We start from the raw sequence: 125472 nt of genomic DNA, 5'->3' as shown, positions 1-125472 counted from the left end.
CACTCCCCCATTCTCCATGTGGGCCCCTTGACCTTGCCACTCTCTGGTGCATTCTCCATGTGGCCCTCCTGCCTGTGCCACACTCTGGTGAATTCTCCATAAGTGGCCCTCACTCTGCCTTTCTCCATGTGGCCCTCCTGCCTGTGCCACTGCCTTCGCCACAAGTGGCCCTCATGCCTGCCTTCTCTGTATGGGCCTACAGACTGTGCCACTCTCTGAAACACTCCCCATAAGTGCCCCTCACTGCCCCATTCTTCATATGGGCCTTCAGACTGTGCCACTCTCGTTTGCATTCTCCAAAAGTAGCCCTCACTCCACATTCTCCATGTGGCCCTCCTGACTGTGCCACTCTCTGGTGCATTCTCCAAAAGTGGCCCTCACTCCCCCATTCTCCAGGTGGCCCTCCTGACTGTGCCGCTCTTTGGTGCATTCTCCAAAAGTGGCCCTCACTCCTGCATTCTCCATGTAGCCCCCTGGCTTTGCCACCCTCTGCTGTAATCTCCACAATTGGCCCTCACTCCTGCATTCTCCATGTGCCCCCCTGACTTTGCCACTCTCTGGTGCATTCGCCATAAGTGGCCCTCACTCCCCCATTCTCCATGTGGCCCTCCGGCCTGTGCCACTCTCTGGTGCATTCTCTATAAGTGGCCCTCACTCCTGCATTCTCCATGTGGCCTCCTGCCTGTGCCACTCTCTGGTGCATTCTCCATAAGTAGCCCTCACTCCTGCATTCTCCATGTGGCCCTTCTGACAGTGGCACTCTCGCTGCATTCTTCACGCAGACCTGCCGACTGTGAAACTCTCTCCTGCGTTTTCCATAAAGGCCTACAGCCTGTTGCATTCCCGCCTGCATTCTCAATACAGGGGTCCAGGCTGTGGCCCCCTCTCCTGAATAATCCATACAGGGCTATAGGTTGTGGCCATCTCTCCTACATTCCCCATACAAGCCTGAAGTGAAGACTGTGGCACTCCCATACATTCCCAGTAGAGCCCTCCTGACTAGGGCACACTCTCCTGCATTCTCCATACTGGCCTCCAGACTCTGGCACTCTCACTGCATTCTCCAAACTATGGCACTCTCTCATGCATTCCCCAAACTGTGGCACTCTCTCATGCATTCCCCAAACTATGGCACTCTCTCCTGCATTCTGCAAACTGTGTCACTCTCACCTACATTCCCCAGACTCTGGCACTCTCTCCTGCATCCTCCAGACTTTGGCACTCTCTCCTGCATCCTCCAGACTCTGGCACTCTCTCCTACATCCTCCAGACTCTGGCACTCTCTCCTGCATCCTCCAGACTCTGGCACTCTCTCCTGCATTCTCCAGACTGTGGCACTCTCTCCTGCATCCTCCAGACTGTGGCACTCTCTCCTGCATGCTCCAGACTGTGGCACTCTGTCCTGCATTCCCCAGGCTGTGGCACTCTCTCCTGCATTCTCCCTGAATTCTCCCGACGCTGGCACTCCCCCTGCATTCTCCAGTTTGTAGCACTCTCTCCTGCATTCTCCTTATAGGTCCCTAGACTGTGGAACTCTGTCCTGCATTCTCAATGCTGTGGCACTCTCTCCTGCATTCTCCAGACTGTGGCACTCTCTCCTGCGTTCTCCAGACTGTGGCACTCTCTCCTGCATCCTCCAGACTCTGGCACTCTCTCCTGCATTCTCCAGACTGTGGCAAACTCACCTGCATCCTCCAGACTCTGGCACTCTCACCTGCATCCTCCAGACTCTGGCACTCTCTCCTGCATCCTCCAGACTCTGTCACTCTCACCTGCATCCTCCAGACTCTGGCACTCTCTCCTGCATTCTCCAGACTCTGGCACTCTCACCTGCATCCTCCAGACTGTGGCACTCTCTCCTGCATCCTCTAGACTCTAGCACTCTCTCCTGCATCCTCTAGACTCTGACACTCTCTCCTGCATTCTCCAGACTGTGGTGCTCTCATCTGCATCCTCCAGACTCTGGCACTCTCTCCTGCATCCTCCAGACTCTGGCACTCCTGCATTCCCCAGACTGTGGCACTCTCTCCTGCATCCTCCAGACTGTGGCACTCTCTCCTGCATCCTCCAGACTCTGGCACTCTCTCCTGCATCCTCCAGACTCACTCTCTCCTGCATCCTCTAGACTCTGTCACTCTCACCTGCATCCTCCAGACTCTGGCACTCTCTCCTGCATCCTCCAGACTCTGTCACTCTCACCTGCATCCTCCAGACTCTGGCACTCTCTCCTGCATTCTCCAGACTCTGGCACTCTCACCTGCATCCTCCAGACTCTGGCACCCTCTCCTGCATCCTCTAGACTCTGGCACTCTCTCCTGCATCCTCTAGACTCTGGCACTCTCTCCTGCATCCTCTAGACTCTGACACTCTCTCCTGCATCCTCCAGACTGTGGCACTCTCATCTGCATCCTCCAGACTGTGACACTCTCTCCTGCATCCTCCAGACTGTGGCCCTCTCTCCTGCATCCTCCAGACTGTGGCACTCTCTCCTGCATGCTCCAGACTGTGGCACTCTCTCCTGCATCCTCCAGACTCTGGCACTCTCTCCTGCATTCTCCAGACTCTGGCACTCTCTCCTGCATCCTGCAGACTGTGGCACTCTCTCCTGCATTCTCCAGTTTGTAACACTCTCTCCGGCATTCTCCCTACAGGCCCCCAGACTGTGGCACTCTGTCCTGCAATCTCAAGACTGTGGCACTCTCTCCTGCATTCTCAAGACTGTGGCACTCTCTCCTGCATTCTCCAGACTGTTGCACTCTCTCCTGCATTCTCCAGACTGTGGCACTCGCGCCTGCATCCTCAAGACTGTGGCACTCTCTCCTGCATTCTCCAGACTGTGGCACTCTCTCCTGCATTCTGCAGACTGTGGCACTCTCTCCTGCGTTCTCCCTACAGATCCCCAGACTGTGGCACTCTCTCGTGCATCCTCCAGACTCTGGCACTCTCTCCTGCATCCTCCAGACTCTGGCACTCTCTCCTGCATCCTCCAGACTGTGGCACTCTCTCCTGCATTCTGCAGACTCTGGCACTCTCTCGTGCAACCTCCAGACTCTGGCACTCTCTCCTGCATCCTCCAGACTGTGGCACTCTCTCCTGCATCCTCCAGACTGTGGCACTCTCTCCTGCATCCTCCAGACTGTGGCACTCTCTCCTGCATTCTCCAGACTGTGGCACTCTCTCTTGCACCCTCCAGACTCTGGCACTCTCAACTGCATCCTCCAGACTGTGGCACTCTCTCCTGCATTCTCCAGACTGTGGCGCTCTCGCCTGCATCCTCCAGACTGTGGAACACTCTCCTGAATTCTCCAGACTGTGGCACTCTCACCTGCATCCTCCAGACTCTGACACTCTAACCTGCATCCTCCAGACTCTGGCACTCTCTTGTGCATCCTCCAGACTCTGGCACTCTCTCCTGCATCCTCCAGACTCTGGCACTCTCTCCTGCATCCTCCAGACTCCGGCACTCTCTCCTGCATCCTCCAGACTCTGGCACTTTCTCCTGCATTCTGCAGACTCTGGCACTCTCTCCTGCATCCTCCAGACTCTGGCGCTCTCACCTGCATCCTCCAGACTCTGGCACTCTCTCCTGCATCCTCCAGACTCTGTCACTCTCTCCTGCATCCTCCAGACTCCTGCACTCTCTCCTGCATTCTGCAGACTGTGGCACTCTCTCCTGCATTCTCCAGACTGTGGCACTCTCTCCTGCAGCCTCCAGACTCTGGCACTCTCTCGTGCACTCTCCAGACTGTTGCACTCTGTCCTGCATCCTCCAGACTGTGGCACTTTCTCCTGCATTCTCCAGACTGTGGCACTCTCTCCTGCTTCCTCCAGACTGTGGCACTCTCTCCTGCATTCTCCAGACCGTGGCACTCTCACCTGCATCCTCCAGACTCTGGCACTCTCTCCTGCATCCTTTAGACTCTGGCACTCTCTCCTGCATTCTCCAGACTGTGGCACTCTCTCCTGCATCCTCTAGACTCTGGCACTCTCTCCTGCATCCTCTAGACTCTGTCACTCTCACCTGCATCCTCCAGACTCTGGCACTCTCTCCTGCATCCTCCAGACTGTGGCACTTTCTCCTGCATCCACTAGACTCTGGCACTCTCTCCTGCATTCTCCAGACTGTGGCACTCTCACCTGCATCCTCCAGACTCTGTCACTCTCTCTCACCTGCATCCTCCAGACTCTGGCACTCTCTATTGCATCCTCCAGACTGTGGCACCCTCTTCTGCATTCTCCAGACTGTGGAACTCTCACCTGCACCTTCCAAACTCTGGCACTCTCTCCTGCATCCTCTAGACTCTGTCACTCTCACCTGCATCCTCCAGACTCTGGCACTCTCTCCTGCATCCTCTAGACTCTGGCACTCTCTCCTGCATCCTCTAGACTCTGGCACTCTCTCCTGCATCCTCCAGACTCTGGCACTCTCCAGACTGTGGCACTCTCACCTGCATCCTCCAGACTCTGGCACTCTCCCCTGCATCCTCCAGACTCTGGCACTCTCTCCTGCATCCTCCAGACTCTGGCAGTCTCTCCTGCATCCTCCAGACTCTGGCACTCTCTCCTGCATCCTCCAGACTCTGGCACTCTCGCCTGCATCCTCCAGACTCGGTCACTCTCACCTGCATCCTCCAGACTCTGGCACTCTCTCCTGCATCCTCCAGACTGTGGCACTCTCTCCTGCATCCTCTAGGCTCTGGCACTCTCTCCTGCATTCTCCAGACTCTGGCACTCTCTCCTGCATTCTCCAGACTGTGGCACTCTCACCTGCATCCTCCAGACTCTGCCACTCTCACCTGCATCCTCCAGACTGTGGCACTCTCTCCTGCATCCTCCAGACTCTGGCACTCTCGCCTGCATCCTCCAGACTCGGTCACTCTCACCTGCATCCTCCAGACTCTGGCACTCTCTCCTGCATCCTCCAGACTGTGGCACTCTCTCCTGCATCCTCTAGACTCTGGCACTCTCTCCTGCATTCTCCAGACTCTGGCACTCTCTCCTGCATTCTCCAGACTGTGGCACTCTCACCTGCATCCTCCAGACTCTGTCACTCTCACCTGCATCCTCCAGACTGTGGCACTCTCTCCTGCATCCTCCAGACTCTGGCACTCTCTCCTGCATCCTCCAGACTCTGGCACTTTCTCCTGCATTCTCCAGACTGTGGCACTCTCTCCTGCATCATCCAGACTCTGGCACTCTCACCTGCATTCTCCAGACTGTGGCACTCTCTCCTGCATTCTCCAGACTGCGGCACTCTCACCTGCATCCTCCAGACTCTGGCACTCTCTCCTGCATCCTCTGGGTCTGGCACTCTCACCTGCATTCACCAGACTGTGGCACTCTCTCCTGCATTCTCCAGTCTGTGGCACTCTCTCCTGCAGCCTCCAGACTCTGGCACTCTCTCCTGCAGCCTCCAGACTCTGGCACTCTCTCGTGCACTCTGCAGACTGTTGTACTCTGTCCTGCATCCTCCAGAATGTGGCACTTTCTCCTGCATTCTCCAGACTATGGCACTCTCTCCTGCTTCCTCCAGACTGTGGCACTCTCTCCTCCATTCTCCAGACTGTGGCACTCTCACCTGCATCCTCCAGACTCTGGCACTCTCTCGTGCACTCTGCAGACTCTTGTACTCTGCCCTGCTTCCTCCAGAATGTGGCACTTTCTCCTGCATTCTCCAGACTATGGCACTCTCTCCTGCTTCCTCCAGACTGTGGCACTCTCTCCTGCATTCTCCAGACTGTGGCACTCTCACCTGCATCCTCCAGACTCTGGCACTCTCTCCTGCATCCTCTAGACTCTGGCACGCTCTCCTGCATTCTCCAGACGGTGGCACTCTCTCCTGCACCCTCTAGACTCTGGCACTCTCTCCTGCATCCTCTAGACTCTGTCACTCTCACCTGCATCCTCCAGACTCTGGCACTCTCTCCTGTATCCTCCAGACTGTGGCACTCTCTCCTGCATCCTCTAGACTCTGGCACTCTCTCCTGCATTCTCCAGACTGTGGCACTCTCACCTGCATCCTCCAGACTCGGTCACTCTCACCTGCATCCTCCAGACTCTGACACTCTCTACTGCATCCTCCAGACTGTGGCACTCTCTCCTGCATCCTGTAGACTGTGGCACTCTCTCCTGCATTCTCCAGACTGTGGCACTCTCACCTGCACCCTCCAGACTCTTGCACTCTCTCCTGCATCCTCTAGACTGTGGCACACTCTCCTGCATCCTCCAGACTCTGGAACTCTCTTCTGCATCCTTCAGACTGTGGCACTCTCTCCTGCATCCTCCAGACTCTGGCACTCTCACCTGCATCCTCTAAACTCTGGCACTTTCTCCTGCATTCTCCAGACTGTGGCACTCTCACCTGCATCCTCCAGACTCTGGCACTCTCTCCTGCATCCTCCAGACTGTTGCACTCTCTCCTGCATACTCCAGACTCTGGCACTCTCTCCTGCATTCTGCAGACTGTGGTACTCTCTCCTGCATCCTCCAGACTGCGGCACTTTCTCCTGCATTCTCCAGACTGTGGCACTCTCTCCTGTATTCTCCAGACTGTGGCACCCTCTCCTGCAGCCTCCAGACTCTGGCACTCTCTCGTGCATCCTCCAGACTGTGGCACTCTCTCCTGCATTCTCCAGACTGTGGCACTCTCTCTTGCAGCCTCCAGACTCTGGCACTCTCCTGTGCACTCTCTAGACTGTTGAACTCTCTCCTGCATCCTCCAGACTGTGGCACTTTCTCCTGCATTCTCCAGACTGTGGCACTCTCTCCTGCATCCTCCAGACTGTGGCACTCTCTCCTGTATTCTCCAGATTGTGGCACTCTCTCCTGCATCCTCCAGACTGTGGCACTCTCTCCTGCATTCTCCAGACTGTGGCACTCTCACCTGCATCCTCCAGACTCTGGCACTCTCTCATGCATCCTCCAGACGGTGGCACTCTCTCCTGCATTCTCCAGACGGTAGCACTCTCACCTGCATCCTCCAGACTCTGGCACTCTCTCGTGCACTCTGCAGACTGTTGTACTCTGTCCTGCCTCCTCCAGAATGTGGCACTTTCTCCTGCATTCTCCAGACTATGGCACTCTCTCCTGCTTCCTCCAGACTCTGGCACTCTCTCCTGCATTCTCCAGACTGTGGCACTCTCACCTGCATCCTCCAGACTCTGGCACTCTCTCCTGCATCCTCTAGACTCTGGCACTCTCTCCTGCATTCTCCAGACGGTGGCACTCTCACCTGCATCCTCCAGACTCTGGCACTCTCTACTGCATCCTCCAGACTGTGGCACTCTCTCCTGCATCCTCTAGACTCTGGCACTCTGTCCTGCATCCTCCAGAATGTGGCACTCTCTCCTGCATTCTCCAGACGGTGGCACTTTCTCCTGCACCCTCTAGACTCTGGCACTCTCTCCTGCACCCTCTAGACTCTGGCACTCTCACCTGCATCCTCCAGACTCTGGCACTCTCTCCTGTATCCTCCAGACTGTGGCACTCTCTCCTGCATCCTCTAGACTCTGGCACTCTCTCCTGCATTCTACAGACTGTGGCACTCTCACCTGCATCCTCCAGACTCTGGCACTCTCTACTGCATCCTCCAGACTGTGGCACTCTCTCCTGCATCCTCTAGACTCTGGCACTCTCTCCTGCATTCTCCAGACTGTGGCACTCTCACCTGCACCCTCCAGACTCTGGCACTCTCTCCTGCATCCTCTAGACTGTGGCACTCTCTCCTGCATCCTCCAGACTCTGGCACTCTCACATGCATCCTCTAGACTCTGGCACTCTCTCCTGCATTCTCCAGACTGTGGTACTCTCACCTGCATCCTCCAGACTCTGGAACTCTCTTCTGCATCCTTCAGACTGTGGCACTCTCTCCTGCATCCTCCAGACTCTGGCACTCTCACCTGCATCCTCTAGACTCTGGCACTCTCTCCTGCATTCTCGAGACTGTGGCACTCTCACCTGCATCCTCCAGACTCTGGCACTCTCTCCTGCATCCTCCAGACTGTTGCACTCTCTCCGGCATACTCCAGACTCTGGCACTCTCTCCTGCATTCTGCAGACTGTGGTACTCTCTCCTGCATCCTCCAGACTGCGGCACTTTCTCCTGCATTCTCCAGACTGTGGCACTCTCTCCTGTATTCTCCAGACTGTGGCACTCTCTCCTGCAGCCTCCAGACTCTGGCACTCTCTCGTGCATCCTCCAGACTGTGGCACTCTCTCCTGCATTCTCCAGACTGTGGCACTCTCTCTTGCAGCCTCCAGACTCTGGCACTCTCTTGTGCACTCTCCAGACTGTTGAACTCTCTCCTGCATCCTCCAGACTGTGGCACTTTCTCCTGCATTCTCCAGACTGTGGCACTCTCTCCTGCATCCTCCAGACTGTGGCACTCTCTCATGTATTCTCCAGATTGTGGCACTCTCTCCTGCATCCTCCAGACTGTGGCACTCTCTCCTGCATTCTCCAGACTGTGGCACTCTCACCGGCATCCTCCAGACTGTGGCACTCTCACCGGCATCCTCCAGACTCTGGCACTCTCTCCTGCATTCTCCAGACGGTGGCACTCTCTCCTGCATCCTCTAGACTCTGGCACTCTCACCTGCATCCTCCAGACTGTGGCACTCTCTCCTGCATTCTCCAGACTGTGGCACTCTCGTCTGCATCCTCCAGACTGTGGCACTCTCTCCTGCATTCTCCAGATTGTGGCACTCTCTCCTGCATCCTCTAGACTGTGGCACTCTCTCCTGCATTCTCCAGACTGTGGCATTCTCACCTGCATCCTCCAGACTCTGGCGCTCTCTCCTGCATTCTCCAGACTCTGGCACTCTCTCCTGCATCCTCTGGACTCTGGCACATTCTCCTGCATTCTCCGGACTGTGGCACTCTCTCCTGCATCCTCTAGACTCTGGCACTCTCTCCTGCATTCTCCAGACTGTGGCACTCTCACCTGTATCCTCCAGACTCTGGCACTCCCTCCTGCATCCTCCAGACTCTGGCACTCTCACCTGCATCCTCTAGACTCTGGCACTCTCGCCAGCATCCTCCAGACTTTGGCACTCTTTCCTACATCCTCCAGACTCTGGCACTCTCTCGTGCATCCTCCAGACTCTGGCACTCTCTCGTGCATCCTCCAGACTCTGGCACTCTCACCTGCATCCTCTAGACTCTGGCACTCTCGCCTGCATCCTCCAGACTCTGGCACTCTCTTGTGCATCCTCCAGACTCTGGAACTCTCTTGTGCATCCTCCAAACTCTGGCACTTCTCGTGCATCCTCCAAACTCTGGCACTCTCTCCTGCATCCTCCAGACTCTGGCACTCTCTCCTGCATTCTGCAGACTCTGGCACTCTCACCTGCATCCTCCAGAGTCGGACACTCTCTCCTGCATCCTCCAGACTCTGGCACTCTTTCCTGCATCCTCCAGACTCTGGTACTCTCTCGTGCATCCTCCAGACTCTGGCACTCTCTCCTGCATCCTCCAGACTGTGGCACTCTCTCCTGCATTCTCCAGACTGTGGCACTCTCTCCTGCATCCTCTAGACTCTGGCTCTCTCTCCTGCATCCTCTAGACTCTGGCACTCTCTCCTGCATCCTCCAGACTCTGGCACTCTCTCGTGCATCCTCCAGACTCTGGCACTCTCTCGTGCATCCTCCAGACTCTGGCACTCTCTCCTGCATCCTCCAGACTCTGGCACTCTCGCCTGCATTCTGCAGACTCTGGCACTCTCTTCTGCTTTCTGCAGACTCTGGCACTCTCTCCTGCATCCTCCAGACTCTGGCACTCTCTTCTGCATCCTCCAGACTCTGGCACTCTCATCTGCATCCTCCAGACTCTGGCACTCTCTCCTGCATCCTCCAGACTCTGGCACTCTCTCCTGCATCCTCCAGACTCTGGCACTCTCTCCTGCATCCTCCAGACTCACTCTCGCCTGTATTCTCCATACTGTGGCACTCTCTCCTGCATTTTCCAGACTCAGGCACTCTCACCTTCAACTTCCACACTGTGGCACTCTCTCCTGCATCCTTCCAACTCTGGTACTCTCTCCTGCATTCTCCAGACTCTGGTACTCTCTACCGCATTCTCCACACGCTGGCACTCTCTTGTGCATTTTCCAGACTCTGGCACTCTCCAGACTATGGCACTCTCTCGTGCACTCTCCAGAATCTGGCACTCTCTTCTGCATTCTCCATACAGGGCTCGAGACTGTGGCACTGGAATTGTCCACTCAATGATGCCATCAGTCAGTCAAAAGGCGCTATGCCCATTGGACCTGCTCCTAATAACCACACACCAGCCAGCTCTGAGAGAAAAGCCTTTTAATGCAGGAGAGTGAGCAGCTCGCTTTGGGGCCCTGGCCCCCTAGTGTCGAGGATGAGGAACAGTGGCTTGGGGGAGCTGGTGAATGGTACTTGACAGAGGGCAGCATGCCACCTCGTGCTTGCCCGTCCATGGCTCTGCTCACTCCTGCAGACCCCCACACCTCGGCACACCGCTGTCCCAGAACCAGATCTCGTTGTGGCGGTTGAAGAGTTTCATAGGGCATTAAAACAAGGTATAAAAATTGGTTACGACACCATAAAGCTTCCTTATATCAAAATGATGGTGCAACCATGTTAAGTGCCTTGGCAGGGAAGGATACAGCAGAGATATGGGCCATCATCGCCCAATCTACCGCAGGACATCAAATTAAGTATCAATCTAATAATGTTTCAGAACCTGCCTGGATTAAACATTATACGAATCTCTATTTACCTCCAGCACGCAAACATTATATTAACCCGGTGCAAATTGCTGATAAGTTTTCCTTAAAGAGCAAGCCAATCGCGAGCCCGTGGGCCAGATGGCTTATCCAATCACACTCTAAAACAATATCCCAAACTATGGTTAGAAATATTACATAACATGTTTTCCAATATTATTCGGACACAGAAATTTCCCAAGTCTTGGAAACATTCAATCATTCTCCCGATTTACAAAAAGGGCGATAGATCCAATCCGGCAAATTACAGGCCCATTGCCCTCTTGGATGCCCCGGGAAAAATATTTAATCATATTGTTCTCAGGGATCTAAACGGGTGGGCAACGGACCTAGGGAAAATAGATCCATTTCAAGCAGGTTTTGTCTCAGGATTGGGAACCTCTCCAAATATCATGACACTGAATATGCTAAGATCTCTATTCACCACCCGGAATCAACCACTGTATCTGGCATTTGTTGATTTCCGGATGGCATTTGACTCTGTTGATCGTGAACTACTCTACAAACAATTGGCTCAGTATGGTTGTCCATTTTATTTAATTTCCATATTCTAACAACTACATACCAATACAACATTGCAGATTCGACTTGCAATAGAAGGGTTGTTATCTGCATTTATTTCCATCGAGCAAGGGCTCAAGCAGGGCTGCATTCTAGCTTCTTTTTTATTTAATCTTTTAATTCTTGACCTAGGTGAACAACTAACAAACATCGTCAATGATGTGCCAAAATTGGGTAGTCAACAGATTGCATGGATGCTATATGCAGATGATCTCATTCTGTTATACCAAACTCCCAGTGGACTACAAAACGTATTGAACATATTATCTAAATATTCAATAGAAAATAATCTTGTCATTATCTTGGAAAAGACCCGAATTGTCACCTGTCGTCGAAACAAGTCTGTCTTTCAAAGGAGTTATAATTGGCACTTGCAAAATATGGCATTATTGAACGTCTCTGAATATAAATATCTGGGTCCAATGGTGTACAATGTTTAGTCTGACACACCTTATATTACAACATTGAATCTAAAATTACAAACTTTAAAATCACAGGCGAACATTCTGGTATTTAAATATGGAAAATTCTCATGTAAACATATCATGATGTTTTATCAAGCCAAAGTCGTACCGATCATGTTGTATGGAGCTGAAACCAACCTACCAATGAAGTGTAACATCTGTGACTTATGTGAAGCTCGGTTTTGGAAATCTGTGTTGAATCTACCAAAATGCACTCCACTACCTATAATTCGATTTGAACTGGGCCTAGTATCACTATCAGCACAATTATTATGGAAAATGCGTAATCTATTCTGTAAGTGTCTATTGGGTCTTGAGAAAAATAACATATTGAGTGCACTCGCCTACTATCTTGTCAACTCTGAACATGCGTTCCCACTTAAATGGCAACGTTATGTATTGAATGCGCTATCAGATGCATGTATATCAATAGAGATTTTGTTTATGAATCCGAATCGTGCAAAACTGAAATTATTTCAGCACGATTAGATTTGTAATAGAGCCAGATGTTGCACCTACAAAGACTTTAACGGGCAATTATTTGGGTCAAAAGAACTCCGGGTAATGGCAGATTATTTGCTAAAGTTCCCATCACCGTACATTAGACAACGGTACATGCGATTCAGAATTAATTTATTGCCAACAGCGGAAATATCGGTGAGAAGGGGGTCCCTTCCAACAGAATCAAATCACTGTTGTTTTTGTCTTGATAAAAAACTTCAAGAAACATTACAACATCTGGTTGTTATTTGCCCCGCACTAACATTGATGAGAAAAATCTAGTTTCACAATGTATTGTGCGTGTATGCTCCTATGACTGAAGATGAAATTTGGTTCGCAATTTTTACTAGTACAAAATTGGCAATTAGAATTGCGCTAGTGCAATAGCTAGACACCATATTGTCAATGGTTAATGTCGAATCTGACCAGTAACTAAGAAAACAAATCCAACAGATGTCATGTATGGGTGCAGAAGTAGCTCACTTTTTGTTAAAATGTGATTGGTATTTTATGAGTTAACGATTTTAGTAAATCACGCTAAGAAATATTGCTAGGTCACTCATGTAATTCATTTGTATTAAGTGGATTTAATCTGTTATGTATGAAAATTGTAGATATATTTGATTATGTACATGTATTTTGTATGTTATATTTGAAAGGTTGTTTATTAGCCAACCAAATAAAAAATAAAAAAAACGGTGGCACTGGAATTGTCCACTCATTGATGCCATCAATCAGTCGAGAGGCGCTATGCCCATTGGACCTGCTCCTAATAACCATACACCAGCCAGCTCTGAGAGCAAAGCCTTTTAATGCAGGAGAGCGAGCACCTCACTTTGTGGCCCTGCCCCCCCCCCCAGTGGCGAGGATGAGACACAGTGGCTAGGGGGAGCTGGTGAGTGGCAATTGGCAGGAAGTGGCATGCCACCTCGCGCTTGCCCGTCCATGGCTCTGCTCACTCCTGCAGACCCCCGCACCTCGGCACGCCGCTGCCCCGGAACCAGATCTCGTTGTGGCGGTTGAAGAGTTTCATGGGGCTGCGGAGACAGGAAGAGACATATCTCAGGTCAGTGCATTCTGGAAGGGGAGGGGCTGATCTTAAATGAAAGAGCGAGATCTCGAGACAAACCCATCACTCTAAAGGCCAGCAGGCTGGTACAGAATTGGCCAGAAGTCTCTTTTATTTGATGACAGGGACCAAAAATGCGCCAAAACCATAGATTCAAATTTACACTTTTATTCAGGGCATTGATTAAAAAAAGGAACAAACTTAAGTAAAATAAGGATCTGCTCAAAAGCGGATGTCATTGTGTTTAACTGGGCCCCTCTGCCTCTGGGAGGCTGGTATTATGTCCTCCGGGGTCACCTCACGCCCTCCCCGCCTCATGAACGACCCTCACAGTCCTTACAGTTCAAGAAGGCTTTCCATCACCCCTCCTCAGCCCCCTGGGCATGGTATGCTCTAGGGTTCACCCAGTCCTGCTTCAAGTTATGCACCAGTCGTGGGCTTTCCAGGGTCCTGTAATGCAAGTCTAACTATGGAGTATAGTCCAGTCAGCAGACAGGAGCTGGCAGGGAGAGCGGGAGATGTATTGTTTTAGGCCTGCCATATCTGGGGCTGTCCTCCCAGGCCCCCCTCCCGTACCTTCTCCCGCCTTCTGGACCTGCCTACGACTGTCCTCTGGTAAGTTGTTTAAACACCCGGGCTGCATAGAACATGGTTACTCATTATGTGGCCCTCCAGATGTCTTAGACTACCATTCCCATGATCCTTCACCAGTGAATATACTGTCTAGAGATCATGAGAGTTGAAGTCCAATACATCTGGAGGGCCACATAATTAGTGACCATTGCATAGAGAAGGACTCTGCAACCTTAGGCTCTCCAGGTGTTTTCAACTGCAGCCCCATCAGCCCAGACCAGCAAAGCCTATAAAGTGGGATCATGGGAGTTGCAGTCCAAAACGTAGTGAATAGACTGCAGGCGGTGCCGCCAATATACATATGTAAAATCTGGACATTCGATGTCACCATTTTTGTAAACTCAACTTGTGGAGAAAGGAGGATTGATAGCTATGTGTGTGTGTTGCGGCAAAGTAATAAGCTGAGGCTTGAAGATGGACCCAAAGAAAGGCTATTTGGCCCGGTGTCAAAGGCTAAGAGCAGCCAAAACTGGTTATCAGTCCTTGAAGAACAGTGAATGTGAGACACTGAGGCATCCCTTGTTAAGTTGCAAAGAAAGAACAACATGAGTGGCAAGTTTCTTTACTCAAGACAATTAAATGCTATAATGTGGGCCGATTCACGGTCTACTGTCACAAAGACATAAGTGATGAGATATGTTGGGCTAATTGGGTGGGGAGGTACGGGCAAGTCCACCCACCAGCATCAGTTTACGTGCTGCTAGGGAATCAAATGTTCCAGAAAGGTACAGGTTTGCCAACCAATTGTAGAGGGCCATATAACAAAGGGCCTTATAGTTTGAGAGCCATTGATATACTGTGTACTTAGTAACTGTTGAAGATGACTTGCACTAGGGGAGGGCATAAGTAGTCCACCTGACAGTAGATGTCCAATCACAATCCAATTCCTTATAGAAAGTATACTTAGATATTCCCCTTGAACCAACCACAATCTCACGTAGGTTTTCTTAGTCTGCCACATAGTATGACGTCGCGTATGATACATTTTTGTTATACAAGAATGCTTTTTATGAAATACTTTGAGACTATGCTGTGCGACATCCATTGATGTCCATTGTAACTCCCTGTTTTAGATAATTGAGGTTAAAACAGAGAAATCTTTCCTGAGTTGGTCTTATTATTTGGTGTAAGAGTTATTCTCCATCCCATCCATCGTACAATGTGTTGCCACAATTAAAAGGACCATAAGGGTTCAGAGTGATAACAGTGTAACATGTAAAACCATCACCTTGTAACGGGGTAGAATGCAAACCTATCCCCTTGATGGAGTGATAATGGGGTAGCATGAAAACCTATCCCCTTGTAGGAGTGATAACAGTGTGACATGTAAAACAACCCCCTTGTAGGAGTGATAACGGGGTAGCATGCAACCCTATCCCCTTGTAGGAGTGATAACGGGGTAGCATGCAATCCTATCCCCTTGTAGGAGTGATAACGGGATTGCATGAAAACCTATCCCCTTGTAGGAGTGATAATGATAACAGGGTAGCATGCAATCCTATCCACTTGTAAGAGTGATAACGGGGTAGCATGCAAACCTATCCCCGAGTATGAGTGATAACGGGTAGGATGAAATACTATCCCCTTGTAGGAATGATGACGGGGTTGCATGCAAACCTATCCCCTTGTAGGAGTGATAACGGGGTAGCATGCAACCCTATCCCCTTGTAGGAGTGATAACGGGGTAGCATGCAATCCTATCCCCTTGTAGGAGTGATAACGGGATTGCATGAAAACCTATCCCCTTGTAGGAGTGATAATGTTAACAGGGTAGCATGCAATCCTATCCACTTGTAAGAGTGATAACGGGGTAGCATGCAAACCTATCCCCTAGTATGAGTGATAACGGGTAGGATGAAATCCTATCCCCTTGTAGGAATGATGACGGGGTTGCATGCACTCCTATCCCCTTGTAGGAGTGATTATGGGGTAGCATGCAACCCTATCCCCTTGTAGGAGTGATAACGGGGTAACATGCAATCCTACCCCCTTATAGGAGTGATAACGGGGTAGGATGAAATCCTATCCACATGTAGGAATGATGACGGGGTTGCATGCAAACCTATCCCCTTGAAGGAGTGATAAGGGGGTAGCAGGCAATACTATACCCTTGTAGGAGTGATAACAGGGTAGCATGCACTCCTATCCCCTTGTAGGAGTGATAACGGGATAGCATGCAACCCTATCCCCTTGTAGGAGTGACAATGGGGTAGCATACAATCCTATACCCTTGTAGGAGTGATAAAGGGGTAGCATGCAAACCTATCCCCTTGAAGGAGTGATAACGGGGTAGCATGCAACCCTATCCCCTTGAAGGAGCGATAACGATAAAGGGGTTAGCATGCAATCCTATCCCCTTGTAGGAGTGATAACGGGGTAGCATGCAAACCTATCCCCTGCTAGGAGTGATAATGATAATATCGTTTTGTAGTGGTTGATAACGGGGTAGCATGCAATCCTATCCCTTTGTAGGAGTGATAACGGTGTAGCATGCAACCCTATCCCCTTGTAGGAGTGATAACGGGGTAGCATGCAACCCTATCCCCTTGAAGGAGTGATAACGATAATGGGGTAGCATGCTATCCTATCCCCTTGTAGGAATGATAACGGGGTAGCATGCAACCCTATCCCCTTGAAGGAGAGATAATGATAACGGGGTAGCATGCTATCCTATCCCCTTGAAGGAGTGATAATGGGGTAGCATGCAATCCTATCCCCTTGTAGGAGTAATAATGGGGTAGCATGCAAACCTATCCCCTGCTATGAGTGATAACGATAATATTGTCTTGTAGTGGTTGATAACGGGGTAGCATGCAATCCTATCCCCTTGTAGGAGTGATAACGGCGTAGCATGCAACCCTATCCCCTTGAAGGAGTGATAAGGATAACAGGGTATCATGAAATCCTATCCCCTTGAAGGAGTGATAACGGGGTAGCATGCAATCCTATCCCCTTGTAGGAGTGATAATGGGGTAGCATGCAAACCTATCCCCTTGTAGGAGTGATAACGGGGTAGCATCGAACCCTATCCCCTTGAAGGAGTGATAATGATAATGGGGTAGCATGCTATCCTATCCCCTTGTAGGAGTGATAACGGGGTAGCATGCAACCCTATCCCCTTGAAGGAGAGATCATGATAACGGGGTAGCATGCTATCCTATCCCCTTGTAGGAGTGATAACGGGGTAGCATGCAACCCTATCCCCTTGAAGGAGTGATAACGATAACGGGGTAGCATGCAATCCTATCCCCCTGTAGGAGTGATGACGGGGTAGCATGCAACCCTATCCCCTTGAAGGAGTGATAACGATAACAGGGCAGCATGCAATCCTATCCCCTTGTAGGAGTGATAACGGGGTAGCATGCAATCCTATCCCATGTAGGAGTGATAACAGTGTGACATGTAAAACAACCCCCTTGTAGGAGTGATAACGGGGTAGCATGCAACCCTATCCCCTTGTAGGAGTGATAACGGGGTAGCATGCAATCCTATCCCCTTGTAGGAGTGATAACGGGATTGCATGAAAACCTATCCCCTTGTAGGAGTGATAATGATAACAGGGTAGCATGCAATCCTATCCACTTGTAAGAGTGATAACGGGGTAGCATGCAAACCTATCCCCTAGTATGAGTGATAACGGGTAGGATGAAATCCTATCCCCTTGTAGGAATGATGACGGGGTTGCATGCAAACCTATCCCCTTGTAGGAGTGATAACGGGGTAGCATGCAACCCTATCCCCTTGTAGGAGTGCTAACGGGGTAGCATGCAATCCTATCCCCTTGTAGGAGTGATAACGGGATTGCATGAAAACCTATCCCCTTGTAGGAGTGACAATGTTAACAGGGTAGCATGCAATCCTATCCACTTGTAAGAGTGATAACGGGGTAGCATGCAAACCTATCCCCTAGTATGAGTGATAACGGGTAGGATGAAATCCTATCCCCTTGTAGGAATGATGACGGGGCTGCATGCAAACCTATCCCCTTGAAGGACTGATAACGGGGTAGCATGTAATCATATACCCTTGTAGGAGTGATAATGGGGTAGCATGCACTCCTATCCCCTTGTAGGAGTGATTATGGGGTAGCATGCAACCCTATCCCCTTGTAGGAGTGATAACGGGGTAGCATGCAATCCTACCCCCTTGTAGGAGTGATAACGGGGTAGGATGAAATCCTATCCACATGTAGGAATGATGACGGGGTTGCATGCATACCTATCCCCTTGAAGGAGTGATAAGGGGGTAGCAGGCAATCCTATACCCTTGTAGGAGTGATAACAGGGTAGCATGCACTCCTATCCCCTTGTAGGAGTGATAACGGGATAGCATGCAACCCTATCCCCTTGTAGGAGTGACAATGGGGTAGCATACAATCCTATACCCTTGTAGGAGTGATAAAGGGTTAGCATGCAAACCTATCCCCTTGAAGGAATGATAACGGGGTAGCATGCAACCCTATCCCCTTGAAGGAGTGATAACGATAAAGGGGTTAGCATGCAATCCTATCCCCTTGTAGGAGTGATAACGAGGTAGCATGCAAACCTATCCCCTGCTATGAGTGATAATGATAATATCATCTTGTAGTGGTTGATAACGGGGTAGCATACAATCCTATCCCTTTGTAGGAGTGATAACGGCGTAGCATGCAACCCTAACCCCTTGAAGGAGTGATAAGGATAACAGGGTATCATGCAATCCTATCCCTTTGTAGGAGTGATAATGGGGTAGCATGCAAACCTATCCCCTTGCAGGAGTGATAACAGGGTAGCCTGCAATCCTATCCTCTTGTAGGAGTGATAACGGGGTAGCATGCAAACCTATCCCCTTGAAGGAGTGATAATGAAGGAGCATGCAAACCTATCCTCTAGTAGGAGTGATAACAGGGTGGCATGCAATCCTATCCCCTTGTAGAAGCGATAACGGGGTAGCACGCAAACCTATCCCCTTGAAGGAGTGATAATGGGGTAGCATGCAAACCTATCCCATGTAGGAGTGATAATGGGGTAGCATGCAACCCTATCCCCTTGTAGGAGTGATAACGGGGTAGCATGCAAACCTATCCCGTTGAAGGAGTGATAATGGGGTAGCATGCAAACCTATCCCCTTGAAGGAGTGATAATGGGGTAGCATGCAAACCTATCCTCTAGTAGGAGTGGTAACGGGGTGGCATGCAATCCTATCCCCTTGTAGAAGTGGTAACGGGGTAGCATGCAAACCTATCCTCTTGAAGGAGTGATAATGGGGTAGCATGCAAACCTATCCCCTTGCAGGAGTGATAACAGGGTAGCCTGCAATCCTATTCTCTTGTAGGAGTGATAACGGGGTAGCATGCAAACCTATCCCCTTGAAGGAGTGATAATGGGGTAGCATGCAAACCTATCCTCTAGTAGGAGTGATAACAGGGTGGCATGCAATCCTATCCCCTTGTACGAGCGATAACGGGGTAGCACGCAAACCTACCCCCTTGAAGGAGTGATAATGGGGTAGCATGCAAACCTATCCTCTAGTAGGAGTGATAATGGGGTAGCATGCAACCCTACCCCCTTGTAGGAGTGATAACGGGGTAGCATGCAAACATATCCCCTTGAAGGAGTGATAATGGGGTAGCATGCAAACCTATCCCCTTGCAGGAGTGATAATGGGTTAGCATGCAAACCTATGCCCTTGCGGGAGTGGTAACGGGGTGGCATGCAATCCTATCCCCTTGTAGGAGCGATAACGGGGTAGCACGCAAACCTATCCCCTTGAAGGAGTGATAATGAGGTAGCATGCAAACCTATCCCCTTGTAGGAGCGATAACGGGGTAGCACGCAAACCTATCCCCTGAAAGGAGTGATAATGGGGTAGCATGCAAACCTATCCCCTTGCAGGAGTGATAACAGGGCAGCATGCACTCCTATCCCCTTGTAGGAGTGATAACAGGGTAGCATGCAAACCTATTCCCTTGAAGGAGTGATAATGGGGTAGCATGCAAACCTATCCTCTAGTAGGGGTGATAACAGGGTGGCATGAAATCCTATCCCCTTGTAGGAGCGATAACGGGGTAGCACGCAAACCTATCCCTTTGAAGGAGTGATAATGGGGTAGCATGCAAACCTATCCTCTAGTAGGAGTGATAACGGAGTAGCATGCAACCCTAACCCTTGTAGGAGTGATAACTGGGTAGCATGCAAACCTATGCCCTTGAAGGAGTGATAATGGGGTAGCATGCAAACCTATCCTCTAGTAGGAGTGATAATGGGGTAGCATGCAATCCTATCCCCTTGTATGAGTGATAACTGTATTAGCCAGAAGTGCACGGAACCTTACCAAAGAACGGATCCTCCCTCACCTAGACTCGCTAACACTTAACCTCCCAACTTCCCCAGACCCTTCGGTACTGGCGGGCATTTACAACGCCACTCTGACCACGGCGGTTGATACCATTGCACCACTACAAAGTAAAAAAGGCAAAAAAATGTAACACTGCAATACCGGGTTCTCCGCAGAACTGAAAGAACTGCGTACCCAAAAACATAAAGCCCCAAGTAAATGGTTAGGCTCCCCACAGGAATCCACATTATCCTCTTACAAGACTCTAGCGAGTCAATACAAGAAAGCAATAATGATAGCCAAAGCCTCCTCCTACAACGAACACATCAAACGCCACTTCTGAGTCTATGGAACTCTTTGCCATCTTCAAAGAACTATCCACTCCAGCCACTAAATCTCATGAGATCCCTAAAGACAAAGCATTGTGTACCAACGTACAGACAGCTCTGATCAATAAAATTGAGTTACTGCAAAACAAAATAAATGAGCATCATAAAAACCTCTTTAAACAGACCAACCTAGCCTCCTGCCCTGATATCAAAAGCACTTCGCACAATATAAAACCCTTCTCATTCAGGGAGGTCACTGAATCCCAAGTCATAGATATTGTAAACAAAATTAAGCCATAAAACTGCAAAGGTGATGCCTGCCCAGCCAAACTAATCAAAGACTGCGCAGAAACCCTCGCCCCTTCCCTAAAAACCTTCCTCAATGCATCCTTCAAAACTAACACAGTTCCTGACAGCCTAAAAGAAGCGTGGGTTCGCCCACTTCTTAAAAGACCATCTCTGGACCCTGAAAATAACCAACAACTACAGGCCCATCACCACCATCCCTTTCTTGCGTAAAATATTGGTCAAGGTTGCATACACTCAAATACAGCAATTCCTGGAAGAAAACAAAATCCTAGGTAAAAGGCAATCAGGCTTCCACCCAGGCCATGGAACAGAATCTGCCCTTCTTGATCTTAAAATCCAATTGTGTGACATTATGGACAAAGGAAAACCGGCACTTCTCCTTCTGCTAGATCTGTCGGCTGCCTTTGATCTTGTCAACCCTGATATTCTCGGCAAGCAACTAATAAATGCGGCCCATTTCTCCCCACAATCCACAGCCTGGATTGAGTCCTTCCTCAAAGGGAGACTCATGAGAGTATTCTCCGACTCTGCGTGTGCCTCTCCCACCACCATACGCTGTAGAGTTCCACAAGGTTCGTGCACCGCACCTACCCTGTATAACATCTTCACCCTCCCCCTTTTCAATGACCTGGATCGGCGTGACATAGCCTACACAAACTATGCCGACGATACCCAAGTCCTACTCACCCTAACCGGCATATAGAAACAAGACGCTACTGCGCTAACCAACATCTACACAGCCATCCAAACATGGATGGCAGCCAATGGCCTCTGTCTCAATGGAGACAAAACAGATATCCTCATGGTAGGCACTAAAGAAACACTTAAGAAACTCTATCCCCAATACAGCACCTTCAACATTGACAATACCAGCATTACGGCGACATCATCATGTACAAACCCTAAAACCCTCGACTCCTCCCTGACCATGACACGCCAGGTCACTGCCATATCCTCCTCTGCCGCCCTCATCACAAAGATCATCAATGCAGTCAAGCCATTCCTGTCAATCAAAAACCACCTATCAATTGCCAAAGCCACAGAAGGCACCAAGCTCGACTACTGCAATGCACCCTTCCTTGGCACATCTGTCAAAAACATCAATAAGCTCCAAGTAACACAAAACAATGCCCTCAAAGCAGCATTGAGCATTGCCAAAAGGGACCATATCTCCCAGGCCAGGAAAGACGCGCACTGGCTACCTATCGGAGAACGCATCCTCTTTAAAACAATGGCCATCACATACAAGTGCCTTTCACTTAACGCCCCTCCCTACCTCTCGGAAAGGATCACCCACAACCCCTCATCCAGACCCACCAGAACACATCTCTCTAACTAAATCTATGTCCCCTTCTTCAAAAGGGCAAAAGTAGGAGGCTCCAGCTTCCAACACCTAGCCCCCAAGAATTGGAGTGCCCTCCCCACTGCACTCAGAAATGAAGAACCCTATAATGTCTTCCGCAAATTGCTAAAAACCAAACTGTTCAACTAACCATGTCATCCCTGTGCAACTGCCAACGATTGCACTGGCACACGATGCTGTTCCTCTGGAACAAAGAACGCGCACATCTTCCTTTTTTTAATATGATGTATTTATTGTCTATTTGCTGCATTGTTTTGACTCACCTATGTATGTACTAAGCAAACACCCTGTAACAGTGCCACGTTACCTCAGGGCCGCTGTGTGCTATACAAATTCAAATAAATAAAAATAAAAAATAACATTGAAGGAGTGATAATGGGGTAGCATGCACTCCTATCCCCTTGAAGGAGTGATAACGGGGTAGCATGCAATCCTATCCCCTTGTAGGAGTGATAAAGGGGTAGCATGCAAACCTATCCCCTTGAAGGAGTGATAATGGGGTAGCATGCACTCCTATCCCCTTGTAGGAGTGATAACGGGGTAGCATGCAAACCTATTTCCTTGAAGGAGTGATAATGGGGTAGCATGCACTCCTATCCCCTTGAAGGAGTGATAATGGGGTAGCATGCACTCCTATCCCCTTGAAGGGGTGATAACGGGGTTGCATGCAATCCTATCCCCTTGTAGGAGTGATAAAGGGGTAGCATGCAAACCTATCCCCTTGAAGGAGTGATAATGGGGTAGCATGCACTCCTATCCCCTTGTAGGAGTGATAACGGGGTAGCATGCAAACCTATCCCCTTGAAGGAGTGATAATGGGGTAGCATGCACTCCTATCCCCTTGAAGGAGTGATAATGGGGTAGCATGCACTCCTATCCCCTTGAAGGGGTGATAACGGGGTTGCATGCAATCCTATCCCCTTGTAGGAGTGATAAAGGGGTAGCATGCAAACCTATCTCCTTGAAGGAGTGATAATGGGGTAGCATGCACTCCTATCCCCTTGTAGGGGTGATAACGGGGTAGCATACAAACCTATCCCCTTGAAGGGGTGATAATGGGGTAGCATGCACTCCTATCCCCTTGAAGGGGTGATAACGGGGTTGCATGCAATCCTAGCCCCTTGTAGGAGTGATAAAGGGGTAGCATGCAAACCTATCTTCTTGAAGGAGTGATAATGGGGAAGCATGCACTCCTATCCCCTAGTAAGAGTGATAACAGGGTAGCATGCAAACCTATCCCCTTGAAGGGGTGATAATGGGGTAGCATGCACTCCTATCCCCTTGAAGGAGTGATAATGGGGTAGCATGCAGTCCTATCCCCTTGAAGGGGTGATAACGGGGTTGCATGCAATCCTAGCCCCTTGTAGGAGTGATAAAGGGGTAGCATGCAAACCTATCTTCTTGAAGGAGTGATAATGGGGAAGCATGCACTCCTATCCCCTAGTAAGAGTGATAACAGGGTAGCATGCAAACCTATCCCATTGGATGTGCAATGTATACATCTGCCCCCTTTTTTATAATTGCTATTAACACAACATGTTAAAGTGCTCTCTTTTGCGAGTGACACACACGTAACATGCACACCTGTCCCCTTTTGTGAATGATAGATGATTGACTGAGGGTTTTATGATGCGCGACGTAACGGCGCAACACAGAAAAGGCGCCAGTTTCCAGACAGTCCTGTGCGGGTAGCTGCTGCCAGAGCCCCTCCCTGACCCATGGAAAAAGCTCGGTGTTTGCCGCTTTGCGGAACTGGACCACAGACGCCTTTTCCTGATCTCCCATGGAAGCCTGTTGCATAATGTGGGTGCGATGAAGCTGTTGCACGTGGAAGGGCAGCAGGGCTTGGAAGCCTGTATCCACTGCAGAAATGGGTCACAGTTTGGGAGGCGCCCCGGGTTGTACTCGCAGGTGTCCTCGTTCACAATTCTTAAAGGTGCAACATTGATGTATAGCCACCGTGGTCTGATTGTGTCATGTGTAAAGGAAGCCCACTGGTGCCGGTGTTGAGGGTGTAACATATAAACCCACCCCCTGGTGCGAATCCTGAGGGTGTAACACATAAGCCCATCCCCTGGTTCTGATGGTATAAGCTGTGACCAGGTCACTTGGCTGAGTGCCTACACAGTGTTGTAACTTGCCAACCTATCACCTCATGGGAAGCATGGTTGTGTCAAAGCTCTCCTCACCCGTTGTACCCTGCGGTGTAGTAGTAGTCCGGGGTGAAGTCTTCGCCATTCTCCCGCAGGGAAGTGTCTAGAGCCTTGGAGTGGAAGTCTCGGTTGCTGTTTATGATCCAGCCCCCAAAGGAACGGACGTACACCACCATCTCAGGGAAGCGGGAGAAGAACACCTGGAGAGGAGAAGCCGAGGTGGCACACGGTTACCCAAAGTTCACAAACGGCCACATAAACTCTGCCCACAGGAAGCAACCCTCAAATACAACAGACACACAGCCTCACAACCCCTCGTCCCTGGAGCTAAGACCTTTGGACCTCAAGAACACGCCAACATGGACCCACACAAGGTTGTGACCCGCTGCAGCCTTGCAAACGCTTACTGTAGCGAGCCCACCAGGGTCTGCTGGATTGCCTTGTTACACCCTGTTCTGGGCCTTCAGCAATCGCTCTGGGCTCTGTAGCGTAACCGAATACTACGCGCATCTGATTGCATAGAGGCACTGGTAGGCTTAAGGCGTGGCTCAGACACAATGGCAGTGCAGTAGACGGTGTATATTTAGAACTTTGAGACCAGGTTAATAATTGTTTTTGTCTCTTCACAGGATTTGCCACGAAAGTAAAATGGGCACCCCTAGACCTCAGAGCGGCACCCCAAGCATGTGCCTTGCTTTTATAGGAGATGGAGCTCCAGAGTTACCCATTGTGTCAACTGGGCACACCCTAAGGCTATGCCCAGCTGGCACTGTGCCCCTAATATGTCCATTGGGCATGGACAGTGGCCATGACCAGTGGACTCCTAGCCTGGAGGACGGTCTGGTCATACCTAATGGACACTCTGCCCAAGAAACCAAGTGTGTCCACTGGACATGGTCTGTGGCCATGCCCAGTGAACTCCTTGCCCAGAGGATGGTCTGGTCATGCCCAATTGGCTCTCATGGTCTGTAGCCATGCCCAGTAGACTCCTTGCCCGGAGAACGGTCTGGTCATACCTAATGGACACTCTTGCCAAGACACCAAGCGTGTCCACTGGGCTTGGCCTGTGCCCTCTTTGCATGCATGCACAGTGAACCTTTTCTTGGGGCATGACCTTTGGCATATGCCCATGATACAAACAAATGCTCCTTTTGGCAAAGTAGTCTTAAAAAATTGAAGCAATTCTTTGAATCTTTCTATAAAACATAGAGGCCATTAATGAGCCTTTGTGAGGTGAGGAAGCGCCATTCAATGAAGGTGGTTCTTATTCGGCATACGGTCATGTGTGAAGTCTAACGCTCAGCTATCAACCATTGCGAGCCGAGGTCAGAACTGGAAGTGGAGAAGTTGTGAAAGGGAACAATAACCATAAGAGAGAATGAGCAGTAACGAGCAGAAAACGAGTCTATTAGCAATAACTGGTAGAGAAAGGGGGAGCATAACCACAATAGATAAGGAACAAAAACAACCAGGAGCTGAAGGTGAAATAACCAGGTGTTACGCTCACCTGGTATCCACGGGGATGCCACCGAGACCTGGTTGTATGATTGCACTCTCAAACCCTCTCCCGGTCCCTTGGCAAAGCCTCTGGTTAAAGATGGGTCTGTAATACAGGAGAGCTGGATTCAATACCTGATTGCCTTTATGTTTTCTCACAACTCCTTCCTCCCCCTTGGGCCTTCTCCTCACCTTAATACTGTAAAAGGTGGATTCTCCGTCCTACTCCTCGAGGCAGGGGCGTGTAGATGTGGGGGGGCGAGCAGCGACCAAGTTACTTCACTGGTGCAAGCCCCACTGTGGGAATCCAGGCCTGCTGTGACTCCATAGGTTTGCTGCTTTACAGTCTTTATTTCAGTTCTTATGTTCCTCTTAGTTCGAATACTACAGTCTTGCTTCTTTCCTTTTATGTATGGAAAGGTATTTTGGTGTTGTCATGCAGTTTGAAGATGAGTATGGGCCGGTAGGCGAAAGTGCGGTGTGCGCGATGCTGTCCGGTGAGTAATGCGCGGTGCGCGGCGCTGTTTAGCCTTTTATATTGCTAACCTGTGTCTTTTCTCTCCTTGCAGACCGCGTTTTTCCTCGCCGAGCGCTGTGATGTTCCAGCGATGATACTGACCAGGGGATGACTAACCAGGTAAGAATCCTGTGGCTTTCTTCATTCGGGAGAAAACGTGAGTAAACGCTTACTAATGCTGTCTTTCTATGGTATTCCAGGATGCATGCAGTGCCGTATGATGGAGTTCGTACCTTCAGGTGAGTGGAACTGAAGTCGGTGATGGATTGAAGACAGGATACTATTCCAGGTAAGGTTCGTAGTGTTCTTTCTCTCTCGGCAGGTCCTTGGGTTCAGGTAAACTGGCATCAAAAAACTGGACACGGTGAGCGTTTCGCTGCCCACAGCAGAATAACGCGAAGCGTGTTCTGCTGTTTGGGTGCGGTTTAAATAGTTTCAGGTAAAGTAGTCCAGGTAAAGTAGTCCCAAGCACTGCCACACCCAAAAGACTAACCGCATAGCTCAGTTCCTTGTAACTGAGCTATGTGTGTGCCTCCATGTTGGCTGAACCCCCCCCCCCCAAGTTAAATAGTCCCAAATAAATAGTCCCATTCTAATGTTGGTCTTCGGGATGGTTATGAGCCTGGCACCAAAGGCGCCAGGACTGACTCCAAGAGAGTCTTGGATGAGGTTTTAAGGTCTTTGAACTGGCCCTAACTGAAAGGCTGACTTGCCAGTGAGGGCCAGCGGTAAGGGTCATGACAGCAGGCGAGTCAGAGAAGGGGAAATAACTGGAAGTGGAGAAGTCGCAAAAGGAAACAATAACCGTAAGAGAGAATGAGCAGTAACGAACTGAAAACAAGTGTATTAGCAAAAACTGGTAGAACAAGGGGGGGAGCATAACTACAAGAGATAAGGAACAAAAACAACCAGGAGCTGAAGGTGCAATAACCAGGAGAGCCAGAGAGGGGGTCACGAAAGGGAACAATAACCATAAGTGAGAATGAGCTGTAAAGTGCAGAAAACAAGGGTATTAGCAGAAACTAATAGAACAAGGGGGGAGCATAACCACACTAGTGGATGAACAATAACAACCAGCAGCTGAAGGTGCAATAACCAGGAGAGCCCGAGAGGGGGTCATAACTGGAAGTAGACACGTCATAAAAGGGAGCAATAACCGTAAGAGAGAAGAAGCAGAAAACGAGTGCATTAGCAAAAACTGGTAGAGAAAGCGGGAGCAGAACCACAATAGATAAGGGACAATAGCAACCAAGAGCTGAGGGTGCAATAGCCAGGAGAGCCAGAGAGGGGGTCTAAACTGAAAGTGGAGATGCCTCGAAAAGGAAACAATAACTGTACGAGAGAATGGGCCTCATTACAACAAAGGCGGCCACAGTATGAACGGTGCCGGTACGGGACCGGCACCATTCATACCGGGCCGCCCCATTTCGAGTCCTGCAGCGTGTCCCGCTCTTCACGCCTGGTCAGACCAGACGTGCATAGCGGGACCCGCGAGCAGACCAGGATGCTAACAACAGGCCCGTCATTAATGGGCCCGTTGTTAGCATCCTCCCCAATCCCATTGAGCCCTATGGGGGCTCAAATGGGAATGGGGATGTACCGGGTCCCGCGAAAGGGAATTACCTGGCCCTCCAAGGTCAGAATGGCCCGGTAAGCCCCCTTTTGCGGGACCCGGACCAGAGTTTGAAGGTAGCCAGGCCGCTAAAAACGGCATGGCTACCTCCAAACTCGTAATGAGGCCCAATGAGCAGTAACAAGTAGAAAACGAGTGTATTAGCAAAAAGTGGTCGAACAAGGGGGGGGTGCATAACCACAATAGATAAGGAACCATAACAACCAGGAGCATAAGGTGCAATAACCAGGAGAGCCAGAGAGGGGGTCTAAACTGGAAGTGGAGAAGTTGCGAACGGGAACAATCATCATAAGAGAGAATGAGCAGTAGCAAGCAGAAAACGAGTGTATTAGCAATAACTGCTAGAGAAAGCTGGGGAGCAATAGGTCAAAGAGGAGGATTCCTTACCACAAGTAAAGCTCGAACATGTTAAATCTGTGTACCGTATGGACATGAATAACACCCTTATTGATGTCTTGAAAGCTCCAGTGGGAGCTAAAGCGAATCTTTTTTAATATGAAACATTAGTTTGTTGCATTACCAATAACGCGAGAATAAAAACGTCTCCAGAATCCTATGCTTTAGACTGAAGGGAAATGCATGAGGCGTACAGAGAATGCCCAATAATAGCTATTGATCATGTTATCCTATGGCTCACCAGGCTTTAGACTGAAGGGAAATGCATGAGGCGTGCAGAGAGTGGCCAAAGATAGCTATTGATCATGTTATCCTATGGCTCACCAGGCTTTAGACTGAAGGGAAATGCATGAGGCGTGCAGAGAATGGCCAAAAATATCTATTGATCATGTTATCCTATGGCTCACCAGGCTTTAGACTGAAGGGAAATGCATGAGGCGTGCAGAGAATGCCCAAAGATAGCTATTGATCATGTTATCCTATGGCTCACCAGGCTTTAGACTGAAGGGAAATGCATGAGGCGTGCAGAGAATGCCCAAAGATAGCTATTGATCATGTTATCCTATGGCTCACCAGGCTTTAGACCGAAGGGAAATGCATGAGGCGTGCAGAGAACGGCCAAAGATATCTATTGATCATGTTATCCTATGGCTCACCAGGCTTTAGACCGAAGGGAAATGCATGAGGCGTGCAGAGAATGCCCAAAGATAGCTATTGATCATGTTATCCTATGGCTCACCAGGCTTTAGACCGAAGGGAAATGCATGAGGCGTGCAGAGAATGCCCAAAGATAGCTATTGATCATGTTATCCTATGGCTCACCAGGCTTTAGACTGAAGGGAAATGCATGAGGCGTGCAGAGAATGCACAAAGATAGCTATTGATCATGTTATCCTATGGCTCACCAGGCTTTAGACTGAAGGGAAATGCATGAGGCGTGCAGAGAATGGCCAAAAATATCTATTGATCATGTTATCCTATGGCTCACCAACCAGGCTTTAGACTGAAGGGAAATGCATGAGGCGTGCAGAGAGTGGCCAAAGATAGCTATTGATCATGTTATCCTATGGCTCACCAGGCTTTAGACTGAAGGGAAATGCATGAGGCGTGCAGAGAGTGGCCAAAGATAGCTATTGATCATGTTATCCTATGGCTCACCAGGCTTTAGACTGAAGGGAAATGCATGAGGCGTGCAGAGAATGGCCAAAGATAGCTATTGATCATGTTATCCTATGGCTCACCAGGCTTTAGACTGAAGGGAAATGCATGAGGCGTGCAGAGAATGCCCAAAGATAGCTATTGATCATGTTATCCTATGGCTCACCAGGCTTTAGACTGAAGGGAAATGCATGAGGCGTGCAGAGAATGCACAAAGATAGCTATTGATCATGTTATCCTATGGCTCACCAGGCTTTAGACTGAAGGGAAATGCATGAGGCGTGCAGAGAGTGGCCAAAGATAGCTATTGATCATGTTATCCTATGGCTCACCAGGCTTTCGACTGAAGGGAAATGCATGAGGCGTGCAGAGAATGGCCAAAGATATCTATTGATCATGTTATCCTATGGCTCACCAGGCTTTAGACTGAAGGGAAATGCATGAGGCGTGCAGAGAATGCCCAAAGATAGCTATTGATCATGTTATCCTATGGCTCACCAGGCTTTAGACTGAAGGGCAATGCATGAGGCGTGCAGAGAATGCCCAAAGATAGCTATTGATCATGTTATCCTATGGCTCACCAGGCTTTAGACTGAAGGGAAATGCATGAGGCGTGCAGAGAGTGGCCAAAGATAGCTATTGATCATGTTATCCTATGGCTCACCAGGCTTTAGACTGAAGGGAAATGCATGAGGCGTGCAGAGAATGGCCAAAGATAGCTATTGATCATGTTATCCTATGGCTCACCAGGCTTTAGACTGAAGGGAAATGCATGAGGCGTGCAGAGAATGCCAAAAGATAGCTATTGATCATGTTATCCTATGGTTCACCAGGCTTTAGACTGAAGGGAAATGCATGAGGCGTGCAGAGAATGGCCAAAGATAGCTATTGATCATGTTATCCTATGGCTCACCAGGCTTTAGACTGAAGGGAAATGCATGAGGCGTGCAGAGAATGCACAAAGATAGCTATTGATCATGTTATCCTATGGCTCACCAGGCTTTAGACTGAAGGGAAATGCATGAGGCGTGCAGAGAGTGGCCAAAGATAGCTATTGATCATGTTATCCTATGGCTCACCAGGCTTTAGACTGAAGGGAAATGCATGAGGCGTGCAGAGAATGGCCAAAGATAGCTATTGATCATGTTATCCTATGGCTCACCATGCTTTAGACTGAAGGGAAATGCATGAGGCGTGCAGAGAATGCCCAAAGATAGCTATTGATCATGTTATCCTATGGCTCACCAGGCTTTAGACTGAAGGGAAATGCATGAGGCGTGCAGAGAATGGCCAAAGATAGCTATTGATCATGTTATCCTATGGCTCACCAGGCTTTAGACTGAAGGGAAATGCATGAGGCGTGCAGAGAATGCACAAAGATAGCTATTGATCATGTTATCCTATGGCTCACCAGGCTTTAGACTGAAGGGAAATGCATGAGGCGTGCAGAGAGTGGCCAAAGATAGCTATTGATCATGTTATCCTATGGCTCACCAGGCTTTAGACTGAAGGGAAATGCATGAGGCGTGCAGAGAGTGGCCAAAGATAGCTATTGATCATGTTATCCTATGGCTCACCAGGCTTTAGACTGAAGGGAAATGCATGAGGCGTGCAGAGAGTGGCCAAAGATAGCTATTGATCATGTTATCCTATGGCTCACCAGGCTTTAGACTGAAGGGAAATGCATGAGGCGTGCAGAGAGTGGCCAAAGATAGCTATTGATCATGTTATCCTATGGCTCACCAGGCTTTAGACTGAAGGGAAATGCATGAGGCGTGCAGAGAATGGCCAAAGATAGCTATTGATCATGTTATCCTATGGCTCACCAGGCTTTAGACTGAAGGGAAATGCATGAGGCGTGCAGAGAATGCCCAAAGATAGCTATTGATCATGTTATCCTATGGCTCACCAGGCTTTAGACTGAAGGGAAATGCATGAGGCGTGCAGAGAATGGCCAAAGATAGCTATTGATCATGTTATCCTATGGCTCACCAGGCTTTAGACTGAAGGGAAATGCATGAGGCGTGCAGCGAATGCACAAAGATAGCTATTGATCATGTTATCCTATGGCTCACCAGGCTTTAGACTGAAGGGAAATGCATGAGGCGTGCAGAGAGTGGCCAAAGATAGCTATTGATCATGTTATCCTATGGCTCACCAGGCTTTAGACTGAAGGGAAATGCATGAGGCGTGCAGGGCTCACCAGGATTTAGACTGAAGGGAAATGCATGAGGCGTGCAGAGAATGCACAAAGATAGCTATTGATCATGTTATCCTATGGCTCACCAGGCTTTTGACTGAAGGGAAATGCATGAGGCGTGCAGAGAATGCACAAAGATAGCTATTGATCATGTTATCCTATGGCTCACCAGGCTTTAGACTGAAGGGAAATGCATGAGGCGTGCAGAGAATGCACAAAGATAGCTATTGATCATGTTATCCTATGGCTCACCAGGCTTTAGACTGAAGGGAAATGCATGAGGCGTGGAGAGAATGCCCAAAGATAGCTATTGATCATGTTATCCTATGGCTCACCAGGCTTTAGACTGAAGGGAAATGCATGAGGCGTGCAGAGAATGGCCAAAGATAGCTATTGATCATGTTATCCTATGGCTCACCAGGCTTTAGACTGAAGGGAAATGCATGAGGCGTGCAGAGAATGGCCAAAGATAGCTATTGATCATGTTATCCTATGGCTCACCAGGCTTTAGACTGAAGGGAAATGCATGAGGCGTGCAGAGAGTGGCCAAAGATAGTTATTGATCATGTTATCCTATGGCTCACCAGGCTTTAGACTGAAGGGAAATGCATGAGGCGTGCAGAGAATGGCCAAAGATAGCTATTGATCATGTTATCCTATGGCTCACCAGGCTTTAGACTGAAGGGAAATGCATGAGGCGTGCAGAGAATGGCCAAAGATAGCTATTGATCATGTTATCCTATGGCTCACCAGGCTTTAGACTGAAGGGAAATGCATGAGGCGTGCAGAGAATGCCCAAAGATAGCTATTGATCATGTTATCCTATGGCTCACCAGGCTTTAGACTGAAGGGAAATGCATGAGGCGTGCAGAGAATGGCCAAAGATAGCTATTGATCATGTTATCCTATGGCTCACCAGGCTTTAGACTGAAGGGAAATGCATGAGGCGTGCAGAGAATGCACAAATATAGCTATTGATCATGTTATCCTATGGCTCACCAGGCTTTAGACTGAAGGGAAATGCATGAGGCGTGCAGAGAGTGGCCAAAGATAGCTATTGATCATGTTATCCTATGGCTCACCAGGCTTTCGACTGAAGGGAAATGCATGAGGCGTGCAGAGAATGGCCAAAGATATCTATTGATCATGTTATCCTATGGCTCACCAGGCTTTAGACTGAAGGGAAATGCATGAGGCGTGCAGAGAATGGCCAAAGATAGCTATTGATCATGTTATCCTATGGCTCACCAGGCTTTAGACTGAAGGGAAATGCATGAGGCGTGCAGAGAGTGGCCAAAGATAGCTATTGATCATGTTATCCTATGGCTCACCAGGCTTTAGACTGAAGGGAAATGCATGAGGCGTGCAGAGAGTGGCCAAAGATAGCTATTGATCATGTTATCCTATGGCTCACCAGGCTTTAGACTGAAGGGAAATGCATGACGCGTGCAGAGAATGGCCAAATATAGCTATTGATCATGTTATCCTATGGCTCACCAGGCTTTAGACTGAAGGGAAATGCATGAGGCGTGCAGAGAATGCCCAAAGATAGCTATTGATCATGTTATCCTATGGCTCACCAGGCTTTAGACTGAAGGGAAATGCATGAGGCGTGCAGAGAATGGCCAAAGATAGCTATTGATCATGTTATCCTATGGCTCACCAGGCTTTAGACTGAAGGGAAATGCATGAGGCGTGCAGAGAATGCCCAAAGATAGCTATTGATCATGTTATCCTATGGCTCACCAGGCTTTAGACTGAAGGGAAATGCATGAGGCGTGCAGAGAATGGCCAAAGATAGCTATTGATCATGTTATCCTATGGCTCACCAGGCTTTAGACTGAAGGGAAATGCATGAGGCGTGCAGAGAATGCCAAAAGATAGCTATTGATCATGTTATCCTATGGCTCACCAGGCTTTAGACTGAAGGGAAATGCATGAGGCGTGCAGAGAATGGCCAAAGATAGCTATTGATCATGTTATCCTATGGCTCACCAGGCTTTAGACTGAAGGGAAATGCATGAGGCGTGCAGAGAATGGCCAAAGATAGCTATTGATCATGTTATCCTATGGCTCACCAGGCTTTAGACTGAAGGGAAATGCATGAGGCGTGCAGAGAGTGGCCAAAGATAGCTATTGATCATGTTATCCTATGGCTCACCAGGCTTTAGACTGAAGGGAAATGCATGAGGCGTGCAGAGAGTGGCCAAAGATAGCTATTGATCATGTTATCCTATGGCTCACCAGGCTTTAGACTGAAGGGAAATGCATGAGGCGTGCAGAGAGTGGCCAAAGATAGCTATTGATCATGTTATCCTATGGCTCACCAGGCTTTAGACTGAAGGGAAATGCATGAGGCGTGCAGAGAATGGCCAAAGATAGCTATTGATCATGTTATCCTATGGCTCACCAGGCTTTAGACTGAAGGGAAATGCATGAGGCGTGCAGAGAATGCCCAAAGATAGCTATTGATCATGTTATCCTATGGCTCACCAGGCTTTAGACTGAAGGGAAATGCATGAGGCGTGCAGAGAATGGCCAAAGATAGCTATTGATCATGTTATCCTATGGCTCACCAGGCTTTAGACTGAAGGGAAATGCATGAGGCGTGCAGAGAATGCACAAAGATAGCTATTGATCATGTTATCCTATGGCTCACCAGGCTTTAGACTGAAGGGAAATGCATGAGGCGTGCAGAGAGTGGCCAAAGATAGCTATTGATCATGTTATCCTATGGCTCACCAGGCTTTCGACTGAAGGGAAATGCATGAGGCGTGCAGAGAATGGCCAAAGATATCTATTGATCATGTTATCCTATGGCTCACCAGGCTTTAGACTGAAGGGAAATGCATGAGGCGTGCAGAGAATGCCCAAAGATAGCTATTGATCATGTTATCCTATGGCTCACCAGGCTTTAGACTGAAGGGCAATGCATGAGGCGTGCAGAGAATGCCCAAAGATAGCTATTGATCATGTTATCCTATGGCTCACCAGGCTTTAGACTGAAGGGAAATGCATGAGGCGTGCAGAGAGTGGCCAAAGATAGCTATTGATCATGTTATCCTATGGCTCACCAGGCTTTAGACTGAAGGGAAATGCATGAGGCGTGCAGAGAATGGCCAAAGATAGCTATTGATCATGTTATCCTATGGCTCACCAGGCTTTAGACTGAAGGGAAATGCATGAGGCGTGCAGAGAATGCCAAAAGATAGCTATTGATCATGTTATCCTATGGCTCACCAGGCTTTAGACTGAAGGGAAATGCATGAGGCGTGCAGAGAATGGCCAAAGATAGCTATTGATCATGTTATCCTATGGCTCACCAGGCTTTAGACTGAAGGGAAATGCATGAGGCGTGCATAGAATGCACAAAGATAGCTATTGATCATGTTATCCTATGGCTCACCAGGCTTTAGACTGAAGGGAAATGCATGAGGCGTGCAGAGAGTGGCCAAAGATAGCTATTGATCATGTTATCCTATGGCTCACCAGGCTTTAGACTGAAGGGAAATGCATGAGGCGTGCAGAGAATGGCCAAAGATAGCTATTGATCATGTTATCCTATGGCTCACCATGCTTTAGACTGAAGGGAAATGCATGAGGCGTGCAGAGAATGCCCAAAGATAGCTATTGATCATGTTATCCTATGGCTCACCAGGCTTTAGACTGAAGGGAAATGCATGAGGCGTGCAGAGAATGGCCAAAGATAGCTATTGATCATGTTATCCTATGGCTCACCAGGCTTTAGACTGAAGGGAAATGCATGAGGCGTGCAGAGAATGCACAAAGATAGCTATTGATCATGTTATCCTATGGCTCACCAGGCTTTAGACTGAAGGGAAATGCATGAGGCGTGCAGAGAGTGGCCAAAGATAGCTATTGATCATGTTATCCTATGGCTCACCAGGCTTTAGACTGAAGGGAAATGCATGAGGCGTGCAGAGAGTGGCCAAAGATAGCTATTGATCATGTTATACTATGGCTCACCAGGCTTTAGACTGAAGGGAAATGCATGAGGCGTGCAGAGAGTGGCCAAAGATAGCTATTGATCATGTTATCCTATGGCTCACCAGGCTTTAGACTGAAGGGAAATGCATGAGGCGTGCAGAGAGTGGCCAAAGATAGCTATTGATCATGTTATCCTATGGCTCACCAGGCTTTAGACTGAAGGGAAATGCATGAGGCGTGCAGAGAATGGCCAAAGATAGCTATTGATCATGTTATCCTATGGCTCACCAGGCTTTAGACTGAAGGGAAATGCATGAGGCGTGCAGAGAATGCCCAAAGATAGCTATTGATCATGTTATCCTATGGCTCACCAGGCTTTAGACTGAAGGGAAATGCATGAGGCGTGCAGAGAATGGCCAAAGATAGCTATTGATCATGTTATCCTATGGCTCACCAGGCTTTAGACTGAAGGGAAATGCATGAGGCGTGCAGCGAATGCACAAAGATAGCTATTGATCATGTTATCCTATGGCTCACCAGGCTTTAGACTGAAGGGAAATGCATGAGGCGTGCAGAGAGTGGCCAAAGATAGCTATTGATCATGTTATCCTATGGCTCACCAGGCTTTAGACTGAAGGGAAATGCATGAGGCGTGCAGGGCTCACCAGGATTTAGACTGAAGGGAAATGCATGAGGCGTGCAGAGAATGCACAAAGATAGCTATTGATCATGTTATCCTATGGCTCACCAGGCTTTTGACTGAAGGGAAATGCATGAGGCGTGCAGAGAATGCACAAAGATAGCTATTGATCATGTTATCCTATGGCTCACCAGGCTTTAGACTGAAGGGAAATGCATGAGGCGTGCAGAGAATGCACAAAGATAGCTATTGATCATGTTATCCTATGGCTCACCAGGCTTTAGACTGAAGGGAAATGCATGAGGCGTGGAGAGAATGCCCAAAGATAGCTATTGATCATGTTATCCTATGGCTCACCAGGCTTTAGACTGAAGGGAAATGCATGAGGCGTGCAGAGAATGGCCAAAGATAGCTATTGATCATGTTATCCTATGGCTCACCAGGCTTTAGACTGAAGGGAAATGCATGAGGCGTGCAGAGAATGGCCAAAGATAGCTATTGATCATGTTATCCTATGGCTCACCAGGCTTTAGACTGAAGGGAAATGCATGAGGCGTGCAGAGAGTGGCCAAAGATAGCTATTGATCATGTTATCCTATGGCTCACCAGGCTTTAGACTGAAGGGAAATGCATGAGGCGTGCAGAGAATGGCCAAAGATAGCTATTGATCATGTTATCCTATGGCTCACCAGGCTTTAGACTGAAGGGAAATGCATGAGGCGTGCAGAGAATGGCCAAAGATAGCTATTGATCATGTTATCCTATGGCTCACCAGGCTTTAGACTGAAGGGAAATGCATGAGGCGTGCAGAGAATGCCCAAAGATAGCTATTGATCATGTTATCCTATGGCTCACCAGGCTTTAGACTGAAGGGAAATGCATGAGGCGTGCAGAGAATGGCCAAAGATAGCTATTGATCATGTTATCCTATGGCTCACCAGGCTTTAGACTGAAGGGAAATGCATGAGGCGTGCAGAGAATGCACAAAGATAGCTATTGATCATGTTATCCTATGGCTCACCAGGCTTTAGACTGAAGGGAAATGCATGAGGCGTGCAGAGAGTGGCCAAAGATAGCTATTGATCATGTTATCCTATGGCTCACCAGGCTTTCGACTGAAGGGAAATGCATGAGGCGTGCAGAGAATGGCCAAAGATATCTATTGATCATGTTATCCTATGGCTCACCAGGCTTTAGACTGAAGGGAAATGCATGAGGCGTGCAGAGAATGGCCAAAGATAGCTATTGATCATGTTATCCTATGGCTCACCAGGCTTTAGACTGAAGGGAAATGCATGAGGCGTGCAGAGAGTGGCCAAAGATAGCTATTGATCATGTTATCCTATGGCTCACCAGGCTTTAGACTGAAGGGAAATGCATGAGGCGTGCAGAGAGTGGCCAAAGATAGCTATTTATCATGTTATCCTATGGCTCACCAGGCTTTAGACTGAAGGGAAATGCATGACGCGTGCAGAGAATGGCCAAATATAGCTATTGATCGTGTTATCCTATGGCTCACCAGGCTTTAGACTGAAGGGAAATGCATGAGGCGTGCAGAGAATGCCCAAAGATAGCTATTGATCGTGTTATCCTATGGCTCACCAGGCTTTAGACTGAAGGGAAATGCATGAGGCGTGCAGAGAATGGCCAAAGATAGCTATTGATCATGTTATCCTATGGCTCACCAGGCTTTAGACTGAAGGGAAATGCATGAGGCGTGCAGAGAATGCACAAAGATAGCTATTGATCATGTTATCCTATGGCTCACTAGGCTTTAGACTGAAGGGAAATGCATGAGGCGTGCAGAGAGTGGCCAAAGATAGCTATTGATCATGTTATCCTATGGCTCACCAGGCTTTAGACTGAAGGGAAATGCATGAGGCGTGCAGAGAGTGGCCAAATATAGCTATTGATCATGTTATCCTATGGCTCACCAGGCTTTAGACTGAAGGGAAATGCATGAGGCGTGCAGAGAATGGCCAAATATAGCTATTGATCATGTTATCCTATGGCTCACCAGGCTTTAGACTGAAGGGAAATGCATGAGGCGTGCAGAGAATGCCCAAAGATAGCTATTGATCATGTTATCCTATGGCTCACCAGGCTTTAGACTGAAGGGAAATGCATGAGGCGTGCAGAGAGTGGCCAAAGATAGCTATTGATCATGTTATCCTATGGCTCACCAGGCTTTCGACTGAAGGGAAATGCATGAGGCGTGCAGAGAATGGCCAAAGATATCTATTGATCATGTTATCCTATGGCTCACCAGGCTTTAGACTGAAGGGAAATGCATGAGGCGTGCAGAGAATGCCCAAAGATAGCTATTGATCATGTTATCCTATGGCTCACCAGGCTTTAGACTGAAGGGCAATGCATGAGGCGTGCAGAGAATGCCCAAAGATAGCTATTGATCATGTTATCCTATGGCTCACCAGGCTTTAGACTGAAGGGAAATGCATGAGGCGTGCAGAGAATGGCCAAAGATAGCTATTGATCATGTTATCCTATGGCTCACCAGGCTTTAGACTGAAGGGAAATGCATGAGGCGTGCAGAGAATGGCCAAAGATAGTTATTGATCATGTTATCCTATGGCTCACCAGGCTTTAGACTGAAGGGAAATGCATGAGGCGTGCAGAGAATGCCAAAAGATAGCTATTGATCATGTTATCCTATGGCTCACCAGGCTTTAGACTGAAGGGAAATGCATGAGGCGTGCAGAGAATGGCCAAAGATAGCTATTGATCATGTTATCCTATGGCTCACCAGGCTTTAGACTGAAGGGCAATGCATGAGGCGTGCAGAGAATGCCCAAAGATAGCTATTGATCATGTTATCCTATGGCTCACCAGGCTTTAGACTGAAGGGCAATGCATGAGGCGTGCAGAGAATGCCCAAAGATAGCTATTGATCATGTTATCCTATGGCTCACCAGGCTTTAGACTGAAGGGAAATGCATGAGGCGTGCAGAGAATGGCCAAAGATAGCTATTGATCATGTTATCCTATGGCTCACCAGGCTTTAGACTGAAGGGAAATGCATGAGGCGTGCAGAGAATGGCCAAAGATAGCTATTGATCATGTTATCCTATGGCTCACCAGGCTTTAGACTGAAGGGAAATGCATGAGGCGTGCAGAGAATGCCAAAAGATAGCTATTGATCATGTTATCCTATGGCTCACCAGGCTTTAGACTGAAGGGAAATGCATGAGGCGTGCAGAGAATGGCCAAAGATAGCTATTGATCATGTTATCCTATGGCTCACCAGGCTTTAGACTGAAGGGAAATGCATGAGGCGTGCAGAGAATGCCCAAAGATAGCTATTGATCATGTTATCCTATGGCTCACCAGGCTTTAGACTGAAGGGAAATGCATGAGGCGTGCAGAGAATGCACAAAGATAGCTATTGATCATGTTATCCTATGGCTCACCAGGCTTTAGACTGATGGGAAATGCATGAGGCGTGCAGAGAGTGGCCAAAGATAGCTATTGATCATGTTATCCTATGGCTCACCAGGCTTTAGACTGAAGGGAAATGCATGAGGCGTGCAGAGAATGGCCAAAGATAGCTATTGATCATGTTATCCTATGGCTCACCATGCTTTAGACTGAAGGGAAATGCATGAGGCGTGCAGAGAATGCCCAAAGATAGCTATTGATCATGTTATCCTATGGCTCACCATGCTTTAGACTGAAGGGAAATGCATGAGGTGTGCAGAGAATGGCCAAAGATAGCTATTGATCATGTTATCCTATGGCTCACCAGGCTTTAGACTGAAGGGAAATGCATGAGGCGTGCAGAGAATGCACAAAGATAGCTATTGATCATGTTATCCTATGGCTCACCAGGCTTTAGACTGAAGGGAAATGCATGAGGCGTGCAGAGAGTGGCCAAAGATAGCTATTGATCATGTTATCCTATGGCTCACCAGGCTTTAGACTGAAGGGAAATGCATGAGGCGTGCAGAGAGTGGCCAAAGATAGCTATTGATCATGTTATCCTATGGCTCACCAGGCTTTAGACTGAAGGGAAATGCATGAGGCGTGCAGAGAGTGGCCAAAGATAGCTATTGATCATGTTATCCTATGGCTCACCAGGCTTTAGACTGAAGGGAAATGCATGAGGCGTGCAGAGAGTGGCCAAAGATAGCTATTGATCATGTTATCCTATGGCTCACCAGGCTTTAGACTGAAGGGAAATGCATGAGGCGTGCAGAGAGTGGCCAAAGATAGCTATTGATCATGTTATCCTATGGCTCACCAGGCTTTAGACTGAAGGGAAATGCATGAGGCTTGCAGAGAGTGGCCAAAGATAGCTATTGATCATGTTATCCTATGGCTCACCAGGCTTTAGACTGAAGGGAAATGCATGAGGCGTGCAGAGAGTGGCCAAATATAGCTATTGATCATGTTATCCTATGGCTCACCAGGCTTTAGACTGAAGGGAAATGCATGAGGCGTGCAGAGAATGCCCAAAGATAGCTATTGATCATGTTATCCTATGGCTCACCAGGCTTTAGACTGAAGGGAAATGCATGAGGCGTGCAGAGAATGGCCAAAGATAGCTATTGATCATGTTATCCTATGGCTCACCAGGCTTTAGACTGAAGGGAAATGCATGAGGCGTGCAGAGAATGCACAAAGATAGCTATTGATCATGTTATCCTATCTCTCACCAGGCTTTAGACTGAAGGGAAATGCATGAGGCGTGCAGAGAATGCCCAAAGATAGCTATTGATCATGTTATCCTATGGCTCACCAGGCTTTAGACTGAAGGGAAATGCATGAGGCGTGCAGAGAATGGCCAAAGATAGCTATTGATCATGTTATCCTATGGCTCACCAGGCTTTAGACTGAAGGGAAATGCATGAGGCGTGCAGAGAATGGCCAAAGATAGCTATTGATCATGTTATCCTATGGCTCACCAGGCTTTAGACTGAAGGGAAATGCATGAGGCGTGCAGAGAATGGCCAAAGATAGCTATTGATCATGTTATCCTATGGCTCACCAGGCTTTAGACTGAAGGGAAATGCATGAGGCGTGCAGAGAATGCCCAAAGATAGCTATTGATCATGTTATCCTATGGCTCACCAGGCTTTAGACTGAAGGGAAATGCATGAGGCGTGCAGAGAATGTCCAAAGATAGCTATTGATCATGTTATCCTATGGCTCACCAGGCTTTAGACTGAAGGGAAATGCATGAGGCGTGCAGAGAATGCCCAAAGATAGCTATTGATCATGTTATCCTATGGCTCACCAGGCTTTAGACTGAAGGGAAATGCATGAGGCGTGCAGAGAATGCCCAAAGATAGCTATTGATCATGTTATCCTATGGCTCACCAGGCTTTAGACTGAAGGGAAATGCATGAGGCGTGCAGAGAATGCCCAAAGATAGCTATTGATCATGTTATCCTATGGCTCACCAGGCTTTAGACTGAAGGGAAATGCATGAGGCGTGCAGAGAATGGCCAAAGATAGCTATTGATCATGTTATCCTATGGCTCACCAGGCTTTAGACTGAAGGGAAATGCATGAGGCGTGCAGAGAATGCCCAAAGATAGCTATTGATCATGTTATCCTATGGCTCACCAGGCTTTAGACTGAAGGGAAATGCATGAGGCGTGCAGAGAATGGCCAAAGATAGCTATTGATCATGTTATCCTATGGCTCACCAGGCTTTAGACTGAAGGGAAATGCATGAGGCGTGCAGAGAATGGCCAAAGATAGCTATTGATCATGTTATCCTATGGCTCACCAGGCTTTAGACTGAAGGGAAATGCATGAGGCGTGCAGAGAATGGCCAAAGATAGCTATTGATCATGTTATCCTATGGCTCACCAGGCTTTAGACTGAAGGGAAATGCATGAGGCGTGCAGAGAATGCCCAAAGATAGCTATTGATCATGTTATCCTATGGCTCACCAGGCTTTAGACTGAAGGGCAATGCATGAGGCGTGCAGAGAATGCCCAAAGATAGCTATTGATCATGTTATCCTATGGCTCACCAGGCTTTAGACTGAAGGGCAATGCATGAGGCGTGCAGAGAGTGGCCAAAGATAGCTATTGATCATGTTATCCTATGGCTCACCAGGCTTTAGACTGAAGGGAAATGCATGAGGCGTGCAGAGAGTGGCCAAAGATAGCTATTGATCATGTTATCCTATGGCTCACCAGGCTTTAGACTGAAGGGAAATGCATGAGGCGTGCAGAGAATGGCCAAAGATAGCTATTGATCATGTTATCCTATGGCTCACCAGGCTTTAGACTGAAGGGCAATGCATGAGGCGTGCAGAGAATGCCCAAAGATAGCTATTGATCATGTTATCCTATGGCTCACCAGGCTTTAGACTGAAGGGAAATGCATGAGGCGTGCAGAGAGTGGCCAAAGATAGCTATTGATCATGTTATCCTATGGCTCACCAGGCTTTAGACTGAAGGGAAATGCATGAGGCGTGCAGAGAGTGGCCAAAGATAGCTATTGATCATGTTATCCTATGGCTCACCAGGCTTTAGACTGAAGGGAAATGCATGAGGCGTGCAGAGAATGGCCAAAGATAGCTATTGATCATGTTATCCTATGGCTCACCAGGCTTTAGACTGAAGGGAAATGCATGAGGCGTGCAGAGAATGGCCAAAGATAGCTATTGATCATGTTATCCTATGGCTCACCAGGCTTTAGACTGAAGGGAAATGCATGAGGCGTGCAGAGAATGGCCAAAGATAGCTATTGATCATGTTATCCTATGGCTCACCAGGCTTTAGACTGAAGGGAAATGCATGAGGCGTGCAGAGAATGCCCAAAGATAGCTATTGATCATGTTATCCTATGTCTCACCAGGCTTTAGACTGAAGGGAAATGCATGAGGCGTGCAGAGAATGCCCAAAGATAGCTATTGATCATGTTATCCTATGGCTCACCAGGCTTTAGACTGAAGGGAAATGCATGAGGCGTGCAGAGAATGGCCAAAGATAGCTATTGATCATGTTATCCTATGGCTCACCAGGCTTTAGACTGAAGGGAAATGCATGAGGCGTGCAGAGAATGCCCAAAGATAGCTATTGATCATGTTATCCTATGGCTCACCAGGCTTTAGACTGAAGGGCAATGCATGAGGCGTGCAGAGAATGCCCAAAGATAGCTATTGATCATGTTATCCTATGGCTCACCAGGCTTTAGACTGAAGGGCAATGCATGAGGCGTGCAGAGAGTGGCCAAAGATAGCTATTGATCATGTTATCCTATGGCTCACCAGGCTTTAGACTGAAGGGAAATGCATGAGGCGTGCAGAGAGTGGCCAAAGATAGCTATTGATCATGTTATCCTATGGCTCACCAGGCTTTAGACTGAAGGGAAATGCATGAGGCGTGCAGAGAGTGGCCAAAGATAGCGATTGATCATGTTATCCTATGGCTCACCAGGCTTTAGACTGAAGGGAAATGCATGAGGCGTGCAGAGAGTGGCCAAAGATAGCTATTGATCATGTTATCCTATGGCTCACCAGGCTTTAGACTGAAGGGAAATGCATGAAGCTTGCAGAGAATGGCCAAAGATAGCTATTGATCATGTTATCCTATGGCTCACCAGGCTTTAGACTGAAGGGAAATGCATGAGGCGTGCAGAGAATGGCCAAAGATAGCTATTGATCATGTTATCCTATGGCTCACCAGGCTTTAGACTGAAGGGAAATGCATGAGGCGTGCAGAGAATGGCCAAAGATTGCTATTGATCATGTTATCCTATGGCTCACCAGGCTTTAGACTGAAGGGAAATGCATGAGGCGTGCAGAGAATGGCCAAAGATAGCTATTGATCATGTTATCCTATGGCACACCAGGCTTTAGACTGAAGGGCAATGCATGAGGCGTGCAGAGAATGCCCAAAGATAGCTATTGATCATGTTATCCTATGGCTCACCAGGCTTTAGACTGAAGGGCAATGCATGAGGCGTGCAGAGAGTGGCCAAAGATAGCTATTGATCATGTTATCCTATGGCTCACCAGGCTTTAGACTGAAGGGAAATGCATGAGGCGTGCAGAGAGTGGCCAAAGATAGCTATTGATCATGTTATCCTATGGCTCACCAGGCTTTAGACTGAAGGGAAATGCATGAGGCGTGCAGAGAGTGGCCAAAGATAGCTATTGATCATGTTATCCTATGGCTCACCAGGCTTTAGACTGAAGGGAAATGCATGAGGCGTGCAGAGAGTGGCCAAAGATAGCTATTGATCATGTTATCCTATGGCTCACCAGGCTTTAGACTGAAGGGAAATGCATGAGGCGTGCAGAGAGTGGCCAAAGATAGCTATTGATCATGTTATCCTATGGCTCACCAGGCTTTAGACTGAAGGGAAATGCATGAGGCGTGCAGAGAGTGGCCAAAGATAGCTATTGATCATGTTATCCTATGGCTCACCAGGCTTTAGACTGAAGGGAAATGCATGAGGCGTGCAGAGAGTGGCCAAAGATAGCTATTGATCATGTTATCCTATGGCTCACCAGGCTTTAGACTGAAGGGAAATGCATGAGGCGTGCAGAGAATGGCCAAAGATAGCTGTTGATCATGTTATCCTGTGGCTCACCAGGCTTTAGACTGAAGGGAAATGCATGAGGCGTGCAGAGAATGCCCAAAGATAGCTGTTGATCATGTTATCCTGTGGCTCACCAGGCTTTAGACTGAAGGGAAATGCATGAGCCGTGCAGAGAATGCCCAAAGATAGCTATTGATCATGTTATCCTGTGGCTCACCAGGCTTTAGACTGAAGGGAAATGCATGAGCCGTGCAGAGAATGCCCAAAGATAGCTATTGATCATGTTATCCTGTGGCTCACCAGGCTTTAGACTGAAGGGAAATGCATGAGCCGTGCAGAGAATGGCCAAAGATAGCTATTGATCATGTTATCCTGTGGCTCACCAGGCTTTAGACTGAAGGGAAATGCATGAGGCGTGCAGAGAATGCCCAAAGATAGCTATTGATCATGTTATCCTATGGCTCACCAGGCTTTAGACTGAAGGGAAATGCATGAGGCGTGCAGAGAGTGGCCAAAGATAGCTATTGATCATGTTATCCTATGGCTCACCAGGCTTTAGACTGAAGGGAAATGCATGAGGCGTGCAGAGAGTGGCCAAAGATAGCTATTGATCATGTTATCCTATGGCTCACCAGGCTTTAGACTGAAGGGAAATGCATGAGGCGTGCAGAGAATGCCCAAAGATAGCTATTGATCATGTTATCCTATGGCTCACCAGGCTTTAGACCGAAGGGAAATGCATGAGGCGTGCAGAGAGTGGCCAAAGATAGCTATTGATCATGTTATCCTGTGGCTCACCAGGCTTTAGACCGAAGGGAAATGCATGAGGCGTGCAGAGAATGCCCAAAGATAGCTATTGATCATGTTATCCTGTGGCTCACCAGGCTTTAGACCGAAGGGAAATGCATGAGGCGTGCAGAGAATGCCCAAAGATAGCTGTTGATCATGTTATCCTGTGGCTCACCAGGCTTTAGACCGAAGGGAAATGCATGAGCCGTGCAGAGAATGCCCAAAGATAGCTATTGATCATGTTATCCTGTGGCTCACCAGGCTTTAGACCGAAGGGAAATGCATGAGCCGTGCAGAGAATGCCCAAAGATAGCTATTGATCATGTTATCCTGTGGCTCACCAGGCTTTAGACCGAAGGGAAATGCATGAGCCGTGCAGAGAATGGCCAAAGATAGCTATTGATCATGTTATCCTGTGGCTCACCAGGCTTTAGACCGAAGGGAAATGCATGAGGCGTGCAGAGAATGCCCAAAGATAGCTATTGATCATGTTATCCAATGGCTCACCAGGCTTTAGACCGAAGGGAAATGCATGAGGCGTGCAGAGAGTGGCCAAAGATAGCTATTGATCATGTTATCCTATGGCTCACCAGGCTTTAGACTGAAGGGAAATGCATGAGGCGTGCAGAGAGTGGCCAAAGATAGCTATTGATCATGTTATCCTATGGCTCACCAGGCTTTAGACTGAAGGGAAATGCATGAGGCGTGCAGAGAGTGGCCAAAGATAGCTATTGATCATGTTATCCTATGGCTCACCAGGCTATAGTCGACTCTTCTGATCCCATGTTGCCAGATTGTGTGGCTCTAACTGGGCAGGCATAACCCTGCCCCTTTTCAGAAGTCAAATGGCATGAGTACATCATGGATGTGTGTAGCTGTCTGAAGGGGGTCTTTGAACCAATAAAATACTGTACAGTAAGGCAAGCGGGGGACATCTGTAAGTCTTTGTACCCTGTGTGATTAGGTTTATTCATCAAGTAAAACTCTTGAAAAGTGCCAAGAATGGGCTGTTTGCCTACTGCTCTGGGGGCATTCATGACACGTGGGCACTGTCATGTATGTCTTTAACGCCTCCAATGCCAAGAACATGTAAGCCATGTTCTTGGCACTACCTCTTCAATGCTAAGAACATGACGTATACGTTCTGAATACATGGATTGGTAATTGTGCATATTACTGCTGAAAAATGCATGCAGCATTAAAGGATTTCAAGATCCTAGAGTTTTGGCAGTAGTGTATTTTAATCCCCATTCATGATTGGTCAACTTGATCCTACCAGTTATCGACTAATAGCACTGTTTGATATTGCGATGTGTGGGAGGCGGTGCTCTCTGGGATTCTGTTACAGGGGCTGATGGGTAAATGCCCACATATACAGTCAAGCCTTATCAATCTCCGGTAACTGCAGGGTATTGTTTCACTTAGGAAACCGGGAATCAAAGCTAACATATATGTATATTACTAATTTGTTCACTAACTACACAGATGAAACCCAGCTGGTCCTGGAGATCACAGGGGACTATGACGTATATGCAGAAAAGGGTCTCTACCTACGACTACTTCAAATCAGTCACCCTTCCCTCACTGAGAACAACCGTACAACCATAGCACGATCAGTCATCTTGCCCAAGATTGACTGCTGCAACGCTCTCCTTACTGGTGCCAACAGAAAAGCTTGCAGAAACTCCAAGGTGTTCAAAATGATGCAGTTTGCATCCTCAAAAGGTTCCGTGGAGGACGTCCTGTATCCCTTTGCAGACGGCACTGCACTGGCTCCCTGTGAAGGCCTGAGGCCAATGTAAGGCAGTCACCATGGTGCATACATGTCTCTACAGGAAATCCCCAGACTATGTGAACACGCACATAACTCCTCATGAGCCCACCAGAACTCTGCGCTCATCTAATCTGACGCAGGTGAGCTGCCCACATTTCTCACGAGCTAAAGGGCTGCGCAAATCCCTCGCCGTTTGCTCAGTCCAAATTTGGAACACTCTCCTCTTGACCCTAAAACAAGAGGTCAACACTAGGACGTTCAGGAGATCACTCAAAACCTTCCTCTTTGAGTGAGTGTCTGCCTTCCTCTCTCTTCCCTGATTCATTCTCCCTTTCTATCTGTTGTCTCCTTTGTGTGTGTGTTTGCCCTGATGCTGCAGCGCGTTCTAAATAAATAAATAAATGCGCACTTACTTTCCACACGTCGGAACCGGTGTAGAGGCAAGTGCCAAAGCAGGCTGAGCTTTGCCCACTGAAGAATTGCAAGGCCACGTGAAGCTTGCGGGAAGAGCGGTCTCTCTGGTTAAGCGCAGAAAGGGCCACAAGACAGTAGCGTCACACTAAACCCCCCAGCGCCAGTAGGGAGTAGCCAAAGCGCCCATGTCCTACTCTTTGCTCGCACTCTACGGGGACTACACCTTCGTATATCTCATGCCTTTGTTGGCCTCATAACTTGTTTGTGGTTGGTCTTCCGGAGGGTCTCCTTCGAGCAGCCCTGGGACCTCTCCTGCGTGATACCCCCCCTGCCCTCTGCGCTTCAGGTGACCCGCTTGCATGGCAGCTGGCCAGACCAGTAGGAGGCGTTGGGGTGATCTGGCTCTGGCTGGTATTGGTGCCTCATGCATCGCTCTCATTTGGGAAGCAGAACTGCGAGGGGGGCCACAGACCCAGCTCATGTTGGCAGTTTTTAATCATTTGCGGGGGAGGGCAATGGCTGGGAATGCTGAATGGTTTTCTGAATTGGGAAGCTATGGCGAGAGCTCCAGTCTGAGAGAGGGGCCTAATCGTCCTGGGTGGCCATCGCCTCCCGCTGCTCCGGACTTCCCAATTCGCCACTAAGAAATAGTCTTTTGAGCCTAGAACCAGGTCGCAGACACACCCTTTACATTCACATCCACTGGGTTACGTATAGACTTAATGACCGTGTAGGCATACCCTTCTCTCCCACCCTGCTCCAACTTCTGGCCACCCAGTGTGGCGAAGCCCAGCCTCACAAGCTGAATCTCAGAGCTCTCATAGTGTGTCTCCTACCTTTGTGGACGTCAATGCACAGCGGCAAGATGACCTGCAGCAGCTCGTCTGTCCCCTACTGCACAGCAGCAAGATGACCTGCAGCAGCTCGTCTGTCCCCTACTGCACAGCAGCAAGATGACCTGCAGCAGCTCGTCTGTCCCCTACTGCACAGCGGCAAGATAACCTGCAGCAACTCGCCTGTTCCCTACTGCACAGCAATAAGATAACCTGCAGCAATTTGTCTGTACCCTACTGCACAGCGGCAAGATGACCTGCACCAACTCGCCTGTCCCCTACTGCACAGCGGCAAGATAACCTGCAGCAACCCGCCTGTCCCGTACTGCACAGCAACAAGATGACCTGCAGCAGCTCGTCTGTCCCCTACTGCACAGCGGCAAGATGACTTGCAGCAGCTCGTCTGTCCCCTACTGCACAGCGGCAAGATAACCTGCAGCAACTTGCCTGTTCCCTACTGCACAGCAATACGATAACCTGCAGCAACTCGCCTGTCCCCTACTGCACAGCGGCATGATGACCTGCAGCAGCTCGTCTGTCACCTACTGCACAGCGGCATGATGACCTGCAGCAGCTCGTCTGTCCCCTACTGCACAGCGGCATGATGACCTGCAGCAGCTCGTCTGTCCCCGACTGCAGAGCGGCAAGATGACCTGCAGCAGCTCGTCTGTCCCCTACTGCACAGCGGCATGATGACCTGCAGCAGCTCGTCTGTCCCCTACTGCACAGCGGCAAGATAACCTGCCGCAACTCGTCTGTCCCCTGCTGCACAGCAATAAGATAACCTGCAGCAACTTGCCTGTCCCCTACTGCACAGCGGCAAGATGACCTGCAGCAGCTCGTCTGTCCCCTACTGCACATCGGCAAGATAACCTGCAGCAACTCGCCTGTTCCCTACTGCACAGCAATAAAATAACCTGCAGCAACTTGCCTGTCCCCTACTGCATAGCGGCAAGATGACCTGCAGCAACTCACCTGCAGCTTGTCTGTCCCCTACATGGGTAGAGCAGCAGAACAGAGCGCGGCAAGTCCTCGTGGGCGTCGCCTCCGCTCTGCACTTGCTCTACTTTGGAAGGTAGAGCTCATCCGGTTTCGCTCCTCTTCGTTTAATAGGTTCGACTATTTGGTCATCGCAGGCTTTCAATAACACCCTGAGCATCGGCCCATGTGTGTAACCGTCCTCCACACCTGCTTGGAAATCGAACCACTTTCCCCCCAGATTCGCTCAAGATACCTGCACCGTAGATTGTCGCACACGGTACACACTTATCTAGAAGCCACCAGCAGAGGGCGCATTCTGGACATGCTTCTCCTACTATCCCATGTCACCCTACAGGGGCTCCTATGTGTGGCTTTCAGAATGAACTCTGCAGGGCCCCCTGCAGTCAGGAGACGCCCAGTCATTCCATCATGTATATATATGTGTATATAATTCTCACACTCACCCTCTCCCTCCACTGGATGACGTCCTCTTTAGCTTGGGGGTGGGAAGACACTTTATCTAACTGCCCCTTGGTTTCCCGCACTTTCACTCAGCACTCTGCCAACTCTTGGCTCTGCCACCTCTGCCAGCGGGCTCAGCATCACCAGGTCCCTGAGGTCTCTTCATAAGGGAACGCCTGACGAACACCTGCTTTTGAAGCCCCCACAGCTCACAGGAACTCGTGAGCACATCTCACGACCGTCGATTTGAAATGATACCGAGAACATGTTGCACTGCCGACCCATGCAAGCATATCAGCGACCACTCAACCTTTCCTCAACGGACCTAGGTCTCTGGTTTGTTTCTCTTACCCCCTCTCTTTGCCATTCCCCGCATACTTTCCCTACCTTTCCCTTTCACCCCACAGACCACGCCCTGGGTGGGGTCACCGTCCCTCCATGTGGACCAGGTCTCAGCGCTTTCAGGCCACATGGTGGTGATTTCCGCAGTACGACAGCTAATTAAAGGTAGCCTATCAAATCAGGGTGGGTTTGAGCCATGGCTCCTCTGAGAGCAAAGCACTGGCCTGGGCTTCCTGGACGTTTGGGTGTGGTTACAGTGGGGTGTGGAGCCGGGCCCCTCTTAGGCTGCGGCAGAGCTCTTATAGGGTTAATCTGCATGATGCAGTCTTTGTATATCCTTCTCAACCTGGGCTGCAATTACCCTGTCCTGCTAAGGGAGGGCAGCAGGTGCATCTCAGGTTAGGGCAGGGGTGTGGAGCCTCCTTACCACAGTGAATACACGGAGTGCCGCTCCTGTGCTCTTCTGGAGTTGCCACCATTACCATCCTGTGGTCTGTGCCCTGCACAGCTGGTGAGCTGCCCACTCTTGATCCTGTGCCCCGCCCCCTTCTGGGCACGTGGGTTGCCCTCTCCTAAGACTTTGTCCCGTTGGGGTCTGATCATGTTTGAAGTATATCCAGAGAAGGACCCTGGCCTCGCCCACCCCCTCATGGTGCCCTGGTGTTTCAAGCCTTTCAGTGACATTTCCTCCTTTCCCACAAAGGCACAGGTTGGCAAATGCAATAGAACCCTGGAGCCCTGCAGCGGCCCTGCGACATGAGCAGGTGGGCTCTCGCATAAGTGGGGCCGTGGCTCGACTCGAGGGGCAGCATAAAGGCTCAGATGAGAAAGTTTGCCCTTTACATCAATATCAACAGAGGATAGCACAGGGGCAACGCGCTGCTCTTGGAAACAAGACCAGGCAAAGCAACAGAGGTTCGAATCCCGGATCTGCGCTTAGAAACCGAACTCAGGGATGGTACGAGGCGTGTTGCAAAAAAACAATTAAATAAATAAAATACTTTCTTTCACGTCTCCTCTCGTTTTGGTTCAGTTCTGTCGCCGCTCTTTCTAAACACTTCTAACCTCTGCCATTCACGCCAGTGCCCCAGTAGGAGGGCCGGGGAGGTTCAGCGGGGCCCCCATGTTACTCACGTCAGGACTGGTGGGAATGGGCGGCGCTTCCTGATGAACCACAGGAAGCAGGAAGTAGACAGCATATTCCTTCTCCACGTCACTGCCCAGCGGCACTCTGGTGATCACGGGAGCCGTCACCTCAATCTTCACACCTAAGCGTTCCAACAAGAAAACATGGTTACACCGGAGGCCGGGGAGATGCAACTCTACACTCACACCTAAACTCTCCATACCCCAAGCAGACCCTTTCCCATAACATTCCCCACTCCTCTAGCCCAGCATTGGTTTCCCGCCTTCCCTAAACTGTGCCCCTCTTCCCCAGACTAAGCATCTAGCTCCTCTAGCCCAGCATTGGTTTCCCACCTTCCCTAAACTCCACCGCTCTTCCCCAGACCAAGAACCCCGCTCCTCTAGCCCAGCATTGGTTTCCCACCTTCCCTAAACTCTGCCCCTCTTCCCCAGACCAAGAACCTTGCTCCTCTAGCCCAGCATTGGTTTCCCACCTTCCCTAAACTCTGCCCCTCTTCCCCAGACCAAGAACCTTGCTCCTCTAGCCCAGCATTGGTTTCCCACCTTCCCTAAACTCTGCCCCTCTTCCCCAGACCAAGAACCTTGCTCCTCTAGCCCGGCATTGGTTTCCCACCTTCCCTAAGCTCCACCGCTCTTCCCCAGACCAATAACCTTGCTCCTCTAGCCCGGCATTGGTTTCCCGCCTTCCCTAAGATCCACTGCGCTTCCCCAGACCAAGAACCTTGCTCCTCTAGCCCGGCATTGGTTTCCCGCCTTCCCTAAGCTCCACCGCGCTTCCCCAGACCAAGAACCTTGCTCCTGTAGCCCAGCATTAGTTTCCCGCCTTCCCTAAACACTGCCTCTCTTCCCAGACCAAGAACCTTGCTCCTCTACCCAGCATTGGTTTCCCGCCTTCCCTAAACTCTGCCCCTCTTCCCAGACCAAGAACCTTGCTCCTCTAGCCCAGCATTGGTTTCCCACCTTCCCTAAACTCCACCGCTCTTCCCCAGACCAAGAACCCCGCTCCTCTAGCCCAGCATTGGTTTCCCACCTTCCCTAAACTCTGCCCCTCTTCCCCAGACCAAGAACCTTGCTCCTCTAGCCCAGCATTGGTTTCCCACCTTCCCTAAACTCTGCCCCTCTTCCCCAGACCAAGAACCTTGCTCCTCTAGCCCGGCATTGGTTTCCCACCTTCCCTAAGCTCCACCGCTCTTCCCCAGACCAATAACCTTGCTCCTCTAGCCCGGCATTGGTTTCCCGCCTTCCCTAAGATCCACTGCGCTTCCCCAGACCAAGAACCTTGCTCCTCTAGCCCGGCATTGGTTTCCCGCCTTCCCTAAGCTCCACCGCGCTTCCCCAGACCAAGAACCTTGCTCCTGTAGCCCAGCATTGGTTTCCCGCCTTCCCTAAACACTGCCTCTCTTCCCAGACCAAGAACCTTGCTCCTCTACCCAGCATTGGTTTCCCGCCTTCCCTAAACTCTGCCCCTCTTCCCAGACCAAGAACCTTGCTCCTCTAGCCCAGCATTGGTTTCCCGCCTTCCCTAAGCTCCACCGCTCTTCCCCAGACCAAGAACCTTGCTCTTCTAGCCCGGCGTTGGTTTCCCACCTTCCCTAAGCTCTGCCCCTCTTCCCCAGACCAAGAACCCTGCTCCTCTAGCCCAGCATTGGTTTCCCACCTTTCCTAAACTCCACCGTTCTTCCCCAGACCAAGAACCTTGCTTCTCTAGCCCAGCATTGGTTTCCCACCTTCCCTAAACTTTGGCCCTCTTCCCCATACCAAGAACCTTGCTCCTCTAGCCCAGCATTGGTTTCCCACCTTCCCTAAACTCTGCCCCTCTTCCCCAGACCAAGAACCTTGCTCCTCTAGCCCAGCATTGGATTCCCACCTTCCCTAAACTCTGCCCCTCTTCCCCAGACCAAGAACCCTGCTCCTCTAGCCCAGCATTGGTTTCCCACCTTCCCTAAACTCCACCGCTCTTCCCCAGACCAAGAACCTTGCTCCTCTAGCCCGGCATTGGTTTCCCACCTTCCCTAAGCTCCACCGCTCTTCCCCAGACCAATAACCTTGCTCCTCTAGCCCGGCATTGGTTTCCCGCCTTCCCTAAGATCCACTGCGCTTCCCCAGACCAAGAACCTTGCTCCTCTAGCCCGGCATTGGTTTCCCGCCTTCCCTAAGCTCCACCGCGCTTCCCCAGACCAAGAACCTTGCTCCTGTAGCCCAGCATTGGTTTCCCGCCTTCCCTAAACACTGCCTCTCTTCCCAGACCAAGAACCTTGCTCCTCTACCCAGCATTGGTTTCCCGCCTTCCCTAAACTCTGCCCCTCTTCCCAGACCAAGAACCTTGCTCCTCTAGCCCAGCATTGGTTTCCCGCCTTCCCTAAGCTCCACCGCTCTTCCCCAGACCAAGAACCTTGCTCTTCTAGCCCGGCGTTGGTTTCCCACCTTCCCTAAGCTCTGCCCCTCTTCCCCAGACCAAGAACCCTGCTCCTCTAGCCCAGCATTGGTTTCCCACCTTTCCTAAACTCCACCGTTCTTCCCCAGACCAAGAACCTTGCTTCTCTAGCCCAGCATTGGTTTCCCACCTTCCCTAAACTTTGGCCCTCTTCCCCATACCAAGAACCTTGCTCCTCTAGCCCAGCATTGGTTTCCCACCTTCCCTAAACTCTGCCCCTCTTCCCCAGACCAAGAACCTTGCTCCTCTAGCCCAGCATTGGATTCCCACCTTCCCTAAACTCTGCCCCTCTTCCCCAGACCAAGAACCCTGCTCCTCTAGCCCAGCATTGGTTTCCCACCTTCCCTAAACTCCACCGTTCTTCCCCAGACCAAGAACCTTGCTTCTCTAGCCCAGCATTGGTTTCCCACCTTATCTAAGCTCCACAGCTCTTCCCCAGACCAAGAACCCTGCTCCTCTAGCCCAGCATTGGTTTCCCACCTTCCCTAAACTCTGCCCCTCTTCCCCAGACCAAGAACCTTGCTCCTCTAGCCCAGCATTGGTTTCCCACCTTCCCTAAACTCCACTGTTCTTCCCCAGACCAAGAACCTTGCTCCTCTAGCCCGGCATTGGTTTTCCACCTTCTCTAAGATCCACCGCTCTTCCCCAGACCAAGAACCTTGCTCCTCTAGCCCAGCATTTGTTTCCCACCTTCCCTAAGCTCCGTCCCTCTTCCCCAGACCAAGAACCTTGCTCCTCTAGCCCAGCATTGGGCTCCCACCTTCCCTAAACTCTGCCCCTCTTCCCCAGACCAAATACCCTGCTCCTCTAGCCCAGCATAGGTTTTCCCCCTTCCCTAAGCTCTGCCCAACTTCCCAAGACTAAGCACCTAGCTCCTCTAGCCCGGCATTGGTGTCCCATCTTCCCTAAACTCCACCGCTCTTTCCCAGACCAGGCACCTTGCTCCTCTAGCCCAGCATTGGTTTCCCACCTTCCCTAAGCTCCACCGCTCTTCCCCAGACCAAATACCCTGCTCCTCTAGCCCAGCATAGGTTTTCCCCCTTCCCTAAGCTCTGCCCAACTTCCCAAGACTAAGCACCTAGCTCCTCTAGCCCGGCATTGGTGTCCCATCTTCCCTAAACTCTGCCCCTCTTCCCAAGACTAAGCACCTAGCTCCTCTAGCTCGGCATTGGTTTCCCACCTTCCCTAAACTCTGCCCCTCTTCCCAGACCAAGACCCCTGCTTCTCTAGCCCAGCATTGGTTTCCCACCTTCCCTAAGCTCCACCGCTCTGCCCCAGACCAAGAACCTTGCTCCTCTAGCCCAGCATTGGTTTCCCACCTTCCCTAAGCTCCACCGCTCTTCCCCAGACCAAGAACCTTGCTCCTCTAGCCCAGCATTGGTTTCCCACCTTCCCTAAGCTCCACCGCTCTTCCCCAGACCAAGAACCTTGCTCCTCTAGCCCAGCATTGGTTTCCCACCTTCCCTAAGCTCCACCGCTCTTCCCCAGACCACTTACCCTGCCCCTCTAGCCCAGCATTGGTTTCCCACCTTCCCTAAACTCCGTCCCTCTTCCCCAGACCAAGAACCTTGCTCCTCTAGCCCGGCATTGGTTTCCCACCTTCTCTAAGCTCCACCGCTCTTCCCCAGACCAAGAACCTTGCTCCTCTAGCCCGGCATTGGTTTCCCACCTTCCCTAAGCTCCGTCCCTCTTCCCCAGACCAAGAACCTTGCTCCTCTAGCCCAGCATTGGGCTCCCACCTTCCCTAAACTCTGCCCCTCTTCCCCAGACCAAGAACCTTGCTCCTCTAGCCCAGCATTGGTTTCCCACCTTCCCTAAGCTCCACCGCTCTTCCCCAGACCAAGAACCTTGCTCCTCTAGCCCAGCATTGGTTTCCCACCTTCCCTAAGCTCCACCGCTCTTCCCCAGACCAAGAACCTTGCTCCTCTAGCCCAGCATTGGTTTCCCACCTTCCCTAAGCTCCACCGCTCTTCCCCAGACCACTTACCCTGCCCCTCTAGCCCAGCATTGGTTTCCCACCTTCCCTAAACTCCGTCCCTCTTCCCCAGACCAAGAACCTTGCTCCTCTAGCCCGGCATTGGTTTCCCACCTTCTCTAAGCTCCACCGCTCTTCCCCAGACCAAGAACCTTGCTCCTCTAGCCCGGCATTGGTTTCCCACCTTCCCTAAGCTCCGTCCCTCTTCCCCAGACCAAGAACCTTGCTCCTCTAGCCCAGCATTGGGCTCCCACCTTCCCTAAACTCTGCCCCTCTTCCCCAGACCAAGAACCTTGCTCTTCTAGCCCAGTTTTGGTGTCCCACCTTCCCTAAGCTCCACCGCTCTTCCCCAGACCAGGTACCTTGCTCCTCTAGCCCAGCATTGGTTTCCCACCTTCCCTAAGCTCCACCGCTCTTCCCCAGAGCAGGTACCTTGCTCCTCTAGCCCGGCATTGGTTTCCCACCTTCCCTAAGCTCTGCCCCTCTTCCCAGACCAAGAACCCTGCTTCTCTAGCCCAGCATTGGTTTCCCACCTTCCCTAAGCTCCACCACTCTTCCCCAGACCAGGAAACCTGCTCCTCTAGTGCAGCATTGGTTTCCCACCTTCCCTAAACTCCACCATTCTTCCCCAGACCAAGAACCTTGCTCCTCTAGCCCAGCATTGGTTTCCCACCTTCTCTAAGCTCCACCGCTCTTCCCCAGACCAAGAACCTTGCTACTCTAGCCCAGGGTTGGTTTCCCACCTTCCCTAAGGTCCACCGCTCTTCCCCAGACTAAATACCCTGCCCCTCTAGCCCAGAATTGGGTTCCCACCTTCCCTAAGCTTTGCCCAACTTCCCAAGACTGAGCACCTAGCTCCTCTAGCCGGCATTGGTGTCCCATGTTCCCTAAGCTCTGCCCCTCTTCCCAAGACTAAGCACCTAGCTCCTCTAGCCCGGCATTGGTTTCCCACCTTCCCAAAGCTCCACCGCTCTTCCCCAAACCAAGAACCTTGCTCCTCTAGCCCAGCATTGGTTTCGCACCTTCCCTAAGCTCTGTCCCTCTTCCCCAGACCAAGAACCTTGCTCCTCTAGCCTGGCATTGGTTTCCCACCTTCTCTAAGCTCCATCGCTCTTCCCCAGACCAAGAACCTTGCTCCTCCAGCCCGGCATTGGTTTCGCACCTTCCCTAAGCTCTGTCCCTCTTCCCCAGACCAAGAACCTTGCTCTTCTAGCCCAGCATTGGTTTCCCACCTTCCCTAAGCTCCACCGCTCGTCCCCAGACCAAATACCCTGCTCCTCTAGCCCGGCATTGGTTTCCCACCTTCCCTAAACTCTGCCCCTCTTCCCAGACCAAGAACCCTGCTTCTCTAGCCCAGCATTGGTTTCCCACCTTCCCTAAGCTCCACCGCTCTTCCCCAGACCAAGAACCTTGCTCCTCTAGCCCAGCATTGGTTTCTCACCTTCCCTAAACTCCACCGTTCTTCCCCAGACCAAGAACCTTGCTCCTCTAGCCCAGCATTGGTTTCCCACCTTCTCTAAGCTCCACCGCTCTTCCCCAGACCAAGACCCTTGCTCCTCTAGCCCAGCATTGGTTTCCCATCTTCCCTAAACTCCACTGCTCTTTCCCAGACCAGGCACCTTGCTCCTCTAGCCCAGCATTGGTTTCCCACCTTCCCTAAGCTCCACCGCTCTTCCCCAGACCAAATACCCTGCTCCTCTAGCCCAGCATAGGTTTTCCCCCTTCCCTAAGCTCTGCCCAACTTCCCAAGACTAAGCACCTAGCTCCTCTAGCCCGGCATTGGTGTCCCATCTTCCCTAAACTCTGCCCCTCTTCCCAAGACTAAGCACCTAGCTCCTCTATCTCGGCATTGGTTTCCCACCTTCCCTGAGCTCTGCCCCTCTTCCCAGACCAAGAACCCTGCTTCTCTAGCCCAGCATTGGTTTCCCACCTTCCCTAAGCTCCACCGCTCTGCCCCAGACCAAGAACCTTGCTCCTCTAGCCCAGCATTGGCTTCCCACCTTCCCTAAGCTCCACCGCTCTTCCCCAGACCAAGAACCTTGCTCCTCTAGCCCAGCATTGGTTTCCCACCTTCTCTATGCTCCACCGCTCTTCCCCAGACCAAGAACCTTGCTCCTCTAGTCCAGCATTGGTTTCCCACCTTCCCTAAGCTCCACCGCTCTTCCCCAGACCAAATACCCTGCCCCTCTAGCCCAGCATTGGTTTCCCACTTTCCCTAACCTCTGCCCAACTTCCCAAGACTGAGCACCTAGCTCCTCTAGCCCGGCATTGGTGTCCCATCTTCCCTAAGCTCTGCCCCTCTTCCCAAGACTAAGCACCTAGCTTCTCTAACCCGGCATTGGTTTCCCACCTTCCCTAAGCTCTGCCCCTCTTCCCAGACCAAGAATCCTGCTTCTCTAGCCCAGCATTGGTTTCCCACCTTCGCTAAACTCCACCGCTCTTCCCCAGACCAAGAACCTTCCTCCTCTAGCCCGGCATTGGTTTCCCACCTTCCCTAAACTCTGCCCCTCTTCCCCAGACCAAGAACCTTACTCCTCTAGCCCGGCATTGGTTTCCCACCTTCCCTAAACTCCACTGCTCTTCCGCAGACCAAGAACCTTGCTCCTCTAGCCCGGCATTGGTTTCCCACCTTCCCTAAGCTCTGCCTCTCTTCCCCAGAACCAAGAACCCTACTCCTCTAGTCCAGCATTGGTTTCCCACCTTCCCTAAGCTCTGCCCAGTTTCCCAAGACTAAACACTTAGCTTCTCTAGCCCAGCATTGGTGTCCCATCTTCCCTAAGCTCTGCCCCTCTTCCCAAGACTAAGCACCTAGCTCCTCTAGCCCGGCGTTGGTTTCCCACCTTCCCTAATCTCTGCCACTCTTCCCAGACCAAGAACCCTGCTCCTCTAGCCCAGCATGGGTTTCTCACATTCCCTAAGCTCCACCGCTCTTCCCCAGACCAAGAACCTTGCTCCTCTAGCCCGGCATTGTTTTCCCACCTTCCCTAAATTCTGCCCCTCTTCCCCAGACTAAGAACCTTGCTTCTCTAGCCCAGCATTGGTTTCCCACCTTCCCTAAGCTCTGCCGCTCTTCCCCAGACCAAGAACCTTGCTCCTCTAGCCCAGCATTGGTTTCCCACCTTCCCTAAGCTCCACCGCTCTTCCCCAGACCAAGAACCCTTCTCCTCTAGCCCAGCATGGTTTCCCACCTTCCCTGAGCTCTGCCCCTCTTCCCCAGACCAGGAACCTTGCTCCTCTAGCCCAACATGGTTTCCCACCTTCCCTGACCTCTGCCCCTCTTCCCCAGACCAGGAACCTTGCTCCTCTAGCCCAGCATTGGTTTCCTACCTTCCCTAAACTGTGCCCCTCTTCCCCAGACTAAGCATCTAGCTCCTCTAGCCCAGCATTGATTTCCCACCTTCCCTAACCTCCACCGCTCTTCCCCAGACCAAGAACCCTGCTCCTCTAGCCCAGCATGGTTTCCCACCTTCCCTGACCTCTGCCCCTCTTCCCCAGACCAGGAACCTTGCTCCTCTAGCCCAGCATTGGTTTCCTACCTTCCCTAAGCAGTGCCCCTCTTCCCCAGACCAAGAACCTTGCTCCTCTAGCCCAGCATTGGTTTCCTACCTTCCCTTAGCTCCACCACTCTTCCCCAGACCAAGAACCTTGCTCCTCTAGCCCAGCATTGGTTTCCCGCCTTCCCTAAACTCTGCCCCTCTTCCCAGACCAAGAACCTTGCTCCTCTAGCCCAGCATTGGTTTCCTGCCTTCCCTAAACTCTGCCCCTCTTCCCAAGACAAAGCACCTAGCTCCTCTAGCCCGGCGTTGGTTTCCCACCTTCCCTAAGCTCTGCCCCTCTTCCCCAGACCAAGAACCTTGCTTCTCTAGCCCAGCATTGGTTTCCTACCTTCCCTAAGCAGTGCCCCTCTTCCCCAGACCAAGAACCTTGCTCCTCTAGCCCAGCATTGGTTTCCCACCTTCCCTTAGCTCCACCACTCTTCCCCAGACCAAGAACCTTGCTCCTCTAGCCCAGCATTGGTTTCCCGCCTTCCCTAAACTCTGCCCCTCTTTCCAGACCAAGAACCTTGCTCCTCTAGCCCAGCATTGGTTTCCTGCCTTCCCTAAACTCTGCCCCTCTTCCCAAGACAAAGCACCTAGCTCCTCTAGCCCGGCGTTGGTTTCCCACCTTCCCTAAGCTCTGCCCCTCTTCCCCAGACCAAGAACCTTGTTTCTCTAGCCCAGCATTGGTTTCCCACCTTCCCTGAGCTCTGCCCCTCTTCCCCAGACCAGGAACCCTGCTCCTCTAGCCCAGCATTGGTTTCCCACCTTCTCCAGGCTCTGCCCCTTCTCCATAGGCCCATTCTTGCTTGCTCGGGTCCAGCCTCCCATGCACGTGTCCATCCTCTCTGCCCTAAGCCCTGCCCCTCTCACCTAGACCCAGTCTGCGCTCAGGCCTATAACTTGGCCCTGCACTGTTACCACCCGATTCGGCACGCTGGATTGGGTTTTATTGCAAAAATATTGTTTCGCTTCCTATCTTTGAAGGGCTTTGAAGATAAGGCCCAGTGTTAGTATTTAAAAAAAATACTATGAATATAAAAAGAAGTGGCATTTTCAAGAATTAGTTGTGAAAGCCAAATAAACTTTTCTTGCATCCAGGGCCATTCCTGCTTGCTCCAGCACAGACTCCATTGCCTGTGTCCACCCTCTCACCCCAAATCCTAACCCTCTTACCTAGACCCAATCTTTCTTCTTCAGTCTCTGCCCCTCTTCCATTGGGCTATTCCTGATTGCTCCGGCCCAGCCTCCATCCTTCAGATGTCAGACCATTCAGATGGGCTTGTTCAGATCCAACGGATTCCCAGCCGCGTGTGGGGTCCCCCAAGGTTCCATCCTTTCCCCAATCCTCTTCAATCTATACATGGAACCCTTGGGTACTCTCCTTCATCACCCCAACAGCCACCCATCGGTATGTTGGTACGTCTCCCCCCATATCTCCTGCTTCCTCTCTCTGTCGTTCTTCCTTCTTTCTTCATGCTTCACCACTTGCTAGTATCTCCACCCCTCCTAAATTCATATACCTTATTGGGGGTGATTGGGGGCAGGGTATCTGTTCCTCTCTCACTCAATCTGGGCATCTGTTCCCACCTCCTCTCTGACAATCCACTCCACCTCAAACCCCCCTCCCATCTTCGCCTCAACACTCTTCAATGCCTCCTTCCTGAGGTTACTTCTCTCCACATAAGTAAACTCGCTGCCCTCTTCCTCCAAAATATACTTCTCTTCCTCTCTCCTGGTGATCCCTCCGGCCTTCCCTTACTTATACTCCTCCTCTTCCTTGGTATCACCTCCAACCACCTCTATGAGTCGCTTTGTTCCTTCTCAATGCTCATCACCACCCTCCTCCTCCCTCTCCTTCTGGCCGCCTCCCTCCAGCCTCTTTTTTCCTGCTGCACCCCAATCTCCTCCTGCGTCGCCACCAACCCTCTCTAAAGCTCCCCTTCCTACTCAAAACTCCACGCCACTGCCATAAACGCCTTGGCCTGGCCAAGGGATTGGCCAGCCCTGGAGACAGCCCTCGCTTCATGGTGCTCAGTGGCTTCTCCTTTCCAGACTTGGGGTTGGATTGGCTCAGTGATACTCATTTGGGGTTCTTCGTGGCCTCTGTTGCACTCCCACTGATGAAGGAAGGACCAGCCATCCTCTTGAAAGTCCATTCTGCCACACTAGGTATTATTCAGCAAAGGGGGTTTTCTGGGTGCACGCTTCCCTACGTACAGGACTTAATTGCTGACTGCTGTTTATTTACAGGGTACTATAGCTTGCTCAGATTCTAACACTCCCAGTACAGTTGTGTCTGATGGGAAGAAAGGATGAACTCTGGCTACCTTGACAGGGGGCCGGGTTGCTTTAGAGGTACTACTAATACGCCGGGCACTTATGAAAAGGGACACAGGGCTCAGACCAGGGGATCTTCCTATCCCTCCACATCCGGGATCAGCTAATGGGTGGCCAGTAACCCCATCAGTGGTAGATCCTTGACATTTTTCAGTTGGTTTAACCCCACCAATTTTTTATATTTTCATTTTTTTTTAATTTTTAATGTTATTTATTTATTAATTAATTTTTTTAAAAATGATTCATTTTTTAAATTGTTTATTTTTTATTTTTATTATTTTTATTTAAGTGCACCTGGCTTTACCATGAAAACCATCGCACTATAAAACTATTCTTCAGATAAACACACATAAAATAAGCATCCACAATTTGAATATGTCAGCGTTGTGCCTTTAATCCCACTAGCATATATATCAATCACATTATTGAAAATGTTAAAAAGACTCCACGGAATAGTATTGACACATAATCATGATAGTAAAATCGGATCAGAAAAATATCAAATATCATGACTCCAAGGTATTAGACCCTTAAAATCATTGCACATTAAGTTTCCACAAGATCTCCTTGCATACGCATGCGGCTGCTGCGCTAATCACCTGGGACTCTGCCGAATATACTGGACTCTGGAAGGGATCCGAGCATGGTCCATCTGAATGGGCAATAGATTCTGGTCGCCCCTACAATATTGTTCCTTCAAGGCACAGCATTCCAGTTTTAGGGGTCGACGGGTCTCGATCCCTTGGCCACACAAGCGACAAAGCCTACTTTCATATGGGGTGCCCTGCCAAGCGCCAATATAGTCAAAGGTTGAGATTGCCGAACCCTCAAGGGGGGAGCGGGTGGGGGAGAGGGATAGGGGAGACAGGGTTGGGAGAGTTTAACATGTTGTAAAATCAATAAAGAGAATTAAAAAAAAAGTGGCTAAAATATTAAAGTGTAAATAAATGATACAACGCCTACGGTCTCGGGAGCTACTGACCAGGGCTTTCTGGGATAAATCCCACGGTGGCGTATTCAAGATATCGATATGTTCATGCATCGATCCCAAGCCTTCGTCTTTACCTTCAGTAGGTGTATGAAAGAGGGAGAATATTCATGTGGTGGTGACAGCAAGGCAATAGTGTCAGCATGAGACAATGCCCTGTTGTGTTCTCCAAGTCACAATACCACTGATTTTCACAATTATCTTTAGTTCCATGTTCCCTTAACAAAGACGAAGCCCCATTCTCGGCCCAAAGTAACTTAATAAAAAAACGTGCCTCGCTGGATGAACCATAGTGCAGTGAGGGAAGTCACCCCTAATTCACACCTCAGTGCTTCAAAGGGTGCAGCCTGAGGTACCCCAATATAGAGCGCCATCATTTTCCCTCCCCCGATATGATAGGACATTTATAACGCGCCAATACACAAGTGTTTCAAGGCGCCACAAGGCTAGGAAGTGGAAACAAAGGAAGGACAAGACAACGATCTTAGTACGCCAAGTGACATTGAGATCGCGCAAGTGCAGGGGAGATCAAGCCATTTCAGAAGGCGATATGGCAGTAGTTCAGTACCATATGAAATAGCGGGGATAACACTGATCGGTATCTGGTCTTTGCATCGAATGCCATTGCATCTACATTTTTCCATTTCAAAAATTTCCATCGAATGCATATTTTTGGGGGGTAAAGGGTTAATTTTTGTTCAGGTGCATTTTAAAGGGTAAAAAAAAGAAAGAAAAAAATGCATTCGATGGAAATTTGTTAGATGGAAAACTTTCGATGGAATGGCATTAGATGCTAAGACCATACACCCACTGATCTTATGAACCCCGAGTAAACCCTCTGCATTATATCCGCCCTTTCTTATAATGAATACATAATTAATCGTACACGTTTTCAGAAATACACGTCTCATAAAATGTGATAGGAATCCAAGTATACATAAGTGTTCACAAAATCTGGGGATTTTTTCCCAAATTTCCAATTAAAGGACCTTTAGCTTTTTATCAGTTTGCCAATAACCATGATCCTTGTCGTCTTATAACTAATTAGCATGTTGCTCTTAATAGCAGAAGCAGCAAGAGCCTCGAGGGTACGTTGTAAGCCAATTGGTGTAAGATCGAGTAAAACATAGGCCTACAACATCCAGGGGATAAATTCCTCACTGATACCAGGTGGAAGATTACGGCACGAACGTACCGCCTGATCCATGTTCGCAACATAAAGATGAAAAAGCAGGGGTGTGAGAACGCACCCCGGCTTCAATCCTCGGTTCTTTCTATCAGGGTTTGAGACCCGGCCTGCTTGATCTGCCCGCACTACCACCGAAGTATCAGAATACAGTGATTTAATAAAATGCGATAATAACGGGTCAATATCCCAACTAGTTAATTTTTCCCATAAGATAGTGCCTGAGACGCAATCAAGAGCTCTGGCATCGTCACCTTAAGAGCTATAAAGGTGCCCGTTCTGAAGATTAAGAGCGTCAGCCATTTAATAGTGCATCGGCCAGATGTTATGGGAGGTGCAGTTTCCGGGGCCCACATTCACCCACTCACACCTTTTTACTTAGAAGACTCCCAGAGAAAGCCACCACTTTAAGTTGAAGAAGAAAACCCCCAAAGTCCCAACAAACATTTCCTCCAAAACCCCTTTCCTATTTGCTTGGAAGATCAAATGGAATATTCATGAGGCGGGCGGGGCCCAAGGCGGGAGGCGCCATCAGTAGAGGGGTGTTTAGCCAAGGATCCTAACTCAGCATTATTGAACCCTCTCGGACACTATTAGTGTAGACTGTTCCCAGGGAGGTAGTCCCACTTACGTCTTGGAGAAACCCCTGAACCCTTGAGGCTTTTATCCCAACTAACCACTGTATGTAAGGAAACCTTTCTTTTGTGTGCCACATGGTTTGTCGATCTGCCACATTACCCACTCTCGACATTTGTCGATTCCCAAAGTATAACGGGTGCCCGGCTCCCATGCTCGGCCGTACTCCCATACGCACTTTCCGGATTTGACCAATTCCTAATACCCAGCCTTTGCCCCTGCATTAAATCCATCTTTTACCCCTTTCCCAAACTTTGCCTACGGCCATCTTGGCCCCTTTTCCTTGTCCACCCGTCATCCTAGTCAGCCTTTGCCCCTATCCCAGTTCCTATCTTTTCTTCCTAAGTCCAGCCTTTGCCAATGCCTGTGTCCAGTATTTGCCACCCTAGCCTTTGCCACTTCCCCAGGTGAAGTATTTCTCGCCTCCCTCACGCCGGGCCTCAATGCAGCCTCCTTACCTTCCTCGTTTTGCCCCTGGATGTAGCTGAGAAGGCGCCAGAAGCCGGTCAGCTTGGCCCTGGTGTACGTGGCAGTCACGCGGGTCCCCACCCAGGTGGAAGGTGGGTAAACACGGGCCTAGCACGAGGGGGAGAAAAAGAGCAGCTCAGTCTCACAGAACAGACCACCGGCCTATGGGAGAAAACCAACACTGGATGGACAGCTATGCGTTAGGGAGGCACTTGAGGGAACACAGGTGAAGTCTGAGGGATCAAGCATGGAGAGGGAGGCATCAGATCTGGAACTTGAGAGATCAGCGGTGGAGTCTGAGGGATCAAGCATGGAGAGGGAGGCATCAGATCTGGAACTTGAGCGATCAGCGGTGGAGTCTGAGGGATCAAGCATGGAGAGGGAGGCATCAGATCTGGAACTTGAGGAATCAGCGGTGGAGTGAGGGATCAGGCATTGAGAGGGAGGCATCAGATCTGGAACTTGAGGGATCAGCGGTGGAGTCTGAGGGATCAGGCATACTGTCTTGGGGAGCAGGAGGATCAGAAGTGGAGCTTCACGATGCAGGAGTGAAGTCTGAGGGACCACGTGTGGAGCCTGTGGGATTGGATGTCGAGCCTGAGGGATTGTGATTTGAGTTGAAGGGATCGGGATTAGAGTCTGAGGGATTAGGGTGGAGACCGAGTAATCAGGAGGGGTGTCTGAGGGATCGTAAGTGGAATCTGAAGGATCAGGAATGGAGCTTGAGGGAGCACAAGGGATCAGAAATGGGGTCTAGGGTATCAGGAGTGGAGCAGGACTGATCAGGAAAGGAATCTAAGAAATGAGGAGAGGAGTCTGAAAGATTAAGGTCTGCAGGGATGGGGGTTGTAGGTGACATGTACCTCAGGGAGGGACTCTAGCAGGTCAGCAAACTCTACAGAACATCGGGCCAGATTGTGGGGAAGAATTGCTTTATTCATTTAGATAGACTGGGGGATTTTGGAATGTGTGTCTTTAGAACATAATGAGTATTGCAAATGTGCAGAAAAGGTGATGTTTTCATTTTTTTTCCTGTTGGGGTCATACCAATGAGTCAATTATTCCAAACTATAGTTTTCAACAGCTCACTGTGCTGTAAAATCGACATGTTTCAACCAGATCAATTCTCTTCGATGGTCTTCTTCAGGGCTACACTCGCGTCTACAGGGTTGTGTCTTCCTTTAGTATCTACCTGCCACAGCAGCCTCACTATGTATCGGAGTTTCTTTATCTGGCATTTTATTTATATCGTTTACGCTGGGACTGTGCCTCCTAAGCGCAGCTTTTGCTCTCAATCTGAGCTGCCTGTGAAATGCCAGAGGTGTGATGTGTGTGTACTGTGTGTAGTGCCTCCCCTGGAGCCGGAGTTCTGACTGCATGGGCACTTTCCAGGGCAGGGGAAACTCCAAGCCCATGTCTCTGACTTACTGAAGGTTTCCACGAGGATATCAAGGGAACAGAGTGAAGTGGACAGGCTGGGGGGCAGGGGGCGCCCCACCACAGGCTCCCGCCAGGACACTTATCGGAAGAACACTCTTGCCATCTGGAAGACGAATGGAAGGAACCACAGGGGAGGTGGGGCAGCTGACAGCACGCCGCCCTCCAGCCTGGGTGCGCATTCGTGGTGGCGGGGAGCGGAGGTAATGGGGGGTCCTGCAGGAGTTGGCTCTAGAGCATGGGTGAGAGTGTCCGGTGGTCTTGGGGTGTGTGGAAGACCCGTAGACTGGCGGAGGCCTCAGACGGTGCAGCCGAAGGGTTTGTCATCATTTCCTACCTGGGACTGAAGGTGCCAAGGTCCAGTCCCTGGGGAAACCGCGGGGCAGCTGTGCTGCAGGTGCCAGACGGGCAGATGGCAGGGTGCCCATATCCCGTGCAGGAAAGATGTGTGCACTAATCTCATAGGGTCCTGGGGCATTGTAACGTGCCCACAACACGGGTTAATTATGCCACGCCCACGAACCCTTTAGTGCACTGCATGTACAAGAGCCATGGCATTCTTTGGGGGCCGCGGGGGTTCCAGGTGGGCGCCTTTTTTCATTGGAAGACTCGTCCCCCTTTTTTATCAACACACAGGGATTTCCCCCCCCCCTTTTTGCAGGGTCTACAGCTATAACGTGAGGGACCCCTTAAGAACATCCTTTTAGCAGCACAGGGTGGGGGTCCCTCTACCTGCAGAGATGCTGGCAGAGCTGTATTGAGCGGCAATGCTGTGGTCATGGAGGCTTGGTGTGTTCCCAATGGGCCAAGGAGGCTTGGTGCGCTGGTGCCAGTTTGGGACCTTGGAGTCTTGGTGTGATGGCGGAGAGGGGGACAGCAGGCTTGGTGTGTTGGCGGAGGGGGGGGGGGGCAGCAGGCTTGGTGTGTTGGCGGAGGGGGGGCAGCAGGCTTGGCGTGATGGCGGAGGGGGGGCAGCAGGCTTGGTGTGATGGCGGAGGGGGGGCAGCAGGCTTGGTGTGTTGGCGGAGGGGGACAGCAGGCTTGGTGTGATGGCGGAGGGGGGCAGCAGGCTTGGTGTGTTGGCGGAGGGGGGGGCAGCAGGCTTGGTGTGATGGCGGAGAGGGGGACAGCAGGCTTGGTGTGATGGCGGAGGGGGGGGGGCAGCAGGCTTGGTGTGATGGCGGAGGGGGGGGCAGCAGGCTTGGTGTGATGGCGGAGGGGGGGAGCAGGCTTGGTGTGTTGGCGGAGGGGGGGCAGCAGGCTTGGTGTGTTGGCGGAGGGGGGGCAGCAGGCTTGGTGTGTTGGCGGAGGGGGGCAGCAGGCTTGGCGTGTTGGTGGTTAGGGGGAGCAGAGGTTTGGCGTGTTGGTGGTTATGTGGGAGAGGCAGCCTGGTGTCTTGCCAGTGGTAGGTGCGGGGTGCGACGGGGGGCCTTGGAGTTCCGGGAACCCACCTGGTAGTCGGTCCCGTTGCACAGGAGGGTGAAGGCGAAGCACTCCTGGACCTCGGCGCAGAAGTCCGGCTTCTGGCTGCAGAGAAGGAAAGGGAGAACGTGAAGCAGTGGCAGAGAGAGGTGGGTCAGCACAGCAGAGGGGAGCAGTCACTAGCAGCGCCCCATATTACCTCTCACATGGGTCAGCAGAGCAGTGGGGTGCAGCAGAGGGGTGCAGTCACTAGCAGCGCCCCATCTTACCTCTCACATGGGTCAGCAGAGCAGTGGGGTGCAGCAGAGGGGTGCAGTCACTAGCAGCGCCCCATCTCACCTCTCACGTGGGTCAGCAGAGGGGTGCAGTCACTAGCAGCGCCCCATCTTACCTCTCACATGGATCGGCACAGCAGAGGGGTGCAGTCACTAGCAGCGCCCATCTTACCTCTCACGTGGGTCAGCACAGCAGAGGGGTGCCGTCACTAGCAGCGCCCCATCTCACCTCTCACGTGGGTCGGCACAGCAGAGGGGTGCAGTCACTAGCAGCGCCCCATCTTACCTCTCACATGGGTCAGCACAGCAGAGGGGTGCAGTCACTAGCAGCGCCCCATCTTACCTCTCACATGGGTCAGCACAGCAGAACAGCAGAGGGGTGCAGCCACTAGCAGCGCCCCATCTTACCTCTCACATGGGTCAGCACAGCAGAGAGGTGCCGTCACTAGCAGCGCCCCATCTTACCTCTCACGTGGGTCAGCACAGCAGAGGGGTGCAGTCACTAGCAGCGCCCCATCTTACCTCTCACATGGGTCAGCACAGCAGAGGGGTTCAGCCACTAGCAGCCCCCCATCTCACCTCTCACGTGGGTCAGCAGAGGGGTGCAGTCACTAGCAGCGCCCCATCTTACCTCTCACGTGGGTCAGCACAGCAGAGGGGTGCAGTCACTAGCAGCGCCCATCTTACCTCTCACGTGGGTCGGCACAGCAGAGGGGTGCCGTCACTAGCAGCGCCCCATCTTACCTCTCACATGGGTCAGCACAGCAGAGGGGTGCAGCCACTAGCAGCGCCCCATCTTACCTCTCACATGGGTCAGCACAGCGTGGGGTGCAGTCACTAGCAGCGCCCCATTTTACCTCTCACCTGGGTCAGCACAGCAGAGGGGTGCAGCCACTAGCAGCGCCCCATCTTACCTCTCACATGGGTCAGCACAGCGTGGGGTGCAGTCACTAGCAGCGCCCCATTTTACCTCTCACATGGGTCAGCACAGCAGAGGGGTGTATTCACTAGCAGCGCCCCATCTTACCTCTCACATGGGTCAGCACAGCAGAGGGGTGCAGTCACTAGCAGCGCCCCATCTTACCTCTCACATGGGTCAGCACAGCAGAGGGGTGCAGTCACTAGCAGCGCCCATCTTACCTCTCACGTGGGTCAGCAGAGGGGTGCAGTCACTAGCAGCGCCCCATCTCACCTCTCACATGGGTCAGCACAGCAGAGGGGTGCAGTCACTAGCAGCGCCCCATCTTACCTCTCACATGGGTCAGCAGAGCAGTGGGGTGCAGCAGAGGGGTGCAGTCACTAGCAGCGCCCCATCTTACCTCTCACGTGGGTCAGCAGAGAGGTGCAGTCACTAGCAGCGCCCCATCTCACCTCTCACATGGGTCAGCACAGCAGAGGGGTGCAGTCACTAGCAGTGCCCCATCTCACCTCTCACATGGGTCATCACAGCAGAGGGGTGCAGTGCCTAGCAGCGCCCCATGTTACCTCTCACATGAGTGAGCGCAGCAGAGGGGTGCAATCACTAGCAGCGCCCCATCTTACCTCTCACATGGGTCAGCAGAGGGGTGCAGTCACTAGCAACGCCCCATCTCACCTCTCACATGGGTCAGCACAGCAGAGGGGTGCAGTCACTAGCAGTGCCCCATCTCACCTCTCACATGGGTCATCACAGCAAAGGGGTGCAGTCACTAGCAGCGCGCCATCTTACCTCTCACGTGGGTCATCACAGCAGAGGGGTGCAGTCACTAGCAGCGCCCCATCTTACCTCTCACGTGGGTCAGCACAGCAGAGGGGTGCAGTCACTAGCAGCGCCCCATTTTACCTCTCACATGGGTCATCACAGCAGAGGGGTGCAGTCACTAGCAGTGCCCCATGTTACCTCTCACATGGGTCAGCACAGCAGAGGGGTGCCGTCACTAGCAGCACCCCATCTTACCTCTCACGTGGGTCAGCGCAGCAGAGGGGTGCAGAGGGGTGCAGTCACTAGCAGCGCCCCATCTTACCTCTCACGTGGGTCAGCACAGCAGAGGGGTGCAGTCACCACCAGCGCCCCATCTTACCTCTCACGTGGGTCAGCACAGCAGTGGGGTGCAGTCACTAGCAGCGCCCCAACTTACCTCTCACAATGAACCCCAGCAATCCCCAGAGCCAGGAAGACGAGGAGAGCGAGCCCTGGAGCAGCCATGGGTCGAAACAGCGGCCTCTTCAGGTCAGTGCAGGTCAGTGCGGGCTGCGAGAAGAGAAGCTCAGTGAGTGACTGCACTTACCCCGCCCTGTCCATGTACTACCGCTGGTTTCCCTCTATCTCTCCAGCACAGCCCTCGCTACAATCTCCCCACCCACGGCCCCTCCCCTCCCCTCTACTTCTGAGGTAAACCCATCAGCACTATCAGCCCCCACCGCTGAGCCCCCCCTCGCACCCACCAATCCTCCACAGACCTCCAACGCCCCCTCAGAACCCCCCCCCCCGCACTAGTGGTGGACTTTCCATCACTAACTCTGCCTTGGGTTGGTTAATCTCACCCCCCTCCAACGCTCCCCCTCCACCCATGCCTCGCCCCGAAAACTCACCTGTTCATGCCCTTTCACCACTCCCCTCGGCCCCCCTGCTCTGAACATGCCCGGTATCCAGCCCCTCTCTTCATAGCCTACCCAGCAGCACCCCCCCCCCGCGTGTCTCCCCCATTCACTGCCCTCCGCCATGCAGTACCATTCACTCTATGCCCCAGTCTGCAGCACCCCCTCTCCACGCACCCCCTCTGTGCACCCTGAGGCACCCTCCCCCAATGCCCCACTCTGCAGCCCCCCATCTCCACGCACCCCCTCTGTGCACCACCCCGAGGCACCCTCCCCCAATGCCCCACTCTGCAGCCCCCCATCTCCACGCACCCCCTCTCTGCCCCACCCCGAGGCACCCTCCCCCAATGCCCCACTCTGCAGCCCCCATCTCCACGCACCCCCTCTCTGCCCCACCCTGAGGCACCCTGCCCCACCCTGAGGCGCCCTCCCCAATGCCCCACTCTGCAGCCCCCATCTCCACGCACCCCCTCTCTGTCCCACCCTGATGCACCCTCCCCCAATGCCCCACTCTGCAGCCCCCATCTCCACGCACCCCCTCTCTGCCCCACCCTGAGGCACCCTCCCCCAATGCCCCACTCTGCAGCCCCCCATCTCCACGCACCCCCTCTGTGCACCACCCCGAGGCACCCTCCCCCAATGCCCCACTCTGCAGCCCCCCATCTCCACGCACCCCCTCTCTGCCCCACCCCGAGGCACCCTCCCCCAATGCCCCACTCTGCAGCCCCCATCTCCACGCACCCCCTCTCTGCCCCACCCTGAGGCACCCTCCCCCAATGCCCCACTCTGCAGCCCCCATCTCCACGCACCCCCTCTCTGCCCCACCCTGAGGCGCCCTCCCCAATGCCCCACTCTGCAGCCCCCATCTCCACGCACCCCCTCTCTGCCCCACTCTGCAGCCGCCCCTCCCAACCCTCTCTCCATCGCCCACTGCGCAGCATTCCCTCTGCAGCGCCTCCGCTCTGTACCCCCACACTCATGCCCGCCCTGCAGCGCCCCCTCTCTCTGCCCCCCGCGGGCCTCTCACCAGCCCTTCTTTCCCCGGGGTCGTGGCGGTGCTTCTCGGCCTGGGCACACCTCGGGATGCTGAGCTTGTCTGGAATGCCAGGCTTATGTAAGGGATTAGGGGGCAGAGCTGGGTGAGGGGGGGATGGAAGCAAGAAAGCAGGACTAAGACCCCGTGCCCCGCCCCACCCCGAGCACCGTGCCCCTGTCCCCGTGCATGCTACGTGCGCTGGCGCCACTGCTCGGTGCAGCCCTTGGCATCAGAGGGTGCCCTGCCCTGGTGGGATTCGAACCCGTGCCTTCAGTCTACACCAGCGACAGCCACAGCTTTGTATGCCAGGATCCCACCATAAACTCCCAAATGCCAACACTTCCCACTCACAGTACTCCTTGTTTAAACAGTCTCGCCCTCCCAAACCCGCCCGGACACCTGGAGGGGCAGCTCCCCAGCTTGAAGACCACTAACCGACATACACACATGCCCTCAACACGCGCACATATCAACACGCGCACATACACACATGCCCTCAACACGCGCACATATCAACACGCGCACATACACACATGCCCTCAACACGCGCACATACACGCATGCCCTCAACACGCGCACATACACGCATGCCCTCAACACGCGCACATACACACATGCCCTCAACACGCGCACATACACGCATGCCCTCAACACGCGCACATACACGCATGCCCTCAACACGCGCACATACACACATGCCCTCAACACGCGCACATACACACATGCCCTCAACACGCGCACATGCACACATGCCCTCAACACGCGCACATACACACATGCCCTCAACACGCGCACATACACACATGCCCTCAACACGCGCACACGGTGTTACGGAGAATTCTCAAAAATGTGCTCCTTCCTCCCACCTTAGAGCCCTCCAGCTCTTTTGCTGAACTTTGGGACTTTGTACTTTTCAATCAATGTGTTTTACTTCTGTGTGTGTTGCTTTTGGTTCTGGAGTCTAAACAACTCCATAGGCATCATCTTTTCATGTGCGTCACACAGCACCCTCCGTGCAGCGGCACAGGATGTCTTTTCAGGCTTCCCCGTGGTTTAAATACCTTCTCTGGGATAAACTACTGTTTCCCAGAGTAAGGAAAGTGAAATTGACTTTACTAGTCTTTTGAATTCCTAGACCCAGCACATCCCATCTTACAATAGAGTGCTGGAGGGGTTACTTAGTATCCCCTGTGTCTAGATACTCATGTAGCAGTCAAATGCTACCCCTTTCTCTCAGAATGGCTGGTGGCAGTGGTTTTACAATGAACTACCATGATTTTTCCTGACCGCAAACTATTCGTAGCTCCGGTAACGTTAAATCGCGGGATCCATGTTTTTCAAGATGGCGTCTGAGCCCCCTCTGTATAAACAGGTCCCGTTCTTCATTTTTCACCATTTCTTTGGCGAAAAATCCTTCTAGAGTTTGTCTCTGCGCGCCAAACTAGGTTTGGTCTCTTTGTTCATTCGCCTTTGGCAGGATTCACGAGTGAAGCCTGCCTCTTGTGCCCGAGTGTCCTGGGGTGGGCAGAAAGTGAGGGAGGTGCCCAAAATTCCCTGTGCTTAGTCTCATAGGAGACCCAAATGCACTCCGTAGTGATTGGCTGGCTGGCTGTCCGGCAAGGACAGCCACCCTGCTGGGTGAGTGACAGCTAGGCTGGAATGAATGGGAGAGAACTGAATAAAAGCCGAGTCTCTTGGCTTGGAAGGCAGAGTCGACCACTGGAATGAAAGAACCGAAGACGAGCTTGAAGAGGACAGCTGCTGCAACTCCTGGATCGTTGGTTTGCCTGGTGAAGCCCTGCTGCAGGTCTGAATCGCCAAGTTCAACACGACAGAGATGCAAGGACAACTTCTCCCTTTGAGTTGGTGGCACCAATCAACTCAACAGTAAGCCACCTGGACACCTATCTCGGAGCTGGTCGCATTTTCCTCAGAGTGCTGCAGGAAACCGTATTACCAGGGAGAGGTACACCAGCTTGTGTGTGTTACTTACTGCCACTGGAATTGAAGTTTGCCAGTTTGCCAGCTTTTTGTAGTCCCAGCGCAGGAGTCCCCCAATGTCCTCCCTCTTGTCCCCACGACTGAGGCCCAGGAACAGCGAGATCTGCAGGAACTGCCAGGATTAGACGTCACCAGCTGCATCTGTTTCTTCATTGAAAGGTACTGTGAAACGAGACTGAGAGTACTTACCTCTCGCGGTGAAAGTGCTTGAAACCTTTGCAGCTCCCAGGCCTAATCAGCTTGTGACCCAACATATGATTCTCCTTTTTACAAACTACTTCTGAGAACTTGTGCAGAGACTTTACCGTTTACTTACCAGAACCGTGTTATCCTATCCAAGACTTTAGCCCATTGACTTTGGCCTAGCCTATTGAATTGAATTGACTCTTCTGGTGAACTCAAAAGTATTTGCACAGTCTAAGAATAATTGTACCCTTTCATGTTCTAATAATCTTTGCCTTTTACTCCTCTTGAAAAGTATTCTGAAATAGTATTGAATTATATTTGTGTGTTATATAATTGCCTCCTTCTTATGAATGTTTTATAACTGACAGATAAATAAATTATTAAGTATTTATCTAAGAAATCTTGAGTGTAAGAGTTTATTTGAACACTGTGATTGTAGACCTCTGTGTAACATCATTACTGCTCACATTCCCCTCTTGAGATAAGCCTGGCTGCTCAGCTCCGCTACCAAAACTGTGCAGTACAGACTTATACCAAAGGATGGTTTGCTTACAGCTGTAGTCATAGTTGTGGGTAATGGTCCCAGAGGGTACTGCATGCAAACTCCCCCTAACACGTGGTATACCACGGAGCCACCTGACGGACAGAAGGGCCCCCCCTTCTTCACTACAATAAGGCCTTACACTTGCTGCGCTCGGCACAGTCAGTGCGCTGAGCCCTCATGGTGTGCCAGAGGTTCCCATGAAACTAACACCACAGGGTTCCAACGCACCCTGAATCTAACCCCTGGACTTAGTCTCTGGCATTCAGGTGCCTGGGTCTATAGGTTTATTGCACCAGACTCGTCCATGCGGTGGTGGTGCATGCTCAAGGTCCACACATGGTCCGTTCATTCTACACCAGACTCGTCCATGCGGTGGTGGTGCATGCTCAAGTCCACACATTGGCCTTTCATTCTGCACCAGACTCGTCCATGCGGTGGTGGTGCATGCTCAAGGTCCACACATGGTCCTTTCATTCTGCACCAGATTCGTCCACGCGGTGGCGGCGTATACTCAAGGTCCACACGTGGTCCTTTCATTCTGCAGCAGACTTGGCAATGGGGTGGTGGCATATACTCTAGGCCCACACATCGCTCCGTCATACTGCACCAGACTCAGCCATGCAGCGGCGGCGCATATTCAAGGTCCACAAATGGTCCTTTCATTCTGCACCAGACTCGTCCATGCGGTGGGGGCGCATACTCAAGGTCCACACATGGTTCTTTCATTCTGCACCAGACTCGTCCATGCGGTGGGGGCGCATACTCAAGGTCCACACATGGTCCTTTCATTCTGCACCAGACTTGGCAGTGTGGTGGTGGCATATACTCTAGGCCCACACAGCGTCCCTTCATACGGCAACAGACTCGGCCGTGAAGTGGCGGCGCATACTCATGGTCCACACATGGTCCTTTCATTCTGCACAAGACTTGGCAATGTGGTGGTGGCGGCATATACTCTATGCCCACACAGGTCCCCTTTATACTGCACCAGACTCGGCCATGCAGTGGCGGCGCATACTCAAGGTCCACACATTGTCCTTTCATTCTGCACCAGACTCGTCCATGCGGTGGGGGCGCATACTCAAGGTCCACACATGGTTCTTTCATTCTGCACCAGACTCGTCCACACGTTGGCGGTGCATACTCTTGGTCCACACATGGTCCTTTCATTCTGCACCAGACTTGGCAGTGTGGTGGTGGCATATACTCTAGGCCCACACAGCGTCCCTTCATACGGCAACAGACTCGGCCGTGAAGTGGCGGCGCATACTCAAGGTCCACACATTGTCCTTTCATTCTGCACCAGACTTGGCAATGTGGTGGTGGCATACACTAAAGGACTGAGATAGTTTGGCAGGAAGAGAAATTTGAAAACCTGAGCGCTTGTACTGATATGTTAGAAGTGAATTCGGCTGCGGGTAAATGCAAGGTGTGGGTCGCCTGCCAAGCTTGCCACAATTTGTAAGTTATAGAGCAAAGGTTGCATTCACAGTGCGCACAAAAGTCCATGCGTAAATTGCATGTATTTAATTGATTGTAGGTCAGCCTGACACGTATTTCGAGCTATGTGCTCTTCGTCCAAGGCTGAACATATCATATACAAATGAGTTTTAAAACCACATCAAAATGATGTTTCCATTGAGGTAACACAAACCAAAAGACAGTTTAGCAGGGCAGAGAACCATAAGCCCCATGGCAATGCATTCGGGTTGGTGCAAATAAAAAACAATAAGAATTTTCGGAATTATACATTCACAGAAACATAACATTTTACCCATCCATATAAGTATTCCAGAACAAGGATCGCTTCCAGGACAGGGACTGCTTCCAGGACAGGGACCGCTTCCAGAACAGGGGCCGCTTCCAGAACAGGGACTGCTTCCAGAACATGGACTGCTTCCAGGACAGTGAGCGCTTCCAGAACAGGGGCCGCTTCCAGGACAGGGGCCGCTTCCAGGACAGGGGCCGCTTCCAGGACAGGGGCCGCTTCCAGGACAGGGGCCGCTTCCAGAACGGGGACCGCTTCCAGGACAGGGACTGCTTCCAGGACAGGGACCGCTTCCAGAACAGGGACCGCTTCCAGAACAGGGGCCGCTTCCAGAACAGGGACTGCTTCCAGAACATGGACCGCTTCCAGGACAGGGACCGCTTCCAGAACAGGGACCGCTTCCAGGACAGGGACCGCTTCCAGAACAGGGACCGCTTCCAGGACAGGGGCCGCTTCCAGGACATGGACCGCTTCTAGAACAGGGGCCGTCTCCAGGACAGGGACCGCGTCCAGGACAGGGACCGTTTCCAGAACAGGGACCGCTTCCAGGACAGGGACCGTTTCCAGGACAGGGACCGTTTCCAGGACAAGGACCGCTTCCAGGTCAGGGACCGCTTCCAGGACAGGGGCCGTTTCCAGGACAGGGACCGCTTCCAGGACAGGGACGGCTTCTAGGATAGTGACCACTTCCAAGACAAGGACCTCTTCCAAGACAGGGACCGTTTCCAAGACAGGGACCGCTTCCAGGACAGGGAAAGGTTCCAGGACAGGGACCGCTTCCAGAACAGGGACAGGTTCCAGCACAGGGACCGCTTCCAGGACAGGGACGGCTTCCAGGACAGTGACCGCTTCCAGAACAGGGACAAGTTCCAGCACAGGGACCGCTTCCAGGACAGGGACGGCTTCCAGGACTGTGACTGCTTCCAGGACAGGGACGGCTTCCAGGACAGTGACCGCTTCCAGAACAGGGACCGCTTCCAGAACAGGGACCGCTTCCAGAACAGGGACCGCTTCCAGGACAGGGACCGCTTCCAGAACAGGGACCGCTTCCAGGACAGGGACCGCTTCCAGGACAGGGGCCGCTTCCAGAACAGGGGCCGTCTCCAGGACAGGGGCCGTTTCCAGGACAGGGACCGCGTCCAGGACAGGGACCGTTTCCAGAACAGGGACCGCTTCCAGGACAGCGACCGTTTCCAGGACAAGGACCGCTTCCAGGTCAGGGAACGCTTCCAGGACAGGGGCCGTTTCCAGGACAGGGACCGCTTCCAGGACAGGACCGTTTCCAGAACAGGGATCGCTTCCAGGACAGGGACTGCTTCCAGGACAGGGGCCGCTTCCAGGACAGGGACCGCTTCCAGGACAGGGGCCGCTTCCAGAAAAGGGACCGTTTACAGGACAGGGACCGCTTCCAGGACAGGGACGGCTTCTAGGACAGTGACCGCTTCCAAGACAAGGACCGCTTCCAAGACAGGGACCGTTTCCAAGACAGGGACCGCTTCCAGGACAGGGAAAGGTTCCAGGACAGGGACCGCTTCCAGAACAGGGACAGGTTCCAGCACAGGGACCGCTTCCAGGACAGGGACGGCTTCCAGGACAGTGACCGGTTCCAGAACAGGGACAAGTTCCAGCACAGGGACCGCTTCCAGGACAGGGACGGCTTCCAGGACTGTGACTGCTTCCAGGACAGGGACGGCTTCCAGGACAGGGACCGCTTCCAGAACAGGGACCGCTTCCAGAACAGGGACCGCTTCTAGAACATGGACCGCTTCCAGAACAGGGACCGCTTCCAGAACAGGGACCGCTTCCAGGACAGGGGCCACTTCCAAGACAGGGACCGTTTCCAGGACAGGGACCACTTCCAAGACAGGGACCGCTTCCAGAACAGGGACAGGTTCCAGCACAGGGATTGCTTCCAGGACAGGGATCCCTTCTAGGACAGGTTCCAGGACAGGGACCGCTTCTAGGACAGGGTCCGCTTCCAGGACAGGGACCGCTTCCAGGACAGGGACCGCTTCCATGACAGGGACCGCTTCCATGACAGGGACCGCTTCCAGGACAGGGACCGCTTCCAGGACAGGGACCGCTTCCAGGTCAGGGACTGCTTCCAGGACAGGGACCGCTTCCAGGACAGGGACCACTTCCAGGTCAGGGACCACTTCCAGGACAGGGACCGCTTCCAGGACAGGGACCGCTTCCAGGACAGGGACCGCTTCCAGAACAGGGACAGGTTCCAGGACAGGGACCGCTTCCCGGACAGGGACCGCTTCCAGGACAGGGACCGCTTCCAGGACAGGGACCGCTTCCAGGACAGGGACCGCTTCCAGGACAGGGACAGGTTCCAGGACATGGACCGCTTCCCGGACAGGGACCGCTTCCAGGTCAGGGACTGCTTCCAGGACAGGGACCGCTTCTAGGACAGGGACCGCTTCCAGGACAGGGACCGCTTCCAGGACAGGGACCGCTTCCAGGACATGGACCGCTTCCCGGACAGGGACCGCTGTATGGGGATTTGATGAGATTGTGTTGCTGCCACGTTCTTTCTTCGTGTGTTATTGTTGGCAATGAATCGAATGATTTGTTGTCCTGACATGTGTATAATGGTATTAACTTGAAATGGAAAAAATTAAATTTAAGCAAAAAGAAATAGGATGTTGTCGATATGAGGTCGCCTAGATCAAAGTGCGTGTGTTTGTGTATGGGTAAATATATATATTTAAATCAACAGGAGCATTTCTGGGTAATTGTCTCTAGTGCCTGGTTGTGGTGTGGGCGACTCCAAGGCATAGGTGTGACCCCTCCTATCTGACAGGGGGGAGAAGTGGCTATGCTCCCATCTCCAAAGGAGGCGGCTCTGCACCTTTAAACCACATTCACTCCATCATTGCCAAATGCAGACCACGACTAGAACTATAAAAGGGGGCGACGGCCAGCAGAAACCCGGGGCATACCACCGGGCAACTTGCTGTCACAGCAGGATTGTGCATGTGGGCTAAGGAGAACCACGCACTGGAAAATGCCAAAACTCTGCAGGAATATGAGTCCGCGAAACAAGGAAACAATGAAGTTGATGCCAAAAAGGCGCGAGAGCAACGAAAATGCTTTCGTTGCTCCAAGGCGCGATGAGGTAAGGGAGGGGAACAGAGGGAGGACAGACAACGATCCTACTAGGCCAGGTGTCATTCGGATCGTGCAAGTGCGTGGGAAGGGGGCACGGACAGTTCCGTACAAGATGATAACAATAAGTAACGGCCAGCATGTGGCAAGTGCATGGGTAAGTGCGGACAACAGGTGTCAGGGGCTGGTAGGGGACTGTAGGGATACAGAAACAGTCCCAGAGTGCGGGGTTTGCCAGATGGGCAGTGCAGGTGTGAGACGATGGCAGGGGGGGAGGACCTGGGCCCGAGAAGAGGGTGTCCAGGCAGCCAGAGTAGTTCAGGTTTCAGCCAAGAGGTCAGCAGAGGTGAGGAGGAGAGAAAGCAGAAGCAAAGCGAAAGGTTTTGAGGTGCTTCCAGAACCGGAGATGGTTCTCCTCAAGTTTAAGAGAGGCAGGGAGGCTGTTCCAGAGGGAGGTACCAGCCGAAGAAAGAGATCTACAACCAAATCGTTGCTTGGAGAAGCGACTGATCCTGAGGGAGTTGGAGGCGGATGAGCAGAGAGCTCGAGAAGGAAGGTATTTAGGAAGGGAGAGTTGAAGATATTGAGGACCCAGGCCCCAGAAGGCCTTGTGGACGATGCAGAGGGTTTTGAACTTAATCTTCACAGCCACTAGGAGCCAGTGCAGAGATTTCAGTCCTGGAGAGATACGATCCCAGGGCTTGAGCCCAAGGACAAGTCTCACAGTCCTGTTCTGGATGAGTTGCAGAGGGTGGAGAGTAGAAGCAGGCAGATTTAGAAAGAGGCTGTTGCAATAGTCCAGCCTAGATAGAACCAGAGCTCTGGAGACAGTGAGCTTCTGGGGGAAGGAGAGGAAAGGAAGAATACCTCTGATGAGGTGCAGCTGGTAGTGTGACTTCTTAGAGACATCAGAGATGTGAGGAGAGAAGGAGAGTGTGGAGTCAAAGATGACCCCAAGGCTTTTAGCCTTGCAGGTGGGAGCTGGAAGAGGGCCAAGAGAGGCCAGCCAGAGAGTGACAGGAAAGGAGGGAGTGGGTGTGCCGATGAGGAGAATCTCAGTCTTACTGGCATTAAGGCAGAGGTCGTTGGCGGCACACCATTCCTGGATAGCAGACAGGCAGTCAGAGATGAGGGAAGGAGAGGAGGAGGCCGAGGGCAGCCTGAAAATGAGCTGGGAATCATCCGCATAGCACTGAAAATTGGGGCAGAGAGCGGCGATGTGGTGGGCGAGAAGTGCCAGATACTGGTTGAACAGCCAGGGAGAGAGGTTAGACCCCTAGGGGACACCACAAGTGGAGAAAAAGATAGTAGAGAGGAAGAACCCAAGCTGGACCTGCGAGGGTCGGTCAGAGAGGAAAGAAGTCAGCCACGCCAGAGCCTGACCAGTGATACCCAGTTTATCACAGAGACGGTTGAGCAGGATGGCATGACTGACAGTGTCAAAGGCAGAAGAGAGATCAAGCAAGATGAGGACGCAGGGGATGTTAAAGTCAAGTTTGGAGAGCAGGTCTTCACGGATGTTCAGGGGAGCAGTTTCTGTGCTTCTGGCAGCTCTGAAGCCAGACTGATGATCATGAAGACAACCAACAGATTCAGTGTGGAGATTCAGCTGGGAGATGGCCAGTTTCTCCAGGAGTTTGCCCAGGAAGGGAGTGATGGAGATTGGGCGATAGTTAGACAGGCAGGAGGGGACGGCAGAGGGTTTCTTAAGAAGAGGGTGCACAAGGGAGTGCTTCAGGGGGGATGGGAAGAAGCCAGTGACGACGGAGTGATTACAGAAATCAGCCAGGGCAGGAGCCAGGGTGTCAATGTGGTCCTTGATGGCTTTGGAGGAACAGGGGTGAACCTGTTTGAATGAGACTTTCATAGATCAAACTTGTCTAGAAACCTTGTCAGCGGAGAACAGGGGAAAGGCAGAGAAGGAGGGAGAAGAGATGGCTGAAGAAGGGCCAGAGGAAGAGCAGGGATTAGAGGGAGGGGGGGGGAGAGAGGACAGGATGTTCTTAGTTTTTGAGATGAAGTGAGAAGCCAGTGCCATGCAGAGGGCCTGGGAAGGAACACGAGAGGTAGAGACTGCAACAGGATTGGCCAGATCCTTGCAGATTTTAAAGAGTTCAGCCGAGTTGTTAGATGCCTCAGAGATGCGGGCTTGGATATGAGCTCTCTTCTTGGTTCGGACAGATAGCCGGTATTGCGTTTGGAGGAGGCGGCAGGCCAGTTTGTCAGAGGATGTACATGAAGCACGCAATTTCCTCTCAGCCACCCTGCACTTGCGTTTTAGGGTGACGAGGTCTGAGTCGTACCAGGAGTTGCACTTGGCTTTGGGTTTCAGGTGGATTCTCATGACAGGGGCTAGAACATCGAGAGTGTCAGATATAGTAGAGTGGAGCATGGAGAAGGCTGTGTCAGGGTGAGAGTCAGCCAAAGGGGTATTGGGGGTGAGAAGGTGGCGGAGAAAGCCTCAGCTGACACACGCTTCATGGGTCGATGACGAGAAGGTGGGTGGCAGTGATGGAAGTGGCTTGGCCTGAGGGGTAGGGAGGGTAAGGTGGTTGGAGAGGAGAAAGTGATCACTCCAGGAGAGAGGAGTGGTGAGAGGGACAGAGAGGGGAAGGTATGAGGAGATCAGAACATCCAGAGTGTGCCCTGCAGAGTGAGTCGGGCCAGAGGGGAGAATAGTGAGTGAGAGAGAGTTGCAGAGGTCGCGGAACAGTCCAGAGGGAGGACAGGGGGCATCCAGGTGGATCTTGAAGTCTCCAAGAAGGAGGTGTTGAGTGGTAGAGGCCAGGAGTGAGGAGGAGAGGTCTTCCCACTCAGAGAGGAAGGAGGAGATCTGACCAGGTGGCCGATAGATAGTAGCCACAGTAAGGGAATGGCTAGGAGAGAGAGAGAGCCTGCAGACGAGGCATTCAAAAGCGGGGTAGGCCTGCGTAGGAGTGACAGAGGCAGGAATCAACTCAGGGAAGATCAGGGCTACACCCCCACCGGAGTGGTTGGACCTGGGCGCAGAGAGGATCTTGTAGCCGTCGGGTAGGTGCGTATCAAAGCTTGTGACAGAGCTGGCCACGAACCATGTCTTGGTGAGACCTAGGACGTCAAGGTCAAGTTCTTCCAGAAGGCGACGGATATCGGAGGAGTGTTTGACAGCAGAGCTAGAATTTAGGGTGGCAATATGGAGAAGGTTGCCATCCTCGAAGGCCTTCCGGGGAGAGGTACAGATCAGAGGTACGCCCTGCGGAGGTGTAGAAGGGGTCGAAGAGGGGGCAGAGAGGGAAGGGGAAGGCAAGGTAGCCAAGGAGGGGGCAGAGGTAGTCACAGAAAGGGGAGAGGGGACAGCAGGAGAGGAAAGGAAGTTGATGAGGCCAGGGAAGCGTCTATCAAAGAGGTGTAGGTTGGCCAAGGCGGTCCCGTTAGAGTAAACATTAATGATGACCTTAGAGGAATGGAAGGAGGCAAGGTTGCATAAAGGATTGCCTGATTCAGGCCCGCTGGTGGCCTTGGCACAAGTTAAACCCATTCCTGAGAGGATTGGTGTGGTGCCCAGATCATCACCTCTTGATGTTAAAAATGCCTTGAATGCTTTGGATGACAGCTTTCTGGATACTCCTCCCGCCTGAGCCTGATACCTCAATTTCATCTACTGACTCGGGTCCGGCTTTTCCACCACCGAGACGGCTCTCATTAGTTTTGCGGAAAAAACTTGATCAGGGTAAGGGTGATCCCGCTGACCTGACATTAGCCAAGACCAATCAAGTGTTATGCATTTTGCTCTTATTGTATGAGGGCCTCGAGGTGGAAACCAAGTCATACTCGGTTTTGCTTGAGTCTTTAGTATTTAAATTTGATAACATCAAGTTGCATGCCTCAGCAAACGAATGTGTAATCAATAAAAAAAAAACCTTCTGAAGCCTGAGTCAAAAAGGCCTGATCAGCTTTCTGATGTGCCAATACACCTGGGGAAGCTGGCAGCTTGGGGGAGAACACTCATGGACGTGTCCAGGACGGGGAAGATGCGGTCAGACTGGTGTCCCCACACGTGTGCATCCGTTCACACGCGTGGCTCTGATATTACCAATCTGCCCCTTAAGGGTCCTCGGCCTCAACCTGGATCTATTTGTGTGGACGAGCTTATGAAAACTGTGCCAGACAGTGCTTCCAATACCTGGAGAGCCTGCTCTGGAGGACCCTGGAAGAAAGAGTGTTGAGGCAATGGGGACTAGAGGCAGAAGGCAAGCTTATTAAAACTGTGCCAGACACTTCTTGCAATACCTGGAGAGCCTGCTCTGGAGGGCCCTGGAAGAAAGAGAGTGTTGAGGCAATGGGGAGTAGAGGCAGAAGGCAAGCTTATGAAAACTGTGCCAGACAGTGCTTGCAGTGCCTGGAGAGCCTGCTCTGGAGGACCCTGGAAGAAAGAGTTTTGAGGCAATGGGGACTAGAGGCAGAAGGCAAGCTTATGAAAACTGTGCCAGACACTTCTTGCAATAACTGGAGAGCCTGCTCTGGAGGGCTCTGGAAGAAAGAGTGTTGAGGCAATGGAGACTAGAGGCAGAAGGCAAGCTTATGAAAACTGTGCCAGACACTTCTTGCAATACCTGGAGAGCCTGCTCTGGAGGGCCCTGGAAGAAAGAGTGTTGAGGCAATGGGGAGTAGAGGCAGAAGGCAAGCTTATGAAAACTGTGCCAGACAGTGCTTGCAATACCTGGAGAGCCTGCTCTGGAGGGCCCTGGAAGAAAGAGAGTGTTGAGGCAATGGAGAGTAGAGGCAGAAGGCAGGCTTATGAAAACTGTGCCAGACAGTGCTTGCAATACCTGGAGAGCCTGCTCTGGAGGGCCCTGGAAGAAAGAGAGTGTTGAGGCGATGGGGAGTAGAGGCAGAAGGCAAGCTTATGAAAACTGTGCCAGACAGTGCTGCAATACCTGGAGAGCCTGCTCTGGAGGGCCCTGGAAGAAAGAGAGTGTTGAGGCAATGGGGAGTAGAGGCAGAAGGCAAGCTTATGAAAACTGTGCCAGACAGTGCTGCAATACCTGGAGAGCCTGCTCTGGAGGGCCCTGGAAGAAAGAGAGTGTTGAGGCAATGGGGAGTAGAGGCAGAAGGCAAGCATATGAAAACTGTGCCAGACAGTGCTTGCAGCGCCTGGAGAGCCTGCTCTGGAGGGCCCTGGAAGAAAGAGAGTGTTGAGGCAATGGGGAGTAGAGGCAGAAGGCAATCTTATGAAAACTGTGCCAGACAGTGCTGCAATACCTGGAGAGCCTGCTCTGGAGGGCCCTGGAAGAAAGAGAGTGTTGAGGCAATGGGGAGTAGAGACAGAAGGCAAGCATATGAAAACTGTGCCAGACAGAGCTTGCAATGCCTGGAGAGCCTGCTCTGGAGGGCCCTGGAAGAAAGAGAGTGTTGAGGGAATGGGGAGTAGAGGCAGAAGGCAAGCTTATGAAAACTGTGCCAGACAGTGCTTGCAGTGCCTGGAGAGCCTGCTCTGGAGGGCCCTGGAAGAAAGAGAGTGTTGAGGCAATGGTGAGTAGAGGCAGAAGGCGAACTTATGAAAACTGTGCCAGACAGTGCTTGCAATACCTGGAGAGCCTGCTCTGGAGGGCCCTGGAGGAAAGAGAGTGTTGAGGCAATGGGGACTAGAGGCAGAAGGCGAGCTTATGAAAACTGTGCCAGACACTTCTTGCAATACCTGGAGAGCCTGCTCTGGAGGGCCCTGGAGGAAAGAGAGTGTTGAGGCAATGGGGAGTAGAGGCAGAAGGCGAGCTTATGAAAACTTTGCCAGACACTTCTTGCAATACCTGGAGAGCCTGCTCTGGAGGGCCCTCGAGGAAAGAGAGTGTTGAGGCAATGGGGACTAGAGGCAGAAGGCGAGCTTATGAAAACTGTGCCAGACAGTGCTTGCAATACCTGGAGAGCCTGCTCTGGAGGGCCCTGGAGGAAAGAGAGTGTTGAGGCAATGGGGAGTAGAGGCAGAAGGCGAGCTTATGAAAACTGTGCCAGACAGTGCTTGCAATACCTGGAGAGCCTGCTCTGGAGGGCCCTGGAGGAAAGAGAGTGTTGAGGCAATGGGGACTAGAGGCAGAAGGCGAGCTTATGAAAACTGTGCCAGACAGTGCTTGCAATACCTGGAGAGCCTGCTCTGGAGGGCCCTGGAGGAAAGAGAGTGTTGAGGCAATGGGGAGTAGAGGCAGAAGGTGAGCTTATGAAAACTGTGCCAGACAGTGCTTGCAATACCTGTGTGAAAACAAAGAAATTGATATGAGGCTGGGAAGCCCAAAGGAAACACACCAACACAGGTTACAAAGGACATACAAGTGCTTTATTTAAAATCTACAACAGTTACCAAAAAGTCAATTGACAAACGGATAGCTATTCAGCTCTCAGAGTAACGTAACAAACTTCAACGAAGGTTCGATGCATTAGTAGAGAGACCGTACATTGGAATACTTGGGCTTTTATTTTCTTTATCCAGCCCTGGCCAACCCCCTCGCGGGTTAACTATTTTTGGGACCAGGCTTAGGGTTCCTTGCCAGGTCAATCCCATAATGTATGCATTTTGATCAGTTCCGCTGATACAGTTGTTCATTTACACATAGGTCAGGGATAGGACAAAGTCTTAGTTCGCGACCCCGACAAGTGGCCTGCAGGCATATACTTATTCATGTGTGCGGAGGTCACAACGGCCAGAATCTCACTCAGAATGTCATTCCGCCTCCATTTTGATGTTCAGGGTGACTTCCACATTACAAGAGAACCTAAAATGGCGGCTAAATCCAAGATGGCGACTTACACAATTTTTCGTTAAGGTCAAGACCTTGCCGCAGAGTCTATTTACATGATATTTTAGACAACTTGGCGTAGGCCAATACACATTCAAATACTGCGATAGGAGGCATAATATCATTTCAATTCCAACAGACCCTCCTTTTGGCCTATGCCAAGTGCTAATATCATTTCTAATACTTTTGCAAATAACTCCATGTGTTGTCATCCATACATCCCGAATCACTGTCTGTAATATCTATAGCCATTAGGTCGTTCATCAGAACTTCTTGTAACACAAACTCTTTAGATGCTGTATCTGGGGCATATATTCTATGCCCTATTGTGCTCACTGCTTGGGCACAACATCCCCCTAGCATTCCACATATACTCGGAAGACATTGAAAACAGCAACAAAGGAATAGCAGGATCCCCAAAATAACCAGAATAACAGAAAGCACCTTCCAACCACAAGATCGTAAAGAATCCCAGAACCAGGTGCTAAGATTCCAATCTCCTACAGGGATATGTACTTCAGAACTAAGAGTATGTAAGTTCTGTATTGCTTTAAAAATTGTCGCGAGGAATCTGGTACGAAAACACAGCAAGCGGACCCCACTAATTTGCATACTCCACCTCGTTCTGCCAGAATGACATCTAATGCCATCCGATTTTGGAGGGCTACCAATCTTATTGCTTTTTGTTCTAAGGTCATATTGTAGAGTATGTCCGTGGTCCGGTTAATCGTTCTCTCCAGTACCCTTGCTAATCCCCTAATGTTCTCAGAGTTTGTTATTTGTCCCCAAAAGGGCACAACTGATTTTGCTATATCTCCCAATACTTGCCCAGGGGTATCTCCGTTCTTGTCCCGCCGTGGGCGAGCCTTAGAAACCTCCAATGTACTAGCTATAAATACCCCGGGTAACAGTATTCCTAAATAACAGGTTCCCTGCCAATCCTTTGGCAACCAGGGAAATGCTAAACTACCACAAACAAAATAAACAGGCCCCCCTACATACAGAGGCCTGTTTTCTCCAGTCAAATTTACAATGCTTTTACAACCTTCAAAATCTCCCATTGGCCGAGTGCCATTTCTTTGTACACAAAAGGGGACCGAGTCAGGGCTATTATTTATAGAATAAGAAGGAGGTAGGGCGTCCTTATTGCCTATTGGAGCCATTTTAAAGGAAATTAGAGTTTGAAAAGGAAGAGATAGTTTATCAGACGGCCTAATAGAAGCGACATTGGGTTTACTTCTATTTGCAAAAAGTGAGCATCCCAGGGGAGTTAATTCACGTTTCTCGAAATCATTCAAATTAGTTCCTTTTTTTTTTTTTTATTTTTTTTTTTTTATTTTATTTTATTGTTTCGGTAGTAAATTTTACTTTACACCTTTACAAATATTAATAAACATAAAAAACATCTAAAGATCTCTTATGTACAAATACAACCAAATTTCATTTCCTCTAAAAAAGACTTTAAAATAAAATCCTTCGAGTGAACAGAGACATTGTGTTTGCAATCATAAAACTACTACAATATACTGTGAACGTATACAACTTAACAGGACAACCTCCACCCAAAAGCACCCTTACAGATAATAGGGCAGAGGTGAGCGAAAAAGGAAGGGAGACACAACAAGCAGTCAATCAAAGTTCAATAACACACAAAACATAAGTAAATACGACAGTAAGTTCAGATCCAAACTAATCATATCGGCCAAACCTCCTCTTACCTATGCGGAAGAGCCAGCCTTATGCTGTTAAAACTTGCGTGATTCATCGTCAACAGCTGTTCTTCAATCAGAGTAACCAGTCTAACAGTTGCTAATATAATAGCATTCGAGGAACCCTGCATGCATCTTATCCATACTAGATTGGCTTCAAAGCTTGAGTAAGAAAAGAACAAAGAAGCCAAGCAACACAATCTTTGATTCGCAAAGAATTTACAGTAGATAAATAGATGTTCTAGCGTTTCATTTTCCAATCTGTTCAAGCAAAATCGACATCCATGCCCCATTGCCAACTCTCCATAACCGGCCCAAGACCGAATACGCTCTCCCGTGTGGATAAGATCCAAACGGAAACGCATATAGGTCTGTCTGGCCCTTTTATCAGGAAAGCATAGGATATAGGGTAACCTTGGGGTCACGGCATGTCTGAACAACGCATAGGTCGCAAAGGAGGAGTATTCCCCAACCTTGTCAGAATTTAGAGCCCAAGCGTTGCAAAAAAAGCGAGTTCTAACTTTGCTTGGGGTTTTAGTTAGGTCTGTCAAGGTCATATTGAGCGAAGCCAGAGTCTCCATTATTTCCTCCTTTACTTCCCGAACCGAGGCCGGGCAATGATTTTCCATCATTATATGAAACTCCTCATAGAGTGAGTTAGGGGGAGGCACAAGAACTTTACAAAAGGCATTTACCTTCCTCCAAAGATATTTGTCAGCTAGAGAATAGAGTCCCAACTCGTGTAATATGATGGAATTTGGTAGATAACTTGGTAGCCCTAGAATTTTCTTCCAGAGTTGACCTTGGATTTGATTTAACAGGGGCCCCAACTTCAACAGGCATATGTCAAGAGTATAAAGCAAGATGGGCTCTATCTTCATCGTATAAAATTGGATAAGGGGCAAGAGAGAGAAGCTGCAGTATTTAGCGTTGATTATTCTCATTTGTCCCATTAACGGGCCAAGCTTCTCTTTCAGCAAGGCCCGCCATCCATCAATTGAGTTCCCATTAGACAGCTGATAGCCCAGGTAGACGATCGCATCTTTCCTAGCAATGGGCTGCTGGTTGATAGTAAATGTAGATCTAGGCAGTTTTTTTTTAGCCGTAAAAATCATAATATGGGATTTCGCCGGGTTAATTGTCATGTTATTTTGCAGACAGTAATCATAAAATGTGTTTAGTTTGTTCTGCAGACCGAAAGGCACTCTGTCGAATAGAACAATATCATCGGCAAAGGCTAACCAATGTAAACGCATGGGACCCAGTATTACGGGGAAAGAATTAATCTCTTTCCATAGATTCTCAATATCAGCGAGATATAGATTGAATAAAACTGCAGCTAGATTACATCCCTGCATGACCCCTATGCTCGTAGGAATAATAGCAGAGAGGAGCCCCTTAGCATTGATCCGAATCTGACATGAGGTATTGGTATGAAGTGCAGCGATTAAGGCCACCAAGGAGGATGGAATGCCATAGGCCAACATCTTACGCCAAAGGCGAGCACGAAGAACATTATCGAAAGCACATGTGAGGTCCATGGCAGCCATATATATGGTGCCCTTTGATTCTCTGTGCACAGCTCTCCTTAAGTGTGCTAAGATTGAGGCGTTTAATTGGGTACCCAAAGCCCTACGAAAGCCTACCTGAGCTTTAGACAAAATATTATGGTTTCTTATATGGTCTTCTAAGTCAACCAGGAGCAGTCGTGTAAAAATTTTTGCCGCTGTGTCAATCAACGCAATAGGTCTGAAGTTCACAGGATTACTTAACACCCCCTTTTTATGAATGGGGATGATAATGGCTATGAGCCATGATGGCGGAATAATCCCGGTGTGGTAAATCGACTGATAGCATGACAGTAGATACTTAGCCCAAAAATGGGGATCGGATTTGTATACACAAGCGGGCAGCCCATCAGGGCCGGCAGCTTTTGATGGATTCAGTTGCTCAATTGCCCATATGATATCCTTTACTTCCCAAGGACAGACCACCGGAAGAGGCAAGTGCACCGGAACGCACTCTGAAGCGGTATGTCTATCAGGTAGCGAGAATTTCAAACTAAAGAACCTCTCCCATTCCGGGCCTGAAATCACCGCCACCATGCGAAGATCAACTTTTCCTGCAGGATTTCTTAAGATGGCCCATAAGTCTCTGCCTTTTTTTTTACACAACAGGCCAATCATGTATTGGTTGGCTAGAATATGGGCTGCACGACGCAACAGGGTTAACTGTTGCTTATAGTGCGCCTGAATCATGTTCTTTTGGCGAATATACGCATACTGACATATCATTCGCTTCCTTAGTATGCGGAGATCGCAATTTCTTTGCTTTTTTAGACATGCGACCTGGGTAGCATTGACCTGGGCAACCACAATAGAGGACTTTTCCAAAGGCTCTTTCGCGACATCTACCAAATGCATATGAATCATTTTAGCATTCATTGCGTTAATTTTGGTTACATTCGCTGTGGAGGCCTTACTATCCCAATGCACTAAAATATCCCTATTTACCAGAAATGACACTTTCCTGCATCTGGCAGGATTCCAATTTACAGATATTGTGTTTCTGTCACATGACACTAAGGTTGCAGGGGCAGAAGCTACGTAACATTCCACTCCCATATGCAAGCAGGAATATAGCATATGATGATCACTCATATTCAAATCTAATATCTGTATTGGTTCAAGCAGCCCAGAGCATGCTTTAGAGGCAAGTATGTAATCAATGAGGGAAGTGGATGAACCTCGCTGCCAAGAGAACTGAATGGAATTAGAAGCCAATTGAATTGGGTAAATCCCCCATAGATGGAAGAGCGATAGTAATTTCTGGCCTCTATCCTTGGCCTGTTGCGTGTAGGCTGAACTATTAGAAAAGGGTCGTGTTATACTCTTTAGATATAGATAGCAATTCAAATCACCTCCAATCATGATTTCATAGTCAGGCCAATCCCTAGCTGCGATAGATAGAATCCGTTCTAGGTCTTCAAGAAACCTATCTAGCGAAACCGCTTTGGGATTCCAATAAATGGATAATAGTAGCAGGTTCAGATCTTTGGAGCTCTTAAGCGTCAATTTTACTAGCACACAAGAGGCCGAGGAATCCACTGTAGAAGCTGAGACTTTCAATCTGTTGTTAATAAGTATCGCTATACCTCCTGCGGGGCGACCTGTGGTAACCCTTTCTGCCACCCTGGAGAAACAAGAGAATCCATCTAGGCTAAAGAGCTTTAATGCCATAGTCTCTTGCAGAAATAAAATGTCAGGCTTCTTGTCGGGCTCAACTTGCTTGTACCATGCAGTAAGATTGCCTAACCCACAACAATTCCAAGAGGCCACATTCAAAACTGGAAATTATGAGCCTGGCCTGGGCTCAGTGTTGGCGACAGACACTTTTATTAAAGGTTCCAACCAGGCTAGACCACTTAAGGCTTGAGAAAGTGACGCCAATTGCAACGATAATTTATTGACTTGTGAGTCGGGAAGATCGCCCGCCAATGTAGTGGGACATGCTGGGTGGGGGGGTTGAATCCAATCAAGAAACGCCCAAGCAGATTCCATATCATAGAACAATCTAGGAGTAAGACCAATAGAATAAAAGTCTTCAGCAAACTCAAAGAGCATTTTGGTAATAATTTGCGACTGCACTCTACAGAGAACTCTGTTGTTATTATGGGACGCTAATTTGACCCAGTCCAGATCTTTGGATGAAAGATTTCTTAGTGCTGGAATTTGAAAAAATGAGTTCATTAAAAAGGATCTATTTATACGAGCCGGCCCGTTTATCTCTGGATTACTAGACCAGCCTACTATTAGTTTCATATCCTTTGGTGTATGCACAAAGGATGGCTCTGCCAGGTCAGTCCCTCCCTGAGCAACTAGGGGAGGGGATTCAATATCAACACAGGGAGCGCTCGCCAGAGACCTAGAAGCCAAGGCAGTAAGTGTTGGCCCAGCAGTGCTGCTTGGCTCAATATAAGGTACCTCCTGTGCGGCTGCGTGACCCAATGTCCCCTGGGCATCCAGCTCAGCAGTTGCAGGTATTTCCTGGATGGCCAGGGGATTCTGTAGGGACGCAACCGCTGCTTCTAGCTTGAGAGCTGGCGACCCAGTAGCCACTTTTTTAGAGACAGTGTTGGGGAAAAAGCATTGCATCTTAGGTTGTAATTTATCAGGGCCTGTCCTTAGAGGGAGGAGAGGCATGATCTGCACATTGCCGCTCTTCAGGGCGGCAATCTGCAGATGCCGCCTACTTTCCTCGTCTAGATCGTATAAGGCCATTCCCAAGTCGTCATGGCACGTCTCATTTTTAAGACAAGGCCTCATCTCCGTCACCGAGGCCCTATCAGAGCCGGAAGTAGCCACATCGACTTTCTTGAGACGCGCTTTGGTCTGTTTTAAGCGCTTCTGAGCTCTTAGGAAAGATTTCCTAGCTTTTCGCGAAATAAAATTCCTACCATCAAGTTCAACGGGTTCATCCTCGGGTTCTGAGGATGGTATAATGGCCATGTCAGAAGACCTAGACTGAGCATTTACCAAATCCACCAGAGTGGAGGGGCTGTCAGGCGGGGAAGTTTGCCTATCTTCGGCCAAGACAGCCTCTCCTTCAACATCCTGAGGGCCTGGAGTACGCTGAGCGGCAACAAGCTTATATACAAGCTGCTCCATCTGCAGCAGCCGCTCATGTTGGAGTTTCAAAGCCTCAACCACGTTGATATCATCCACCCCCTCTTGTTCAATTCTGTCATCCTTCACACCACTCACCACCTGTGAATAAGATCTTTGTGGATGTTCTATCGCTAACACAACCCTGTCTGTTTGAGTACTTTGCGAGGAGGTCATGACACCAGTTGGAGATTGGACGTGGGAAGCTGCTATCTTTTCTAGAAGTGTTTCAACTTGGGCCACATAAGAAGATCTAGAACGTTCTTCAGCTATAATAAAGCCCTCCATTTTTGCCATTTTATCTCTCATTAAGGAAAGCGAGCCCTGCATCTCCCTGATGGAATAGTGCGTGAGTTCGTGACCTCTATCCAGTAGGTTGAGTAAGCTTGAAATTACGGGAAAGTTAACTGCTTCATTGTTAGGGGCGGGTATCCTCAACTCCTCCGGGGTTGAAGCTAGACCGCCCTCTCCCTTTGGAGCAGCAGGATCAAAGCCCTCTGATCCGGAATCGAAAGGGCTGCCACCAGCTGACTGAGTGGGACCCGTAGGCGCAACTCCCCCAGCCTTGTGGTCCTCATGAAGGCAGGCGGCCCCCCCGTCGATATCTCTGCATGACATCAACCCCAGCTTACTCGAGGTGCCTCCCGCATTTTCGCTGCTATATAATGGGGGCTGATGTAGGTGAACTTGTTCACGAAATGGGAAGGAGGAGGCGGCTGGAGACGAAGGGCCCAACGAAAGCCGCATTCTTCGACCCAATTCGTTAGCAATTGTAGGGGCCAAAATCGAGGTATCAGAATTGCAAGAAGACCTTTGCTGAGCCTGGGGATGAGAGCAAATTGCAATCTGACCCAAGCAATACCCATAACCCCCCTCACCTACGGTATCATTCGCCTCCTGTAAGGAGAAGGATGATTGCAGTAAGAACGAAGGCTTTCCAGCCAAGGATGGAGGCTTGGGCGAGCATAGAGAAGCCTCATTGTCATACTCAAGTTTGCCCTCGCACGTCGCCCCCTCTACCAGATCCTCCTGGGGGCCACTCATGGACAATGGCATATTACTAAACGGAGGCGACAGAGGGGGCAGCGCGTTATCTAAGATGTTGGACAGAGGCTGGGTAATCCCTTTGGAGGCAGAACCGGATTTCCCACTTCTTAGAATGGGACCCATTTTCCCTCGGTCCACTAGCTACCAAACCAACTGTGCGGCAAAAAAGAAAAATAGCCGCAACCCTCTTTTTGGGTAGCGTATATAGCCGAAACCAAACAAGGGTAGTTAAAGCCTAAATGCCCCTCACCTCACGTCCCGCGAACCGCGAACAGCCAACAGTACTTAGAATGTACTTGGCAGGTGCGCGGCGCGGGTGCGCGAGGAGGCTGAGGTTAACAAGGCTTCCTGGGCGTCACTCGACCCAAGGGGGCGGGGCCTAAGGGAAAAAAACACAGAGAGAGCACATTACCACCCCTCCAATCACACAGTGGAAACAACAAAAGGACAAAAAATAATGTACCAAAGAGGGGCCCTAACGCAGTAATCAAAACAGGGAAAGGTGGAAGGATAAGGCAGTTCAATGGGAAGTTCAATGGGCAAGGGCAGGTCGGAGCGTACTAGACAGTCACCTCCTATCCACGGGCAGGGCCCAGGCAACCTGTGTGTAACACAGAAAGACGTCCTCCAGGCGTGAAAAACACTCCGAGCCGTAGACACTACGGCCAAAGACAGATGGTAGTACAGCGCAGAGCAGAGGCGGCGCTGCAGGGAAAATCCAGGAAACAGCGCAGACCAGTCCGAGTCCACAGCCAACAGTACTTAGAATGTACTTGGCAGGTGCGCGGCGCGGGTGCGCGAGGAGGCTGAGGTTAACAAGGCTTCCTGGGCGTCACTCGACCCAAGGGGGCGGGGCCTCCTATCCACGGGCAGGGGCCAGGCAACCTGTGTGTAACACAGAAAGACGTCCTCCAGGCGTGAAAAACACTCCGAGCCGTAGACACTACGGCCAAAGACAGATGGTAGTACAGCGCAGAGCAGAGGCGGCGCTGCAGGGAAAATCCAGGAAACAGCGCAGACCAGTCCGAGTCCACAGCCAACAGTACTTAGAATGTACTTGGCAGGTGCGCGGCGCGGGTGCGAGAGGAGGCTGAGGTTAACAAGGCTTCCTGGGCGTCACTCGACCCAAGGGGGCGGGGCCAACATCTGGTGGCGGTATGAGCCTTATTAACCAAAAATCAATTTCTGCATACTGAAAGCGATTTAAACAATGGCTCTGTAAACATCCCACACGCTATCACAGATACTTCGCGTGGGTTCGTAAAAATACACTAGTGTATCCCACATGGCTTCTAAATGGCGAGCTCTATCCAAATTAGTTCCATCAAAGTTCCCTGAGATGCTATCATTCCAACGGCCAAAGAATAGTGCTCTAAGAGAGTCATAGCAAGCAGTCGTTAAAGGTAAAGGATGAATATACCATCCCAGTCCCTTGTTCCCATGTTGCGGTAAATGAGTGCAAATCCAACAATTACTCTTATTAAAAATGGCATGAGTTGCATTCATTACTATCATTAGAGTGTTATTATGATACTTTTGTCTATGTTGGGAATCTCTAGGGGACAGAGTGTGAAGGTGTACAGAGGGAGTCAAAGCAGTTGGTACAATCTCGGTCGGTAGTAAAGGTTTTAGAGGATAGATTTCTTCAAAGTACCAAAGTCCTACAGCAGTAGTTGCAAAAATAACAATTATCATTATCAAAACACAGCAGTACGTTTTCGGGGCCCAGGCACATTGTTCATTGTCCAAGTTGGTCAGTGCGGGGAGCAGTAGTGGAGGTGGCAGGCATTGTAGTTCCTCAATCGACGACCCCAATGTTCGTTGCTGGCGACGCTACGGTCGCGCGATTTCTTAGTCCTTCCCAACCCTAGCCAGCAGAATCCCTTTTGTTCAACAGAACTTTCTTATACAAAAGAAAACTTCCAATCACTTCCCTTTTCCAGATGCACGAAAAACCTGTGCCATAGTTCTATTTTCTTCGTCAAAGGTTGTACCTGGTGGTACCCAAGATTGTTTGGTCCGCAAATAAGGCGTTGTCACTTCCTGAGGGAAGCGAAGTATCGGAGGCGACGGAAGTTGCAGAACTTTAAACAGTGTTTTCCGGAAGTGATTTTTCAAGAGAGTGCGGAGACGAAATGGACTGTTCACCAAGCTCCTCGGGCTCAGAGAAATTCTCCGACGCACTCACATAGCTGTTTGCTACTCCAGGATCAGAGATTGTAGCATCAGCGAGGGGTTCTGCTTCTTCTGTAACGTGTGGCGTTGGGTGAGGAAGTTTCTTGACATGCGTCGTGTGGATCCAGTGCTTCTTTCCAGCCACCCGCACTGCTGTCCGGGTGACCAACAGCACCTGGTAGGGTCCCCGCCAGCGAGGCGCGAGACAGGAGACCTTTCGTAGGCCTTCACTAGGACCCAACTTCCAGGCTGTATATCGTGTCCTGGGTACGTGAACCGTACAGGTAAAACTGAGTGCACCTGGTGATAAATGAAATACAGGTTTTTAGTTAACTGGTTACAGTAGTCTACAAGCAATACATTTTCCACCTCTCAGGGCTTTAGGTTTTGGGAGACCCCAAATGTTAGCAGGTCTCCCCATCACTACCTCAAATGGAGAAAGCCCAGTCTTGGTTTGAGGTGTAGTACGCATAGCCAATAATACAATAGGTAAGGCATCTGGCCATTTCAGTTTGGTATCAGCAAATGTTTTTGCAAGCTTATTCTTTAAGATACCATTGTGTCTTTCCACCAACCCAGCACTTTGAGGATGTCTAGCTGAGTGAAATTGTTTCTCAATACGTAAGGCTGTGCATATCTGCAAAATTACTGCTGCAACAAAATGAGGACCATTATCTGACCAAATTACCCTCGGGAGCCCAAATCGAGGAAAAAATTATTTTACCATAATCTTTGCAGTGGTCATGGCGGTAGCATCTTTAACGGGGAAAGCCTCGACCCATTTACTGAAGGCACAAATAATTACAAGAACATATTTCAAATTGTTCCACCGTTCCATCTCAATAAAATCAAAGTGAATGACCTCGAAGGGAACAGAAGGGGGCCCAAAGCTTCCCCTTGGAGTTACTGTCCCCTTACCCACATTGTGCTGTAAGCAGATCATACAATTTCGGACATGATGTCTGGCAGTCTCCGGAATCTTGTTATTCACCCAAACTTGTTCTAACATTTTCATGATCTGCTGAGCACACACATGTGTAGGACTGTGCGCCATCGTAACCATTGCCAGTACGTATGAATCAGGGAGCAGCCATTTTCCTTCAGATGTATCCACCCAACACCCATCATCATCTAGTTTCCCCATTGCTTCAGCCCACCTTTTAGATTCTTCTACTGTGGCATCAGTTTGAATATCTCGCACAGACCCAATACCTTCATCCATTATATAAGCATCTCTCATTTCCCTCAAAGCATACATGTCCGTGCTAAGGTCTTTGGCCGTTTGTCTGGCTATCAGGTCCGCAAAAGCGTTCCCTTTCCCCACATCATCTATGACCTTACGATGTGCTGCACATTTCATGATCGCTAACTGTTTAGGGAGTGAGAGTGCCGAGAGTAATTGCACTATCAAGGGGCCATGCTGGATCTTGGTCGCATGTGAGGTCAGGAACCCTGTTTCCGACCAAAGCTTCCCAAAGTTGTGAGCCACCCCAAAGGCGTATTGGCTATCAGTGTATATATTTACTATACGCCCTTCGGAGAGTTCACAAGCTCGGGTCAATGCTATAATCTCTGCGGCCTGCGCGGAGTTATGCGAAAGTCTCCTAGTTTCAACAACTTTACTCAATGTGGTAACTGCATAAACAGCTGTAGATGTACCATCTGAAAGTTTGAAGCAGGAGCCATCACAAAACAGCTCCCCTTCTTCATTGTCCAAAGGAGTATCTATGAGATCTATCCTGCCCTTCGTTTCTTGTTCAGTGGTATACAGGCAATCATGTAATTCTTCGTCACCGCAAACAGTGTTTTGCGGGAAAGGTAAGAGTTCAGCCGGATTAAGAACACAACACCTCTTAATTTAAATGTGAGGGGCAAACAGAATTAATTCATACCTTGTTAACCGCGCAGAGGTGAGGTGTTGCGTTTGGGTTTTGTTCAATAGGATATCAACAGAGTGAGGTACCATCAAAATCAAATCATGGCCTAGGACCATTCCCTCACTCTGTTTTACAGACGCAGCAGCAGCAGCGACAGCTCGCAAACATCTTGGCAAAGCGCATGCGACAGGATCAACGGCGGAGGAGTAGTAGCCGCACGGCCTATTCTTCCCTCCGTGTTCCTGTGTTAACACAGCCAAAGCACATCCATCACATTCATGCACAAACAACACAAAGGCCTTGTCATAATTTGGAGTACCCAGAACCGGCGCAGAGCATAACGCGGTTTTGAGAAGCTCAAATGATCGTTGATGTTCCGATTTCCATGGCAGTGGCAGAGAAATGCCCTTCTTCGTCAAAGCCAACATCGGTTTTATCACTAGCAAAAAGTTTGGGATCCACAACCTACAGTAAAAAGCCATAACTATTAAGGCTCTGACTTCCTTCTGTGTATTTGGAACAGACAAGCCAGAAATGTGTTTTATTCTTTCAGATGTCAATCTTCTCCCCTCCTTTGACAGGAGGTAGCCTAAATAGGCGACCTCCTGACAACAATATTGAAATTTTTTGAGCAAAGCTTTATGACCATTTTTTGCTAAATGAACAAGCAACAGTACAGTGCCTTCTTTACAAGCACTCTCAGAGTCTGCAGCCAAAAGCAAATCATCAACATATTGAAGCAGCGTACAAGTAGGTGGCAATTCAAGGGTGTCGAGCTGCTCTTTCAAAGCTCTACTATAAATGCTTGGAATTTCAGTATACCCTTGAGGTGCCCTGGTAAATGTAAATGAGCGTCCCCCCAAGGTGAACGCAAACAAATATCTACTTTCCTTATGTATAGGAATACTAAAGAAAGCGTTTTTTAAATCCACAACGCTGAAGTGCGTTGCCGTAGCAGGGATCATTGTCAATATCGTCGTCACATCAGGCACAATTGGAAATTGTGGGGCGACAACTCTGTTAATAGCACGAAGATCAATTATGAACCGGTATGGAATTGCATTGTCGCCTTTCTTATATACAGGCAAGATCGGACTGTTGCACAGACTACCTGTAATCTCCTCGATCACCCCACGATGCACAAAATCAGAGACAATGCATTTCAAAGCACGCTCACCCTCAACTGATATTTTATACTGCGGAATGCGTGGTAGTTTCACTCCATGTTTCAAAACTATTTTAACGGGCTCAATCTGTAATACCCCAACATCATTGTCGTCAACCGCCCATAAACATTCCGGGAAAATGCTAAACTCAGGAGGTAAAGGTCGAATCAGGAACTGAGAATTAGGAAGTTGCTGTGGTGAAACCTTCAGCCGTACTCCATCAGAAGAACAATGAATTACTGCGTTCAATTTCTTTAACAAATTCAACCCCAGCAAATTCTCTCCACAGTTCGAAGTGAGAAGAAAAGGGCAATGGTCCGTAAAGGGACCCAAAGAAACAGACACCGGTGAAGAAACCGGACAGACAATTGGTATACCAGAAAACCCTACAGAAACATTTTTTTGCCCTGACAGTGGAATGTTTGGAAGCCGGGAATGATCAATGGAGCACTTCTGTGCTCCAGTGTCTATCAAAAACTGGTGTTTCCTATTCCCTACTAATAATTCAACGTAGGGGCCTTTCTGATTAACGGGAATAGGTGAAGGTTCCAAACCCTGCTTCGGGCAGTCCTAATGAAATAGAGCCTCGTCAGAAGGAAGCTCTTCAGAAAGGTAGGCAGCAGAAGGGTGATCAAATATGTTCCTCGAGTCCACACTCGAGGTCTGATTTTCCCGTGGAAAAGGTTGCTGAGAATCTTGCAAAAACTGACCTCTATCCGGGCCCCCTGCTCCAGGGCGGACCCTGGGTCGTCTACCCATACTCCCAAACGCACTGTTTGACCTTTGTCGAAGGACGGGGCACTGTGCTTGCCAATGACCTTCCTAGCGGCAATAAGCACATTGATTAATATTCACAGGACCCAAAAGAGCATTTCCTTTTGGGACATACTGACCTCTGGTCTGTGTCGTGCCTCCTCTGGGGTTTCTAACAATTTGTTGTAATAATACTTTGGTTTTCAAATCTCCTTTCCTCTTTTCAATTTTGTCCTTCTCATTATTAACACGGTTCTCATAATACTGAGCCATGTGTAAAACCTCAGATTGAGATTTTGCCTGCCAAGCGCTCTCAGAGGACATAATCTGTGACTGGATGTCGGGCAACAATCTGCGTACAAATTTGTCCACAAACAACCTTTTCCCAGACTCTGTACCCAAATCCTGTCCACTGAAGTCAGAAAATACCTGCTCGAATCGGTTAAAGAATTCGGTGGCGCCTTCAGTTTTTCCTTGAACACAGGCCGTAAGCTTGTCCCAAATAATTCTCTTCTCTGGAATTATAGTTTTTAATTTTGCGACAATTCTATCAGGCAAAGTAAGTATTACCTGTGGTGGTTTCTCAGCTGCTGGTCTTTCCTCATCAATCCTAATCATATTAGCCCACGTATCTCCCAACCCTGGCACATCATCTATTGTCCGAACCTGCTTCCATACATCTACGGGTAGGAGTACAGGGAATAGCAAGTCAATATCACTTAAGGTGAACACAGAGGACTATAAGACAGACTCTATCTCTTTGTAAAACCCAGTCGGGTTTTTCCTGATATCGGGAACTGTTTGTCTAATAGTGTTCACTTCCTGTCGTGAAAATGGGACGTGAACGAATTGTGATACATAATGTGCAGGGATATCCACAGCGGGGGCACCAGTCCCAGCGTTGGCGGGAATCTCAACTTTTGGGACAAAGGTCGGAGGAACCTCTCTCATAGGCAACTGAGATATAGGTACCTCCGGCCGCTTACTAAGCAACAGAGCCAGGTCGAGCGCTAAGGCAGCTGTAGAAGTGTCGGGCGAAAAAGCCCTTTTACAAATCCCCAACAATTCTATGGGGCAACTAACCTTCTTTCTTACACATTCTTCTTGCAGGTATTGTACCATTACCTGAATTACCTTTCTTTGCATTTCTACTGTATAGTGACTATACGTGTCATATACTTCATCCGGCGGAATCGATGAATCCGAGATCCAACGAATCGCATCTTTAGTACAAATTCGTATTTCCTCAGGTGCCGATCTACGACACGGAAGGAACCGTTTCTGTACATATATTCTATCGTCTTCGTCATCCTCATCTCGTGACTTTTCAAAGTCTTTCCTATACTCAAACAATTTTTCAACATGCCCATATACTTTCTACTCTGTGTCCCTCGAAAGTGCCAAAGCATTCAGATCGCTCACTCCTTGTGGAAGATCCGAATTTTGTAATCTACCCCACATCACACATAAATGAGTCCCCAAACTTTCGATAAAAACATTTTTCTCAGGAAAACTATTCAAATTAGATAATGTGGAAAAAACATTAACTTGATCACCTTTCTCCATACAGTGCTTAGCCCATGCAAACAATTCCTGTTTCTTACCTGCAGAAACAGTATTACGAGTGACGATCTTTGATCCTGCACCTGGATCAACTTCAGTCAATACGGGACCACTCGGGAGCGGAGGTGCAGGTAAATTTAATAAAGGTGCAACTATCGGTGCAGCAGGAAGGGGCGGTGCGATAGGTGGAGGAACAGCAACTAAAGGACTAGGAACAATAGGTTGTACAGGGGGAACAGGAATAACAGCAGGAACAACAGCAGGAATGGGCAGAGCGCCCAAGAAAGGATCATACGGAGGCGGCGCAGAGGCACCAGGCCTGCGTTCGTTTAACAATTTTTCAATAAATTCTTCGGAAACATGGAAATCTTTAGAGGGGTACATTTTCTGGATTCCAAGTGAAAAAGCCCTATCCATATTTTTAACTGATTCTGAATGTTTTTCTTTATCATATAACAACGCTTTTTCAGCGTTTGTTTTATGACGGCGTGCACGTTTGTCCCTACTTTTAAGCTGCTGTAACACTTCTTTTTTCCAATTCTGTAAAACATCAAAGGCTGCAGGTCTAGCCTTCTTTTTTAGCAAGACTGATTCTAGGTATTCAATACGGGAGATCTCAAAACTGCCATTGATTGGCCACTGAAATTCGGAGGCATGTCTGGTCTGTCTGTGCCAAATATCATTAAATACTATACTACCAATGCCATACTTACAGTACATAGTACATGCCGGCGACCCCTCCTGTGGTGCCGGGCGGCTAAATTCCAAAGATTGTCGATCGCTGCAGAACAAAGCCCTAAAGCAGCTAGACAATTTCCCAGGCATTTCACAAAAAATTGGTGTTACCTGGTCAATAATTGTGTCTGCAGATACAATACGCCAAATTCAAATTGTCAGGGTTAAATTAAGAGCCGGGTCACGACTGCACCTGACCAAACCTAAGGAGGACCGTACGGTTTATCAAAGAACTTACCTAACGAATTTTACCTTGTGTTTGGTGGTATCGACAAATCTGCCCGCCTCAAAAATGGACCCTCATCAAGATGCCGTGTCAGACCACACGACTATCGTCCAAGGATCGGATCATGCAGCGCTGCTGAGGTATCGCGTCTCGTTCGGTCGGGCCCGCAGAATCACACCGTCCGATCCTGGTTCGATAGTCTGTGTCACCCTTCAATGATCCGGCATCAATCTTGAGGGTCCCTATTCGGGCGCCAACTGTGAAAACAAAGAAATTGATATGAGGCTGGGAAGCCCAAAGGAAACACACCAACACAGGTTACAAAGGACATACAAGTGCTTTATTTAAAAGCTACAACAGTTACCAAAAAGTCAATTGACAAACGGATAGTTATTCGACTCTCAGAGTAATGTAACGAACTTCAACGAAGGTTCGATGCATTAGTAGAGAGACCGTACATTGGAATACTTGGGCTTTTATATTCTTTATCCAGCCCTGGCCATCCCCCTCGCGGGTTAACTATTCTTGGGACCAAGCCTAGGGTTCCTTGCCAGGTCAATCCCATAATGTATGCATTTTGATCAGTTCCGCTGATACAGTTGTTCATTTACACATAGGTCAGGGATAGGACAAGGTCTTAGTTTGCGACCCCGACAAGTGGCCTGCAGGCATATTACTTATTCATGTGTGCGGAGGTCACAACGGCCAGAATCACACTCAGAATGTCATTCGGCCTTCATTTTGATGTTCAGGGTGACTTCCACATTACAAGAGAACCTAAAATGGCAGCTAAATCCAAGATGGCGACTTACACAATTTTTCGTTAAGGTCAAGACCTTGCCGCAGAGTCTATTTACATGATATTTTAGACAACTTGGCGTAGGCCAATACACATTCAAATACTGCGATAGGAGGCATAATATCATTTCAATTCCAACACCTGGAGAGCCTGCTCTGGAGGGCCCTGGAGGAAAGAGAGTGTTGAGGCAATGGGGAGTAGAGGCAGAAGGCGAGCTTATGAAAACTGTGCCAGACAGTGCTTGCAATACCTGGAGATCCTGCTCTGGAGGGCCCTGGAGGAAAGAGAGTGTTGAGGCAATGGGGAGTAGAGGCAGAAGGCGAGCTTATGAAAACTGTGCCAGACAGTGCTTGCAATACCTGGAGAGCCTGCTCTGGAGGCCCCTGGAAGAAAGAGAGTGTTGAGGCAATGGGGACTAGAGGCAGAAGGCGAGCTTATGAAAACTGTGCCAGACAGTGCTTGCAATACCTGGAGAGCCTGCTCTGGAGGGCCCTGGAGGAAAGAGAGTGTTGAGGCAATGAGGAGTAGAGGCAGAAGGCGAGCTTATGAAAACTGTGCCAGATACTGCTTGCAATACCTGGAGAGCCTGCTCTGGAGGGCCCTGGAGGAAAGAGAGTGTTGAGGCAATGGGCTCTAGAGGCAGAAGGCGAGCTTATGAAAACTGTCCCAGACAGTGCTTGCAATACCTGGAGAGCCTGCTCTGGAGGGCCCTGGAAGAAAGAGAGTGTTGAGGCAATGGGGACTAGAGGCAGAAGGCGAGCTTATGAAAACTGTGCCAGACAGTGCTTGCAATACCTGTAGAGCCTGCTCTGGAGGGCCCTGGAGGAAAGAGAGTGTTGAGGCAATGGGGAGTAGAGGCAGAGGGCAAGCTTATGAAAACTAACTGTGGCGGACACTGCTTGCATTTATTTCAAGCAGAACCCAGACCTGTGTGGCTTGAATTGAGAAAACCTCAAGTAGACCCCCTAAAACAGATAGAAAAACCAACCTGGAACCGCTAGAAGTCACATGCAGTGCATCGTGCAGAACAAAATGGATCTGGGAGGGAGCCGGTGGCTGGAAATGAAGAGGGCAGAGTCTGAGCATTGAGGGAGACACTCGCACCCCTGGCCCCCCTTAGTTTTTGAATGGCTTTTCTGCCTGATGCAGAGAGCGCTTTGGTCACCACCCTGCGGTGTGGACGCCGCACCACTCCGGCACAAACTCTGAACAGCCCCAGAGGAACTGGAGCCTGCAGTGACCTGTTGTGATATGATTTTGTCAATATTTCATTTGAATATTGTGATGTTAGCAGTTTTTCTAGACTACTGGTGCATTATATATTTATATTTAGCACACCTTTTTAATAGATGTTTCTCTATTGAATGCCAAGTGCTCTTGCAATGGACAGAAACGTGCACCCAATGTGTTTGGTCACTCTTCTGGTTACACAGGCCAGACTTCTCAGATACTAATGCTCTGCTGTCAGGTTTTCTAGGGCTGCAGGAGGGATGTCGGTGTGCCGGAGATGAGGAATCTGTGGGAGGTTTGGCAGGCGGGATGTTGGTGTGCCGGAGATGAGGAATCTGTTGGAGGTTTCCAGGGCTGCAGGAGGGATGTCGGTGTGCCGGAGATGAGGAATCTGTGGGAGGTTTCCAGGGCTGCAGGCGGGATGTCGGTGTGCCAGAGATGAGGAATCTGTGGGAGGTTTCCAGGGCTGCAGGCGGGATGTCGGTGTACCGGAGATGAGGAATCTGTGGGAGGTTTTCCAGGGCTGCAGGAGGGATGTCGGCGTGCCGGAGATGAGGAATCTGTGGGCGGTTTCCAGGGCTGCAGGAGGGATGTCGGCGTGCCGGAGACGAGGAATCTGTGGGAGGTTTCCAGCGCTGCAGGAGGGATGTCGGTGTGCAGGAGATGAGGAATCTGTGGGAGGTTTCCAGGGCTGCAGGCGGGATGTCGGTGTGCCGGAGATGAGGAATCTGTGGGAGGTTTTCCAGGGCTGCAGGCGGGATGTCGGTGTGCTGGAGATGAGGAATCTGTGGGAGGGTTCCAGCGCTGCAGGAGGGATGTCGGTGTGCCGGAGATGAGGAATCTATGGGAGGTTTCCAGCGCTGCAGGAGGGATGTCGGTGTGCCGGAGTTGAGGAATCTGTGGGAGGTTTCCAGCGCTGCAGGCGGGATGTTGGTGTGCTGGAGATGAGGAATCTGTGGGAGGTTTCCAGCGCTGCAGGAGGAATGTCGGTGTGCCGGAGATGAGGAATCTGTGGGAGGTTTCCAGGGCTGCAGGCGGGATGTCGGTGTGCCGGAGATGAGGAATCTGTGGGAAGAACATCCAATAGAAAGAACATTGCCAGGGGTAAGTCATTTGTTCTTCTCCCTTCTCCTCCTTTTTGACATGTACTCCTAAATCTTCCCCTCTATGACCCTGGATTACACACCTCATCTGTACCCTGAAAACAGGCCCAAGACACTCCTCAGATCTCCTACTCTACCTCGCTGCTCTTAACTATTCCAAGCGTCACTTCAGTCTTATTACGTATCAATCCTCCCAACCCAGGGCACCGAAAATCTCTCCCCAATTCTCTCAACTCCTAAACCCTCCTCCCCTCTTTCTGCAAATAATCTTGTTATCTCCTGCTCACGTTTCTCTACCACCCCTACCCTCCTCTCACGCAACTATGTCTAGCTTTGTGCCCACCAGCCCTCATGGCTATCCCTTTCTGTGCCCCACAGACTGTCCCTGCATATTGTGCTGCACATGACTCCCAGGGTAGCTCCACATCTTAATTCCCTCTTCAAGTCCCCGTGATAAGGCTGCGTTTCCCTCAGTCTAGAAGGCAGCTACTGTCATCCCTCTCCTTAAGAAACCTGGTTTCAATCCTAACTGTCCTGACAACTTTCGTCCTGTCTCTTGGAAGACACTTCGCACAGCACCTCTGCCATGCGAATGAAGCTACCGTTCACGACACAAATCCGATGAGTAGATGCACACATAACATCAATCCCACTCTCGCTTACCCCCTCTAAACCACCCATCAATATACCAGCTTGACATGGGTGGCGAGCAGGGACTTGGCCACCCCTCATAGCTCAAGCACTGGCCAATATGCACACACGCATACTAGCACCTCCTCAAATGTCTTCCTATACCCGGACTCTGGACCCCCAAGGGCATTTCAACCTACAGTGCATTGTGACATACTAATGGTGAAAGGCGCCATACAAATGACGCATTAGTACTGCTAGTACTACTTAGGTGCCGGGAAACATGCCCTGGGCCACAGACACATATATCATGATGTTATAGAACCCACTATTACCCCCCTCCATGCACCCTCCTTCTGTCCCCTCCACCACGGCCAAGCCTCAGTAGGCAATTGAAGACAAGCACGTAGCTTCACAGCGGCATGATGGCACACTGGGGACCAAGAATTCTATAGCAAGTCCCCTTGCCCAGCAGGCAGGGTACGTTGGTGGATCTAGCAGGGGCGCAAAAATAAAATCCTTAAATGAGAAGCAAGTGGGGGTACAGCTAAGACTCTGGGGTCTTCGAATGGCCTTGATCGAATCATTGGGGATGCTGTAGCTAGCCAGATCTCGTGCACATGTAACTGCCACAGGGGGAATGGACAGAGGAGAAAAAGAACAATGACAGTCCTACTAGGCCTGGTAACATTCGGGTCATGCAAGTGCAGTAATAGAAGTGCAGGGGGAGGGGGACTGAACAGACCGAAGGGATGGGATAGGGAGAGTGGGAGAGGAGGAAATGCAGGAGGGAAGGGCCCCAGGGCCTGGGAAAGTGCTAAAGGGAGCCAAGGCGGGCAAGTGCCTGGGGAAAACAGGGGTGGGGGTCAACAAGTGCAGGGACGGGAGAGGACCAGACTCAGTAGGCTAGTCAGGGAAGGGTGCCCGTAGGCAAGTGCTGGTAAAAGGTGGGGGGGGGGGCAACTGGCAGAGGAAGAGCCTGGCCCTGGTAAGGCTCATAAGGGACACAGGCAACCAGTTGCAGCGTCAGGTGGAGACTAGCAAGGGGGGGGAGAAGGAAGGAGGAGGAGAAAAGGAAGGTCTTGAGAAGCTTCCGGAACTTAAGGAGGTCCAGCTCAATTTGTAGAGGGCAAGGGAGGCCATTCCAGACGCTGGCTCCTGCCAAAGAAAGAGATCTACCCCCACTCCTTGATTGGAGAAACATCTGATCTGCAGAGAGTTGGAGCTAGAGGACCAAAGGACTCTAGATGGAGGTATGTAGGGAGAGAGACTTGGATGTAGCGAGGTCCCAGGCCCCCAGAAAGCCTTGTGGATGATGCAGAGGGTCTTGAATTTGATCCATGCAACCACTGTGAGCCAGTGGAGAGATTTTAGGGCTGGAGAGATGAAGTCCCTGGGCTTGAGGCCAAGGATAAATCTTGCAACCCTATTCTGGATTAGTTGAAGAGGGCAGAGGGAGGAAAGAGGAAGATTAAGGAAGAGGCTGTGGCAGTAGTCCAGCCTGTAGAGAACCAGAGCTCTGGAGACTTTGAGTTTCTGGGGCAAGGTGAGGAAATGGAGAATGCCTCAAGGTGATGAAGCTGAAAGTGAACCTTCTTTACAAGGTCAGAGACATGAGGTACGAAGGAGAGAGAGGAGTTGAAGATGACACCCATGTTTTTAGCCTCATATGAGGCGGCCAGAGATTAGGAAGGAAGGAGGGGGCAGGTGTCCCATTGAGAAGGATCCCAGTCTTACTGGTGCTAAGGCAGAGATTATTAGAAGCACACCTAGACTGAATAGTAGTCAGACAGTCGGGAATGAGAGAGGAAGATGAGTAAGAGGAGGGAAGCTTAAAGGAGAGCTGTGTCGTCAGCATGGCACTGGAAATGAGGAGAGAAGGTGGAGATCAAGTGGGCAAGAGGGGCAAGGCAGATGTTGAAGAGCCAAGGTAAGAGGATACAGCCGTGAGTGACCCCGCAAGTAGAGAGTGAGATAAAGAAAAGTGCCCAGTTGCACTTCGGAGGGCTGATTTGAGAGGAAGGAGGTCAACCAATCCAGTGCCCGGTCCGTGATGCCAAGGGTATCACAGAGACGATTTATGATGGTGGAGTGATTGACTGTGTCAAAGGCAGAGGACAGATCGAGGAGGATGAGAACGGAAGGAGAGTTGGAGTCGAGGTTGGAGAGCATAGACATAGAAGAAACACCTCAAAGGCTTACCACCAAAATATAAATGACTGACCAGAATGGCTAAATTGACAGAATGACAGGAGTATCAGAGTTTTCTTAACTTCAGCGAGATTCTGACTATTGTCAACCTCTTTCAGGGTCATTATATGGCTGTTAAAACAAGTTCAGGAGAATTCTTGATGCTTTAAAGCTTTAAAGGGCCCTGCGGGGTCTTTTTTCGTCAGCGTGCAGAATGTATACTAATGATAACTGCTGAAAGGGAAACAGGGGCGAATGAAGATGTGCCAAGGCCCATGGCAGCCCACTTTAAAATAATGTTGTCTAAGTTCCTCTGAGGCACCTGTGGGGGTCATATATTTTAATGGGAGAGATAAAAGAATGTTGGAAGGCGGTGAGCAGCTGAAGATTAACAGGGGACAGGTTACTGGTCTCTCCACAGAACAAAGAAAGGCAGGCAGTTTTTTTTGCAAGATGGCCGCCGAGCAGGGAAGACGTGCGTGAGCGGTGCTCCGTCTCCTGGCTCGGGGCCAACTCAATAAAGCGAGACAATAATGCTGCCGAGGTCCCCCGGTAGATAAGCGTGTACTGGTAGATGCATCGATAAGGACAAGAGCCGTGGGTGATAGAGAGAGGGGTGAAAACGAGAACCCTGCGCCCTCGATCTGCCGCGGTAAAGAGACGCTGCCGGCAACATGGAGACGCAGACCCGCAGTGCCGGGCCCCGTAAGGAGGCGAGTTCGGAGCCGGGGAAAGTGTGAGGAGCCAGTCGGCTGATTCGTGGCCGCTCAGCGGGAGGAGGCTGGGGAAGGAATCCCCCCGGCGATCATGCGGCCGACGCCCTCCATGCTGGAGTGGATCGGAGGGACGTCGGGCCACCAGTGAGTCTCTGGAGCAGCGGGGGCAGCGTTGTTGGCCCCCCCCAGAAGGGAGCACCGCCGAACGCCGGGTAGAGAAGAAACAGGCGCCGGGAGGCGGGGAAGGCGGAGGTGAGGCTTGAGGAGACGCGGCCACTCCCGCACTATGCGGAGTGCGGCCTAACGCGCTCTGAAGATCCAGAGCGTGAAGCGGAGCAGTCCTGGGAAGAGGCTCCCTCTTACAACCCCGGGGGCCCAGGAAGGAGTGAAGGCACCCGGGGTGCACAACTTTGCATCTCCGGGAGACCAAGGAGCGGAGGGGGCAGCGGACATACGACAGTGCCCGCTCAGGAAAGCAGGTGAGAAGGTGTATATTGTTCTTGGGAGCCCCCAGGGACGAAGGAGACTGTGCCGCTATTAGCGAAACATATAATCCTCCCCCCAATAGCCCAGGAGAAGGCCAACGCTAACACTTCGGTGCTATACCCTAGGGCAGATAACGGGACGAGGGGCCCATGCCCCACCCCCCACCAACAGCATATACACAGGCGGCAGCCCCCATCAGACTCTCAACTACACCAGACACCAATGCGGCAAGTGAACGGCAGCAAAAGGGGCATTGGACATCAATGACACACAGGGGGCCCGCTGATATCGCCCCCAGTGAAAGTGAGAGCGCAGGTGGTGACCAGACGCAAGCGGGATTAATAGTCTGCACACAAGTCAAGGTCCAGGAGTAAACAATCTCATGCGATAACACCTAAAGCGAAACAGGACCAAGATCTGGCTCTACTTTGGGGGGCCGACACGCAAAGTAAAGGGAAGGCGATCTCACACAAGGACGGCGAACGTTCTTCAAACACGGACTCAGCAGGCTCGGGTATGGCTACTAAAGAAGATATGAGAGACTGGTTTAAAGAATTTCAGGGCAAATTTATGACATCAATGCACACACAGTTTGAATCCATAAAAAGTGAGTTGAAACAAACAATACAAGAGCTAAAAGTGGATCTGGGCAAACTCGAAGAGAGAACGGACATCCTAGAGAGAACAGTCCAGAACCGGGATGACGAAACACAGTAGTACGCGGAAACACAAGAACATCTTGCCAGGCTTGCGCACAATTTAGAGATTCAATGCGAGGACCTAGAAAACAGGTCGCAGAGATCTAACATCCACATCAAGAACATGGTAGAAACAATTGGGGATAAAGATTTAAAATCGGCTGTCCAACAGGTGTTCAGAGACATTATCGGCGCAGAAGAGGAGTCAGCGATCCTCGTAGATAGGGTTCACAGAGGGCCCGTGAAGAGGGGTCAGGGATCCGCCCAAGAGATGTGTTGGTCGCCATGGCCTCATACACTCAGAAAGAACAAATCCTAAGGCAGGCAAGGTCAATGGACCAGATAAAAATGAATGGGGTCAATGTACAACTATTTCAAGACCTGGCCCAGTCTACTCTCCAACGACGCAGAGAAATGGCCCCTGTCACAAAAGAACTCACTGCCAGACAGATCAGGTATAAATGGACCTTCCCTTTCGGCCTTCTGTTTACCTGGGAAGGCGCACAACAACGAATAACGACGTGCGAAGAAGGCCAGAGAATACTGAATCTGCAAGATGATATGGATGGGAGACCACAATCCAGTGACTCGGCGAGAGGGCTCAAACTATTGGGAGGCTGGCAATCCAGGGCACCCAAAGGGCAGAGACATACCAATATCAGGGCACGCTTGGATTCACCATCCTCACCGTCTCAAGGAGCTACCTCCTAATATCACCGACAACCCATGGGAACAAGATAAAGATAGCTGGATCTCTGCAATCAATAAGGTCGGCCAGTTCCGGGAAGTACTGTACCACAACGAACACCACAAGTGGGGTTTAGGACTCCCCACGTTTAGGGTACCTGAGATAAGAGGGCATGGCGCGTGAGGCAATCCGCCCCAGCGATCTTTGGGCCCAGTGCCTTCCTCAGGCTTGTTATGGGGGAGGGAGGGGGAGTTTTGGGAACAGTTGGAGGGGAGGTTTGGCGGGGCAGGGGGGAAGCACATCGGAATACAGAATTCACACATCGACAGACGCCGGTGGGGAAAGCAAGTCTAGAGAACAGGTACAGAAATGGGTCTGAAAATCCTTACGTATATAATATACGGGGGCTGAACTCCCCGGTCAAATGGAAAAAGCTAGAACATTACCTACACACGGAGCGATTTGACATCTTGACACTGCAGGAGACACATATACGGAAACAGGACAAACGGAAATTAAAAATTAAAGGATACACACATGTTTTCCAAGCCAACGCCTCAGACAAGAAGCGGGGAGTATTGATAGCATTTGCCAATACCATGAATGTACAAATACAGGGCATGCTTTCGGATACTAATGGCAGATTCCTATTTGCAAACATACAAGTGGAAGACCTCCGTTTGACAATTGCAACAATATACGCCCCTAACATGGGTCAAGATGGATTCATAAGGGATTGTTTAAACAAACTAGAAACCTTTGCGAAGGCAGAGATCGTCCTATCAGGAGACTTCAACTTAGCATGGGATCCGAACATAGATAGCTCGACTCCAAGACATGTGGGGCAGGGCACATCGTCCAAAGCTCTCCAAAAAGCAATGTCAAAACTGGCCCTAGATGACACGTGGAGGAGACATAGAGGTGTCGGAATTGAAATAATATTATGCCTCCTATCGCAGCAATTGTATGTGAATTGGCCTACGCCAAGTTGTCTAAAACATCATGCGAATAAACTCTGCGGCAAGGTCTTGACCTTAGAGAAAGTAATGTAAGTCGCCATCTTGGATTAAGCTGCCATTTTAGGTTCTCTTGTAATGTGGAAGTCACCCTGAACATCAAAATGGAGGCCGAATGACATTCTGAGTAAGATTCTGGCTGTTGTGACCTCCGCACACACGAATAATTAATGTGCCTGCAGGCCACTTGTCGGGGTCGCGAACTGAAACCTTGTCCTATTGCTGACCTATGTGTAAATGTACAACTATATCAGCGAAACTGATCAAAATGCATATATTATAGGATTGACCTGGCTAGGAACCCTTAGGCCCGATCTCAAGAAAGGTTAACCCGCGAAAGGGTTGGCCAAGGGCTGGACAAATCATATAAAAGACCCAAGTATTCCAATGTACGGTCTCTCTACTAATGCATCGAACCTTCGTTGAAGTTCGTTACGTTACTCTGAGAGCTGAATAGCTATCCTTTTGTCAATTGACTTTGGTAACTGTTGTAGCTTTTAAATAAAGCACTTGTATGTTCTTTGTAACCTGTGTTGGTGTGTTTCTTTTGGGCTTCCCGGCCTCATATTATTTTTATGTTTTCACAGAGGTTCTTCGCCAGGATATACCCACTTCTCGCATGTACATGGCACGAGTGCCAGAATTGATTACATATGGACTTCGTCGAGCCTGCTTGGGAGTATGCGAGAGGCTGAGGTGAGCGACATTTCCCTGTCCGATCATGCCCCCCTATGGATCAACCTCCTTACTAAGCGTAAACAAACACGCCTATGGAGATGGACGTTGCCGAAGGAAATCATCCAAGATCCAATTATGAGAGAGGCCATTAGAGAGCGTTCGAATGAGTACTTCATCGAGAATGATCAGCTGGGAATCTCCAAGTCAACCCTGTGGGAGGCGTACAAAGTGGTGATTTGTGGTCATATTATCGCACTCTCAGCACAAAAGACCAAACAGCTAAATAAGTGGGAAGCAGAATTAGAGGCAAAGAGCACAGAACTGAGAAGAGAAATGGCACACAGCAATTCCTCTAAAGTGAAAAGAGCATACAGACACGTACAGGGTCAATTGGAGACCATACGCACCAAACGAGCCGAAAAACACCTCCTACACCAGAGGCATTGGTTTTACATGAAGTCGAATAAGGCGGACAAGATGCTAGCTAGACAATTGCGGGGCAAACGACAAAGCCAATCAATTAAAGCTCTGGCAGACGAACACGGCCAAAGGTGCACGTTAACTACCGAGATGGGGAAGATCTTTCAACAATATTATCAAAAACTCTATGCCACTGAAAATCCGAGAGAGGCCGACCTGGTAGCATTCCTGGAAAACGTAACACTGCAGACAGTGATGCAAGAGGAGAAGTGGAGACTGGATGAACCAATCACAGAAGAAGAAGTGGTAGTGGCGATAAAGGAACTTCCCAAGAATAAAGCACCAGGTCCGGACAGATTCACTGCTCAATTTTATAAAACATACATAAGAGAACTGACCCCGTATCTAACTGAATTATTCAGCACCTACAAGGACCGCACAGATATCACCCCTTCCATGAATGAGGCGAAGATTCTAGTCTTCCACAAAAAAGGGAAGGATCCGGAAGCTCCCAGCTCTTACCGCCCCATAGCATTAATCGATCTGGACGCAAAATTATATACCAAAATTCTGGCCAAACGTTTCACAGAGGTAATTCCCAAGCTAATCCATCAGGACCAGGCCGGCTTTATCCCAAACAGAATGACCCACGATAACACCAGACGGATCACACACCTGATAGAAAAGATTGGACACACGAAAACAGAGGCCCTTCTCCTAGCTCTCGACGCAGAAAAAGCGTTCGACCGGGTGGAATGGTCAATGCTATTTCACATCCTAGAGAAAATGGGGTTGGGGAAGGAATTCATAAAGATGATACGAGCTAACTATAACAACCCATCGGCTCGGATTGCGGTGAATGGGGAACTCACTGACTCATTCAAAATTCAAAGAGGCACCAAACAGGGATGCCCACTCTCCCCGCTACTCTACGCCATTTTCCTGGAACCACTACTGCAGAGGATCAGGGAACTCCCAGAAATACAGGGTATCGACATGGGAGGAACAACACATAAAGCAATGGCATATGCAGATGACATGATCTTGGTGCTATCGAACCCAAAAGAATCCCTTTCGGCTCTGATGAGGGAAATAGAAACATACGGCTCCATATGCAGACTGAAAATCAACAGACATAAATCAGAAATCTTAACTCTAGCTGGGAACTATGCGGACATCCAAACCCTGGCGAAGGAGCTCCAACTCAAAATAGCAGAGAACGGGATCAAATACTTAGGAATAACCCTCACAAACAAAATTGCCAATCTCTATGCAGAGAATCTACCGTGCCTCCTGGAAAAGGTCAAAGGAGATTTGGCTAAGTGGAATCCACTCTCGGTTTCGTGGTGGGGAAGAATGACGGTAATAAAGATGACAGTCCTTCCTAGGCTGATGTACACCTTCCAGGCACTCCCGATCCGAGTTCCCCACTCTTTCTTTAAAGCCCTCACAAAGGCGATTTCGAGATATATTTGGCAAAACAAACCGCTGAGACTATCGAACCAGACATTAACAACGCTGAGATAATGGGGGGGGGTATGATGCTGCCACATTTTAGAAGATACTACGAGGCGGCCCAATTGTGGGTCCTCAAAGAATGGATCCCCGACACCTCACAAAAGATAAGGGAGGCACAAGATAGAGCGGTGGCCAGAAACCGACTCCGCAAAGTACTGTGGACAAAACCGGAGAACAGACATCCAAATGCTCGCATCAGCGAGGTGCTGAGTACTCCACTAGACATATGGAATAAATCGACCCGATCTGGAATCCTAACAATCGACCCTGCTCCCTTCATGCCGATAACAGACAATCCTGAATTCCAACCCGGCATGGAGAAGGCGGCTTATCACAAATGGGAAGTGGCAAATTGCACAAAAGTCGGAGATATGTTCACGGGGCAACAAATGCGATCATTCTCAGACTGTAAAGACCTTCTGGGGCTCTCAACTAAGGACACATATAAATATGAGCAACTGTGCCACTGGCTCTCCACCCCACGGATAAAATTAGCAGTGAGCAGGAACCTGACTCCATTTGAAAAATACATTCTGTCTAACCCCGGAACCAATACATTTGTATCGACCATATACAGATTTCTCAATACACCGACGGAAATCGTCAAATGGCTATATATGAAAAGATGGGAGAACACGCTGGGGAAAGCGATCTCAAAAGAACATTGGGACTACCTATGGAACATCATCCATAAATGGTCAAAAGCCATACAAGTGAGGGAAGCGTGGATTAAAATTATGGCCCAATGGCATTACACCCCCGAAAAGCTACATAAAATGTATCCGTCAACGCAAAACAAATGCTGGAGGGGATGTCCCTAGGAAGGGAATTGGAGACACATCTGGTGGGATTGCCCGAAGCTCAGACAATTTTGGACAGACATTAAAACCCACATGCAAGCCATGTTCGAAGGGGGCGAAAACCTGCAGGAGGAGGTATGGATGTGTGGTCTGTGGCACCCTAAAGACAGGTCATTGACGATTTCCCTGAAAAAGAATTTCATGGGACTCCTAATTGCGGCTTGGTTAGTAATAGCCCAAAAAAGGAAACAACAAACCCCACCGACCAACCTGGACTGGCTCCGACGTGTATGGTCCCATATTGCCATGGAAAGAATCACATACAACCTCCAGGGAGAAGCCCAAAAGTTTCACACAGTCTGGGGCACAGCTCTAGAACATTTACAGAGTGACTACATGATACAATGGTGCCCCCACAAAATACGTATCTTGGACCTTTTTACCTAAAATGGGTCTCTAGAGAACTTGCAGCCGGTACAGAGACTTCATCCGTATTCCGACGGGCAGCGGGTGGGGGTCAAGGGGAGGGGGGAGAGTTCGGGACTCACGTTGGATCCCATGTTGTTTAATTACATGCACAGGTGAAAGCATGTCTGTAACAATACAAATGCCAATAAAACATGAAAACATGTTTTACAAAAAAAAGAAAGAAAGGCAGGCAGCGGGGAGCTGAAAACGTAAATGTCCACTGTAAAGCCATTAAGCTCTTTGTTAGTAAAGGGGCCAAAATCAGAAGGCAAGGGCAACAAGGTGTTAAGAATGCTGCTGAATACTGCAAGGCCTGAGGGAGCTGACAGCCTGGGGACACCAGCAAAGGCAGCCTGTAACAAGCACACTGCAAAGCACACATTTAATGCACTGAATTAAAGAAGTCGTTTGCTTTGAGATAAGACTGGCAACCTGGGGCAGCAAATTGGGGCCCCGCAGGCTCGAGGCCCATTTGAACTGAAAAGATTGACAGGCCTGGCGTCGTCCCTGGGTGTATCACCTCTGTGCCCTCTTATCACATTCTGTTGCTTCCACTATTGTCTCTTCACTTTTACACACTGTCTTTCGTTCCTTGCTTTCAGTTAATGTTGTATTGTTTCAGCCACCTGGCCTTCTGACATTAGTATGATATGCGCGTGGTCACCGTATGTGCTCCAGACCAGGCCATTCCTGCAGCCACAACATGTTCCTCATCCCCCCACATACATGCCAGCATGCTCCACTCCATTTGGGTGGTGTGTGTCCAGTCCTGGTTTTTCCCTTGTAACCCTAGATTGCCTATTACAAATCTGGGACTACATGTCCCACAATGCACAGAAGAATAAAAAGAGCGCTGAATAAGCATCTCTTAAACGGAACACAGCATGTGGGCATTTACACCCAAAGAGATGAGGATGTGCTTGAAAGCCTTTTCTTATAAAGGGGCACCTGACTGTTTTGCAGATGTTTGTTGGGAAAGGCGGTCGCGTTGTCAAATGCCAGGACTGTCCCCGCAAAACCGACATATGGTCATCCTACGCACACTTTCTGGAGAAACGATGTCATACCCCCTCCACCCGCTGACTTTCTAAGGCGAGCGACACCAGGTGTGCTTGGTGGGTGATCCCATTGAAGTCAATGGGGACACGTGCATTTTCGAATGTTGGTAAAACATGTCCTGGAGGGGGTATTAAAGTCCATGGAGGAAAGTGGTGTTTTGGAAGGGTGACCATATGTGTAAGATCTCCCCCACCGAGTCCACCCCAAAGCCCGCAATGGCTGCACAGACTGGCCTTGCCCTGTGTTGGGGTTCCCGAGTGTGCCTGATCAAGCGGGTTATTCATACGTTTCCCAATACTACCACTAGATGGCAGGAGACGCAAATGAATGTGAACCTGTACCATATTCAGGCAGCATACGGACGATTTCTTTCCTGAACAGATGTAATTATGGGGAGGCGGTGTGGGGTGGTTCGTGGGTGGTGCTGGCCGCTCTTGAAGCCGGGAATGGGATCCCTTAAAGCATTTCAGTCCTACCTGTTGGTGGTGCTCTTGAAGCAAGGAGGGGGTTCCTCTTGAAGCATGGAATGGGTGATCCTTGAGTCTTGTAGTCCTAGATAGTGGTGGCTAGCCTGGGGTTATGGCATGACTACCTAAGGGTTAGCCTGGGGGTATGGCATGGTTACCTAAGGGCTAGCCTGGGGGTATGGCATGGCTACCTAAGGGCTAGCCTGGGGGTATGGCATGGCTACCTAAGGGCTAGCCTGGGGGTATGGCATGGCTACCTAAGGGCTAGCCTGGGGTTATGGCATGGTTACCTATGGGCTAGCCTGGGAGTATGGCATGGCTACCTAAGGGCTAGCCTGGGGGTATAGCATGGTTACCTATGGACTAGCCTGGGGGTATGGCATGGCTACATAAGGGCTAGCCTGGGAGTATGGCATGGCTACCTAAGGGCTAGCCTGGGAGTATGGCATGGCTACATAAGGGCTCGCCTGGGGTATTGCATGGCTACCTAAGGGCTAGCCTGGGGGTATGGCATGGTTACCTAAGGGCTATCCTTGGGGTTTGGCATGGCTACCTAAGGGCTAGCCTGGGGGTATGGCATGGTTACCTATGGACTAGCCTGGGGGTATGACAAGGTTACCTAAGGGCTAGCCTGGGGGTATGGCATGGTTACCTATGGACTAGCCTGGGGTATGACATGGCTACCTAAGGGCTAGCCTGGGGGTATGGCATGGTTACCTATGGACTAGCCTGGGGTTATGGCATGACTACCTAAGGACTAGCCTGGGGGTATGGCATGGTTACCTAAGGGCTAGCCTGGGGGTATGGCATGGCTACCTAAGGGCTAGCCTGGGGGTATGGCATGGTTACCTATGGACTAGCCTGGGGGTATGACATGGTTACCTAAGGGCTAGCCTGGGAGTATGGCATGGTTATCTATGGACTAGCCTGGGGGTATGGCATGGTTACCTAAGGGCTAGCCTGGGGGTATGGCATGGTTACCTATGGACTAGCCTGGGGGTATGACATGGTTACCTAAGGGCTAGCCTGGGGGTATGGCATGGTTACCCAAGGGCTAGCCTGGGGGTATGGCATGGTTACCTATGGACTAGCCTGGGGGTATGGCATGGTTACCTAAGGGCTAGCCTGGGGGTATGGCACGGTTACCTAAGGGCTAGCCTGGGGGTATGGCATGGTTACCTAAGGGCTAGCCTGGGGGTATGGCATGGTTACCTATGGACTAGCCTGGGGTATGGCATGGTTACCTAAGGGCTAGCCTGGGGGTATGGCATGGTTACCTAAGGGCTAGTCTGGTGCTACGGCATGGCTATCTAAGGGCTAGCCTGGGGGTATGGCATGGTTACATATGGACTAGCCTGGGGGTATGACATGGTTACCTATGGACTAGCCTGGGGGTATGGCATGGTTACCTAAGGGCTAGCCTGGGGGTATGGCATGGTTACCTAAGGGACAGTCTGGTGCTACGGCATGGCTATCTAAGGGCTAGCCTGGGGGTATGGCATGGTCACCTATGGACTAGCCTGGGGGTATGACATGGTTACCTAAGGGCTAGCCTGGGGGTATGGCATGGTTACCTATGGACTAGCCTGGGGGTATGGCATGGTTACCTAAGGGCTAGCCTCTGGGTATGGCATGGTTACCTATGGAGTAGCCTGGGGGTATGGCGTGGTTACCTAAGGGCTAGCCTGGGGGTATGGCATGGTTACCTAAGGGCTAGCCTGGGGGTATGGCATGGTTACCTAAGGGCTAGTCTGGTGCTACGGCATGGCTATCTAAGGGCTAGTCTGGGGGTATGGCATGGTTACCTATGGACTAGCCTGGGGGTATGACATGGTTACCTAAGGGCTAGCCTGGGGGTATGGCATGGTTACCTATGGACTAGCCTGGGGGTATGGCATGGTTACCTAAGGGCTAGCCTGGGGGTATGGCATGGTTTCCTAAGCGCGAGTCTGGTGCTACGGCACGGCTATCTAAGGGCTAGCCTGGGGGTATGGCATGGTTACCTATGAACTAGCCCGGGGGTATGACATGGTTGCCTATGGACTAGCCTGGGGGTTTGGCATGGTTACCTAAGGGCTAGCCTGAGGGTTTGGCATGGTTACCTAAGGGCTAGTCTGGTGCTATGGCATGGTTATCTAAGGGCTAGCCTGAGGGTATGGCATGGTTACCTATGGACTAGCCTGGGGGTATGACATGGTTACCTAAGGGCTAGCCTGAGGGTATGGCATGTTTACCTAAGGGCTAGCCTGGGGGTATGGCATGGTTACCTATGGACTAGCCTGGGGGTATGACATGGTTACCTAAGGGCTAGCCTGAGGGTATGGCATGGTTACCTAAAGTCTAGCCTGGGGGTATGGCATGGTTACCTAAGGGCTAGCCTGGGGGTGTGGCATGGTTACCTATGGACTAGCTTGGGGGTATGGCATGGTTACCTAAGGGCTAGCCTGGGGGTATGGCATGGTTACCTAAGGGCTAGCCTGGGGGTATGGCATGGTTATCTAAGGGCTAGACTGGTGCTACGGCATGGCTATCTAAGGACTAGCCTGGGGGTATGGCATGGTTACCTATGGACAAGCCTGGGGGTATGGCATGGTTACCTATGGACTAGCCTGGGGGTATGGCATGGTTACCTAAGGGCTAGCCTGGGGGTATGCCATGGTTACCTATTGACTAGCCTGGGGGTATGGCATGGTTACATAAGGGCTAGCCTGGGGGTATGGCATAGTTACCTAAGGGCTAGCCTGGGGGTATGACATGGTTACCTATGGACTAGCCTGGGGGTATGACATGGTTACCTAAGGGCTAGCCTGGGGGTATGGCATGGTTACCTATGGACTAGCCTGGGGGTATGGCATGGTTACCGAAAGGCTAGCCTGGGGGTATGGCATGGTTACCTAAGGGCTAGTCTGGTGCTACGGCATGGCTATCTAAGGGCTAGCCTGGGGGTATGGCATGGTTACCTATGGACTAGCCTGGGGGTATGGCATGGTTACCTAAGGGCTAGCCTGGGGGTATGGCATGGCTACATAAGGGCTAGCCTGGGGGTATGGCATGGTTACCTAAGGGCTAGCCTGGGGGTATGACATGGTTACCTATGGACTAGCCTGGAGGTATGGCATGGCTACATAAGGGCTAGCCTGGGGGTATGGCATGGTTACCTATGGACTAGCCTGGGGGTATGACATGGTTACCTAAGGGCTAGCCTGGGGGTATGGCATGGTTACCTATGGACTAGCCTGTGGGTATGGCATGGTTACCGAAAGGCTAGCCTGGGGGTATGGCATGGTTACCTAAGGGCTAGTCTGGGGGTATGGCATGGTTACCTAAGGGCTAGTCTGGTGCTACGGCATGGCTATCTAAGGGCTAGCCTGGGGGTATGGCATGGCTACCTAAGGGCTAGCCTGGGGGTATGGCATGGCTACCTAAGGGCTAGCCTGGGGGTATGGCATGGTTACCTAAGGGCTAGCCTGGGGGTATGGCATGGTTACCTAAGGGCTAGTCTGGTGCTACGGCATGGCTATCTAAGGGCTAGCCTGGGGGTATGGCATGGCTACCTAACGGCTAGCCTGGGGGTATGGCATGGTTACCTATGGACTAGCCTGGGGGTATGGCATGGTTACCTATGGACTAGCCTGGGGGTATGACATGGTTACCTAAGGGCTAGCCTGGGGGTATGGCATAGTTACCTAAGGGCTAGTCTGGTGCTACGGCATGGCTATCTAAGGGCTAGCCTGGGGGTATGGCATGGCTACCTAAGGGCTAGCCTGGGGGTATGACATGGTTACCTACGGGCTAGCCTGGGGGTATGGCATGGTTACCGAAAGGCTAGCCTGGGGGTATGGCATGGTTACCTAAGGGCTAGCCTGGGGGTATGGCATGGTTACCTAAGGGCTAGTTTGGTGCTACGGCATGGCTATCTAAGGGCTAGACTGGGGGTATGGCATGGTTACCCAACAGCTAGCCTGGGGCAATGACATGGCTACCTAAGGGCTAGTCTGGTGCTATGGCATGGCTACCTAAGGTCTAGCCTGGGGGTATGACATGGTTACCTAAAGGCTAGCCTGGGGGTATGACATGACTACCTAAGGACTAGCTTGGGGGTATGGCATAACTACCTAAGGGCTATCCTGGGGGTATGGCATGGTTACCTAAAGGCTAGCCTGGTGCTATGGCATAGCTACCTAAGGGCTAGCCTGGAGCTATGGCATGGCTACCTAAGGGCTAGCCTGGGGGTATGACATGATTAACTATGGGGTAGCCTATGAGTATGACATGGCTACCTAAGGGTAGCGTAAGCTTATGACACAACATGGCATTTATTTTTATTTATTTATTTGTTTGTAAGGCGCCGAAAGCCTGCAGGCATCAGGGCGCCACATAGAGACATTAACTTACGCATAACAGTTGACTACGTAATGGACAGAACACGAGACAATTGGGATGCCAAGACACAGAGAAGGACAAGTACTACTCAGGGATGTCTATTTCATTTGAACAGGAAGGTTTTTAATTGCTTTCGGAATCTGAGGAGGTTTGATTCGGATCTCAAGCTCAATGGCAGTTTATTCCATTGCTGAGCTGCTCGATTGGGGAAGGCTTTACCTAACCCATTTGTTTTCCTATGAATGTTTGTTGTAACAAGTCCTTGCGTCTCGGATCTAAGGGTACGGGTTGGGGTGTAGCCCATGATCTTGGACTTCAGGTATGCCAGGGCTTTACCATATAGGCACTTGTGCGTGATTGTCATAGATTGAAAGATTACACGGTCATCGACCCTAAACCAGTGCAATTCCTTTCGTGCCTCACTGATATGGTCACTTTTTGCTTTCCGCTTAATTATCCGGACTGCGTGGTTCTGAATATGCTGGAGTTTAGTCAGTTATTGTTTACTGGCCCCCAGTAGTAGGGCATTACCATGGTCCAATCTAGATAAAATGGTCGCTCTGGCAATGGTAGCACAGTTATGTTCACTCAGAACAGGTCTGATGGCTTTTAGCAGCCTTAAATAGTATGAGCAATTTTTATTGACAGAGGAGGTTTGAGCATCTGAGCACAGGGAGGCTTCTGGCGTCATGCCCAGGGTTTTTACGCTAGTCATTACTTGGATGTGGGACTCTTTGATCATGAAGGCATCGTAGCTGGATGATAGTTTAGCCCTGGCCTGTTTAGACCTGAAAACCATCAGCTCGTTTTTTTTTTTCCGTTCAAACACATCCAGCCATGATCCATCCATTGTTCGATGATGTTGTATAGTTCATTGACCCTTTTGTTGTCTTTTACGTGGTTTCCGCTCAGTTCCACTACCAGCTGAGTGTCATCAGCATAGTTCCTGAAAAAGGCATTGATGTTATCTAAAACCTCACACAGGAAGCGTATATATAGGTTGAAAAGAAGTGCCGAGAGACTGGCTCCCTGGCGGACGCCACAAATGATTCGCTAGAAAATGTGTCGCCCCAGTGGACTCTGGCAATTCGGTCTGCTAAGAATGACGATAGCCAGCCTATGGCTTCACTAGAGCAGTTGGCGATTTTCTCCAGAGCTTCCAGTAGTAGTTGGTGATCTAGTAAATCAAACGTAGCACTAAGGTCTAGAAGAATCAGCAGACCAGTGTTGCCCCTGTCGATGATACTTAGCATTTTTGGCTGTAGGTCCGGCATCGCAGTTTCGGTGCTGTGTGCAGCACGGAAGCCAGATTGTTAGTGATGTGGTATTTCATTGGTCTCGCCATAAGCTTGCAATTGAGCAGTTGCAACTTTCTCCAGGACTTTAAGAATGAAATTGCAGTTAGTTATGGGTCGTAAGGTTCCTAGTTCTCGTTGGTCTAGGTTGGGCTTTTTGACCAGTGGGGTGATAGTCACCTTTTTTATGTTCTTGGGGACCATATGGTCCCAGAAGGAGGTATTTACCATTCTAGTAAGAATAGGTGCAAATAAGTCAGCATTTTCGAGTATGATTTTCGGCGGTAGTATATTTTCTGTGCATGATGCCTGGCTTCATCGATGCCAGGGTGTTAAGCATGTCGGCCATCGTAATTTCTTGAAAATGAAATTGATCTAGATGGTTTATTTTCTTTTTCATTAGTGGTTGTTGGTACCTTACTTTGTTAGATTGGGCGCTCGCTATTACTTCTCTTGCTTTTGTGATTTTGTTACAGAATGCGGCTTGAGTGTTCTCACATTCTGCTTGGAGCGGCACAAGCACCGGAGTCAGCGATTCAGGTTTGTCGATGGATTTTAGTATCTCGAAGAGTTTGGCTGGGGCATTTGAGGCTGTCTGAATTTGTGTATTCAAGAAATTATTTTTGACTTCTACAAGGTTCCTTTTGTAGGACCTCTCGAGTTCCTTCCAGTTCTCCTTGTTGCTAGTGGTTGGTTTTTTTAACCATCTGACTTCAAGCTGTCTTTTTTCTTTTTTCTGAGCCGCTAAGTCTGGGGTGTACCATTTCTGATGGTTGGTATTAGGTCTAACTAGTTTAGGGCATAGGGGAGCTATTTGATCAATAAGAGAAGTAGTATGTTATTCATACTTAGATATGATTTTCCCACAAGTATCGTCCTCGCTAAGATCTGCAAGGATGTTGCTGACACAAGATACAAGGTGTGCCCTTTCAATTTTCGTCAAATTTCTACATTTCTTTTTCTTGGGTTCATTAGGAGTTTTCTCAAGAGGAGAGGGCAAGGTCAGTGTAAAAAGATATCTTGTTATGGTCGGACCAGATACATGGAGTAGTTGTGTAGTTATTGTTGGCTAGATTGTTTGTGATGATCCAATCTAGCTGGTGCCCATTATTCATTGTGGCTTCAGCGTTTTTAACTTGGTAGTCAAGATCGATTAGAGCCTTCTCTAGGTCTATCGCTTTTTTATCCTTGGGGTCACCCCGCCAACGATTGAGATCACCTAGGACCAGCATGGATGAGTTGGGACTTTTTAGAAGATTGAGCTGTCCAGTGAGCTCTTTGTTGAAATCAGACGTAAGAGATGGTGGTCTGTACATGAGGACACACAGTTAGTGTTGGTGGGGCAATGTTTCAGGTGAAGAGTTTTGCAGCCTTGGCATGTAAGGGTAGACGGGAACATAAGTAGTGAGTATTGCATTATCATTGCTACCCCAGCCCTTTTTCCTGTGTCTCTATTGGTGTAATGTATGGTGTAACCTGTGGGGACCGCGGTGGGGCAGGTAGGACCAACCGGGTCTTGTAACCATGTTTCGGTGAGACACATGGATGTCAAGGTTCTCCTCTAATATTAGGTCATGTATGTTTTGTGCATGTTGGTTAAGGGAACGCGTGTTGAGCAAACATGCTTTTAGATTTATGCTAGATATTGTTCACTTCGGTTTGTAGTATTCTTCCTGGATTCGCATTTATGCGCCTGTTTTAGAAGAGGTTCATTTTTCAGGAGTGCGCAGTGTAGGCTGTTGTGGGGATGTATCGTACCCTGTTCCATGACTTGCATAGCATGTTGTTGGATTGCCTCTTGTCATGTATTTCAACCCAAATATCACCCACGGCTTTAATTCCTATTCTTACCGAGTACTGAGGTAGGGCTGGAGAGAAAAGAGTAGGGGTCTGGGCCGACGGCGAGGACTGGCTCAAGACCGGCTTGGCGCTAAAAGCGCCTGACGTATCTAAATGAAGGGTGCCGTTGCTTCTGGGACTTGAAGTCCTGTAATTTTCAAAATTGCCTAAATGGGCTGTGGAGAGTACTTTACCTGTGCTAGGTGTTGCGTAGGTCTTGGCAAAACCACTGACACTAATCACATGCACAGTTAATCACACACAGATTAAGCAAAAGCAGAAAACGAAACTCAATACAAATATAACATGAAGCACACGCTTCTTTACATAATCACAGCACGTGACTTCAATCAGTTACAATGCAGAGAGAAATTCATTTGTCATCAATAGTTAGTGCTAGTATTAATTGCAGCAGTGCCCCTGGTATCCTTGGTAACAAGGTGTAGTTCCAGCAATTCAACAGTGCAGTCACCTGAGTATGGGCCCTAAGCAGAATAGAACCACCCACCTGGATCAACCCTTGCTGCAGAGTGAAAACAGGTGAGCTTTTAAGGGTGAGGCCGGCGGGACCGGTGCAAGACCGGCTTGTCACTGAAAGCGCTGGCGCTGAAAGTGCTTTATGTATCTAAATGAAGGGGCCGGGGCTTCTGGGACTTGAAGTCCTGTAATTTTCAAAATTG

At 50.2% G+C, this 125472-nt stretch overlaps 2 protein-coding genes across 2 annotated transcripts; both read right to left on the bottom strand.

Annotated features, from left to right (window-relative positions):
- Window positions 1-11735: 11735 nt before the first annotated feature.
- On the bottom strand, window positions 11736-72105 carry LOC138522019 (heme-binding protein 2-like). Its single transcript, XM_069635220.1, has 7 exons — window positions 72006-72105; window positions 70519-70631; window positions 68156-68231; window positions 65258-65375; window positions 51693-51826; window positions 24488-24651; window positions 11736-13317 (listed from the first exon to the last, which is right to left on the bottom strand). The coding sequence occupies exons 2-7, from the start codon at window positions 70584-70586 to the stop codon at window positions 13236-13238; spliced, it is 642 nt and encodes a 213-aa protein (XP_069491321.1). The 5' UTR covers window positions 70587-70631; window positions 72006-72105; the 3' UTR covers window positions 11736-13235.
- A 4384-nt stretch (window positions 72106-76489) lies between these two features.
- On the bottom strand, window positions 76490-91342 carry LOC138520583 (ovarian abundant message protein-like). The gene is made up of 3 exons (XM_069632915.1): window positions 91258-91342; window positions 77906-79010; window positions 76490-77810 (listed from the first exon to the last, which is right to left on the bottom strand). Exons 1-3 carry the CDS (start codon window positions 91340-91342, stop codon window positions 76490-76492), a joined length of 2511 nt encoding a protein of 836 aa, XP_069489016.1.
- Window positions 91343-125472: the final 34130 nt, after the last annotated feature.

This window comes from Ambystoma mexicanum, chromosome 13 (genome assembly GCF_040938575.1).
Source record: "Ambystoma mexicanum isolate Mex_15411 chromosome 13, UKY_AmexF1_1, whole genome shotgun sequence".
Taxonomy (NCBI): Eukaryota; Metazoa; Chordata; class Amphibia; order Caudata; family Ambystomatidae; genus Ambystoma; species Ambystoma mexicanum.
The sequence above is the reverse complement of the archived record's forward strand: the minus strand, read 5'-3'. Positions and strand labels throughout refer to the sequence as shown.

Bases quoted from the DNA above. Each gene is read 5' to 3' on its own strand.
- LOC138522019 (XM_069635220.1), bottom strand. From the start codon at position 70,586: ATGGCTGCTCCAGGGCTCGCTCTCCTCGTCTTCCTGGCTCTGGGGATT. The intron at 65,376-68,155 runs GTGGGTTCCCGG...CCCTCGTGCTAG, and splicing joins GCAACGGGACCGACTACCAG to GCCCGTGTTTACCCACCTTC. The intron at 13,318-24,487 runs GTGAGGAGAGCT...CTGTCTCCGCAG, and splicing joins TACACCGCAGGGTACAACGG to CCCCATGAAACTCTTCAACC.
- LOC138520583 (XM_069632915.1), bottom strand. From the start codon at position 91,342: ATGGCATTAAAGCTCTTTAGCCTAGATGGATTCTCTTGTTTCTCCAGG. The intron at 79,011-91,257 runs GTATAGCGATAC...ATCCCCATACAG, and splicing joins CACAGGTCGCCCCGCAGGAG to CGGTCCCTGTCCGGGAAGCG. The intron at 77,811-77,905 runs GTAAACGGTCCC...CTGTCCTGGAAG, and splicing joins CTGGAAGCGGTCCCTGTCCT to CGATCCCTGTTCTGGAAACG.